Source organism: Danio aesculapii, chromosome 16, assembly GCF_903798145.1.
Source record: "Danio aesculapii chromosome 16, fDanAes4.1, whole genome shotgun sequence".
In the NCBI taxonomy this organism is placed as follows: domain Eukaryota; kingdom Metazoa; phylum Chordata; class Actinopteri; order Cypriniformes; family Danionidae; genus Danio; species Danio aesculapii.
Genome location: NC_079450.1, coordinates 14,381,155 through 14,508,269, shown reverse-complemented (window position 1 = coordinate 14,508,269; position 127,115 = coordinate 14,381,155). Strand labels below are relative to the sequence as shown.

Genomic DNA, 127,115 nt, shown 5'->3' with positions numbered 1-127,115 from the left:
GTGATCTCAACTTGTAATACTGCGCTCACGATATTTGTCATCGAAATAACGCTGTGTAACAATCTGTGTAAAAGGCTGCCGCCAAAGTTGGGAAAAAAAAAAAATAATAATAATAATTAAAAAAAAAAAAATCAGGATTCATTCAAGATTTTAATGTTTTGATTCAGCATTTGTTTCTCTCTTTCTCGTCTCAAGACATGAATGCGCACTGCACATGAACACGTGTGTATGCTCAAATGGTGGATCAGCGTGAACAGAGATACAAATCTACATTTGCTGACAGGCAGTTTGGGTTTATTATCAGAATTATGGGAATTATCGGCCTGACAATATTTAGTTGGATGAACATTTTTTAGTTGTATGCCTTATTCAGAATATAAAAATACATATAAATACATTTAGATAATTTACTTTAATCATCAATATTGGAATGTGAAGAGACTTTCAACCAGCACAACAAACAAAGTTTCTGAAGACAATCACCTACTGCACCTTTAATAAGAAACATTATAGCATAGCAGTGTAAAATAGTATGCATTTAGTGAATTTACCTGATGCAGGTAAGGTAGAAATCACATGATCAGCTTTTAAAGAGGTCCCATCATCTAGTTTGATCTATTTAAAATAAACATAAAAAACAACAAGTAAAAAAACAGCAATAGGAAAACACACAACTTCTTCACCTTAACTGACAGCCTACAAGACATGCAGTCAGCTCATTTCAGCTGAATGTGACAGCATGTTGTCACGCACCTCCCAGCCTGTGCTGTCCACATTCAGACGCTTCACTTTGGCATGATGGTGAAGCTCCACTCCATCTCGCCTCCTCAGCGAATCCTCCAAGGCTTCTGGAAGGGTTTGCATGCCCCTCTTTAGAGACCACTGAGTCCAGGACTCTTTAGATGCTCTCTTTGCCAAGCCTGAAGGGACTACTTTAGGACCAGCTCCTTATTTAACATAAATAAAAAGCACTATTTAATAACGTTACTAAACCTTAAATGAAATGTGTATGTCATGTGTAACGAAAGGTATTTTTGCAATTTATAATACACACAAACAATAATAAGATTAAGAATAATAAAAAGAAATATTTGTATTTTGTATTATTATTATTATAATATAATATTTATTATATATAAAAAATCTTTATTATCAATTACTTAGATCATTTATAGCATCATAGTGATATTCATTAAAATGTCAATAAATAAATGTCTAGCCACTGATCAGTGTGCCAAAATAGCAGTGTGCCAATCTCAAGCAACATTTGGGAAATACTTTTAAAAGATTAAAAAATTCATAGGACAGCTAATAATTTTGACTTCAACTGTATGTGTTCAAAATGTCTATTTATCTGAAATGCTCCTCATAGAAGTGGAAATAAATTGGTCATTAAAAAAATTATTCATGCCCTGAGGGTGTCACTTAAAAGAAAAACTGGCCAAACCGGGCTCTCACCTGAACCCATCAGCAATCTTTCGCCAGAAGACTTCTGTGGCTGAACAACACTTCTGTGCATATAACCCATTCATAACACAAAACAATCAAAATCATAACACAAAACAATGATAATTGCACCAAAATGTATTAAAATGTAAGTGAATTATAACAGAGTGAACTTTTCTGTAATCGTAGTAATTCTGTGCGCTATTTGTTTAACCCTTTAAGGTGACATGCTGACTGACTGACTGATTGACAGGTGCGTGATGCATGAGACATATATGTGTATATATGAAATTTAGAAATTTTTGGTTTAATGCATTATAATTTTATAAGGTGTAACCATGAACTGCTGACAAGAGGCTAAAATTTATATTTTGGCACACTGATCACTGGCTAGCCATTTATTTATTGACATTTCAATGAATATCACTATGATGCTATAAATGATCTAAGTAATTGATAATAAAGATTTTTTATTCAATTTATTTTAAAAATTATTCATGCCCTGATGGTGTCACTTAAAAGAAAAACTGGCCAAACCGGGCTCTCACCTGAACCCATCAGCATGCCCAGCACGATGGACCCGCGTGCCTGCTCCGCTTCATAAAGAGGAGGAAAGCAGGAGCGCACACTCAACTGTCTGCTGTCTCCAGCAAACACTCCTCTACACAGGCAGTCTATGGCTATATCTGCCAGCTGCACACACACACACACACACACACACACACACACACACATTAAGGTGGGTAAATATCTCTCTGTCGCTTCACATTTGAGACTGATTTATGCTGGCAGCAAAGAGCTTCATACACAGCACAAGGACGACAGGAATGGATTAACAGGTCATTGAGCATCTATGCTAGTTCTCACCTCTGAGCCCAGCCGTCTGGACACAAATGCATGCACAGATTCGTCCTCTTCTGTCCCTTTACTGATCACTAACTCCTTCAAAACACTCTGGATTATGGGACGGGAGAAAGGAGGGATGGTGCGGAGAACCCCACTAAAAGAAAAGGACAGCTAGATGAGAAATATTTAATATTTTATACAGGTAAAAGTCTATTCACACCAAGAAAGATAACTATTAAGTTAGATTTTTTATTAAATTTTGAAAATATAAAACAACAGTCCAAACTTTAAAGGACAAAAACATAGAGAAACAATGTTGCAGGGATCAATTTCAGGACAACTGTCTGACATTTTGACTATATATTTGCTAGTATTTCGACTAAACTCTCAGTCAGAATCTGTTGTATCATAAAAAAATTTATGTGCAATTTAAAGCATAACTTTGTGAAGAAGCTCTGCTTGACTTTAAGCTGTCTTTGCAAATATTATTTAAACATAATGGCTATTATTATTTTAGCTAATAATACAATTTAGAAAACAACTGGTTATACAATTGCAGATAGATATAAAAACACATGGAAGTTTTGAAGTATTGAAGTATAAAAATAAAAGTACCTCAGGAATTCTTTGTGTTTCCTCATTGAAAATGTTGGGGAAAATAGTTTGTGGTTTTTGTTCCACTAAACTGATTACGATCACTAATGTCACTTAATTAGATGAATACATTTTTAAATCAAATAAAGATTGACTGGTCAGATGCACTAATAGCACACTGAAGACATCTGCTGGTTACACGGGGGTAATGCTAAATAAACAGCATAAACTAAAAATAAAGAGATTTTTATCATTCGTCAATGTTGACACAAATATATTTGTCATTATATTTATATTAATAGTTATCTTGCTTTGGTGAGAACGGGTCTTAACAGTGATGTTTTCTCACCCAAGTCCTGAAGGCATCTTGTGCAGCTGTCCTTTAACATACAAGAAGCGGTTCTGAGACGCCACATGATCACTCGTAACTGGCAAGAGTTCTGACTCAAGACCCAACTCTGAGACCTGCACAAGAAAACATTGACTAGAACAGTGTTTCTGCTTCATGAATATAATATTCATCTGAATAAGCCTGTGGAAAGGTATATTGTAAATAGAGTTCACCATCTCTTTGATTGCAATGTGCTTTTCCTCCAAGTATGCCAAAAAAGATAAGATGCATATGTAAGAAATTAAAAAATAATCTTCATTGTAAAATGAGGTACAGTGATTAATAGCACAAATATTGTGTCTGTGTACTAGAGATGTAATGGTGTGAATAGTTTAGGTCATAATTGTAGTTACAAAATTTATTGCGGTTATTAATACTATCATGTTTTTATTAAAATGCCCTAAAAACGTTTGAAAATAAATGTCACACTCTCTTAGGGTGTTCCACCAAGTTTTGTATCCGAAAATGAACAAACAACAAATAAAATGTGCAGCTTTATACAATTTGGAGGCAAACAATTTGCTGGCAAACAAGGATCACTGCGTTCATATTATTTCATGTACATAGTATTTTTAATGTGTTCTTATGCCATTAACATTTGGTTTTCTTTTTTCTTTTTATTGCAATAACAGGCAATTACAATGAAAATACAGAAGAATAAGTATAATACAATGCAAATATTACTTTTTGTACAAAAAGAGAATGACAACGTATTTAAAGAAGTAAAGAGGCAAAGAGAAAGATAGCGAGAAAAAAAAGAAAAAAGACAAAATAAATATAAATTAAAGGAGAGAGAGGGCACATGAAAAATAACACAAATTTATGCGGAATATTAAACAAAACACATGTTTTAGACGTTTTAATTGCTTTATTGTTATGAGACTCTGAAAAGGTATTCAAGTACAAAACCATTTCTCATTTAAAAAATACAGAATTTGGTTTATATGTAGTATATTTACACTTACTGTATGTATAAAAAACGTTTCAATAAATAACATTAGGTTAATACAAAAACTTGAATTAAGGAATTGTTTTTCTTTAATGTAAAACCCCAAAATAATATGTCTATAGCTTAAAGAAAAATTAGAGTACGCACATCAGACCATTTGGCTTTCTTATTAAATGTATTGTTTGTCAAACCTGCACTTTGAAAACCTACCTCACAGGATACAGGTTTACCTTATTAATAAATCTATGATAATATAATAATAATCAGAAATTATCCTTGAGCAGCAAATCAGCATATCAGAATGATTTCTGAAAGTTCGTGTAATACTGAAGTATGTAGTAATCATTCAGTTTTTTTGAAACAGAATTTAAGGAGAAATTATAATAATTTCATAATAATACTTGCATACTTGATCAAATCAATGCAGCTTTGGTGATCATTAGACCCTTTAAAAAACTTTATCACTCTATCCTTATAAAATGGAATTGTGTGCAAGCCTTTCATTTGACCATAACTAAAGGCCCTTCTAAATATAGATATAATCATATTGATTCTCTGTATTAGGCTTATGCTTTAGCTAGTGTACTTTTCATTTACTTTCATTTACTATAAACTTCTCATTTGCGCAATAATTCACTTTGAAATAACAAGAGTGTCTGCCAATTACTGTACTTGTACCTAATAACAAATGTAATGTGTCCCTCTTGTGGCCATGCAAAGAACAACAATATCAATGGCCAATGGTAGTTGCATAAAGGTCTGATTCAAGTCTTGTATAAAGCTGGTTTAAAACGCACAATTGCAATTTGCAAAATAATACTTCATTATAACAAAAACATTAATATTTTTCTTGAATTAAGTTTACCATTAATTTAATTGTATGTAAGTTGGGTGGTACGTGGTCTTACAAACAAATAAAAAAATCAGAGATTATAGGATCTTGTAAACTGAAACTTTAAATTAAAAATGACTACGCATACACCTGTCTTAAAGGGATAGTTCACCCAAAAATGAAAATTCGATCATTGTTTACTCATCGTTCACTTATTTATAATCTGTTTAAGTTGAACACAAAAGAAGATTTTTAAAAAAAACCGGTAACCATTGACTTCCACAGTATTTGTTTTTCCTAGTATGGAAGTTAATGGTTACAGGTTTTAAACATTTTCAGTGTTCACAATATCTTGTCTAATATTTTGTGTTCAACAGAAAAAGGATCTTGGGAAGGTTTAAAAACCACTTGATAATTTTGCATTTTGAGTGAATTATCCCTTTAAATAGCTTTCACACGGATTTTTTCAAGAACAGCAAATTATATGTGCATACCATATCGAGGGTGTTTCGTCCAACAGCACCTGCAGGTCGCACCCCTCGTGGTCCTTGTTCAAATACAGCCCCGTCATCCCTCCGTATGGAGCTCAGCCAACCTCCGCATCTCCCAGATCCCTCAAGAAGCACAATCTACAGAGGTGGACAGAGGAAATTTGGTATTCATTTTATGTTGACTTGCAATGCATGCTCACCTTTAAACTCAAAAAATTACATCTACCACAATTTCAAGTGTTGAACACAAAAGAAGATATTTTGAAGAATGTTGCCAACTGGTAGTATTTGTACAACAAAACAAACAATATGAAAGTCAATGGCTACTGGTTACCAACAGCCTTCCTAAAACCTTCTTTCAAAAGAAAGAAACTCAAATAAGTTTGGAACAAGCTAAGGGCGAGCAAAATCATTCATCTTTAATATACAAATGAAAGCACACTGAAACAAATGAAAACCTAACCCAAAAATACTTTCATTGATTCCTCAATGCCCAAGTCCATGAACCATGAGAAATACAGCAAGAAATTTTTTAGGGAAATTGTGTCTGTGGTGGTAAAGTAATTTTTTCATAAATATTGATTTACAAATATTTTAATAAACAAATGAAAATAACCAAATCAATGTTCAGCTGGATATTTCATAATGATTCTCTAAGTGAGCTCCCATGAAGCTTGAATATGCTTAAATTATTAAAACACTAGACCAGGGGTGTCCATACTTGGTCCTGGAGGGCCAGTGTCCTGCATATTTTAGTTCCAACTCCAATTAAACACACCTGAACCAGGTAAACAACTCTTTATAGGTATACTATAAACTTCCAGGGGGATGTGTTGAAGGAAGTTCATACACACACATATATACATATATACATACATACATACATATACACATACATATATATATATACACACATATATATATATATATATATATATATATATATAGATACACACACACACACATATATAAATATATACATACATATATATACACATCTATCTATCTATCTATCTATCTATCTATCTATCTATCTATCTATCTATATATCTATATATATATATATATATATATATATATATATATATAAATAATCAGCAAATGAGAAAAAAAATTACAGAAAAAAAATGAAAACAGACAATATCTCTAAAAATTATCATAATTACAAGATTTAAATTTGTAGATTATTTAAATACGGCAAATGCGTTGATTACCACTAATGATACATATATTTTGCAGCCAGTTTAGACCAGTCATTTAATCTTTTTCAAGTATATAGTAACGTTTTTCTGAGTCGTTTAGATGAAAGAATCTATTATTTACTTTTTCTCTCGGTTTTGCAGCTGTGCACGCCATCAGCTGTGAAGCAAGCGGAAAAGAAGTCTGCAATTAAAGAGTAATGCAAAAACATATACGCCCTTCAGAAAACGAAAAGCAAAAGCCAAATCCTGGACATTTTAGGAGATTTAGAAACCCGGAGCGGACAAACTTTTTAAGTCCCAAAAAGACGCGTCTCTGTGGGTCTACAAAGCAAGTGAGACAGTCTGTGGGAGTGCTGACAGGTCTCGCGCACACAGAATGAAATGGGTAAACAAGAGAAGATTCTCCACTACTTAACCAATCGCGGATGTTTGATTATATTGGGCAGACACAAAAAAAAAGTGTAAAACGATGTTAATAATAGTAATCTGAAGGATCATGCGACTCTGAAGACTGGAGAAATTGTGCTAAAAATTCAGATTTGCCAACACAGAAGTTACATTTTAAAACACGTTTCATCAAATTTATTTCAAAAACATATTTTTTAAATCCTACCAACCCCAAACTTTGAAAATATAGTGTGCACAGCGTTTTGACTGACACAATGTATTCAATGGAAAATATCCACATACCTTGGAAACATTAGGACTCTTGCTGAGGTGGTGACAGGCTGACAGACCCCCAATCCCCCCACCAAGCACTGCTACAACCTTCTGCATTCAGCTCCACACACTTCCAACACCTGCGACAAGACTGACTAAAGTCTAAAACAACAATACACAAACATTTATACCTGCAATATCATAAAAACACAAGATAAAATTCTAATTAGCCATGAAGATATGCAGTAATAGCACATAGGCATGCAGCTTCCCCTTTCATGACTCAAGATTAACTTTAAAGCTGAGCCACGGTAGTTCATTTGACCACACTGGGTTTTCAACACATCTTTTACAGTTGACCAGCCTTAAAAGATAAACAACAAGACTGGTCTTCAACATTAGCACGGGGCCCTAAACCAAGATCTGATGGGAGTAACAGGCTGGAGGCCCCTGATAAGATGATTATGCTGCCTTTTATCATTTTCAGACAATAGAAGTTAGAAAAATGTGTCCAATACTAAATGACTTGCATCTGTTAAACTATTTAGAGTTTATTTTAAAATGTTTCAGTTCATTTATTTATAAAGCGTATTTAAAAACAGCCATAAGACTTATCAAAGTGCTGTACATAAGACAAAGGAAAATAAAAAGAGGGATTGTAAAAACATAAAAATAAGCCAATTACGATTGAATGCATTTAAAAATGAAGCAGAAGACTATTAAAATAATATCAAAAGGTCAAGCTGAATAGGTAAGTTTTTAGATTTAAAAACAGACAGTGATGGAGCCATTCTAATCTCAAGGAGCAAAAAATATACAGTAATAAATATACAGCTACGGGGATAAAATTGAGATGACTTTGCAATTCTTGGTTTCTCTAGATTCATCATTTACGGTTATGGATGACCCACAGTCGAAAGACATGTGGTACAGGTGAATTGAATAAGCTAAATTGGGCGTAGTGTATGGGAGTGTTTGCAAGAGTGTGTGGGTGTTTTCCAGTGTTGGGTTGCGGCTAGAAGGGCATCCGCTGCGTAAAACATGTGCTTGATAAGTTGACGGTTCATTCCACTGTGGCGAACACTGATTAATAAAGGGACTAAGCCGAAAGAAAATGAACGAATGAGTTATGGATGAGTAAAATATACAGTTTGCCCCCTTGAATCAGTAGCACCCCTGTTAATTTTTTTCCCCAATTTCTGTTTAACGAAGAGAAGATTTCTTCAACACATTTCTAAACATGAAAGTTTTAATAACTCATCTCAAGTAACTGATTTATTTTATCTTTGCCATGATGACAGTAAATAATATTTGACTAGATATTTTTCAAGACACTTCTATACAGCTTAAAGTGACATTTAAACGGTTAACTAGGCAGGTTAGAGCAATTAGGCAAGTTATTGTATGATAGTTTGCTCTGTAGACTATCGAAAAAAATATATAGCTTAAAGGGGCTGATAATTTTGACCTTAAAATGTTTTTTAAAAAATTAAAAACTGCTTTTATTCTAGCTGAAATAAAACAAATAAGACTTTCTCCAGAAGAAAAAATATTATCAGACATACTGTGAAAATTTCCTTGCTCTGTTAAACATCATTTGTGAAATATTTGAAAAGGAAAAAAAATTCAAAGGAGGTTTAATAATTCTGACTTCAACTGTATATATTTTTATTTTGTCCTCTAAACTACTGATGACATTTATACATAATTCACAATAAAAATGTTGTCGATTACAGCTTTTTTGTCATTCCGCTACATGTCATACAATGACATACAAACGAACGAAATGTCGTGTCCATAGTGTATGTGTGTGAATGTGTATGGGTGTTTCCCAGTGATGGGTTGCAGCTGGAATGCCATCCGCTGCGTATAACATATGCTGGATAAGTTGGCAGTTCATTCCGCTGTGGCGACCCCTGATTAATAAAGGGACTAAGCCAAAAAGAAAAGGAATGAGTGAATAAAAAATTTGATGTTCATGTTTAGACAACACAACACACACAATAGTTTCAACTTAAAATGAAAATACTCGTGACTCTGAGATTTTATGTTATTCTGATTTGTTATCAAATTTTTTTTAAAACAAAAAATTTAAATGACTATTTTTTTTATTATTACAAATTGGGAAGAAATGCTGTCTGACCTTATGAGAACAAATATGAGAACATTGTACTAAAATTAATAACAGAGCCAACAGTATTGTCAAGTATTTTCTCAATTTTTTCCATAGCTGTATATTCAAAAAATGGACTGACTGGAAATATGCAAAACAGTGAGTCTGACAACATAATTGTATATTTGAGAGCACACTTTCGTAACATGTACCAACATGCTAACACGCTAACTATGCCTAAAATATCCAAAATTCTTTGAAATAACTTGGTAAGAAGTGACATACTGTATTAAATATGAAAGACAAGACCTTCTAACATACGTTGCATGCAACCAAACAATTAATAAACGTAATAAAACATAGACAAACGTAATAAAACCTAGAACAACAAGCGTAATAATCATAACTTACATTCATACAAATTGTTAAAATCATTGTTACCTGCATATAATAATGTAATTTGGACAGCGCGGTTTCAGGTGCTACTTGGTGACATAAGAGTACTCTAGTATTGAAGCGAGAAGCAAGCGGCAACGGAACAGAAAAACAGCAAAACTGGTTTCAAAATAAAAGTCCCAAACCCTTCCGCTCTGGTAACCGCTAGATGACAGAAAAGACCACGTCATTTTCTTGTTTGCTTGCATTTTATTGTACAGATGTGTTGCGTCTTTGTCTTATATAAAAATGACTAACATAAACTAGCATACATTAGCATACACTGACTGTAATAACAATAATATAAACCAAATAATCTTGGCATATTGTTGTCAGGACAAAACCTGCAAAAACAATAAATAAATAAATAAATACGCAAATATATAAATAAATAAGCAAATAAATCCACAAATTCTTACATAAATAAATATATGAAAAATTAATAGTGTGGACAGGTAAATATTTAATATAATTACACTAATATTGAGACCCTTTCAGTGAGAGGGTGTCTGTCAATCATCTGAAGCCAATCAAAAAAATCGAATGCAAATAATTTCTAACGATCAACCAATGATGGCAAAAAGACCACCTTCTGAGGATTGACAACATTAGCATGTTGAGCTGAGGAAACGCAAATATGTAACTACGTTCATCAATTTAGCATTCTCTTAATCCCCCAACATTTGTGTAATTTATTTAATTATTTACCTGCCCGCACTATTAATTATTTATATACTTATTTATGCAGGAATCTGTGAATTTTTATATACATTTATTTATTAGCATATTTATTTATCTATTGTTTTAATTATGCAGGAATTTATAGATTTATTTAGTAATTTATCTTTATATTTGTGTATTTATTTAGCTATTGTTTTTTAAAAAAGGTTTCATCCTCCATATAATCCTGGCATATCAAGAACAAGAATATGCCAAGATTCTGGATGCAGACCTGGTGCAGTGCAATCTGGGCTGCATCCAATGGTTTTTAATGGGCTCACCTAACCCCACCCCTAACCCTACCCCTCACAGTGACGTCACTCGCTCCATTTGAGTGCATTGTGTCTGACATTGCATCGCCTAATGATGCAATCTCAGCTTCCACATAAAGGCTGCATCCAGATACTATTGGAGATTCTTTGGTGTATACTATTGTTAAACTAGTATAGCTTATGCTATGTAACTTATGTGTCCTATGTACCCTTAAATGCTGTGTATCCTAGTCATTTTATGTACGACAAAGATGCAACACAACTGTACAATAGAATGCAAGCAAACAAGAAACTAGCGAGGTCTTTTCTGTCATCTTGTGGTTGAGTGGTTCTATGCCACCCTCCTTCAAACCACAAGGATTTACACATTTGTCAGCAAGACGTTTTTAATTATTTAAAATATAGTATGGGTGACACAGTGGCTCAGTGGTTAGCACTATCGCCTCACAGCAAGAAGGTTGCTGGTTTGAGTACCGGCTGGGTCAGTTGGCATTTCTGTGTGAAGTTTGCATGTTCTCCCCGTGTACACATGTGTATGGATGTTTCCCAGTGCTTGGTTGCAGCTCGAAGTGCATCTGCTGTGTAAAACATGTGCTGGATAAGTTGGCGGTTCATTCCGTTGTGGAGACCCCTGATGAATAAAGGGGCCAAGCTGAAGGAAACTGAATGAATGAATGAAAAATTATCATATTTAGGCCTATTATAATAAATACAGGTCAGAATTCTGTGCAGTTTAATTTTGACATATGTACAGCATTGATTTATATGGAAGGAATGTGTGAAGTTACGACAATTCAGCTTTGATTTGAATCACAGGAACAAAATTAGATTTAAAAATATTCACTTTTTCAAATATTTCACAATAAAGTCGGTAGTGTGCTGACAAAGATTTAAATTATAATTAAAGTATAACTTTGTTGAATTGTAAAGATATACTTTTAACATCACAAGTTGACAGAGCAGTCATCGAGGTCCCATAATGCAATTCAAAAGAGTAAATAAACAAAAAACACCCACAAATCACAAAACACAAAGTGTTTTTATCATGTAATTTATGAAATATATGCAAAATGGGAAAATGTGTGAGAAATAAAGCTGAAACACTGAGCGTGTCTTAGGTTTCACTAGCAGGCTATTGTGTCTTTGTGTCACTGAGAAGCTAATGGAGCGTGCTAATTTAATCCCATGTGACACAAAGAGGCCCTGGAGCTCCCTGCGGTTCAAGAGACGGCCCTGTTGCTTTCGGTATTACGGGGCCCCTTCGACCACACGTCGTAGCTCACTCTCACACATACCTCAGCTCTGGGCTTTCGCGGGACTTATGACTACAAGAACTTTACAGACCCTGTTTCCTCAAAACACATCAGGTCAGCCTAAATGGAGATCAGGTTTGGTAGACTGATGACCATATTTTTGATTAGCATTTTAGCTAATACTGTGGTGTACCACTATGCTGTATAAATATTATGTAAAGCGTAAGTATATCTTTATAAAAATATAAATAATATCAGTTTAAATACAACATTCGTTTGATTCTGTAATCACCTGTAGGGAACACACTCTTTTCCTCTCCATATGCACCAGACACTTTCTTATAAACACTCCATGTTACTGGGATAACGCTGTGCAATCCTGAGTATGCTTCACACAAGTGAGGCTTGACAAACCATCTGTATGCACTCTTTCCTCTTCATCTTCTCATCCAATAGACACTTTCCTACAAACACTCTGTTATAAGGACTCAAAATGATAATAATACAAGAAACTGCTAAACTTTATCTTCATTTAAGTCGCTTTGGATAAACAAATTAATAATTGTCGGCTAATAAATGCTAAATTAATCAATGTAATTCTCTTTTCAGCCCTAAAGGTCAAGAAAATTGTTATAAAATGAAAGATTGCTGCAAAATGTTATTAAAAAGGCTATGCTTTATTGTAAAGTGCGTTTAATTATAATTACAAGAACATCAGTGCATGTCGACTCCAGGTAAGACGTAAAGATGAAACATCACATCAGCTGATAAAAATGTCAAATTAAAACGTATACATTCAGAGCACCATTTTATGAAGCCATGAAACTCTTATGTCAAAGTCTTCATTTCTGACTGCTGATAAATGCTGATAAATAAAGCCTGTAATGTGTGTGTCTGTGCTCAGAGGGCGAACACGGGCTGCATGGTGTGTGTTGGCGGGCTCCTCGTGTGTATGATGGCGGGCAGAGATCGAGTGCTGACGGAGCTGCTGAACGGAGGGTCACAGACGCAGTGCTTACAGTCCTCCCATCTCACCCTGTGCTTCACCCTGCTGTCCACCATTGGAGATTTGGCCACTTTATAGAGGAACACGTCATAGTGCACTGGAGGGCTGGTCTTCGGCAAGACTTTGGTGCTTTTGGGAAGGTGAAGCTCCACGTCGATTGTCATTCGTCCCTGTCAAGAGAAGATATGCACATACAGGTGCACAAGGCACACTTTTATTGGCAATTGTATACGTGAGCACCTATTTTACCCCTTTTTCAAGATTAAGGAGAAGTCTTTTGGGTCTCCAGATTGTGTCTGTAAAGTTTCAGCTCAAAACACCCATCAGATTATTTATTAGACCTTTCAGAAGTTTGTCATTTTCAGCTCTGGACACCATGTGGCTGTTTTTGTTACCTGTGCTTTTAATGCTAGTTCTCCCCGCCCACCGTTTGCACATGCCTGTCAAAGTGTCTTAATCTCCGCTTCTGCTGCGTCAGATAAACAGCACAGTGACAGACATGAAGGAAGCACATCTCACATAACATTTGTCCATAATCCAGTATGAATTCCAGTACTGGAAATACTCCAGTAAGAACTTTCCCAATGATTATTTGATGTATTTGTTGTAGAGTTGCAATGATGAGTCACACACAAGGTCGATATAAAGTTCACGGACACACACACAGCGTGTGTGTTTACTTTGCACTGTTTTTGCACAGCAAATGTTACAGGATACACATTAATATCCACTGCTGTATGGATATCCGTGATGTTAATGTCTAAATAAACCTGATTTAACGTCCACAAACTGGGATTGAATCGTCTTCATTTATAATTGTTCTGACATGTGACTGTGGTAATAAAGACGGTAAAATCACTGTAATTCATTACAAACATGCAGTTTTAAAACGTCTTAAACTTGTAAAACTCATTCTTTATCACATTTGATGATGACTGATGATCACAGAGAGTTGAACAGATCTTTTATTCCCGGTTGTTTTGCGCACGTCCTGTCTTGTTGATATGATACGCATTACTACAGAGACATGTTAATAACTGGCTGTCAATCCTTTCGGTGGGCGGGGAAACCGCACTCCTATGTCATGTTGCAGTGGGCATCAAGATGGGAGGGATTCGGATCCTATTTTAATGTCAGTAAAGAGACTTATTGTGTTTATGTCACCCCAATATGACTGTGGACACACTATACCTACACACAGCTTACAAAATATGATTTTCATCATAGGTGTCCTTTAATAGCCTACTACATGTCAAAAACTTTAGCATAGGGTGGAGTATACACTGAAAATAATGATTCATTGGATTTACTAAATGTGTTTGCAAACAGTTTATATGGACTAAATTTAAACAAGCAAATTGAATTTATTAATGTACAACTTAATTTGTTTCTTTAAATTCAGTCCATATAAAATGTTTGGAACCACTTACCTTAAAAAAGCGTAGTAAATCCAATTAGTGTATCAAGGGATAGTTTCAAAAATGAAAGTTTACTTACTACTTACACCCTCAAGCAGTTCCATACATTTGTGAGATTTATTTTCCTGATGAACACAAATGAAGATATTGGAGAATGTTAGAAACCTGTAACCATACACTTCCATGTAGGTAAAATAAATACTATGGAAGTCAATGTTTACAGGTGTTCAACATTTTTCAAAATAACTTATTTTGTGTTCAACAAAAGAAAGAAAAAAGTAAGATTTTGACAAATGAAGGGTGGGTAAATGATGACAGAATTTTAATTTTTGGGTAAACTATCCATTTAAGTTTATACACTTAAAATTGATCATACTAAAAAGCAGCTTTTTAGCATGTCAAACACTGTAAAACTCAACAGTCAACTTTATCAAATAAAATTAGTGTAGCTAGCTCAAAATTTGCTGAAAGTTAATTCCACTCATTTGGAAAGTTTTGAACACAGTGTTGAAGGTAATGAGTTAATTAAATACCTCATTATTTAAACTTAAATGATTAAGTTCACAGTACTCATATAGGTTTTTTTTCAACTCAAATGGTTTGTTGCAATCGGTTTCCTCAAACAGATTGAGTTGCCTTATTGAGTTTTACAGTACTCAGTTGGTTTGAGTTCTTGATTTATTGGGTTTTACTGTGCTCAGATAGCTTCGTTTACTCAAATGGATTAAGTTCACAGTACTCACAAGGATTAGTTTTTGAACTTAAATGGTTTGAGTTAATTTTTGGGGTTTTACAGTGTAGGATTACCAATTGTAGCGCCACATCGAAAAAAAAAGATTCAAAGACGATTCATTGGATTTATTTTTTTAAGTTAAGTGGTTGTAAATAACTTATTTGAGCTGAATTTAAACAAACAAATTAAGGTAAACTTTACTACATTTAATTTGTTTGTTTAAATTCAACCTATATAAATTGATTGCAACAATTTAGCAGAATTGTTTTCAGTGTAGTTTCTGTCTATTTATTTACTTCATAATAAATATTAGTAGTATATTTTTATTTGTGTAATATTGATATGGATTTAAGGATTACATAATCCTAAAGTTAAATGTACTATATACTGTAACAAAGAGTAAAAAATTTAAGGGGGTCTGAATACTTTCCGTACCCACTGTATATAGTTAAATGATGATGTCTAGATGGATTATATATTACATTAGTGATGAATTAGTTGTTGTTTTTTTATATCTATTTGTACTTTAAAGTTGAACTGCGACCAAGAAAAGTCCCTCTTTCATGTTGTTTCCAGTTCTCACCAGTGTCTTCAGCTGCACCTGCTCCTTCAGACCTCACGTGTGTTCAGCATCAAAAGGACGTGCCAAACTCAGCAGGACAAACACACTCGGAGGAAAAGCGGTGTGTGGGAGTATTTTTAGTGTTTGGACCATAATCTATGAGCCCATTTCCATTATAAAGGCTTCTCAGCCCACATTCCAAAGGCCTCATTAATAATCTTAAGCAGTCCTTATTAGTTCAGCATGTTCTGATGAACCCACACAATCTAAATCCCCTAAATCAGCATGTGTGTGTGTGGCTGAGCTCAGTCTGAGAGCTGTATGTCATCGTGTGACCGATGGGGAAGCAGTGAATCTGCATGTGTTTGCTCATGTTGGCGTAGGTGATTTCTCACACACCTCTCTCTCATACAACCTCATTATGTGCCAGCTGGAAATCTGCTTTCTTCTCATTTGGGTTGAGCTTTCTGGGCATAAGAGAGAAGGAAAATGTACATTTCCAAAGCATATGCTGCATATGATGAATCAGACTTTTGATTCTTGTATATGCATTTGGACACTTATCTTACTGTAAATTTATATACAGTTGAATTCAAAATTATTTGCAAAATTTTCACAGTATTTCCAATAATATTTTTTCTTCTGGAGAAAGTCTTATTTGATTTATTTCAGCTAGAATAAAATCAGTTTTTGATGTTTTAAAAAAATTTTAAGGTCAATATTATTAGCCCCCTAAAGCCATATTTTTTTTCTCGATTGTCTACAAAACAAACCACTGATATACAATGACTTGAATTACTTTAACTTGCCTAATTAACCTAGTCAAGCCTTTAAATGGCTCTTTAAGCTGAATACTAGTATCTTGAAAAATATCTAGTAAAATATTATGTACTGTCATCATGGCAAAGATAAAAGAAATGCAATTATTAGAAATTAGTTATTAAAACTATTATGTTTAGAAACGTGATGAAAAAAAATCTTCTTTCTGTTAAATAGAAATTGGCGAAAAATGTAGGGAGGCTAATAATTCTGACTTCAACTATGTTTCAGTGCCAGTGCATTGCTTTAAATATATCAAATGAAATGGCAAATGCAAGCAATTAATAATTGATACCATTTTAGAACTTTAACCATTTGTGCAATTACTTTGAAACAACTTTTTTTTAAAGTTTTTTTTTGCATGTATGAAGTCAGTTACCTTCAGAATCAGTTTGTTTTAAAGGGTTAGTTCACCCCAAAAATGAAAATCTAATTTTAAGATCTTCATTCATCTTTGGAAAACAATTGAAGATGATATAGATAAAATCTGAAAGCTCTCATTCCCTAAAGACAGCAACAGTCTAGAGATCTTCAAAGTCCAGAAAGGGAATCAAAAACATTGACTACGTTTACATGGACATCAGTAATCATGATATTTGCCTTAATCTGAATAAGACAGTAATATGATTGAGGTGTTTACATGAGTTGCTTTTTGAATGTGCCTTCCATGATCCCGTTTTACATGTTATAGCACATAATTCGATTAACGTCATTGCGTCATCACTCTATTCACCTTTCCCCCCGGAGTTTACGTCATTTCGGGCGTTTCATTTCTTAATTTGTCAACTTTATAACTGCAGTTTGGCACTTTCACTTTCATTCAGGAACATTTCATTCATGCCCCCGTGACAAACGGGATATTGAATGCGAGAACTGCTGGAAGGGTGCTGTTTTAACGGAATTTGATATCAGCCGGGTGTGTACGAAATTTCCTGTCGCCAAATGCTGCACAAATCATACACGATGGTAATAATTTGATTGCGGTGTTTTCATATCTGTACTGCACTTCAATAATGCCACTAAAATCAGGATGCTCCACATGTCTTAATCCAATTTCCTTTTAGTTCATAGACTCTTAAGCAGAGCATTATTTTAAGCGTATTAAAATCAGACTATTGGTGTCCATGTAAATGTACTCATTGTCAGAACGGTCTACGTGACTTCAGTGGTTCAACTGCAATCATATGAAGCTTCATGGACCCCTCCAAGAATCGTAAATATGACTTTGTTTGCTTGTGTCTGATTAGGATGTTTACTATGGACAGTATGATATATTTGCCTTTAGAATCAGCATCATAACACACAAACATTGTATTCCCTGTACTAGTACAGGAGCCAATCATCAATCGCTATAGACTGAGAATTCTCCGGTGGAGGTGCTTGACCTGACGTGAGTTTCTGCAGATTTTGTGTGATTCGAGACAGTTGTTGTTTAATTCTATTAATGATTCATAATATGAAAGGTAATAACAAGCTTGGAAACCAATTATGGAGAACTTGATGTTTCCCATTCAAACAGAATGCCTGAGCATACTGCCCGAGAGGCGCTTCGAAGATGGCCGCCGAGTGAAATGACTTGCCTTAAAGGGACTTTGAGTAAATGAAAAAAAAAAAAAGATTTGCCACTCAGAAGTGTTTTTGGAGCATCGTATGATTACAGATGAACCATTTGAAGTCACGTGGAATGTGTTTAGCTTTCAGATTTCATCTAAAATATCCTAAATTGTGTTCTGAAGATGAATAAAGATCTCAGGGGATTGAAACAACATGAGGGTGAGTTATTATTAATGCTTTTGTTTATTATTTTGGGGTGAACTAACCCTTTAAGTGTCCAGATTTGAGCTCAGTTGTATGTAAATGATGCTTGTGTTTATTCGTGTGTCTTGTTTCCAGTGACATCTGCATGAGGATCAACACGGCTTAAAGAGCAAGCGAAGGGATGGTGGAGCGGTGAAAAATGAGAGCGAGAGAAAAGAAAGAATGCTGGACAAAGAGAGAGACGGTGAGATCGAGCTGGTTCTGGTTCAACAAAAACTTGAGTGCCTGTGGACATTCGGACTGTCATTTGTCTCAGTGTCAGAGAAAAAAGAGTCACCTCAGGATATATTTTCAGTGTGAAGCACACGCTTTTAAAGGGATAGTTCACCCAAAAATTAACATTCTGTCATCCTTTAAACTTAAGTTTCTTTTCTTTTTCATCTCAAAAGAAGATATTTTGATGAATGTTGATGTAGCACACATTTAAAGGGATAATTTACCCAAAAATGAACATTTTATCATCATTTAAACATAAGCTTTTTTTCTATCTCAAAAGAAGATATTTTGATGAATGTTAATGTACAGTAGCACACTTTTAAAGTGATAATTTACCAAAAAAATGAACATTGTGTCATCATTTAAAAGTTTTATTTCTTTTTTTTATCTCAAAAGAAGATATTTTGATGAATGTTGATGTAGCACACACTTTTAAATGGATAATTTACCCAAAAATGAACATTTTATCATCATTTAAACATAAGATTTTATTTTTTTCTATTTCAAAAGAAGATATTTTGATGAATGTTGACGTAGCACATGCTTTCAAAGGGTTAGTTTACCCAAAACAGCTTTCCTTTAACATTTAATCTTAAGTTTCTTTTCATTTTTCATCTAAAAGAAGGTATTTTGATGAATGTTAATGTAGCACAGACTTTTAAAGGCACAGTTCACCCAAAACTGAGCTTTCCTTTAACGTTTAATCTTAAGTTTCTTTTAGTTTTTCGTCTAAAAGAAGATATTTTGATGAATGTTGATGTAGCACATGCTTATAAAGGCACAGTTCACCCAAAAATGAACATTCTGTTATTATTTACAACATTTAAACTTAAATGTATTTTTTCTGTTTATCCCAAAAGAATGTTTCCAATGGGCTCTATGCACAGCTAGTGTTTTTCAGCCAATGATAAACTTCCGGTGAAAGCTTAATGTGACTATTTTCAATTTCATAAGGCTCCTTTTTACAGCATCAATGTTTTAATGTAATTACAATGCATTCAGTTAAATAGACTTAAGCATTCATTTAGTTGTTCAATTGTAAAACGAGAAGAAAGATTGTGTAACCACTAGCGCCATCAGGATCAGCAGGCTAACACAGAAACACCATTGAAAATACTGGAGTACTGATACCTTTCTAGCACACAAAATAACATTGGGTGATGTCTGGTTCCAAATAATGTTTGCTTGCATTAAAACATATTCATTGAAACCTCCTTTGAGTTGAAGATATTTATACAACTTTTTGGGTTTTACAGTAAGGTAACTTAAACCGTTTGAGGAAACCGATTGCAACAAAGTATTTAAGTTCAAAAACTAATACTAATGAGTACTGTGAACTTAATCTATTTGAGGAAATGAAGCAATTTGAGCACAGTAAAACCCAATAAATGAAGAGAACTCAAACAAACTGAGTATTGTAAAACCCAATAATTTAAGGCAACTCAAACCGTTGGAGGAAACCGATTGCTACAAACCATTTGAGTTTAAAAACTATAATCTATAGAGTACTGTAAACTTACTCCATTTAAGTTGATGTAATGAGGTATTTAATTAGCTCATTACCTTCAACACTGAGTTCAAAACTCTTTTCAAATGAGTAGAATTAACTTTCAGCAAATTTTGAGTGAACTACACGCATTTCATTTGATAAAGTTGACTGTTGGGTTTTGCAGTGCAGAAGGAATATTAGGAATCTCATTTTTTCAATCCATAATTCAAACTGCAAACAACCTTTTTTTAAAAATAACATATATATTGTATATAATCAGGGAAATTATGCATGAACATATCCCTCAGTGAAAACCATCATAATGCAGATATGATGAACAATTGAAGATTGCTTCAATAAAAAATGTAAATGTTGCTGAAGTAGAGATTTATGGCTCAGTGCAGGAGAAAAAATTTTTTGGAGAAAATTTCCTTTAAAGGGCATCTATTTTACTTATGATAAGCTTTTAGTGTCTCCAGAATGTGTCTGCAAAGTTTCAGCTCAAAATACCCAATGAGATCATTTATTATAGTCTCCAGAATCTGCCCATTTTGGTGTCTGAATTCATTGTAGCAGTTTTTGTAGCATATGCCTTTGAATGCAAATCAGCTGCTTCTCCCCGCCCACCATTCCCACATGAGTGTCTGCTTCTCATCATGCATTATGTCAGATAAACAGCCGTCAGTGATAGAGACAGACTCGGATGAAGCTGAAATACAGCTCATTAGCCAAAAATACCAAGTTTATTTGATGCATTTACGGTGGAATTTATTCAAGCCTTTCTGAAATGATGAGTCACACACAAATGCCGTTTGCAGTACACACACACACACACGCACACACACATATTAGCATTTACTGACACCATGAGGCTGTGGTGATTATAGCGGTTATGAATTACAGAGGGATTTTACTGACTTTATTACAAAAATGCTCTGTTTTAAAAACACTTTAACTATTTATAAAAAAAATATGGATAGTTGGAATAGTTGGAACAAATATTTGCAAAAAAATTATTCTGTGGACATGTGTATACATGTTATTATTATAGAAACATGGCGCCTGTCAATCAATAGGTGGCCGGGGATAACCGCACTCCTACATCACGTTGCGATGAGCATCAAAATCACTGGGATTTGGGTCCTATTTAAACGTCAGGAATATTTTAAAAAAGAGACTTGCTGTTTTTATATTACTCCAATATGACTGTGGACAGGGCTGCACGGTGGCACAGTGGGAAGCACATTTGCCTTGCAGCAAGATGATCGCTGGTTCGAGTCTCGGCTGGGTCAGTTGGCGTTTCTGTGTGGAGTTTGCATGTTCTCCCTATGTTCACGTGGGTTTCCTCCGAGTGCTCCGGTTTACCCGACAAGTCCAAAAACATGCGGTACAGGTGAATTGGGTAGGCTAAATTGGCCATAGTGTATGTGTGTGAATGAGTGTAAGGATGTTTCCCAGTGATGGGTTGCAGCTGGAAGGGCATCCGCTGCATAAAACATATGCTGTATAAGTTGGCAGTGGTGACCCCAGAACAATAAAGGGACTAAGCCGAAAAGAAAATGAATTAATGACTGTGGACACACTATACCTACACACAGTTCTGTCCAAACAGCTTACAAAAGTAGATTTTCATCAAAGGTGCCCTTTAAAATTAGTATTCCAAGTGAAGTTTTCTTTACATTTGAACTGCAAAAACAATATTAAAATCTCAAAAAGCCCAATATCTTGGTTTGGAACAAGTGTAGTGAGAGTAAACGATGAAGGAACTTGAATTTTTTGGTGAACTTTCCCTTTAACTCTCCCTTGTTTTTGAGATTTGTGTATATGCTGTTGTCACGGCAGCAGGCAGGAATCAGATTAGGAAAAAGGCTGTAATAAGTGCAGCCGCCGCCACAAGCTCAGATTTGGCCAGAGCTCTTGAACATTGAAGGAGGAACAAGTTTCACATACTGAGCTTCACACACAATACAACCACACACTCACGTGATTGTGTTGGTGTGTGTGTGTGTCTCCCTGATCTGATTTCACAGGCATCTGTGTGTGCACTGAAAAGGTACTTATGAAGCTCTGCGTATGAGAGGATGAAGTGCTCCTATTATTCAGTATAATACAGATTTACACAAAGAAACTAACTAGAGGCCATTCGGTAGTGCAAGCAGAATATGGGCAATGATGAAATATGAATGGCGGTGCGGTTGGTAGTGCTGTCGCCTCACAGCAAGAAGGTTGCTGGTTTGAGCCTCTGGCTCAGTTGGCCTTTCTATGTGGAGTTTGCATGTTCTCCTCGTGTTCGTGTGGGTTTCCTCCGGGTGCTCCGGTTTCCGCCACAAGTCCAAAGACATGTGATACATGAATTGGGTATGCTAAATTGTCCGTAGTGTGTGAATGAAAGTATATGGAGTGTTTCCCAGTGATGGGTTGCAGCAAGAAGGGCATCCGCAGCGTAAAACGTATGCTGGATAATTTGGCGGTTTATTTTTTAAAAATCTGTGAAAGTATGTAAAATCTTATATTTTTGTGATTACAGTCTTCTAAACAGAAAGATGGAACCATTTTGAAAGATGTAAAAAAACACACAGTGACTGCTAATCAGGGGTGCGTTTTCCAAAACTATCATTAGCCAACTAAGGTTGCAAGTTCCGTCTTTCCAAACATAGTTCGTTGATTTGCCGTTTCCCAAATCCATCGTTCCAATGAACATTCGCAAACTGCGTCGCAAACTTGTACACTTGCAACTACACCTCTAGAGCTGTAGCTAGAAACATAGTTCCTGGCTGTGTCTATTCCCACTTATCCCCCTATGCCCTATTCATTTAGAACATTCTAACATTCAAAGTTGGAATGATTAAAAATAAAAAAGCATTAAAGTCATCTCTCTTAGGTGCAATTTAGTTTCAAACTATTTTTACAGTTCAGTTTTTTCTTTATCTTTACAATTGCGCTCCTTACGCAGTGCACTTTGAAAACATTAATGTCATTTTGAATGACATGTAGGTGACCTGTTATTTAAAAGCTTGTGAAAACAAAAAAATAGCATACGTTAATTCTTTCAATTTATAGTAGATTATTTATTAAGTATCTGTACTGTATATGACATGGGCCTGTTGGTTAGAACATTTCTGCAGTGGTTTACATGTGTCACATTGTAAAAGTAGACTTTTAAGAAATAAATAAACAATATCCTGGTTAATAATAATAATAATAAATAATAATAAATCATCATCATCATCATCATCATTAATATTATTATTAAAGTAAGATTTTTAAATTTCCTAATAAATAATAAATATAAAATTTTATTTCATAATAAATAGCCTCATTTTTTATTTATTTATATGATTTATATATGATATTAGAGTACGTGTTTTACGTAGTTTTGTAAGTGATTTTATGATTTGGAATAGAATGTGTAATGTTCAACTTAATAATTTTAGTAAAGCAAACACAGGCCCTATATGTGCAATTTACATATATATCAATTAATATGGAAAACAAGTGCATGTGTTTACCAAAGCTAATGTTGGATTTTATTTTAAATGCATGTTTGTGTCAAACAAAATAACTTGCACAAAGAAATGATGAGGTTGTTCTCTAAAGGTTACTCCACTCCGTTTAGAGCATCATAATGGCTGTTTTACACTATAACTAACGTGGTTCAAGCGATGGATCTGCGACAGAGACACTAGGGGTTTTGGGAAACACTCGTCACTACATCGTTCTTTTCCCAAACGATGCATCATACTATGATAGTTCAGCCACAAGTTACGTCATTGTTTGGGAAATGCACCCCAGTTTTGAGGAAAACACGACACAACGTGTTTGTTGTAACAGGGTTGTACAAATAAGCCACACACTGTTGGACATCAATTAAACTAACAAAATAATTGTTGAATTTTGAGTGTAATGTTGGGAACTTATTATTAAAAAAATGTTTTTTTAATATAAAATTTTTTTTTTAATAGAATTTTTTTTTATTGCTAATACTGCAAATAAATGCATTATATAATAATGTAAATAAATCCAAATGTGTTTATCCAATATATAAATAAATAAATAAATTAATTAATAAATTAATAAATAAATAAATAAATAAATAAATAATAAACATGCTGGGCTATGTAGAATAAAAAATAAATTGAGCTAAGCTCTGAGGAAATATAGCTTCTGTTTTAAGTAAACAGAAATTAAATTAACTGTGTGAAATCTGCCTTAATCATGTGTTACAACTAACCCTCTGTCTGTTATAACTTGCCCCACAGGTGGGGTAATTAGTAACATTTTTACTCCTTGGACTTTTGGCAATACTGCACAGAAACCATAGGTCCAGCGATTATCCAACCAGTGCTCATTTGTAGGAGAGGTTTGTGTGCTGTTGGTAAAAACACAAATGGTTTGTCTAACCCCATTACTTTGTTTATTATTTGGCCAAAACCAAAAAGTGTTACTTTGTGCCCCGCTCTCCCTAAAGGGACTAAGCCGAAAAGAAAATGAATGAATGAACGACAAGTAAATAAAATGAAATATGACACAATTAACCCCAAAACTGTGGGAAAACAGTATAATATACAATACTATACACAAGAAACAAATGATTCATTAAATTTACTAAGTTATATTTAAAAGTTAACTGGTTTCAAACTATTTATATGGGGTAAATTTAAACAAATTTAATGTAGTAATGTTCAACTTAATTTGTTTAAATTCAGGCCATATAAATAGTTTGCAACCAGTTACCTTAAATAAATGAGTAAATCCAACTAATCTTTTTTTTCAGTGATGTATTTCTTTTTGTTTCACTATAATCAAAAAATGGTTAAATAAAAGTAATGTCTGGCTAGCGCTGCTAAATGACAGGTTATCTCAGCTGTGTGTCTGCTTTATATTTGCTGGTGGTCTATAGTGTGGTTAGTGGATGGAGTCTTTGCTCTGGGGCTGAAATAAACCTCATCGTCAAAAACTCATAAGAGGAAACCACAATAAAGAACCTGCGATCATCTAATAGAGAAAGGAATCTCGGAGTGTCAGTTTGACGACTGCACAGACGGACTCTTATATGTTTAGTGTAACTATACAGAAGATAGGAACATTCATCAAAAATTCCCTCATTAACTTGTGTAAACATTTATAAGGTTTTGATGTTTACTTTTAGGGGTCTTCAACTTTTGTGTGGAAAAAAATGAATGTTAAATAAAAATAGTGTTTCATATTAATAGATTAAGTCTAAATCCTTTAATTATTATCATTGTTTTAGAGCAGTTTTACATATGATTTTTGTCTCATGTTTGAAGTTTGTGTTAATTCTCTTATTTTACTTTTTAATAATGCTAAGAAGCTGCTTTGAAATAAGAAATGAAGCATATATTCATAAAGTGCTATATACATAATATTTCCCCCTGACAACAATCCATGTTCTGGAATGATGTAACACTCAATCTGCTGTAAAAACTTTTTGCACCATGTTTTAAATCCTTCAAGTGTGGCATGAAAAGCCAAATAGCATGGAACACAACAGAAAAGGTTCTGGGGGACCCAAAAATGTGGCGGACCTGGCTGGGATTTGCTTATTGTGCTGTGACTATTGCTCAGTGAAGATATTAACACAGGCTCATTGTGGATACGTACCCGTCCACATTTCTGGAGAGCACGAATTATGTAGCCTCACATCACGACTAATCAAATGCTCTCTAGTATCTGACGTGCCCCGCCCTCATCAAGACCCTTCTCATTTGATGCACTTGAGCTCAACCACTCTCACTGGCAGAGCTGTGATAAAACAAAACCCTATTGGCTGTTTTTTTAAAGGGGAGGAGCTACACTATGTCCTATTCTCTCTTTGTGTTTCGATTGAGATTACGTCAAACATCGAATAAAAATGCACATTTCAAAGCACTACACGAGACCTTTCATTTGTTTGCATCGTGAGGAAGGACACGGTTGAAGATCACCGATGAAGATCTTATCTTAATTTGCTGGTGTTTTTTGTACTGTAGACGCATGTTGCACGTTAAGTTGTCTCAGCCACCGTACTTACCAGTAAAAACGAAACATGTGCATGATTTTTGTGCCACCCACCTCATGACGTTATCAGTGTGATGGTCTAAACCAAGGGTCACCAAACTTGTTCCTGGAGGGCCGGTGTCCTGCAGGTTTTAGCTCCAACCCTTATCAAACACACCTACCTGAATGAGCTAATCAATGTCTTACTAGGTATACTTGAAACACACGCCCAGGTGTGTTGAGGCAAGTTGGAGCTAAACCCTGCAGGGACACCGGCCCTCCAGGACCGAGATTGGTGACCCCTGGTCTAAACTGATGCAGACTTCAGGGTATTGATCAGGTATCAAAGCCATGCGCAATAATACCAAGCAAAGCGAGAGACAAGAAGTGCCTGAAAGCATCCAGCCGGGGGGAAAAAAACACAGGCTAGGACCACGCGGGGACAAGGATTTAGTGTTAAAAAGGTTTATTTCAACAACTGTCAGATTTCGTTTTCTGCTCGTAGTTTATATTCCCAAAAAAGTACAAAATAAAACAAGTACATCAAAGGATTAGAAATCACATCAGAACAAAGACACATTGTGTTTTTTTCTTTATATCAATCCAAGCATTTTTTTCCATATATTTATACATACTCACTGAATTAGTCAGACAAACATCAAAACCTCTCAGTAGCTTTTTTTCATTTATGACAACGTCTTATATTTTAAACCCCGAATACGACTTTTTTTTTTTTCTTCTTTTTTTTTTTTTACAATATACACCAACGCATGCCGTAATTCAGTTAGGCAGGGGTAGGTGTGTTTGTTTGTGTGTGTGTATATATATTTATATATATCTAAGGACTGGGTCAGGGGCGGGTCGACTACAGGGCAAAAAGACTGCAACAAGGGGGCGGGGCAGGAGGCGGAGTCTGAGTGGGTACGAGGGGCGGGGTTTGAACGTTTTTTCTCTGTCGTGTGGTGATGTGTGGTGCCACTCGATGCTTTAAGTGATGGTGGACGTGGTGCCGGTGGGTGCTTGTTTTCTGCTCTACATCATGTTGTTCTGCAGCGAGTTTACCTCCGAAGAGTTCTCCTCGCCCAGCACCTTGTGGTTCTCGTGCTTGGGGGTGAGCGAGTTCTGGATGTTCAGCGACTCGTCCTCTTTGGGTGGGGGGGCCTTCACGGGGTCCTCCAGCTTGTTCTGGGCATTAGGATCATCCTGAAGAGTTGTAAAAAATATCCAGTTAAAATCGCATAGTGTGTTATGAGCTTTAGGATTTTTATTCATTTATTGTACAAAGTCAGATTTTAATAATAATACTGTTAAGCAAAATGAAGTATAATAAAAATATAAATAGCATACATTACTAATAAGTATTATGAAATATTATAAATATTAATGTTATTAAATATTCTTTATACAACATAACACATATTTTAATAATTAGTAAAAAATAAGTATGATGATGATTATTATTATTCTTATTATATTTATTATTGTATATTACTAAATAATGTTATTATATATTATTTACACAACATAGCACATATAATTTAATAAATGGTAAAAAATAAGTATGATTATTATTATTGTCTATTACTAAATACTGCTATTAAATATTATTTACACAACATAATACATTAAATTAACTTATTAATATTGTTAATATTATCTGTTTCTAAATAGTATTATTAAATATTATAAATATTAATTTTATTAAATATTATTTATACAACATAATATATTATAAGTAAAAATAAGTATGATAATAATTCATATTAGCTGTTATTAAATAGTATTATTAAATATTACTAAATAATGTTATTAAATATTATTTATACAACATAATACATATAATTAAAAAATAAGTAAAAAATAAGTATGATGATGATGATTATTATTATTATCCTCTATTACTAAATAATATTATTAAATATTATAAATATTAATGTTATTAAATATTATTCATACCCTATAATACATATAATCTATTAATAAGTAAAAAAATAAGTATGATTATTATTATTAATAGTATCTATTACTAAATAGTGTACTTAAAAAGTAATAACAAGTAAAAAATAAATATGATTATAATTAATAATATCTATTACTAAATAGTATTATTGAATATCATAAATATTAATATTATAAAATATTATTCATACCCCACAATACATATAATCTAATAATAATTAACCAAATAAGTAAGGTTACTATTATTAACATTATATATCACTATCAATATCATCATTATATATCAATAAATAATACTATTAAATATTATAAATATTAATGTTATTATTATTATTCATAACCCATAATACATATAATTTAATAATAACTAAAAATAAGTATGATTATTATTTACATTATCTATCACTAAATAGTATTATTAAATATTATAAATATTAATGTTATTAAATATTATTTATGCAACATAATATATAATTAGATAATACCAAAAAGTATGAATAATTATTATTAACATTATCTATTACTAAATAGTATTATTAATTATAAATATTAATGTTATTAAATATTATTTTTACAACATAATATATAATTTGATAATAACAAAAAGTATGAATAATTATTATTAACATTATCTATTGCTAAACAGTATTATTAAATATGATAAATATTAATGTTATTAAATATTATTTATACAACATAATACATATAATATAATAAGTAAAAATAAGCATGATGAATATTAATACTATCTATTACTAAATAGTATTATTAAATATTACAAATATTAATGTTATTAACTATCATTCATAGCACATATTACATAGTAATTAATAATAACAATAAGTAAAAAATTATAATAATGAAAATATCTGTTGCTAAATAGTATTATTAAATATTAATGTTATTAAATATTATTTATACGACACACTACATAGAAATAGCTTATAATAGGTTAGATTGTAATTGTAAATAAATAAAATTGCTAATTATACCTTAAAATACTTAAATAAAAATGCATATTTACATATATTATATGCATATATAACTGGTAATTGTGCAATTCTAAGTAGGCAATTCTAAGTAATACACTTTATTAAACTTAAAGTTATTAAGTAAAACAAAGCAAAACAAATGCATTTATTACCACCTTATTATATAGTTTTGGGATAATGTGCAAATGCAAAATGAACAAACCAAATGGTTTACTGCACCTTCGTCTACAACGTTCAGCAAATTGCATTTAAGAATGGGATAATTAAAGTGTAATTGTTTTCTATCCAGTGGAAAATAGAACAAACAAAAATTTCCCCAAACTGAATACAAAACGCATTTAACACTCTCCATCCAGGTCTAGAAGAGTGAATAAATGTAAGTATTTATCCACAGAATTAAAATGCATGTAAACGGTGATATAAATTAGTAGGTCCACAACACTTCAGCATCGCATCCAAATAAGCTGGAGTGTGAGGATTGATTCAGCTGATGAGTGGCTGGGACTGTTTTCTCCTCTGGTCAGAACAGAGGCTGTATGATCCACCTATCCTGACACACATGCACACATGCAAACAGCTCATACAGCCCCGTCCCACACTCCTATTCCGCCAGTGAACAGGAGAAGCCAGTGCCTGAAGCAAGAGCTCTGGCGAGAGGAGCTCACCTGATATTTACTGTACATAGCAATGAAGCCTATAGCACTCTCTCTCTCTCTGTGGAATAACCATCTGTGGTCTTTCATTAGAGCAGTAAATAAAACACATAACTTGCATAGCAAAAGTCAAAAGTTAGGCAATTAAAGCTGGTTTGCATCATCTCAAAAGGTCCCCGGAAAGTGCCTCGAAATGCAGTGTTATTACACACGTCATGATTTTGCCAAGGATTACATCACGATCTTGGATTAACATCTATGTTGATCTTCGAGCATCATTTTTGTTCGAAAATGTAATCCATATCTATTCCATACCCCTCATCTCATGATTTTTACCCACACACAATCTTTCTGGTCACAAAAATATCCAGAACAGTCATTAAAAGTGGATAAGATCGAACAATTCAGAGCTCATTCAAACCAGTATTTACAGCATCGCCCACTTGTGATGGTGTATCCTAACACCAGGTGTAAACTGGGCATAAGGCACGAGTGTGTTACGTTTCCAACCAAGATTATTTACCCGTTCAGCGATGACTTAGATTGTAACTTCGGGCAGGACGTGGGGATACGCCACCTCCATGGTTACTGGATATGGGGCGTCCTTTCTTCCGTCGGCATGAAACTAGAAAATGTGCTTTTTTTTATTTGTGGTTGGATGGGGTTTGGGGATTGCACTGCTCTTTGAGGGATTAGATTTTTGGATGATGGAGATGACTGATGATTTCTTTGCATCCTTCCTGTCAACATAGCCATGATCTTGACGATAAGTGGTGGCCACGTTGTTGCTACTCTGCTATTCTGATTGTCTAATTTTGCCTTGGGCAGACTATCTAGATTACAATTATTTGGGTAACGTGTATAACATAGTAATTTATGCATCACTCAACATCATTTTAGATGTTTTACACACTATAGTTCTGTTCCAAAACCTAGTCAATTGCTTCACCGCATACTCCCTTCACAGAAATACAACCTCATAAGTGACTGATTTAAAAAACACTGCACATCAGCACCAACTTCAAAACTCATTACATGAAAGTTTGGCATCCTTCAAAACTGACCCTCAAATTAAACTACACTAAATACTAAACAAAACAAAAACATTGTTTACACAGCCAATTCGAATGTGATTGAATGGTGTTATCTGTGGTTATCATCTGATTGATATGGGTAGGCCCACATAGACTTCCACAGATTTTTAGCCCATCATTGAGTCTATGTTTTTGCTTGTGTAAATGTGTGTAAATGTATATTTATTCAGTTTTTAAATACATTTCACTAATATTATTGTGATATAATAAGTGTAATATTAAATTATTCATATGATTTATTTACAATACAGTTTGTAGAGTAATATTTTGAGTATTTTAGTAGATATATTATTTGAGAGACTTGCTTTGTTTACCAAATAAGTGGATCTAATTGGATTTGCATTGTCAACAATAAATAAAAGTTAAAAAGCTATTGTTTTTTATTTCATATATCAAGTTTTTAGTTATAATACTAACTAAAATCATTCAAAATAAATCCACTTATTTTTTTTGGCCCTGGATATGGGCCAGTGGGGGCTTTCTGCGCCTACTGGTAGGCTCAGAAGGCTGTTAGGATCCATCCACATGATTAACCAGCTGTAGATTATATATGACTGCGACCGGAAGTTAACGAGAATTATTTATATTATTTATTAAATTGACCATTAATTGTATTTTATTAATGTCTACCCCAACCACAACCCTAAACCCAACCATCACAGTAATGTAAAAACAGATCTGGAGTCTTCTCTATTAGTATAGCTGATTAACTATGTGGATGGATGATAACAGCCTTCTGAGCCTACCAGTAGGCGAAGAAGGCTCCTACTTGCCCATATCTATCAGCTGATAACCAATGATAACGCCCATTCAATCAAGTGATAACTAGGGTCAGACGGAATCTGCAGACGTTTTTAGCCATTTCCTTCGGCTTAGTCGAAGGTTGCCACAGTGGAATGAACCACCAACTATTCCAGCATATTTTTTATGCAGCGGATGCCCTTCCTCGTACACAACGGTCAATTCAGTTCATCCAATTCACCTATAGCTCATGTCTTTGGACTGTAGGGAAAACTGGGGCACCTGGAGGAAACCCACATGGGGAGAACATGCAAACTCCACTCACAGAAATGCCAACTGTCCCAGGTGAGACTCGAACCAGCGACCTTCTTGTTGTGAGACAAGGGTGCTACCCACTAAGCCACCGTGCCTCATTAATTAAAGTTAACCAGGTCAATATAAAGCCATGATCCAAATTTCCATAAGACTTTGTTTGTAAATATGAATAATACTAATAATGAAAAACAAGAAAAACTATTGAAACTGCATTAAAAAACTATGTGCAAATGGGCATCCACTGGCAATGACTTCTGTGTTCATGGTAATGTGACTTTTCAGATTTTTGCATGAATAGTTTGGTCTTCAACGGGATAACTGGCTCCATAAAGTCGGCGAACTCCACTTTAATAAGCACAAATAACAGCACACTGTTCTAGGTTTTGGAACAGAGAACATTTCTAATGAAAACAAACTGCCGCTTAAGCATATTATGCATTCAATTGTGGATCCCTTGAATTATTTAAAGTGCAAAGCGTTGAGGAAGGACACGAAGACCATGAAACGGGAACATACAGTATAAGGGGGCACTGCAGAATCTGAGGCTTTACTGGTCTAAAACACAAATCTGGAGTGGACAGAGGAACAGAAGGGAACAGAGCTGTGGGTCCACACTCATCTTGTGTTAATGAAAACAGATATTTCACTGCACACATCTTGAATCTGGAAAGTGCTGAGGATAGAGATTAAAACTGCAGTAACAGGTTGGACAGATCTAACTTCTATACTGTAGGTGCACTAGCATGGTCCATTTGCTGTCTTAAAGGGACAGTTACCTCAGAAATTAAACTTTTGTCATCTTTTCTTGTCATTCATCACCTCCATCACTTTATCACTGTACAATATAAACTATAAAAATATATTTAATTAACTAATTCATCTCTTTTTTTAGATTTATAGGCATTTTCTGTATCTTCAATCTTTCAAAAATTGCCACAGCGGAATGAACCGCCAACTTATCCAGCATATGTTTTACGCAGCGGATGCCCTTCCAGCTGCAACCCAGTACTGGGAAATTTCCATACACTCCCACATTCACACACATACTTTGTCCAATTTAGTTCATTCAATTCACCTTCACAAATACAGGGAGAACATGCAAACTCCACACACAAAATCCCACCTGGTCCCGTCGGGACTCGAACTGTCGACCTTCTTGCTGTGAGGCTGAGCCACCGTATCGCAGCTATTAGAAATTAGTTATTAAAACTATTATGTTTAAAAATGTGTTAAAAATATTCTCTCCATTACACAGCACTTCATAAATATTTGAAAAGAATTAAATCTTCACAACATGGTTTGTTAATTAATTTTGTACCATAATTTCTATGACCAACACAGACAATATACATTTCAAACATCTAAAAATGTCAATAAAAGTCACTTAATTTAACGGTTCATCATAAAAGTTGTCAAAGCTGCGATCAAGGTCCTATAATGCAATTTGAAAACAGAAAACAACAGAAAACACCAATCATTCACAAAATATAGGGAACAGATTTGGCAGCTAATAATTCAGTGTTCTCTAGCATTATACATTACATGACCAACAGACAATATCAAAATTATTAAATGTCGAAATTATTCGCCCTTATATGATTTTTTTCCCCACAAATGATGTTTCACAGTGCAAGGAATTTTTCACAGTATTTCCTATAATATTTTTTCTTCTGGAGAAAGTCTTATTTGTTTTATTTTGGCTAGAATAAAAGCAGTTTTTTAAAGCCATTTTAAGGTCAATATTATTAGCCCCCTTAAGCAACATTTTTTCCATTGTCTACAGAACAGACCATCATTATATAATGACTTGCCTAGTTAAACTAATTAACCTACACTCAAAAAAAATTATAATTTTTTTTTGCTCGTTCAAACTACTTATTTGAAATGAGATTTCATTGGAAAAACTTAATTTTTTAATGTCCAATCCACATAAATTTGTTAAAAGTGTTAAGTTAACTTAATCGATTTGTGGTGGGTCAACGTGAATGAATTATGTGGAACCCTGCATTTTTTACAGTGAGCCTTTAAATTACCTTTAAGCTAAATATTAGTATCCTGAAAATATCTAGTCAAATATTATTTACTGTCATCATGGCAAAAATAAAATAAATCTTTTATAAGAAACTAGTTATTAAAACTGTTATGTTTAGAAATGTGTTGAAAGAAAACTTATTTCCGTTAAAAAGAAATTGGGGAGAAAAAAACCTTTTCAATTACAAAACCTTTCAATTAATGACTTGAAATGAAAGACTTATAGATTAACATCTTAATTTGCGTTTTACAGAAGAATCACATAAAAAGTGAAAAATCCTCTTTTTTTGGATGAACTGTTTCTTTAAGTGGAGTTTCAATCTCAGACAGAATATTCAAGCTACCACTTCACTTATCTGACCTTTCCGCTCTAGTTTATATATGGTCTATTTCACTCCAAAACATCTGTCAAGTCACAGAGCCTCCCTGAGGGTTCAGGACAGACGGAGAGGTAGAGAGAGAGAGAGAGACTGAGGGTGATTTGGCTGTCGGCCAGAGTCGGGCTCTTTTACTCAAGCGGATATCGATCTGAGAGCTGATGGTAATAAAGAGGCCCGACTGTCCACATTTCTAACCCCCCTCCTCCTTTTCTCCTCATCTTTAGAGTTTCCTCTTTTCATGGCATACATTTCATTTACAGGAGTGTTTTCTCTTCGATGATGAGCTCCGAGCCTCTATGCAGACGGAGGAGGCAATCAATTTATGGTGTCCTATATTGTCTGAAGGTCATGGAGTGTGTTTTTGAAAGGATTTTGGAGAATTTATCCCATTCTTGATCTCATATTATGTTTCTACAGACGACGCTGGCTGAAATACAATACACTTGTGCATGTGAATTCCACTAATAGACTATTATTACCGATGTGTTCTGTGAATGTGTATTATTAAAAGGGACAATTCATCAGAAAAAGTCATTATTTTTTAAACTTGTCTAAAGACGATAAAAAAATAATCATAATGACCATTCTGAATCTATGAGCATAGGGACGCTCATGTAACATCTATAATGATAATGAGGCTAAGGACAGTCTTAGTTTTAGCCAACAAAAAGTTTCTCTCAAAACAGCTAATTTTAGTTTTGGGTCAAAACCAGTGACCCACTGGGTGCTTTTCTTACTCAAAATGACTTCTGCTGCCTGATCAAGCTACTTATCAAAAAAGTGAAACAACACAGTTATTAACTTAATTGTTTTATGTTCACTTCACTTAAATTTGTAAAATTGATTAAGTTAACTTGATCGATTTGTATTGGGTGGGATAACGAAAGAATTGTGTGGAACCCAGCATATTTTACAATGGATGCACTGCTGTGTAAAGAGCAGATTTTTGCTAAAAGTATGAATAGCATTGAACATTCGTCATATTTTATTTAATCTATAATGTTTTCATTATAACTTAACAGCCTTTCCCTGACTGTGTAGTCACTAAAACATTTTACACATCAAACTTAATGATTAAGAGACTTTCATGGATTACTATATTGTGTTGTTTTTTGTTGTTGACATTTTTGAAATCTAAAAGTGGCATCTCAAAATCCCAAATTTCTCACCTTCCGTTGGTCCAAAATGCTACTGCTAGATTCATTTGTATTAGTTGGAAACATGACCACATTACCCTCCTTCTAAGGGGCCTCCATTGCCTGTGCATTCAATTCATAAAACCCTTCATAATCTAGCCCCAACCTATCTCTCAGAGCTGTTGCATTTTTATACTTCTGTTAAAGCTCTCAGATCTAGTGATCAAAATCTTCTTTTAGTTCCTCAGTACAGACTATAACGTAGAGGGGACAGAGCTTTTTCTGTGGCGGGTCCGCGGTTATGGAACACTTTGGCCCTTGTGATTAGAATGGCTCCATCACTTTCTATTTTTAAATTACTCCTAAAAACGTACCTATTTAGTTTGGGTTTTTTAATATTATTTTAACAGTCCTTTACTGCTTAATTTTTTAATTTATTCAGTCATTTTTTTTGGCTTATTTTTTATGATTTTATAATCTGTCTTTTTATTTAACTTTGTCTTATGTACAGAACTTTGGTCAGTCTTGTGGCTGTTTTTAAATGTGCTTTATAAATAAATGAACTTGAACTTAACAGAACATTTTAGACAGTAACTTACACATGAGTGAAATTACGTCAGGGCATTTAAAAGATGACAGAACGTTAATTTTGTGTGAACTGTCCTTATAAGATGCCGTTTACACTAGTGTGTTTTTGTTTGAAAATGCATTTTAGAATGAAAAACACAGCCGTTTTTTTGCATTTCAGCAAAATGATCTCCGTCCAAACTATACAGCCTACAATCCATGATAGGAGACCATTCACACTCACTTGATGACATCCATACATACAGTCTCCCTCTAGTGCAGTGTTTCTCAATCCCGCCATAAAGATCTGCATATTTTGCATGTCTCTCTAATTTAACCCATCTGATTTAGATAACCAGGTTATTAAAGAGCTCTGTGCATGACGTGTTCTGACTGTTCCCTACTCCCTTCTCCTTCATTGAGCTCAATACCTGAGCACGATAAACCTTTATTTCACTTTAAAATATTTGTTCATGCATTTACACAACAGCACTGCCTGCGGCATCTTACTAGAGTGAAGTTTGACGTAATAAACATCTCTGTGAATAAAGACAATATAAAATGCCATTTGAATGCAACATGCAGTTGAAGTCAAAATTATTCCCCCTCGTGTGAATTTTTTGTTCTTTTTCAAAAATTTCCCAAATGATGATTAACAGAGCAAGGAATTTGTCACAGTATTTTCTATAAAATTTTTTCATCTGGAGAAAGTCTTATTTGTTTTATTTCGGCTAGAATAAAATCTGTTTTTAATCTTTTTAAAACTATTTTAAGGTCAATACTATTACCCCGCTAAAGCAATGTTTTTTTTGACTGTTAACAGAACAAACCTTCATTATACAATGATTTGCCTAATTACCCTAACTTGCCTAATTAACCTAGTAAGCCTTTAAAATGTAACTTTAAGCTGAATACTAGTATCTTGAAAAATATCTAGTAAAATTTATGTACTGTCATTAAGGCAAATAAGAAATAAAGAAATCAGTTATTAGAAATGAGTTATTAAAACTATTATGTTTAGAAATTTGTTGAATAAAATATTTCTGTTCAACAAAAATTGGGGAAAAAACTTACAGGGGGGCTAAAAATTCTGACTTCAACTGCATGTGCTCCCTTTAAACTGAAATCATATTGGAATATCTTGTTGAGTCAACGTAAAGCCCTTATTGTTGAATTAGAATAAAGGTCTGACATGAAAAGAAAAACATACAAAATGTGCAGAGCAGTGGGAAACCAGGACCGGTGTGCTGACATTTTATCCTACCCATCAGATTATGATACCAACACTGTATTTGAATGGTTCTAAAGTTGGGGTTAGTGATTAGGTAGGTTAGTGCGATATTACAGCTTCATATCACACTTCTCCACATTAAAATTTACACTGGTAGCAAAATCTGATGGGAAGCATATTGCGTCATCAAAATGTGCTACCTTCATTTTGAATGGGAGGTAGGACAATCTGACAAGATAGGACAAATCGACAGAACACCGGGATTGAGAAACAATTTGATAGTGTAATGGTCGTATGAATGTAGTATTATATGAACTTTTGTCCAGAAGGCCAGTCAGAGAGCGTTTGTGGATATCTCCGTCTACGTTTTCAAAAGTTTGATACAGCAATTGCCGTTTTTGGTTGGTCTGACTGACTTTGTGGTTCAGTCATCAAATTTAAAAAAAGCTGTCAAATATGTAATGCTGGTAGCTTAAAAAAATATTTTTTGTCTATAGAAAAAGGCATCAAAACCACTTTTTAAATTCTGGCTTTCTGAACTCTAACTTAGAGAGACATAGGCCCAATCCCAATTCTATTTTTGTACCCCTTCCCCTTGGCCCTTGAAACAGAGTACGAAGTGGGCTTCAAAATTTACCCTAAGAAATGGGACAGCACTACAACACCTGCAAACATCATCACATGTCATCACAATCTCTTGCTTCATTTGAGATCAGACAATCGTGACTGCTGTAGTTATTCCAGTTGCGTTATTTTTTGGTATTTATCTTCAGGAAATCACTGAAGGCATATATCATGTTATTATAATGATATAATGCTGCAATAATATCGTAACTGTATTGTGTATTTACACCGTGGCCATATTCATCAATGTAAACACACAAAAAACAACATTAACATTATAGCAGATGCTGTAAAAAGATAATTCCCAGGCACTAGACTTTTCTGACAGGGTATTCAAGTGTCATCGAGTATCGGAATGTTGTGGGACTGCTATATAGTAGTTATTATAGTAGATTTTTATATAGATTTTTATATTATTATTTAGCGTTTTTTATTATAGCATTTTTTTTTTTACAAAGCATGATGGTAAAACATGAACGCTGTTATGAATGTATTAAAACATGTACTTGTTTGTTGTAAAAATTCGTAATAATGACAAAAAATACTAATTTGTGGATCTTACTTCCGGGTTCAGCCATACTGCCGTTGTGGCTGGTGTATTCTGGGAAATTTTCTTACCCCTTGGTTTCGAGTGTGGTCCTGAAAAATCTCCATTCGAAGGGATATGTACCCCTTCCCCTTAGCCCTACGCCTTCAAGCTAAAGAGAATTGGGACACCCCTACCCCTTTACGTGAACGCGCAAAACGAGGCAAGGGCTGAGGGGTAAATTTGGAATTGGGTCTTAGACACAATCATTCTGATTGCATTGTTTGCTTCGAAGCCACCTGGAAAGACTTTTTTAATCATCTGTCAAATGTCAAGGATAACAATTCAAAGGTATGACCCTTTCATTGTTTGATAGATCACCATATTGCCTGTGCCCACTGCCCTAGAAGTATATGCATAACGTTGTTAACCTATGTATAAAACTGGAGGAACTGATGTAACAGTGGTTTTCATGAGAAAATATTTTGGAGTAGTGTGTAGTCCAGACGTAACTGTAACAAAATATAAAATGTAAAACAAAACTGCACTTGTATAAACAGCACCTAAGACTTCAAATGGACCATACTGTCACATAATGTAGGATCGGTTTCCCCGATGATGAGGATGGGAAGGAGGGCCAGGATTGGTCATTGGAGTTTGATTGACAGGATGACAGCACAGTGATGGACAGCTGCTGTCCTGTGGGCGGAACTGAGGGGCTGTCAGTCTTACCTCACAGTCGGGCTCCTCTTTGGTCTTACACTCCCAGGTGTATCTGCTCATGGTTTTCTGAGGGTGGGAGACCATTATATACCTCATCAAAATCATTTACATTTAGAAGGAGACAGAGAGAGAGGGACAGAGACAGAGAGAAGGAAAGACAGACAGAGGAAAGGAAAAGAGCCCTTTATCGGTGAGAAGAGTTTCTACCTAGGAGCCACTTATCTAGTGTTTCTTTAGTTGGCTTTATTTTATTCATTTATTTTTCAATAATGCTAAAATTTTTAGGTTTTAACAGCTGAGGTGGAAAATGGAACATTATTTACTCAGCCTCATGTTGTTTCAAAGCCGTATGCTGTTTTATCCGTTTAACTTAACCAAGTTCAACTTTATCACCATCACAGGACTCTTAAGAAAATGTAAATATAGCACACACATATGAAAACAAATATAAAATGTACACTACCGGTCAAAAGTTTGGGGTCAGTAGGATTTTTATTGTTTTAAAATAAGTTTATCCTGCTTACCAAGGCTGCATTTACTTCATCAAAAATACAATACAAGTTGTACAATTGTGAAATGTTATTGCACTACAAAATAACTGTTCAAAAGTAGATTATATTTAATTTGATCATTTATTCCAGTGATTTTTAAAGATGAATTTTCAGCTTCATTACTCCAGTCTTCAGTCACATAATCCTTCACAAATCACTCTAATATTAATTATTATTATTGTTGTTGTTATTGATAATAGTAATAAAAGCAATAATGACTGGAGTAGTAATTTCATTTGAAACTACATACAATAAGAAAGCAGTTATTCGATGAACATTCATTCTTTTTCTTTTCGGCTTAGTCCCTTTATTAATCAGGGGTCACCACAGCGGAATGAACCGGCAACTTATCCAGCATATGTTTTACACAGCGGATGCCCTTCCAGCTGCAACCCATCACTGGGAAAACCTTGATGAACAGAATAATAATTTTAAAAAACATGACCCCAAACTTTTGACCGGTAGTGTTTACACATTTTATATTTACAATAAAATATGCTAAGGTAATTTGCTTATTTCTAAAAGTGAATAAAAATAGTCGTGTGACATGAGATTTCTATCATGAGATAGAATGAAACTCTGAGGTTAACAATTCTATAATTATATTATTAAAAAATATTTATTTAAAACTAAAAAATGTAAATTTTTTAAGGCAAAGGGAATATTATTGATATTGTTTGTTGTTTACAATAATACTAACCAACACATTTTTTAAGTAAATGTACATTACTTTAAATAAATTATTATATAAACTTTCATAATAATTATACAAATTCAGTGAGCTACACTGGAATATTTAAAAAATTAATGTTTGAATAAAATGAAATTAAAAAGCACACAGTATTTCTATATTTTAAATATTAAAATTTGTATTTATATATATATTATATATGTATATATAGAGCAAAAAAATTCTAGCTAATTTATAGATAGTTAAATGAATATATCCAGATAACTAGATAAGAAACTAATACAAAAGTCTGTATATTTACAGTTCAAGTCAGAATTATTAGCCCTGCTTTTTAATTTTGCTTTCTTTTTTAAAATATTTCCCAAATGATGTTTAACAGAGCAATGATATTTTCACAGTATGTCTGATAATATTTTTTCTTCTGGAGAAAATCTTATTTGTTTTATTTCGGCTAGAATAAAAGCTGTATATATATATACATACACACAAAAAATAATAGCATACAATTTAAAAAAAAACATCAGGGTAAGTAAATGATTACTAATTAATAAATCTCAAAACCGTACATCCTAAAACTGAATTAGTGTCCAAAATTGTTAACAAATAAATAAAATCATTAAAAGAGTAGCTATATGGTATTCTTAATTTTCATCTATCTGAAGCTTTCAAGCTGTAATTAATCCAACTTATTGTCGAACTTATTGTGAGTTTTTGTGACTGAAACCATTCACCAGCTCACCTGTACTGACCCCAATAAGCCTGAAGGTCTCAAATATACATTCATAAATAAAGAAATAAATATAAAAAATTAATAAATATATAAATTAAATAATAAATAAATATATTCCTCTGCTGACCTGCCATCAGAATAACCAAGAGGAGAGACTGTGTTATGTTATGGTTATCCCACAGAAGAGAAGGACCCCGTGTTAGATCTACATCTACCCATGCTTCGCTCATGTTAGCCAGTGTTATGCCACCTACAGGCAGCAGCCAGACGTTGCATCTCAGATGTTTATCCTGCACTGTTGATGAGCCGCTCACCGTCTCCTCTTTCTGACCCAGGATAAACCAGTGAAACGACACACAGCTATATTAATGCGATGCAGTGGACAAGCAGACATGCAGCGATGCAGAGGAAAAACAGAGAGAAAGGGTGAAGGGGACGAGCGCCTGTGGTCCATTCTCTCAGTACAAGGTCTGCAATCGGGACTGTGTGGTCTCTTATACAGCCAACGATATTTCTTTCACCTTTCTTGAGGTTAAAAGGTTTTTTAGGTTATGTGTTGTTGTTCCTGTAACAAGTGATCGCTCTCTATTGCAATAAACAAAATCACAAAATACAAAGCATCCATTTGTGTCAACATTATCGGTGTGTTATGCAATGACAAATTGACAATTGTTTACTCTAAGATTGATCAATTTAAAATTAATCAATTAAATTTTAAACAACAATATAATATAATATAACATAATATAATATAATGAAAAAACTAACAAAGAAATAACTTTAAAATCTATTTCAAAGCATTTTAAAGCTCAAAAAAATTATATTTCTCAGAACTGTAGCATTTTACATGAAATAAAAACATTAATCAGATGTGCCATCATAATAGATACAACTACTGACAGAGAACTCCATTTATTTAAAAAAATCTAATAAAATATACTAACATTATATATTTTAGCATTGAAATTATATATTGAATTACAATTTAATAAAATGTATAATTTAATTTTAAAATAAATATTTAAATAAAATTATTAACACAATATATATATATATATATATATATATATATATATATATATATATATATATATATATATATATATATATATATATATATAAACCTTAAAAATAACACAAGAAATTTATTAAAAATGAATGCACTTTTTCAATCAATTATAAAGCATTCTTAAAGTTCAAAGTACTAAAAAGTCCTCAGAATTATAATATTTCACATTAAATAATAAAAATAAATCAGATATGCCATTGTTATAGATGTAGCTACTGACAAAGAACTCTAATTTAAAAAATCTAAAATATACCAACATTAAGTTTAAATATTGAAATTATCAAATTACAATTTACTAAATAATGTATATTTAAATGTAAATTAATAAAAAAAATTATAATATAATAAAATCCAACATTAGAAAAATATTAAAAAACTATTGAACTTTTTCAATCAATTTTAGTTTAAATTACTAAAACATTTACAATATAAACTGTAAACATACCAAAAAAATTTTTGTATAAAATATACATTTTACTTATTTTACTACTTTGACTTGGTTTTAACTGTATTTTTAAGCTATACAATAGTTAAGTATACAATAAACAGACAGATTTTACCCTACTACTGTTACTCATCTTCATTTTGGAAGAATCCCCCTTTACACTCCATTGAATTACAATTTAATAAAATGTATAATTTAATAAAATATATTGTGGTAATAATTTCATACATATATAATTATTAACAAAATATATCTAGAAATGTATTAAAGAAAATGTATTAAAATGTATTAAAAATTAATGCACTTTTTTCATTAATGCACTTTTTCTAAAAAGTCCAAAAAAAGTCCTCAGAACTATAATATTTCACATTGAATAATAAAAACCAATCAGATATGCCATTGTTATAGATGTAGCTACTAACAAATAACTCTAATTTATAAATAAAAATAATAATAAAAAAAAAAAAATAATAATAATAATAATATATATATATATATATATATATATATATATATATATATATATATATATATATATATATATATATATATATATATATATATATATATATATATATACCAAAGTGAAATTATTAAATTACAGCTTACTAAAATAAAGTATATTTAAATGTAAATTAATAAAAATATATATAATTTATAATAAAAAAACTACATCAGAAAAAATATTATTGCACATTTTTTCCAATCAATTTCAAAGTACTAAACATTCCTCAGAACTATACTAATCAGGTATGCCATTATTATAGATTCAGCTATACTTACAAAAGAACAACATTACATTTTGAATATTGAAATTATACATTAAATTACAATAAAAAAAACTAATGTTAATAAATTAATAAAAATCCTCAATCAGCCAAAAAGTAAGAAAAGTTCCTTTGATCCATAACATATTACATAAAAAATAAAACCCACCATTATAGATAGATAAAAAATCCAACTGTATATTATTTGATCAATCAAAAAGTAAATAAAAAATAATCAAATCACACAAAGCTACCAAAATTTCATCTGAAACTGTAACCAAACTCTCACCTCTAGCCAGATAACAATAGCTGCAAATGACTGATCAGCTTTTGCAAGTGTTTATGTGTAATACAAATAACCTGAATGTATATGTGTATCTTCCAGGTCTGCGTCTCTATTGATTTGTGCATGGGAATCAATAGCGCTGCTTTCCTGTGAGTCTCTGAAAGCGCTGGTAAAGAGTGTGTCTACAGGCTCATCTGGATGACACTGACACACTCACATCACCACTATTAATGCAAGACACTGCAGGTCGACTGACTCACTCATATACTCAAAAAATTATTTACATTTTTTAATTACAATACTAAAAATTGATTTGCAGCTTGTTCAAACTGCTTATTTGAATTGAGCTGAAACTACACAATTATTGAGATTTCTTTGGGACAACTTCATTGTTTTGTTTTATGTTCAATCACTTCAATTAAGCTAACTTAATCAACCCAGCATTTTTTACAGTGTAGTTTTCACCATACTTAATTCATACAGCTGATTTGATATAATTACGAATTGCAGCCAGCAAGAGGTGCTCAACCTGCGGTCTGTGTGAGTCCTAATGCCCCAGTAAAGTGAAGGTGACACTGTATTGTCAGCGAGCGTCATTTTTCGGATGAGATGTTAAATGGAGGTCCTGACTTTCTGTGGTCATTAAAAATCCCATGGCACTTCTCGTGAAAGAGTAGGGGTGTAACCCTGATGTCCCGGCTAAATTCCCTCCATTGGCCCTTACCCCCCCACCCCCTCATGATTGTGAGGCATATTAGGTGTACAATACATGCAAATGTGTCATCATTAAATTAAAAATCCCCTTTTTGGATACATTTTTATTCTAGAAACCTGAATATCGGATAAGGTCAGGTTAAATAATTTGATTTTATTTTTATATATTTGAGTAAAAGTGTTTATATTTATACTTTTTATGCCATACTTATATTGAAATACTCCTAAAGGTTTTTTGTGTAATAAAAAATGTACCATGTACAAATTATTTATGAACAAACTCCATCTCTAACTTATTTTAATAACTTAAAGTTTTAACTGTATTTTGTAAGCTATACAAATTTTAACAATGTTTAGTAAAAAAAAAATTTCTCTTACTGGTCAAATATTTTTTAAATAAATTTTCATATATATTTATTATTTTTATATATTTTTTATCTTACTCTAGAATGTTTTGTAAAGATGTTAGTGCAAATCCCTTAACTGCTGTATTTGCTATTGTATATGAAAATAATAACTTGTCAAAAAGTGAATTGGACTGCATTGCCTTTACTTCTCTTTTGGCAAGATGCTTGATTTGAATCAATTGGAAACAATTATTTCCCCCTTTAAACAGTGGGCCAATGATGCGTTGCATTTCCTTAGTTTGGAAAAAATAAGACTTAATTTCAATGGTTCTGAGTCCAAGTTCACTACCATGTGGTGTCCATACATAAATTACTTCCAAGGCCAAATATAATTGTAAATGTACAAAATGATGCTGATGCTGTCAGGTTTTGCTTGTATTGTACTGACGTTTTTTGTCTTTGCTTATATTGTCACAACATAAAAGCACTATGTTTATATAAATGTTGTGTTATTAGTTATGTTGATTAATGAAAGTATGTTTTTTGACTATTTAAATAAATAAAAAGTGAAAAAATTAACAATGTTTTAGGTCATTTAAAGTTAAAATACACTGAAATCAGCCGCAATAAACAAACAAAATAAACAACAACTGTATTTTAAAATTTAAGTCTGTTGTAAGTGGAGATTTATGGCTCATTTTGAGAAAACAGCCTTTAAACATTTGCGTTGCAATTTAAATCTACAGAAACAACTTAATAAAGTGTGACAAAAAGGTGTATTTTGTGTTTTATTTACTTATATTAGACCAAAAAAAGCCAAAAAGCTCAAAATTCTCAAATCTGACAGGTGTAAGATAAAGCTTTTGCCTGCAGTGTCTCGCCTTAATGGAGCATCAAAAGCGGCGCTCACGAAAAAAAAAAAAAAAAACGCCAGCTTTTTTTCCCCCGTTTCCTGGATACCCTGTTGCTCGGTAACCACAGTCATATCTGAGAGCAGACCTTTTCCGCGGAGAAGAAAACGCGGCGCTGCGAAAGGTTAGACTCGGGGGTCCATGCAGAGAGAGGAGGACATGGGGGGGGAGCAGAGAGAAAGACCAGAAACACGTTACCTGACAGATAATGTTATCATAGTAAGCCAAAGCACGGGCATGAGGGAGGTTAGGAGGGGTGTCGCAAAGTTTCCTTACATTTGGATGGGAGCCCTCAGCGATGGTGGACAACGAGAAATTATCATTGTGGTGCTCCGAGGAAGGACGGTACTTACTGCTGCGAGGAGGAGGAGCGATTTGTGGGGGGATGAGAAGTACAAAGATGTGGACATGACGGAAATGTGGAAGAAAATAGAAGAATTGAGAGGTTATGAGAGAGAGAGACAAGAGAGAGAGAGAAAAGAGCATTAGTGCAATTCTAAGCTGAAGTTTAGACACACTGAAAACACAACCTGTGATGCAACATACCATTTTCTTTATCAAAATACACTTACTTTTACACTTACTTCTTGCATAAACTACTTATTTAAAATGAGTTGAAACAACACAATACTAGTTGCTTTATATTGAACTTTAAGACAACCTAATTGTTTTATGTTGAATCCACTTACATTTGTAAATCAAGTTAACTTAATTGATTTGTGTTGGTACAACATGAAGGAATTGTGCGGAACCCAGCATTTTTTTACAGTGTAAACAAATATTGTTAACACTTTACAAAAACAGGGCATGAATAATGATGTACTTATATGTCAACTAAATGATCCTTTGTTATGAACTAATGATAAGTTAAGGCAGGGATCACCAAACCCGGTCCTGGAGGGCCAGTGTCCTACATATTTTAGTTCCAACCCAATTAGGCACGCCTGAACCAGCTAATCAAGCTCTTTCTAGGTATACTAGAAACGTCCAGGCAGGTTTGTTGAAGGAAGTTGGAGCTAAACTATGCAGGACACTGGCCCTCCAGGACCAAGAGTGGGCACCACTGAGTAAAGGCATGCGCTAATCACTTGTTAGCTCATGATTGTTAATTAATGCATTAATTAAAACTTTAGTTTCAGCTAAATGTAACATGACTTTACTTGGAGGGGCACATTATCATTAAGTTATTCTTACCAACTCATTAACTCCTTTGTTTAAACAAAAAAAAAAAACTGCATATTTGTTTTTTGACAGAAGCCTTTTCTATTGTTTTTCAATCTAAACACGCACTCGACGGACGTGCATAACTGCTACATTAATAATGGAGTAATGTTTAGCATACATATTAGTACATCATTATTCATGTACTGTTATTGTAAAGTGTTACCAAGATATTTAACTTGGAGAGTTAAACGGGAGATGCACTGTACACCAAACACATTTCATGACCATAAAAGAAATTCAAATTCAAATGGATCAACAACTAAATGCTCCCCAGTCCATATAATCCAATTATTAGCCATCCTCTAAAAAAGTGATGTTTAACAGAGTAAGGACATTTTTCACAGTATTTTTTATTGCTCTTTTGTTTTGTAGAAAGTATTAATTCTTTTATTTTGGATGGAATAAGAGCAGTTTTTAAATAAAATTAAATCATCTCAATATCATTAGCCCCCTAAAGGATGATTTTTTTTCAGATGGCTACAAAAAGTACTGGCATCCAATGACTTGCCTAATTACTCTAATTAATAGTTATGCCTTTAAATTGCAGATTAAGCTGAATACTAGTATCTTGCAAAATAACAAGTAAATTATCATGTGCTGTCATCATGGCAAAAACTAATGATTTTAGTTATTAGGAATTATTTATTAAAGTTATTATGGTAAAAAATGTGTTGAAATAAATCATCTTTCCTAGGGCTGGGCGATAAAATCGGTATTGATATTTATTGACCGAACACCATTCTCAACGATAAAAAAAGTTTGGTATGAAGTTTCAGTATGAAGGCTATAGTTTTGTTAAATGTGGCTGCTGAGCACGCGCCTTGGAAGGAATGCCAATAAGCTTAGGGTTTAAGTTTGTCATTTCCAATGGAGGTGCGCGACTTGCACGTGGAGGTGACGCATGTGCATTTTCCAGGTACACCTAGTTAAAAAACATCTGAACTTTTCTGAATGCCACGAGCGCACCTCGATTTATGCAAGTATAAACTAATCTGCTTCACACTTTGAATGGAATAAACATTTCAGTAATAACAGCAGACTAATTACCTCAGACAAACACAGCGCATCCAAACACTGCAGCGCTTTTTACTTTTATCCATAAACATGTATCAGAGCTGCAGCAATGGTTTGTTCATTTTTCATCCTCTGAGAAAACGATTGATGGCTGCCTAGTTACGAGAGACGGCATAAGAAATGGTGAAGGAAGCCATGCGCTCGCGCTTGCACTTCAGGTCAGAATAACAACACACGCAAAAATGAGCGCCGTATAGCAGCAGTTAGGAGATTGTAAATAAAAAAGAATGTAAGGATGTCGCCAGAGCGGCTTTTTGGTTTCTTTTCTTGTGCATCCCAGTCACTAGCTTCCCATCAAAAAGATTTTTTTAGCATAGGGGGTAAAATAGTCATTTATCTTCACAATTTGTAATGTTGCAGTATGTATTTGAATAATGATGATTGTTTCTTTACTTGAAAGCTAGATTTGATTATCATAATTTGTTTTGTTTACATAGTTTGAGGTTTACTGTATCATTATTATTCAGACCTTACAGATGCTGATCTACCTTAGTTTATTAGTTTCTTTAACACTTATGTTTATTTTAATATAAAGAGATCAGATATTTTGTTGAAATATTTTGGTTTTTGACTATTAAAACTATTTGCCTTAGTAATGTTGGTAAATAATATAAAGTGGTTAAATAAATAAAAAATCCTAATATGCCTAAATGTATCGTTACAAAATATTCAATAATTATCGATATCGAATGATATGAAATATGATATGATAACTTGTTTGGCAATATCGCCCAGCCCTAATCTTCCGTTAAACATCACTTGGAATTTTTTTTTAAAGAATAAAAATTTCACATAAGGGATAACAATTTTGCTTCAACTCTGAATTATGTCTTTACATGACTACATATCAACACATACAATCGATTCATAATAACATGATTTTAAACATTTTACTTATGATATATTATAAACACACACACACAGACACACACACACACACACACACACACACACACACACACATTTCTAAATATGCATTTCAGCGTTTGTTTTCAATGACATTTTTGTTTAATTTGGATAACAAACAATTTTCCACTGTGTTGGGTCTCCACATGATGTGAACTGACAGAGAACTTCCCTTTTTGTTGTTGCTATAATAAATCCAATCTTCTCCTACACTACTTGACGATTCGCTCTTGTTCAGCTCGGCGAATGAATTGAAGCACATCTCCACACTGCTGCAGATGGAGAGGTGGGTGTATCTGATGTATTCACTGCTGCTCTTCTAAACTCTCCTCATCACTGTTGTCTATGGAGGAGGGCGTGTGTGTGTGTCTGTGTGTGTGCTGTTTAATAGTTGGCCGTAGTTTCCACCCCCCGGGTCTCACAGCTGTATGTAGGTCATCCGCTCCTCCACCCCCTTCGCTCTGCCCTACTTTCAGCTGGAGCTTCAGTGACGTCATGCAGCCTGTCAGCATTAACACACACTCACTGCTTCACTCGCTCTCCGCAGCTGCGCATTCCTGACACTAACACTTCGCTGGGTATTAAAATCACTGCAGATATTACAAAAGCATTCACTGTTCTATTGTGTTGTTACACTTAAGTAAACCCTTATCTTTTAGAGTTTAAAGTTGCTTGCTGGCTTTTGGTTTGGTCTGTACTAGTCTCCTATAATGGCTGTATGTGTGTTTATGCTCACTTATTTGAAATACAATAAAAATGGTAAACACAAACTCATTCTGAAAACGTACCACTATATACATTTCTGGAGAGCACCAAATACGTCCCAGAAGGTACATTTTTCTGCAGTTTTTGTTTTTTGCGAATCCACCAGAGGCCGCTGTGTACACATTTTCAGATCTCAAATTTCTCTCGCAAGTGCATTCGCACCTGCTCTTCTTGGGTAAATCCACCAGAGGCCTCTGTGTACGCTTTTTCAGATCTCAAATTTCTCTTGCAAGTGCATTCGCACCTGCTCTTCTTGGGTAAATCCACCAGAGGCCGCTGTCAACTGACTGACATACTGACTGACCAATCGACTGACCCACCCTCCTCCTTCCCTAACTCCAACCAATAGTATTTTCAAATGCACTGCTTGACCCACCCGCCGACCCACTTCCCTAAACCCAACCGACAGTTTTCAAAAGCAATCTAAAAAAAGAAAAGCCCTCGCCTGATTTTTACCACGTTTTCAGATTTTACCACATTCTCACCCTGTTATTTACTTGTTTATTTTATATTTTGGCTTCTGTTTTTATTTTACCCGCTATCTGGAACCGTTCTTTGCTGGACTTGAACCCCGTTGCTGTGGTGAACTCCTCTCTGCACCTCAAGTCTGCCGATGTACATGGCAAGCTAACTGGACAAACAGCGGGTAACAGCGGGAAAGCCGTCTGTACGGAGGTAAGCGGTCAGTTGGTAAGCACGAAAAGGAACGGTGTCATACTGCCCCGTATCATTAATTTTAAAGACAAAATGCAGCCATATGTACATCTGGCTACATAATTCGCGATCTCCAGAAATGTATATAGGGCTACAGTACGTTTTCAGAATGAGCCTCTGTTGAAAATTTTAATACTGTGAAATACTGTGTTTCTACTTCAATTTTTAAAAAAATATTCGTTATCTCTGTTGGCAAACCTGATTCGGTGCTTTTAGAGTCACACGATTCTTCAAAAATAAATTGTTTAGTTTCATTTATTCTTCCTTAGTGACAAGGAAACATTTCTTATTATTATCAAGTTTGAAGTTGCTGCTTAATTATTTTTGTAAAAATTGTGATACACACTACTAACACATTAGTAATGAAATGTTTGTAATCAGTACAATCAAAGGAGAAAATTAAACATTCATTCATTTTTTTTCAGCTTAGACCCTTTATTCTTCAGGGGTCGCCACAGTGGAATGAACCGCCAACTATTCCAGCATATTGTTTTACACAGTAGATGCCCTTTCAGCTGCAACCCAGTACTGGGAAACACCCATACACACTCATACATGACGGCCAATTTAGTTTATTCGATTCACCTATACCACATGTCTTTGGACTGTGGGGGAAACCCATGCGAACACGGGGAGAACATTCAAACTCCACACAGAAATGCCAACTGGTCAAGCCGGGACTTGAACCAGTGACCTTCTAGCTGTGAGGCAACAGTGCTAAACACTAAGCCACCGTGCCACCCCAAAAATGAAGCAAATGAAGTAATATTTATACTCAGATTTTTTATCTGAGTTTTTACTATAGCTATCAGGGTTTCCACAAGGTATTAAAGAGCACAATTATATTACATAACAATACAGTAATAATAAATCTCTGTATTAGAATGATTTCTGAAGGATCATGTGACTCTAAAGACTGTAGTAATGATGCTGAAAATCCAGCTTTGCCACCACAGGAATAAATCACATTTTACTATACAGTGCTGTGCAAAAGTCTTAGGCCACTAGTATTTTCACACAAAAAACAGGCTTACAGTCAGTTATTTCTACATTTTTGTAGAATTACAGTTTAAAATATCAATTAATATTTCCAAACATTATTTTTGCCATTCAGACTGGATGACAATCAGATCAGATCTTGATCGCCACTGGCTTGCTTGGTTTGGGACTTGTGGAGCTGCTCATCGATGGATTTGCTCTTCAGTGTTGGACTTTCAGCAGTGACAATTAAACCACACTGAACTGAATTAAACTGAACTCTGGAAACTGGACTGACAGCATTTCAATTTACTAGAACTTCTGTGTTAAGCTGCTTTGACACAATCAACATTGTAAAAGCACTATAGAAACAAAGATTAATTGAATCTGTGTTCAGAACTGGCTGTTGTCCGATTCCTTGTGCAGGCAATAATCTCACGGTATAATTACAATTAATGACAAAAATAATGTTTGGAGATGTAAATTGATATTTTAAACTGACATGTTACAGAAAAATATAGAAATAACTGACATTAAACCTTTTATTTGGTAAAAATATTAGTAGCCTAAACCTTTTGCACAGTACTGTGTATTCAAACAGAAAACAGTTATTAAATTGTAGAATTAGTACAATGTTTTGCTCTGTTTTTTATCACAAAAATGAAACCTCAACGAACATAAGACTTCTTTGAAAAACATTCTCTCAATTTTGAATGGTGGCATATGCTTGAGGGAGTCCACGAGAATGCTTTGCTTGTTATTTACATAAGAAAAAATCTGGCAATATCCACTGTGCAACTTATTTGTTCCTAATTCGGTCACAAAACATGAGGTTTTAAGCTGTTTAATCCATAAACCCTTCTACTTTGCCTTTCTCTAAAGACCACATCATATTTTCATGAATTTTGTTCTTATCCCCTTTACTGCAGGCCAGAGTCTCACCTGCGCTTGCGCAACTTGTTATTCTCGGTCTTGAGCACGTGAAGTTTCTTGGCGAAGCAAACGATGATCATGAAGAGCAGGAGCACCATGAGAGCGGATGCCCCGATGGCGATGACCATTACCTGGAACTCCGTGATGACCGACTCGCAGCGAGCACCCTTGTGCCACATGTAGTCCTGGATGTTGCACCTGTCAAACAAAAAAAGGGGAAACATATTCAGTTGAAGTCAAAATTATTCGCCCTCCTGTGATTTTTTTTTTTGCTTTCTCAAATATCTTATTTGTTTTATTTTGGCTAGAATACAAGCAGTTTTTAATTTTTTTAAATCCATTTTAATGTCAAAATTTTTAGCCCCTTTAAGCTATATTTCTTTCAATACTCTACAGAACAAACCATCATTATGCTCTGACTTGCCTAATTACCCTAACTTGCCCCTATTACCCTAGTTAAGCCTTTAAATAGCACTTTAAGCTGAATATTAGTATCCTGAAAAATATCTATAGCAAATATTAGGTACTGTTATCATAGCAAAGATAAAATAAATCAGTTATTAGAAATGAGTTATTAAAACTATCATGTTTAGAAATGTGTTGAAAAAAGTCTTCTTTTCGTTAAACAGAAATTGGGGGGAAAATATACAGAGGGGCTAATAATTCTGACTTTTCTCACAATCCACAATTTTTACTGTGATGCTTTTGTTAAACGTTAATTCGCTATACAATTTCATGCAAATGTTTTAGCACCTCTTGATAATTATCATCAGTGGTGTAAAGTAATGAATTACAATGTCTACCTGTGTATTTGTACTTTTTCTGCGCTATTTTCCTTTAATCTACAGTCACTTTTTTTTGTTGTCTTATTGGTTGAGTGAGCTTCCTTTGTGGTGACTGTACTGTTGTTGTAATGTAAAAGAACCTATAGTAAAAACAAAAATGTAAATATGTTTTCCAAGCCTGTCTGTTGTTTTTAAAATACTTCAAGACAAAGCATTTGCAAATTCATCTGTCAACACCATTGCTAAGAATTCTCCCTAAAAAAAATTGTAACATGTCATAAAAGCCTACCGTCTCACGATCTTGCGACCTGTGAGGCTTTTCATATCATTAGCACTCCAAAATACTTACAGCAAAATAGTGCTGCATTATGTAAATATTTCCCTTAGTCTTGATTTTATCATCTGAAACATGCTGCAATTTATAGTCCATATAGATTTAGCCCAAGTTGTACACTTTGAACCTTGTATAACAAGCAATGAGTGTGGCCACAAAGCAAGACGGCTTAGCACAAAAAAAATACATGCAATTTGTGCATGTGTTTGAAAACGTAACATTCTGTAGTGCGTTTAATTATTGTTTAAGGACATTCTGCATTTCGGATAAAGTTCTGAAGATCACTCCACCAGCAAAGAACAATGAATGAAAGGTTCTGGAAAGTGATTTGGTGGCTTTCTGTGATGGTACCATGAGGGGCCGATTACAGCGAACACGCTCTTACGTTTCAAAAACGCAAGGTGCACCTCACTGCCTTTTTTGTTGACAAGAAAAAAGAAGCACTGTGTGCTTTTTACGTCACTAGGCAACAACTGAATCAGCTGCGTTTTGTGCGAGAGTGTTGCTGTTGATATTGTTATATTTGTAATATTTATTAATATTGTGATATTCAAGGTTTGTAAAGTCATACAGCTCTGAATAACTTGAAACAGCGACCACGAGTCTCTCCTCCATCTTTAAAAGTCTCTGTAGTTGTCTTGACAACACAAACACTGCTGTCGCCTTAATGGAAACCCTGCCTCTGCTTTCATTTGATGGGAGAATGAAAGAGACATGACTGAAATAACATGCTTTTTCCGCTTAGAGTTTAATTTTTTCAACTGCGAGCGCACAGTGCCAAAAACACAGGGCGCGCAAAACGCTTGTGGCCATTAGTAAATCATTAAAAAAGGCACCTCTCAACGCAAAAGCACATTCTTTGCTGTTGGCCCCTTAATAGTCATTTATCATACAACTGTTATATTATACTACAATACACCACTGTTTAGTGTAGTAAAAATTTAAGTATACAGAACTACAATATTTGATAGTTTGATGGAAGAGTTGTAAATACTATAATATATACAGTCTAATACACATTACTATAACGTGGTTCAAAAACATTATTTACTAGTATTTGTTTTCCATGTGGGTTGAATTTCTCATTTCCAGTGAAAACACTTGGAGCAACAAGGCCTTTACTGGGATTTGTTGAACAGACATGCTAACACATACTCACTTTAAAATGAGCAAACACACCCTATTAAGACACACAAGAGAGACACTATTTGAAAGCTCATTGGCTTCCCAAAAACGTGCCTTGACTCTCCACTCGGGTTGGTTATGAATTATTCATGGGGGCTCAGAGCATCTTCTACACCAAGGGCAAGTTAAAATTCACCACCTTCAGCATTTTTACCATTCATTTTTGCAGACACCTGGGTGGATGACAAGTTCACTGCCTTTATCTTACCTTAAGTTAATCTGTGCTGCATTAGACTGGATTTAACCACAGTTCTGAACCTGTTCATGAAGGAATCTCGATAAACTTCAAACACTATCAGAAATTGTCATATAAAAATTCACCTACATTCCCCTTGAAAATCCAAAAAGGCAATCCATTGTGTCACAATATTATGTTTGAGGATGAATGGAAATGCTACCAAAATGGTTTCATAATGCTGGGATTTGTATTGGGGTTTTGTCAGGAATAAAAGCCCATAGGCACCTGCATTTGCATCTGTCCAGTTCTAGGGAGCCACAGCTCTGAGCTATTCTAAAATGATAAGCTGTTTTCCAACAAAAGCCTCCATTGACATCTATGTATAAATAGCCTCTCCTCAACAGCATATTGTAATATTAGCTTTTTAGACATGCTTTTTTGGCTAAAGGTTGCAGGCTTTGATTCATATCATGAAGCTCTGTTCATGACAGACAATCCAAATCAGATGATAAATAAGACACTTGCTTTGAGCCACGGTCACACTTAGGCATGGGACGATAACCGTTTTCAAGGTATACCGCCGTTTGGAAAAGTCAAGGTTTTAAAACTATCAAAATTTTCTGCTATACAGTTCCTAAGGTATGTGTAAGATTTTTTATTAACTTTTTTTCTGATAACAGTATCTCCAACAGATAAGAAATCCAAAGATGTCATTTTAAATCGTAAAGAAATCTGTTTTTGAAACAAATGAAGACAGCACAAGTCAGTGATTCATTTAAATTAATTAGCTTGACATGTTTACTGCTTCGAAATATTTGAAACCTTTCACAAAATAAAATATATTGTGTTCAAAGGGGAAAAACTTTTTGTTTTTTTATCCAGACATTTAAAAAGAATATATTTTAGCACAATACTGTGATATTTTTATTCAAGGTTATCATACAGTACCATCAGAATCTTATACAGGCCCATGCCTAGTCACACTACACTTTTTACCCCAAAAACTTCCATTCATACGCATGCGAATGCGACAGACCGGAAATGCAAGCTCATGCGTCAAGTGTCGAAGTTCGATTTTCAGCTTCTTGGTCAGACCCCATGATAGTTTTTTTCAACACTTAGTGAGCTGTCTGTTAGTAATGATACAAAGTATTTTGATTTCTGTCATGTATACAAACATTAATTCAATGAAATAATAATTTTTATCTAAACTTACACCAATAGGATTCCATTGTGGATGCCATCTTGTGGTCAGACACGGAAATTAATTTGTCATGGAAACTTTCACAGTGCATGATGAGTAGTTGCTAGCTGTTGATTGTACATGGGTATCACACATTGACATATCTAATCTGATGCCATTCATGCCATTGTTGATGCTCCAGGAACATGTCCTACTTGCAAATCCCATTAAGCGTAAAATGCACCTTGTGTTTAGTGGTAAGAAGCTTCAATGTGGGCTCATCATGCACATAATCATTGGAATCAGAGCTGCAATAGCTGAATAAGGGAAGAAGTTGATTGAAGAAAAACAGCTGCATTAAAAAAGTGATGATAAGTGAAACATTTGGAAGCAATCAAACACAACTTAAAGACTGCAGGCCTGAGCTCATACCCCCCCCCCCACTCCCCCTCTCTCTCTCTCTCTCTCTCTCTCTCTCTATCAACAAGAGCTGCACAATTCTGGAGAAACTGAGAATCACGATTGTTTTGTTTAAAATAGACATCACATTTCTTCCACAGGCCTAAAAAGACAACTTAAAATAATTTACTAAAGGCTGACTGACTAAATTGTACTTGCTGCAATCTATTTTATTTGCTTATGTGTCTTAATAATAAAATATTATATAGGTGAATTGGGTAAACAAAATTGGCAGTAGTGTATGAGTATGTGTGTGAATGCGACAGTGCGTGGGTGTTTCCCAGTACTGGGTTGCGGCTGGAAGGGCATCCGCTACGTAAAACATATTCTGGAATAGTTGGCGGTTCATTCCGCTGTGGCGACCAATGATAAATAAGGGACTAACCCGAAGGAAAATGAATTAACTAATGAACGAATCAGCATTTTTATGAATCTCTTGAATAAATAATGTGACAGATTTTCAATAGTTGCTTGTCGCCACCTATTGACTTAGAAAAGTACCTGCTACAACACTACAAGCCTCAAGTTGTCTTTTAAACAGTGATTTCGATTGGTGCCAGGAATATCAGTGTTTTCACTAATATTATAAACAATTATTCTTTCTATTACTATTTATAATGATTGTAGGAGAAAACCGGAGCTTCAACCATATAATTTGACAGCTCTCTCTGAGTCAAACCAACTTCTCATCATCAAACATTTAATAAACATATACAAATTGGAATTATTTTTAATTAACATCATGTTGGCATTTAAATCAAGATTGCAACAAAGTTCCACTAAAGTGCCTTAAAATGTGCAGCTTTGTTTGATGTGTGACGTAATTTATACTGAAATATTAAGACTGGGCGGGGCATATTAAGTAGCTCCTCCTCTTTTTTTTAAATAGCCAGTAGGTTTCTATTTATATTGCAGCTTTTCCACTGAGCATTGTAAAACTAAAGCTTATCTGACTCATGACAGTAACAGCCAACACAAGGCTAAATCTGTTCACTTTAAACAGTATTCAGTGTAATTCATGTGGTTCAATACGTTTTATGATCTATGCCGACTGTTTTTTGATCCATTTTATACATTTGATCCGCTATGTGCTGACACATCTGTACACAGAATAGACTGTGTGTTTCCTGCTGCGCCAGTTTGTGTGAAACTAGATTTCATTCATCCCAATATAAAGCATATTTACACTGTCTGAATCATTTATCCCCTATAGAGTACATCCGCCATACAGTGAACTGTAACTGTGAGTAATAGACTCATTTTTGAATGCCCTAGTTGCCTGTATGCTGATTTACGTGTGTGTGTGTGTGTGTGTGTGTGTGCGTGTGTGTGTGTGTAATGCATTTTCCACCTTAGAGCTTGCTGTAAAAAGGTAAGTGTACATGGACACAACACATTTCAGCATTAGGGCTTGAAGGCAGTGAAATGCTTCACATACTAGAGAGCATTTGATTGGTCAGAAGATCTCACGAGATGCTGAAGTATGAAGTGATGTTAAATAAATTGCTGATCCTTGTAAGTGAAAAACTGCTTGTTTTTAATAATTATATCTTTTGAATGCAAATTTTGTTACTGTTTAGAATTTTAGGCCCCATTTCCACTGTCGAGCAAGTGCGAGCCAGTGCTTTTATCGGGCCGAGCCGGGCCAATAGCCAAGGAGCTTGAGCAATGAGGCTGAAATCATGTTTCAACTGCCAAAAGATTGCAGCGCACGCAAACCCCACCCCCAGAATCAAACGTCACACAACCCACCCAGTTTAGTGGGATGACGAAAGTCAAATCAGAATCAGGCAGATAAAGCACACCGTTGCATCATCATGAAATTATTAAAATGGAGACAACCGAAGCAAACAAATCACACATTACTGTACAGCATTTAATGATTTGACTATACGCATAGGCCAATGTATTTTCATTCATTATATTTGTTTACTCACCAGCCAACTGCTGGCATCGTGCATCGAGTGGTCTCGCCACTAACGGAGGGATGACCCAGCGCACCATCCATAATATAAAACCATGGAATTTCTCCGGGTATAACTCAGTATAAAACGTACGTTATAACATCCTCGTTTCAATAGACGACGTCAAACATACAACCCAAATTCTCCGGAGAGACCTAAAAAGCCCCTCTTTGGCCCAGTCAGGCTCTGGAAGTGACTGTGGAAACGCGACTTTAGACTATACCACAACATTTTTATACTGACACTCAAAACTATTTAGATATCGGAAAGACTTTAAAGGGTTAGTTTACCCAAAACTAAAAATTCTGTCATTAACTGCTCACCCTCATGTCGTGTTTTTGGGACACAAATTAAGATATTTTTAATGACATCCGAGAGCTCTCTTTGAACAGCTAAACATTGATCTGGGGTGTGTTTCCGAAAATCATCGTTGCCCAACTGAGGTCACAAGTTCCATCGTTACAAACATAGTTCATTGATTTGGCATTTCCCAAATCCATCGTTCCAATGAACATTCGCAAACTTGTGTGCTTGAAACTACACCTCTGGAGCTGTAGTTAGAAACATAGTTCCTGGCTGTGTTCTGTTCCCAGTTATCCTACTTGTTAACAATATCCTACTTATTATTATTATTATTATTATTAACAATAATCATCATCATAATTAATATTCATATTAAAATAGTATTTAATATTATTATAAAAAAGTCTTCATTTCCTAAAAAATAATAAATTTCAAATTTCATTTCTTAATAAATAGCCTTATTATTTATTTATTTCTATGATTATATATGATATTAGAATATGTGTTAGCTTTTGTAAGTGATTTTATGTTTTAGAATACAATATGTAATGTTCTCAATAATATTTGTAAAGAGAACATTTGTCCTATATGTGCCATTTACATATATTTCAATTAATATGGAAAAAGAGTGCATGTTTTTACCATCTTCTTTAAAGAAGTTGTTACCACCCCGTTTAGAGCATCATTATAGGTGTTTTACGTTATAACTAACGTGGTTCAAATGATGGATCTGCAACAGAGAAACTATGGGTTTTGGGAAACACTCGTCACCACATCGTTCTTTTCCCAAATGATGCATCGTACTATGATAGTTCAGCCGCGAGTTATGTCGTTGTTTGGGAAACACACCCCTGATTGGTTCCAGAAAAAGGACATAAAAATATTGTCAAAACATTTCATATGACTTCAGTGCTTCAACTGTAATCATATGAAGCTCCATAGGTTAAAATGACTCTGTTAATCTTTTCTGCACTTAGAAACACAACTTGCAAGCATCATATTCCATGTAATAAACATACACCCTGACCTGATGCGGAATATAGAGTCAAATAAAACAGTTTTTGACACACAAAACGGTTCTTTGTATAATTAAAGTTTAATCATTGACGTCGCATGAAATGTTCTGATAATATTTTTGGCTCCTACTCCGAACTTCGAATGTCTCAAGACTATTGCTGCCTATGGAGGATGAGAGAGCTCTCAGACTTCATCCAAAATATCTTAATTTGTATTCCAAGAGGGTTTGGAAAACAGAATTGTCATTTTTGGGTGAACTAACCCTTTAACGATTAATCATGCAGCTCTACTCTCAGCTACATCCCCATATGCACACACTCAAATGGAAAAAGTCTCTTAATGAAAGGAAGTCGTCTTCATTCACAGGAGGGGCTCTGAGGTTTCACTCCTTTTCACGACAGCATCCTGTAAGCGCCTTTGTGCCTGCGCCAGCCCACAGTGAGACCAAGGAGAACAGAATTGGCACTGCGCCACCGAGGGCATTCAGTCGCAGGAGGCAGAGGTGATGGCCGTGCTGATGTGAGCGTGCATTTAAATGATCTTTACAGTGGGCTGTCTATTGAGCCCTCAGCTGTTTCTCATCCGCACTCGTTTAATTCTGTTTGTTTCTTCGACAGAAGTTTGTATGCTGTCTGAATCACACTCTACACCCATTCTCTTCCAACCCAACCCTCTTTTCCAGGGCTTTCAGTCAAGATCTTTCTCTTTTGCATTCTTCTGTTCCACTCGTGTTTATGGCTGCAGAAATCACTCAGGGTATCACTAGTCAAATCTTTAATGCAATCAGATATATTCATGCAGAAATAAAAGATGTTTTTGAACAAACCTTACAGCATTGGACATGTTTACTAAATATCCATTTTATTACATGAAATAAAATAGTTAGGAAATAGTTTGATACACTCTAAGAATTAAATCAATACATTTGAGTTTGTGTGAGTTTGAGTGTTTAAATTCAGAAACCCAGGCTAATCTAAGGGTGTATCGAAAACCTTAAATACATAAATACACAGTTTGGCCAATTAATATCTGATTAATAGTGGTTCACTTGTGTGATTTTGTTCGATTGCATTCACATTAGAACACACCGTACCCCAGACCACCCTTTTAAGGTGGACTCGAATATGCTTCGCTGGTGTGCAGAAAACAATTTTCACACTAGCCAAACAAACTGAACTCTGATGTCAAATGGCCCTGTGTGCCCACCAAAAGTGGTCGATTTTTAATTTTTATTTTGGTGTGATTCGCTTTCACGCTGCCCTTTTTGCAAGTGAACAAGATATTGTAAAGAAAACGACATGTGTTAAAGTCAACCATCGATTGGATAGAAATGTTTGTGAACCCTTGATGTGTTGTCTGTCGTGAAGCCGCTGAAAAACTCCTGCTATAGCTCTGAGGGTCATTCACATATCAGCCTTTTGCTTGCATAAGTTCCTTATTTCAAATGTAAACACACATAACTCTTGAAATGTGTATACACTTTTCACTTATTATGGTATACTAGTCATCTCAAAAATCTCTTATCCAGAAATACTTGTATAACTTGAATCAGAGCTAGAGCTGAGGTTTGTCAGTGGTGGTTCTTTAGAGAGAACTGCTGATGGTTGTTACGCTTATGACTAGACCCACACGGAATCTGAACGTGCAGAAATCAACAGATTTCCGCAGATTTTTTGCATCTATGTATTTACTTGTGTAAATGTTCATTCATCCATTCATTTTCTTTTCAGCTTAGTCCCTTTATTTATCAGGGGGCGCCACAGAGGAATGAACCGCCAACTTATCCAGCATATGTTTTATGCAGCGGATGCCCTTCCAACTGCAACCCAACACTGGGAAACACCCATAAACTCCTGCATTCACTGTGGGGGAAACAGGAGCACCCTGAGGAAACCCATGCGAAAACGGGGAGAACATGCAAACTCCACACAGAAATGCCAATTGACCTAGCCGGGGCTCGAACCAGCGACCTTTTTGCTGTGAGGTGATCGTGCTACCCACTGCACCACCGTGACGCCCCTTGTGTAAATGTGTGCAAATGTATATTTATTCAGTTAAATTACAACAGCCCAGCATTTTTAAGTGTATTGTCCTTGACATACCACATATGACGATTTTGAATTATATTGTTTTTTATTTCTTTAGTTTCTTTTTCTTTTTTTTTTTTAAATAACTACAATAAACTTGACTTTCTACACTGAAAAAAGTGTTGCATGCAAAACTGTGGCAAACAATTTATTTGTGTTGAATTTAAACAAACAAATTAAATTGAGCAATGTTCAACTTAATTTGTTTGTTTAAATTCAGCCCAAATAAATGGTTTACAACCACTTAACGTAAAAAAATTGAGTAAATCCAAGGAATCGTCTTTGAATAATTTTTTTCAGTGTATTTTATGATAGAAATCAGATTTCTTTCCATCCATACATTTACAGTCTAAGAGATTCATGCTGTTTGAAGAGCAATAAAGACTGGATTTTTATTTTCAGGTAAACACTCTGTTGGTCATCGAACATCATTCTGAAAGACTAACGGCACGATAAGACTGGTACACCAGGAAATGCTGGTCTAAATTAGATGTGCTGGGTTAAATTAGTGCCTATTAATCTCAGTGTGTAAATATGGGCAGTTTATGAAGCTGCCGTGTGGACAGATGGTCGGGCTGAGACTGTCTCTCTCTGTATGTGTGTGTGTTGAGATGGACTGATGCCAAACAGCCGCAGCTGAGCAGTAGCAGCAGTAGTTGAAACAGATGTAGTGATGACATGTCACTCCATCACTAATATCTCTCTTAAGACCAAATCTCCCCTCTGTTCATCTCCATTCCATCATCTTTGCGCCGACTGATATAACTTACTGTTTTAAAGAACAACATAAATACACATTTGCCATTATTTCAGCATTTCAGAGGATGCATGGAGGTGCAACAAAGACGGTCTAATTTCAAAAAAAGATAAAGGTTCCTTCAAAAACAGCCTCATAATGTACCTTTCGTTTTCTGAGGTAATGAAGGATACAACCAGTGGATCCATCACAGCCTTGAATATCCCAAGATTTATTGTATTCTGATAATATCAGGACATTTTTAAAAGAAACTCCAGATTAAAGTTTAAAAAATGTGAATTAGGTTTACTTGAATATCTAAACACATGTTAAAAACTAAGAGTATGAAATGTCTTACTAAAAAGTTATTTTAAATACAGTTGTGGTCATGTATGGATCAAAAGAAGTATATTACCATTTTTCGTAAACCTTGTTTTGCCTTTAGATTGCATAATATGTTTTAAAAAAACCTTAAGAAAAAGTTATTTTATAAAATTTTATTACCATATATTAACAGCAGCAGCGGTTACTAGGTGATAAGATCTGTCTTCTGTAGGCTAAAACACCTCATTTCAAAATGCTCGGTTTGGCCTGTATGGATGTCGAAGGACTCACTGTTAGCCTCTGAAATGAGACACAGCTATTGTGATTAAAATGTCAAGAAATGTTTGCAGTTATCAAAAATGAGGAGTAGTAGCCTTTGGAACTTTACTGGCTATACGAATTATCCTCATGAATTGGAAGTCAGCAGCTTCCCCTTGACAATGGGTTTTTGATTTTTTACATGCTCTTAGAATGGAACAGTTTGCAATAAAACAAAAGCCAGAACAGTTAAAAAAAAAGTCTAGAGCCCTTTTCTACATTTTTTTAAGGAGATACCTTAAGATATATCTTAATTTTTTTTATTATTTATTTATTTATTTATTTTCCTTCAGTTTTTTTTTATTAGTATCCTTTTTTTGTTATTTTTTGCATTTATATTTTGTTGTATTTATGTGGTATTTTACCATATTATTTATATATTTATTCAGTGCATAATTACGTTTTCCTGATAATTTCTTGTGAATTGGTGAATTGAGTCAGTGCGTATATACAGTTAAAGTCAGAATTATTAGCCCCCTATGATTTTTTTTTTCTTTTTAAAATATTTCCCAAATGATGTTTAACAGATTCAGGAATTTTCATAGTATGTCTAATAATGTTTTTTCTTCTGGTGAAAGTCTTATTTGTTTGCTTATTTATTTCGGCTAGAATAAAAGCGTTTTTTAATTTTTTTAAAAACATTTTGAGGTCAAAATTATTAGCCCCGTTAAGCTAGATTTTTTTTCCGACTGTCTACAGAACAAACCATCGTTATACAATAACTTGCCTAATTACCCTAACCTGTCTAGTTAACCTAAATAACCTTTAAATGTCACTTTAAGCTGTACAGAAGTGTCTTGAAAAATATCTAGTAAAATATTATTTACTGTCATCATGGCAAAGATAAAAGAAATCAGTTATTAGAAATGACTTATTAAAACTATTATGTTTAGAGATGTGTTGAATACATATTCTCTGTTAAACAGAAATTGGGGGAAAAATAAACAGGGGGCTAATAATTCAGGGGGGCTAATAATTCTGACTTCAATTGTATATATATATTGAATATTTTATTGTCTGACCTACGGAGAACCTAATGAAAGAAGAAAAAGAACACTCTATATTTGACCTTATAAAAATCCAAACAGCTTTACCATCATGACCAATGAAAATTAATACGGTCATCATGGGTGACTCTAGGGTTGATAGGTTTAAAGGGGCTAAATTATAAAGGGTGCAAGTAGTAGTTGAAGAGCAGGGGGGGGGCTGTTAAACATGCATGATAAAACATCCATGCCATTCCAAGTGATGCCACTTACAAAATAAAAAATAAAAAGCACACACTTGCAATAACACATATGGCCCTGCCGTCCCCATTGTTGTGTTATGAAAGACATCAAATTTTGTTATTGATAAACACTATGGTAATTTTTAAAAGCTTTCAAGTTGTCATGAACAGTCAAAATGCATAAAGAGTACATTTTTAATTGAAAACAGGCTCCCTTAGGTAAACTCAGTTTAAAACCATGCGCAATGTGCACTATATAAATAAAGTTAACTTAACTTGACACAGCCTCAAAATACATCTTAAATATTAATTCGAATGCTCCATCTGAGCTTTTCTCTGAAGTAAAACTGCCTTTAATATGCAAAAACAATGCAAGGGAATTGTGTGCAATATATAGTACATGCTCAGTGGCAGGGCTAACATTATTTACACAGCTATTTTTAGCAAATGCATTCTCACAAAAGTGATTGGCAATAATAAGCTTGGATTTCAAGATTACATGTGTACTAATACAGTGACACCTATATTATAAATGAGCTGGAAACTCATGGTTACCATGTAAATGGGCCTTTAGGCAGATCTGCTAATACTTGGCTCTCCATGCTGTTTTAATGAAGCCTAAGTAGAGCTTGTCATCCTAAACACAGTCCCATCATGAACAGCAAGCCTTCATTACCTTTAAACATGTGGTTTACCACTGCTGCCATAATCGTCACTCAGCATTTCCTGAAGAAAACCCCAATTCTGTTACTCTGCTCTGCCAAATGTTTGCAATATTTAGCTGACTGGCTTTAAAGAGGCTGTGCGGCCCGCTTGATCCCCTGCCGGATCCCTGGGGTGAAATAAGGGTGATTCCCAGATGGAGAACACTCTTTTTGGAGACCACCAATGGTAATAACCCAGAGACCGAGAGGGATCAGAACTGGATTAGGACCAATCATTAATCAGCTCCTGCTGTGTCTGTCACAACAGCATTCTTGAAAAAAAAATCTAGAAACAGAAGCATTCGCTGAGTTTCTAAATGTGAATTAGTATTTTATACAGATCTAATTAAAAAAGGAAGAGCAGTATTTTTCTGGCAGCAACAAATAAATATATTTTAAAAATACAGTATATAAACTGTTATAAAATAACTGGACAAATACAACTAAACACTACAAACAATAAATAATTGTAAAATAAATAACAAAATTGTATAAATTTAAATTAATTAATTTCAGTAAAAATATTTATGTTTTTTCTAAATAAACAAAATTTTAGCTGTCGATCTATCCATCCATCCATCTATCCATCCATCCATCCATCCATCCATCCATCCATCCATCCATCTATCTATCTATCTATCTATCTATCTATCTATCTATCTATCTATCTGTCCGCCACAGCGGAATGAACCGCCAACTTATCCACCACATACATGTTCTATGCAGTGAATGCCCTTCCAGCTGCAACCTAACACTGGGAAACACCCATACACTCCTGCATTCACACCTATAGTGCATGTCTTTGGACTGTGGGGGAAACCGGAGCACCCGGAGGAAACCCACGCGAACAATGGGAGAACATGCAAACTCCACACAGAAATGCCAACTGACCTAACCGAGACTCGAACCAGTGACCTTCTTGCTGTGAGGCGACAGTTCTAACCACTGAGCAACCGTGTCGCCCCTGAGACACAAACATTCATGGAAAAAACAAATGCATACAGTAAACTGATTTTGAATATCACATTATCTCAAAACACACACGCTTGTTGTGAGGCCTCAGCTGAATTCGTTTCCATGCTGCCAGGAAAAAGTAAACGTCTGACTCACATTTGCAGTTTGTTTCCCCTACTAAACTCCACATATCTCACTTCTCTGAACTCTCTGAATTTATTTTCCATGTCCTCCTGTGGATGACTAACACCGAATAGGAAGGAAAAAAAAAAAAAAAATCACATACGAAATCTTTCACATCTCAGATGCTCCTTCTAGACAGCAGAAAATGCTGAAAAACATGAATGAGACAGCTGAAGAGACGTGGGCTGCAGTTTTTTTTTGACACTGCCTCGTCTTGCAGCTTCACTGACTCACTGTAGTCCTCCTGAAAACTGGACTAGAAAAATAACAAAAATAACAGGAGCGCTACAAATATACGTCTTTTTCATGTTTGGCTTTTATTAAACAACATTTTACTGCACAAACTGAGGTTCGGTCTTTACATACATCTGATTATATTTACAGTTTTCTTAAAGGGCACCTATTTTACCACTTTTACAAGATGTAAGATAAGCCTTTGGTGTCTCCAGAATGTGTCTGCAAAGTTTTTGCTCAAAATACCCATCAGATAATTTATTATAGCCTCCAGAATCTGCCCATTTTGGTGTCTGAATTCATTGTAGCAGTTTGTGTAGCCTGTAGCTTTAAATGCAAATAAACTGCTTCTCCCTGTCCACTGTTCCCATGTGCGTGTCTGCTTCTCATCATGCGTTACATCAGATAAACAGCCGTCAGTGACAGAGACAGACTTGGATGAAGCTGAAATACAGCTCATTAGCCAAAAATACCAAGTAAGCAATGTTAGGCAAGCTACTTTTAAAATGTAGTAAGCTAAGCTATTAGCTACACAACTTAAAATGTAGCTTAATTGAACTAAAGCTACACCCTGGGAAATGTAGCAAGCTAAGCTAAAAGCTACTTTGCAAAAGTAGCTTAGCTACATTTAAGCTATTTTTGCCATTTTCATTTTTAAATCGAAGCAACTTAAATTATCATTCATATCTTAGTGATCACTATAAAACTGTCAGTGAATCATATAGGGCAGAATTGTTCAGTTCAGTTATTTACTGTAAATAATATTGTACCAAACAGAAACAAATTATTGATTATTTAACAGCAAAAACAAAAAATCAAATAAAACCAGGTGTTACACATTCAAAATACTATAATAATGTATAGTAAAGGGAAATATTTACGAACAAGCATTAAATTACACTAACTTACATATTGTAGTCTCATTAATAACTATCATGAAATAATAATAATAATTACCGTAGTATACTTTAGCATTTACTAGAGTAAACTATATATATATATATATATATATATATATATATATATATATATATATATATATATATATATATATATATATATATATATATATATATATATATATATATATATAAAACTCCTCTTCCTGTTGCGGTGGGCCACAAAATCACTGGGATTATTTTCACTCTTTCTTTAATGTCAGGAAATAAAAAAAAGAGACTTGTTGTGTTTCTATTACTTATATATTACATTACCAATATGACAGTGGATACACTACACTTACAAAAGTAGATTTTCATCATAGATGCACTTTAAATATATATATATATATATATATATATATATATATATATATATATATATTTATATATTAAATATATACTATTTCATGAATGAATTCTTAACTGTTTTATCTAAATCTTAGTGGCTTTGGAGCATTTCTCACAACACTTTTTACATTTGCACAACAGTTAATGCATTTCTCAAAACAATTAGTAGAAACTGCAAAACCTGCAAAAGCACGTCACTTGCTCAAAATGGATATCTCATTCCTCAAAAGCAAGTATTCATGTCAATGAAAGTGTCAGTGTCTTCAAGATGAAAAGTCCTGACATCATTGTTTATAAACAATATAGTCAAATGGCTTTGTCATGTATTCATTATGGCAGTTTACGCTCTACATTTTTTCCAATGCAAAAAAGTCAGATTTTGGTGACACTTCCTGAAAATGATCAAGACAGCACTATATATTATTTGCACAGCTATTTGAAAACTACAGTAAAGTTAGACATCACTGTATTTAGTGAGGTATCTGAGTACAAGACAGTGAATATGTATGTTTCACATTTTTACTGCATTTGCTCTTTGCAATTGTAATTTATTCACAGCATTGTGCAGAATAATAAATACACCCTTATTTACAACCAACATAAACTCCCATTGGGTAGAGCTGTGCACAACTGTAAACAATATCACAGTACATACTGGAACTGAACCAACATAATGTAAATAATTTATGAAATTGTTAAACTTAGAGACATTTTCAAAGATTAAATTTTTTTTTAAATAAAATTAGCTTGACAGATTTTGACAACTAGTTCAACATTTTTTAATGTAATGACTCAAGTCTGGAATGACTATTCAGCATTCACAAGTTTAGTTAATTTTGACTGACAGGACATAAGCAAATGATAATGTTATAAACAGCAGAGAGTTGTATGAAAGCAATTGATGCATGTCCAAAAGCATTTGATATTTGTTGGAAAAAATGAGAAACTGCTACTATGATGTGCACAAATGACTAATTGTTTTGAGAAATGCATTAACTGTTGTGCAAACGTAAATAGTGTTGTGAGAAATGCACCAAAGCGACTGAGAAAAACTGTAATGGACCTTTTAGGTACAAATTTATACCTTTCGAAAGGTACCACCCCCGGTGACAGCTCTAGTTCCTTTATTTCTGAGAGTGTAGTATTTTTACAGTTTTTTCTATTAAAATGACGTTTATTTGCGTGCAAGCACTGCAACTAAAAATGTATACCTAAAAATGGAAATCTCAAAACCACCCAGGGAGAAAACACCAATTAGAGTAAATTGCCCAAAAATCAGACAAAAGCCCACAGACTGATTATATTTGGGGCCTTTTCCTTGGCACATTACCTATAGACTTCAATGATTGATTATTTTGTATAAAAATTGATAGTTTTGCTAGTCTTTTTGTTGTTTTGTTGTTGGTCTATTTAATGCATGACCTCAAACTTTTGAAATGCAGTGTTACTTTAAACATCTACCTCTGAGCATTAAAAACTCCTCTGGGATGGTATCATAAATAACAATGACTATTAGGGCTCCACAAAAATCGGATATTCCTTTTGCGCTATAAATACAGTTTCAACAGGATAGTTTAAATAGCACTATTCGAAGGTTTTCTAGGGATTATTCAGTATTCAGGTAAAGAAATTGAATGATCACAATGCAAAAAAAAAAAAACGCTTTTCTAACTTCGTTTCGTTTCTAGTCCAAATATCAAAAAGATCAAGTAAAAAATAATGTTTTGTTTTAAAACAAGTCAAATTATCTACCAGTGGTGTAAGTAAAAAAACATATTGTTTTCACTTTGAAATGTTGATATTTGGACTAGAAACAAGACAAAAAAGTTTTGTTTTTTTTGCCTTCAGAACTGCCTTGATCCTTTGTGGCATAGATTCAACAAGTTACTGGAAATATTCCTCAGAGATTTTGTTCCATATTGACATGATAGCATCACGCAGTTGCTGCAGATTTGTCAGCTGCACATCCGGGATGCGAATCTCCCGTTCCACCACATCCCAAAGGTGCTTTATTGGATTGAGATATGGTGACTGTGGAGTCCATTTGAGTACAGTAAACTGAATGTCATGTTCAAGAAACCAGTCTGAGGTAATTTGAGCTTTATTATATAGCGTGTTATCCTGCTGGAAGTAGAAGATGGGTACACTGTGGTCATAAGGTGATAGACATGGTCAGCAACAATACTCAGGTAGGCTGAGGCGTTGACACGATGCTAAATTGGTACTAATGGACCCAAAGTGAGCCAAGAAAATATCCCCCACACTATTACATCGCCACCAGCATAAACCATTGTGGCTTAAATCACCTTTCTTCCCCATTCTGGTGCTCGGTTTGAACTACAGCAGATCGTCTTGACCATGTCTACATGCCTAAATGCATTGAGTTGCTGCCATGTGATTGGCTGATTTGAAATTTGCTTTAACAAGCAGTTGTACCTAGTAAAGTGGCAATCAATACAATATATTTGGCAGCCCTAGTGACTATAATCAGAATGAAAGCACCGCTGTCAAACATCCAAACAGACTTACAGAAAGCCCTTAAACATGTCTAAAAATGGTGTACTGTATTTGCAGCAAAGATCCTTTAAACTTCATCCTCTAATAAGATTGCAGAATTTAATAAATCAGTGTTCAGATGAGCCTCACATAAACAAAGCCATCATGGGACACAACTACTCACAGCTCCACTGACCCACTTTGACTCGGCCTGTTTTGCGAAGCCATGGGTCCCAAATGGGGGTTACTGGTAGGGCAAAAGTCTATGTGTAATGCAAGTACAAGATGCATGATGAGGAACTCAGGAGAGAAGCTCAAAAACACCAGGAAAAAAATAAATAAAAAAAATCACACTTGATGGCATTTAGCAGATGCTCTTATGCAATACATTACACTGGTAATTATGATGAGTGGGCAAAGGGAGTATCTGGGAGTAAGTTCAGCTAAATCATTTACTATGAGCATGGATTGCTCATTTGTATGGTATTATTTTAGAGGAGACAAAAGGATATTTAATCTAGAAGAGCTGGCAAAAACACAACTTGTGTTGTGAGAAATGAGATCTCTGGTTTGAGATGTGAAATAAAAGATTACCCAGTGAATATTAAACCACACTGAACTGAACTTCAACACTGAAAATTGAACTGACACTGTTTCAATTTACTAGAACTTCTGTGAAGCTGCTTTGACACAATCTACATTGTAAAAGTGCTATAGAAATAAAGATGAATTTAAAGAGAAAGGAGATCTGATAAAAAAAAAACCTGTAATCTAATAATCCTTTCACAAAGCACACATTAACTCATTAAATCAAGACATTTACACCAAAGTCATCAAAAAATAGAGATGTCAATGTTTCCAAACAATTATTAAATTATTAATTCTATTCATTTTTACGTGTGCTAGATACTTATATACGGTGCTCAACATAAATGAGTTTTGAAAATGAATATTTTAATCCGTTTCTCAGTGAATATTCGTTTATATTTTGGTGCATTTGAACAAAATAAATTTATTAAACAGATATATTTATTAAAGTAATATTTTAGTCACCAAACGTCTTTAGAAATAGAAAGATAATACATTTAAATACCTGTGAAATATTGAAAATATTGAAAACTACGTAAATTTCACTTTTTACTTTTTTGTTTCTCTTGAATTTTGCTCTTTTTACATTTTTTATTTTATATTTTTCCATAACATAAATTTGGGTGTACTCATTTTGAATTGTTATCATAAGTTATTTTGTTAGATTATTACAGATTTAGCTTCAGTACTGACTAATGTATGTGCATGTAAAGGTTTCTTTAGAAAATATTCATTTAAATGAGAGATTTGTGAGGGGTGTACTCATATATGCTGAGCACTGTATACATATTTATGTATTTATTCCACAGTGCATGTAAACTTACTGCAATGTACAGTAAATCTATCATTCAAGGCTCTATTTTAACATTCTAGGTGCAAAGTCTAAAGCGTATGGCGCAAAAACATCAAGGGCGTGTCCAAACCCACTTTTACTATTTTACGGATGGAAAAATATGCTTTGCGCCTCGGCGCATGGTCTAACAGGGTTGTGCTTATTTTGTTAATGAGTTATGGGTGTGTTTTGAGCATAACGTGCATTAAACCAATCAGAGTCTCATCTCTCATTCCCTCTAAGAGTCAGTTGTGTTGCACCATGATGCATTTGCCATTTACATGGTGGACTTTGTAAGTGGAAAAATTGAATGCTTCAGTAGCAAGATAAGAGTTAAACAGACCATCTGCACGAGGATAAAGAACGAGCCTCCTCCATTCAGCCTCTTTACTTTCTCTTTACTTTACTTTTACTCTTTACTTTTCTCCTTTTGTGGATAACGCACTCCATGGAACACATCCATTAGCCTACATATTTAATTTCATTTGTTTCAAAAGATTTGTTTCAAAACTACTCCTAAATTCAGTTTTAATTTCCAGCAAACGAATAAATAAAATATAAAAACAAAGTGTGATCAAAAAACTGAGTTATATCTATGCCCCATATGGTCCAAAACACGACAGGTGGACAAATCTAAACTTAATATGTATAATAAATAATAATAATAAATAAAACAAATATAAATATGCACATAATAAACAATACTGCTAATAATAATAACAACATTATACAAATGCAAGTTGTCTTGAATAAATCTTTTTGTAATATTTTAATCTTATAATAATTTTTTTATTTGTAAAGATATTTCTGTATTGCTGTACATCCTGCATGTATTAAGCAATGTGTACATGTTTAAGGCGCACAACAGGTGCTCTGCTGGTCAATTGCGCAGTCTATTTTAGTTCCTCAAAATAGCAACGCGCCAACAACGCACCTTAACTCACCTCTATTCTAGACCTGCACACCCATGAGTCCACAAAGTGACGCAAATGGACTTGCTATTTAAACAACGTGGCACAAAGTGGGAAAATTAGGGTTACGCTGGTCTGGCAACACATCGGGTCAAACACGTCTTGTGCTTTATTGCGCTGGGGGTATCATAGGGCCCTCACTGTCTGAGAAAAAACATCTGATACTGTAAGATAAAACTACAAATTTACTGTATAATGCTGTAAAAAAATAAACATTAAGCCTATTTTTTAGGTATGTAATATCTAATTGGATTAAACCAGACCCACGTTGTTGGTATGCGAGTTATACTGCTATTTCTTTATTATATTTAGTAATTTCATAATTGTTTTAATGTGTGAACTGACATTATCAAGCATGTCATTTAATTAGAAAAAATTAAGATTGAGAGTCTGCACACACAGCAAAATATTTCTAAGATTATATAACAATATGAGCGCTCCACATTATATATTTATTCTTATATTATCTTAGATTTTTTTTCTTAACATAGCACCTTCCCCAATGCTGTATGTGCACTCAGGAAAAGTGAGCATGCAAACTCAAATGTTACACTGAAAATGCTGCCTTTCCAAACATATTACAGAGATAAAATCTTTATATAAAGCATACCTGAGAAATCTCAAGAGCTAATGCGCAAGCTCTGAGAGCCAGCAATAAAACGTTATTGCAGATATCAGAACGAATGTGAGTAAATCTGAGATTAAACTGCTGACCATGACCTCTATACTGACATAAAGGCTGAGGTTACAGTCAGGGTCATTGCACAAATCTAAAAAGAGGGCTAGAGATTTATGACCATGTAGAAGACACAGGCTGGAAGGGGATGGTTGCAGATCTTAATCATGACATGAATTACGATCTTAATGTGTCAGGAAGAATTACACATTTCAAATTTGCGCAGTACTGAGAGCACCTGAAACTATGAGAGGTTAATCTAGGTTTACTCTACCAAAAATACCATCAATGTGTGATTTTTATTACAATAAAAATCTGATAGATGCTTTTTAGGAAGCAAAGGTCAGCTCTCAGCCCTCCCCCACTCCTTTTTTTTACCTAATCTACATTTGAACAAGCTGAATTTTCAGCTTAAATATAATCCTTACGATGACCTCTTTATAACAGCAGTTACAGCAGGCCCTGCATTAACTTTCATGGTCATTTCATTTGCAGTGATAGTGAATCTGGTGTTATTGTCATTCTTCCAAATTGAACTTCTTAATAATATTTTGCTAGTAAAAAAGAGAGGATTGCATTAGACGTAATGCAAGACACGTGAAAACAAACCAGCTTTCATAACATAAACTTGTGTGCATGTGGGTCACATGTTTGGGCAAAAACAGTTACGCACAAAATAATCTGGCAGTGAGAGGGAAGTTTCCTAATAAACTTTGCTCATAAAGAATCTGAGAAAACATGTGGTACTTTCTCCTACGCAGTTCTCTGCCTGTCCTTGTGCAAGTCCAGATGTGCCATGAGGGATAGCTGATCTTCTCCAGAGGTTCCCTCTGTTTCATCCCAATTCTGGGCAAGTTTTTTTTATTTCCAAAAAGAGTCTGTCTGTCTGTCTGTCTGTCTGTCTGTTATATTCACCCATCCATTTATATTCACCCATCCATTTACTTATCAATCCAACTATTCATCCATCTATCTCCAAAAAACTCTCAATCCATCCATCCATCCATCCATCATCTATATTCATTTATTCTTTTACTTATTAATCAAACTACCCATCCATCCATCCATCCATCCATATTCATTCATTCATTTACTTATTAATCAAACTACCCATCCATCATCCATAAAACTCTATCTATCTATCTATCTATCTATCTATCTATCTATCTATCTATCTATCTATCTATCTATCTATCTATCTATCTATCTATCTATCTATCTATCTATCTATCTATCTATCTATCTATCTATCTATCTATCTATCTATTCATCCATCCATCTGTGTCAATCCAACTATCCATCCATCTGTTATCCATAAAACTCTTCATCCTTCGGTCTATATTCATCCATCCATGTATGAATCAATCCAACTATCCATCTATCATCCAGAAAACTCTTCATCCATCTAGTAATCAATTCCACTATCCATCTATCTATCATACATAAAACTATTCATCCTTCCATCTATATTCATCCATCTATGTATGAATCAACTCAACTATCCGTCGATCCAAAAAACTCTCAATCCATCCATTTATCAACTACCCATCCATCGTCTCCATCTATCTAATATCATCCATCCATTTGTGTCAATCCAACTATCATCCAAATATCATCCATAAAACTCTCCAACTATCTAATATCATCCATCCATTTGTGTCAATCCAACTATCATCCAAATATCATCCATAAAACTCTCCATCCATCCATCCATGCATACATATTCAATTATCCATGTACGCATCAATCCAACTATCACCCAGAAAACTCTCCATCCATTCATCTATACATTTCATCCATCCAACAATCTATCCATCAATAATTCTCTCTGCAAATACTTGAGGCCTTTTTAATGTTCTTAAAAAAACAATTGTCAAGCCAAAATTCTAATTTTGTAATAAATAAACTTGTGTTTAATTAATGACAATTTCTTAAATTAATTTTAATTTCAGTCCTAATCTGGATCCTCAATTAATTTCTGAATGGCACACAATCATGTAAATGCTGTGCAGCTGATAAGCTGTTTTGAAAGTTTCAGATGTCAGAATAGCCCAGATTCAAGAACTGTGACCACGAGCTGGTAACATATTTCTATAAACCAAAAGTGTTCAGCTGCGTGTCCTACTCTGCATTTTGGTACCCTTTTGTTGTGCTAAGTACTCTTTCGATAGGGTACCCAAAAATTTGTACGGTTCTGTTCGCTTTTATGTACCTTTAGACATGTGGAAATGGCCATATAAGCATACTGAACCGTACCACTCAGTGGAAAAGGGCCATAAATCTCTTTTTTTTTCGTGTGTTCAACAGAAGAAAGACACTCATAAAGGGTTGGAACAAGTGAAGGATTAGTAAATGATGGCCGAATATTGAGTTTTGAGTAAAATGTCTCTTTAGTAGTGATCACTGCTTTACTGAATAATCTGTATTCTCTAAACGCTTACCTGCAGAACATTTGAGTTCCTTCCATAACGTAGCACTGGCCCCCATTGAAGCAGTAGTTGGGCTGCTGGTCACACCGGGACTTGCAGGTCCCGTTGATGCGAACAAAACCCAGTCGACAGTCAGAACCATTAACCGTGTCCACCGCGCCGGGGGGAGCGCGGCGGTCTTCTTCCCCAGTGGCTCCTTTGGGGAACGTGAAGCTAGGCTTGGAAGGCAATCGAGGAGGGTCACGTTTTGGAGGAGGGGTAGTGGAGATCTCGTCATCATAAGTTTCAAATTCACTAGTAGTGCTGCTGGGGTAATCTTCAGTAGTGGGAGACACACTATCGTCGTAGGGAGTCATGTAGTCGTAGTTATCAGGCATGGCCCAGGAGGTGGAGTCTCGGCCCTGAAGCTCGTGCGGTGACTGGGACGGTGGGTCTAGGTTCTTGCGGTGAGAATCACTGTCAAAGAAATCTACAGTGACGTCGGGTGTGGAAGGTGGATGGGTTGGAGATGGGGTCGCTGGAGACGTCTCATGGTCGAGGTCAAACACAGTGGTCTCCATGTCGCCTTTAGCATCCTGCCAGGGCGGTTGCGTCGGCACTACTTCCTTAACATTCTCCTCCACATTCTGTTCCTCTTCTTCCATAAAGGGAATCAAGTGGTCATTTTCGGCAGAGTTGAGGCTGATCTCTGGACTTGCCAAAGTGGTTGTGGCAGACTCACTGGGAGTTGGCGTTCCTGGAGTTGAAGTGATGACCTCTTCAAGCATGCCGCTGCCGACGTCTTCATCTCTGAGCTTTCGTCCGGTGTGGGTCAGGTCCGAGGAGCTGGACAAACTGGTGAACTGTGACACATCCTCTATTTTCTCCTCTTCGCCTTCGGTAGACAAGGAGGTCACGTTAACAGCACTATCAGCCTCAGTTTCATTTGCCACCACAGAGTTACCTGTTGAAGGGAACAGACTACAGTTAGGCAAACTCAACAAACAGATCAATAGCTAGGTTTCCATCCACCTATTTTTATGCGCATTTTGGATGTGCGCATAAAAAAAAAAATCGGTTGATGGAAACGCCAAAATGCGTATACATTTTGAAAAGCATTTCATGGCTTCAAACGCCACCACACATTCATTGTGTGTCCGCATTGTCTTCTGAGGTGCAAGTTGTTATTACAGTTTTTCTCAGTGGCTTTGGTGCATTTCTCACAACACTATTTACATTTGCACAACAGTTAATGCATTTCTCAAAACAATTAGTCATACTGCAAAACCAAGTTGATAACCTGCAAAAGCGTGTCACTTCCTCAAAAGCATGTATTCATGTCAATGAAAGTGTCAGTGTCTTCAAGATGAAAAATACTGACACCATTGTTTATGAACAAGATAGTCAAATGGCTTTGTCATGTTTTCATTATGAAAGTTTACACTGTAAATGTTTTCCAATGCAAAAAAGTCAGATTCCTGAAAATGCTCAAGACAGCAGTATATATTATTTGCACAGCCATTGGAAAACTACAGTAAAGTTAGACATCACTGTATTTAGTGAGGTATCTGAGTACAAGACACTGAATATGTATGTTTCACATTTTTACTGCATTTGCTCTTTACAATTCTAATTTATTCACAGCATTGCGCAAAAGAATAAATACACCCTTATTTACAACCAACGTAAACTCCCATTGGGTAGAGCTGTGCACACCTGTAAACAATATTGCAGTACGTACTGGAACTGAATCTAACATACACAGGTCTGTAAATCATTTATGAAATTGTTCAATTTAGAAGACATTTTCAGGAAAAAAAGGTTTAAATTTGTATAAAATTAGCTCAACAGATTTTGACAACTAGTTCAACATTTTTGAATGTAATGACAAGCAATGAAATGAGGACTATTAGTTTTATATGGAATGACTGTTCAGCATTTATGAAACAGCAGAGAGTTGTTTGAAAGCATTTGATGCATGTCCAAAAGCATTTGCAATTTGTTGGAAGGAATGAGAAACTGCTACTATGATGTGCACAAATGACTAATTGTTTTGAGAAATGCATTAACTGTTGTTCAAATGTAAATAGTGTTGCGAGAAGTTCACCTAAGTGACTGAGACGAACTGTAAACAAAAAAAGATTTGCGCAGCTTCTCCTAGCGCAGCAAATTCCGGTTTTACTGTTGATATTTGGCACCAGTTAACCAGGAAGTGACGATTTTGTTCTCTTCGACTGGTTGGATGGAAACGCTGCTTTATTCGCACATCTTTTATGCAATATTACAGTTTTGCGCATAAATTTAATTAACATTTTTGGATGGAAACATAGTTAATGAAAACATTTCTATTCATCCAAACAGCCAAGGGACCTATTTCCGAGTTTCCCAGCCAGTGGAAGTCATCATAGTTAGGTAAACTTAGAGAGCAGTTCATATGAAAGTACCACTAAACCGCATTCTAATTTGCTCAAATAACAAAAGCATAACTCCACAACAGTGTTTTCCTCCGGTGCCTAGACTGCAGTTCTGCACAAGAAGTTTGGCCAGAGGAGAAATAGTCGTGCCGAACTGAGTCTGGTTTCTCTCAAGGTTTTTCCTTCATTTTCGACAATTGGTAAAGTATTGTTCCTCACCCCTGGCTTGCTTGGTTTGGGACTTGCGGAGTTGCGCATCAATGGATTTGCTCTTCAGTGTTTGGACTTTCCGCAGTGAAAATTAACCACACTGAACTGAACTAAACTGAGCTTCAACTCTGAAAACTGAACTGACACAGTTTCAATTTACTAGAACTTTTATAGTAAGCTGACCTGACACTGTAAAAGCGCTATAGAAATTAAGATAAATTAAATAGAATTTTCGACTTTTAAAAAAGAAAAATATTTGTGCAAAATGGGTAACGGCAGCCATGAGAGAGAAAAACATCACAGAGAACAATATAAGAAAACAATATAAGTTTACTGTCCCGCGCACCGACACTGCATTAGAAACTAGGGCTGTCACAATACTGGATGGATGGATGGATGGATGAATAGATAGATAGATAGATAGATAGATAGATAGATAGATAGATAGATAGATAGATAGATAGATAGATAGATGGATAGATGGATAGATGGATAGATGGATAGATAGATAGATAGATAGATAGATAGATAGATAGATAGATAGATAGATAGATAGATAGATAGATAGATAGAGTTTTATGGATGATGGATGGGTAGTTTGATTAATAGATGGATGGATGGATGGATGGATGGGTAGTTTGATTAATAACTTGATACCAATTGGTACTGAGATTTTCAAAACGTCCCCTGAACATTTAAGCGCTGTTGATGTAACAGTGTTAAAAGAATGCTTAATTGTCTTTCACCAAAAATTTTTTTTTTTTGTTTATTTTATGGTTGCTGGGAGACCTTTGTGGCAACAGTGTGTAATTTGTTTTTTCACCTTTAACCTATAAAGCCCCTCCTCCAGCAGAGATGGTTGCTGACTGTTGAGAGGTGGTAGGTAAAGTGTGCTCCAACGAAATGTGCTAAATTCTATATTGTAACATGTTAATATCACATACAACCCTAATATGAACATTAAGTAACGTCTGGCATAAAATGTATCGAATGATTGCCGTGCGTGACCAACTTTGTGTGGTTTAATTTGCTCATCATATGTGTAGCTGGAATGATGACATTAAAAAGAGCAGGGGTGAATTCTTATTTTTTATTTTGTTTTTTTAAGATGCATGTTTAAACACATACTGTAGCCAGAAGATATATTTCTGTTTGTTGAACTATTATATATAAATAATGTTTTATTAAGATGACTTTATAACACTTCTGTTACAGAATAAACAACGCATACCGCAGTTCTCTGTGTACCCCTGAGTGATGTGTGTCATCGGGAAGAGAAGCATTACATTGAGCATGTTCTTAAACGGCGCTGATTTGCCATTGTGTTCACATGCTCAACAGAAATGACTGTGATTGGCCGTGAAGGTCATCAGTTTATCAAACTCACCGCTGATGACTGAGTGTAACCACAGATAAAGCATTTCATGATCGGAGCATGCATGATCAGAGCATTTCAAAGTCAAGTCGATCAGCTGGTTTGTCTATTAGTTGACAAACGAGCGATCCGCTGATGAATCGTGGCTTTAAAACGCTCCAGAGTCCCTGTATCTGTGATTACACGCAGTAAACAGCGGTGAGTTCGGTGAACCGATGACCTTCACGGCCAATCTTTTCAGTTGAGTGTTTAAGAATGTGCCCAACAGTGCTCAAATGTTAGCAGGAAATGGACTTTTTAAAATTTTAGTACCGATTGGTATCGAATTCCAGTGTCGTGACAACACTATTAGAAACACATCTATTTCATGTAAAGATGATAAAATAAAAGTATAGATTTATAAATGTACATATGTTTTTTAAAATATTTGAGATCCTGATGACCATAAAACGCATCATCACTCTCTTGTGAAAAGAATTCATTGTGTTTAACCCCTTACTTATTTTCTTCTCAGTGGTCGGTCTTCTAATATCCTTAAAGAGCTTTTTTAGCAAACCTTCAGATTAGGTGCCATTATTTGACCAATGTACATGGTTCTCTAAGGCAGGATTACGGATTAGGGATCGAGACTTAGAACATAGGGGCTCCCAATGGAGCAACGATTAGCTGAAAAGACAAACGGCATCTCTGACCATCAGAAAAGCCTGTAAATTCTTTTGTTATCTTCTGTCTTATCAGGTCTAATCCAGCAACACCGTAATTTCATTAAAACTAAGACTGGGTTTTGCACCTGTTCTGTGAACAGAATAATCAATGGGGGATTAGATTTGTTTCCATTGACAGGACTGGATTGTGAAAAATGTCAACTATGTGACATATGTGGTGGAATAAATATCAGCAATTCGTGACAGTAAAATAATAATTTTAATAGAAATTACAATATAAGAAATATTTGTAAACGTATAGCCCTGTTTACATCTGATATTAAGATACATTGTGGATGATCAAGTCAAAAATAGACAAGGAAAACACATTTATGTTTACAACTGGTGTTTTAATCCAGCTCTTGTCCACTTTCCACCACTTTCCTAAAGGGAAAGGTCTTTGGGAAAGTGTATATTTATGGACTTTCTTTTATCTAATATTGTGAAATGACTTCACATGATTTACATTTGAATGCAAAAGACAAACAATACAGAGAGCAACAGCTTTTGTTTTTCAGGCATTTTTAAGCGTTAGGTCAGTAATGCTTGGATGCATTCAACCACATAAACATTTACACAATGATGCTTTTTGACAGCTTCTGGAAGAAGAAACTTTGCTGTCATGCCATGGCTGCAACAGGTGCAATGATACAGGTGTATAGTTCCTAGCCATATTGCAACTTTTCATTTTTCATCTTAGTAGACAATGTAACCACAGAAGAATCGAGCTTTAAATTGGAAAATGATCAAAACTTTTTTTTTTTTGTTAAGCAAGATGCTAATTATCTAATCTGATTCAATGATCTATGCTAAGCTAAGCTAAAATTGCTCTCGCAGACCCGGAGATCGGCTGAATGGATTAAAAAATGGTAAAACTCGACTGTTTCACTCTAGGGGAGATGAAAAACGAGTCTATTTGCAAAATGAGTGGAGGGTTTCTTTAATGCCGGTTGTAAAATCGGCCTATTATTTTATTTATTAGTATTATTGTCGAATTTTTCTGTCAATATATCTTAATATATTAAATTTCACCCAATCCAAGATATAATTTAGGCTATAGTTAAAAACAAGTGAAAAATAAAGTAAACTTCAAATATACAGTATGTATTAGGTATTGTTTCAGTGATGAATGTTTGAATGTTTACCAAAACATTTAACAAATTAATCCTTCAATAAGACCAGAAACACACAAATGAAGACTCAATATACTTAAGCAATGATCGGCTAAAAAACATGGCTTTCCTTGTTAGTGTTTGAGAAAAAAAGTTTGGCCAAAGCCCCATAGACCTAAAGATGATTTAATTTCACTCATAATCAATGTGTTCCTTTTCATGAATCCAAAACATGAGATTTAACTACAGGAAGAATATGGGATTTGAACATTGCTCTGAGCTCAAAAATTTGTGATGTGGCTTCCATTACACAGGAAGCCAGGTGTATAGTTCCTAGCCATTTCGCAACTTTTAAACTTTCATCTATGATCAAAACGTTTTTTAAGCAAGATGCTAATGGTCTAATCCGATTCAATGATCTATGCTAAGCTAAGCTAAAATTGTTCTTGGCAGACCCGGAGATCAGCTGAATGGATTCAAAAACGGTAAAACTCAACTGTTTCACTCTAGTGGAAATAAACAATTAGCCTATTTCCAAAATAAGTGGAGTTTTCCTTTAATGCCAGGTGTAAACTGGGCTTATTATTTTATTTATTAGTATTATTGTCCAATTTTTCTGTCAATATATCTTAATATCCTTCGTTAAATTCTACCCAATATAAGATATAATATCAGTTTTACTTTTACATTTAAGCTATAGTTAAAAACAAGTAGAAAAACAAAGCAAACTTCAAATACACAGTATGTATTAGGTATTGTTTTAGTGATGAATGTTTGAACTTTTACAAAAAAGTCTGGCCAAAGTCCCATAGACCTCAAGACGATTTTACATTCATTCATTATCAATGTGTTCCTTTTCATGAATCCAAACATGAGATTTAACCACACGAAGAATAAGGCATCTGAACATTGCTCAGAACTCAAAAATATGTGATGTGGCTTCCATTACACAGGAAGCCATGTGTATTTCTGGAATAACAAAGCCCATTTACTGAACAAGGATTTGGGCTTAGCCAACAGTGTGCTTTAAAAAAGTGGACTGTGATCCTGCTTTCCTGTTGCACAGAAGCAAATTCATTCTCTGTTTCTCAAGCCATGTTTTCTCCAAATAATACACTATTTTGTATTGTATCTTTTGAGCCATTAAAGCTTTTTTGTCCCTTTTTTTAATTTTCAACTATGATTAATGAAGAAATGTAAGACTCTGTGTATAGTCTGAGATCTAACATGTGACAGTGAAGACAAAAATCTTTGGCACAAAGATGCTCCTCCTGAAAGAGGTTCCCAAAAATGGCCAGACGAGCTTGGTCTGGATTTTATTAGTGAGTGTGAATCACTAATGTAGTATTTATGTGACATATCTGACAGAGATGAATCTGATACAGCTTCTTTGTGGTAACATTAGACGCTGCATTTTGTGCATGCCTTTCAAACACAGATGTCAGATCAGTACTGAGGAATAAACACCACAAAATAAAATAAAGAAGAAGATATATTCAAGCTTTGCCTATATACAGTGCTCAGCATATATGAGTACAGCCCCACAAATCTCTCATTTAAAGTGATACTTTCTATAGGATGCTTTACAATATTATATCCGTGCATATACATTAGATTAGTCAGTACTGAAGCCAGATCTGGAGCTGATCTAACAAAATAACTTACAATAATGGTTCAAATATTAGTTGGCAAAATTGATATGTTAGGGGAAAATATTAAATAAAATTTCCAAAAATAGCAACAATCAAGAGAAACACAAAATATATACAATTTTGTTGAAAAATGTTTGTCATTTTTTTTATATTTTGCATGAATTTAATTGTATTTTCTTTGTATTTTCTAATGTTCTGTAACTAAAATATTATTTTAATAAATATATCTGTTTAATAAATCTGTTTTGTTCAAATGCACCAATATATATTACCCATATTCACAGAGAAATGGCAAAAAATATTCATTTTCAGGTTGGTCTCGAGAACTCCCCCTTTGTTAAACTTACTTCTGTCAAATGCAACTGATTTGTGTGTACAAAATTACCTACAGACACTCTGTACCACTTTACAAAGGACCCTTTTCACAAGCCTGTTATGATGCGTTTAATGGTCATCAGCATCCTAAATCCTATTTTTTTAAAAACATTTATAAACATTTTAATGTATTTATGTATGCATTATATCTTTGTTTCAAATTATAAAAAACGAATGACCACTTGTGCAAGGCATTTCTAATGCGGCATCTATGGAACGGGACAGTAAATTTGATGTTTGAACTACACTGTTCCAATTTACTATGACCTTTTATGTGAAGCTGCTTTGACACAATCTACATTGTATAAGCGCTATACAAATAAAGGTGAATTGAATTGAATTGAATTGAATTGAATTGAATGTTATTCTCTTGTTATTCTCTCAGTCGTCAGTCTTACACATTTTTTTTTCCTTTTTCTGAACATCTTTAAAATATCATCATGGAGTTATTATATAGCAAATAAGATTGTAAAAAATTATTTGTTGTAAGTTTTCCCAACTATGACAACTTCTGCTATTGAGAAACCCGAAAATGTGAAAAGAGTATATAAATTCTTGTCTGTCATTAGTTTACACATTAAATAACTATTAAAAAAAACTAACAATGAGTTTATTAACCTTTGTTTAAATTAATACACATTAATGTAAAATGATTCAATTTCTATAAATGCTTTCTGAGTGCTTGAGAATGTTAACAAATTAATGCTTTTTGTTAAGTATTGTGATGCAATTTAAGAAAACGTGCATGTGATGACCAATACAAGATGGCATCATCAATCTGCCTTGATACAAACCAGATGCGTAATTAAAATGCATGATCTTTCCATACACAGAAAGTGTTCTGCACAATTAGCAAACCCAATGCTAAGTAATAAACCTCTCATTTGAGTAGCATAATCATATTTGCAGTTTAGTCTATCTGTTGAATTGTAAAACAGTGACTCATGCATAGAGCATCCCGTTATTTAACCATGATAGAAAACCAAACTGTGCTGTGTGTGTGTGGTGCTCTGTATCTGATAAGCGCAAACAGTTAATGCACAGTGTCTTCAACCATTAGCAAACGTGTGTCATGGATACTTGCCGGTAACCTAATTAAGTCCAGGATTTTCATGTATCTCCTTTCGTTAAGCAGAATATATGCCAAGTCGGTCAGTCAGTCGAGAGTATTCACTCTGTAAAAGCATTCGACACCAGCTGGAACGCTGGTTTTGCAGATTGTGTGGGTTAAATAGCCAGATTTAGGTCAGATCTTACAGCCACGGCATCATCAAAGATCTCCTGCCATACTATTTAATGCGTCTCCCAGACGGGACGCACTACAGAAGCGAGGAATTGGGGGCCCCAGGCAAAAAAAGGACACAAAAGGGTCCTTGTGTTTCCCCCCTTTTTCTCTCAGATGGTCAAATCTTGTTACATAATACCCAGTTACCCATTTTCTCTCATGCACCCCAATGCAGTGCAGAGGGGAGGAGGTAATTTGGGGTTTGGCGCTGGTTATGTGGTGGCCAGGGGTCTCAGTTGCATGACTTTGGTGAGACGCCAGGCTCTTTGTTTGTGCAGTTTTGCAGACAGTGAAGGGAGGACAGCGAAGAGTCTGAAGCTCAGATGGCTTTCTGATGGCAGACTGCCGGAGTAAGAACTGTGGGAGGTATACAACGCAGAAGCCATGAACCCAACAGCTTCATTTAAGAGCTTTCTGTCATCTTCCATCACCGTAAGAGGGCTAGCATAACATCGAGATTTCTTTAAAGTCAGCTGGAGATGTTGACTTTTATTTGCAATTTACAAGCAGAATGAACTGTCAAAAACTGACTGGTGGTGAAGGGCGATGGATGTACTGTAGATGAAAATATTAAACATTACATTCATTATGAAATGTTTAAAAACAATACCACAGCAGAAATATACAACTGTTAAAGGTGTGTAAAATGTTGACTTTCAGTTCCAATTTATAAGCAAGTTTAATAGTGTCAATTCTTTGCAATAAAACAAAATGATTATGAGCTAATTTGCACTACCATTCAAGGTTCATTTGTTTTTCTGTCATCTTTGTACATGATACTAGGTCTAGTGTCCACTGCGATTTCTTTTTCTTTCTTTTTTTACAATTTAATTAACCAGATTAATTTGTCCAAAAATGATTGGATGATTGAAAGTTGTGCTTGTAGGAAATCTAGACATATTTGTCATCTAGACAGACAGACAGATAGATATTTAAATAGATATATAAATATACACAGAGACTTTTTTTTTTGATTATTATTTATTTTTGTAACTTTTTTATTAAATATATTATTTTATTTATTGATTTTAGTAAAAAAAAAAAAAATTTTAGGTAGTAATATATACAATTTTATACAACAGTTCTGTCTGGTTTTGAGTCTGTTTGGCTGATAGCCATGCAATATTCTGCCAGTAACAGCACTCATCCAACCTCAGAGGTCACTCTACATATTGACAAATATTGCTGCAGTTTAACAACATAATGTACGTTTGAGGCTTTTTAGTTGAGAATGTAGTTGTTTAGATTGCAACTATGCAGTTTATTTATAAGGATAGTGCATATTTTAAATATTTATAATTTCTGAGACACCACGTTGGCTACCATTAGCCTGTCATTAAGCAGACCAAAGACGATTGACGTTGTCCATCCACAAGATGGCAACAGGGACCACATAATAAGCCCTTACAGGAGAGGGAAAAACCCAGCGTAAATTTTAACTACAGCTGATCAAATCAATAAAAAACTGGTTAGTGACTTTCTAAGTAGATCCCTATCTTTTGTATGCTGTAGTGCTGTATTTATATCATAGTAATTGTAGTGTGTTGAGTGTGAGATGGAACTCATCTTAAAGTTTTATAACTGGAAATGGCCATCTGTTTTTAATGAGTTTTTTAATGAGTCTCCTGTTTTCGCTACAGACTAGTTCAGTAAGCAGAAAGAAAGAAGAAATGCCCGCATGTGTTTAGCGTTTTTCCTTCTCACAAACACAACAGTAATCTGGTAGTGTTTGCTTTGTTTTGGTTTTTTCGGGGTTAATTATTGTGATCTCCTGATTGCAACAAAAAAATACTGGGAAATCTCTGTAGACTGATGGCATTTCATGCCATTCAGCCTTATAATCTTAAACTGTGACCAAAATCACCTGTTTGGTCATCACTTTAGACATTGCACTAGAAAATCAAATACTAGCTCTAAAGTGACATTGGTGAAGTAGTAACGGTTTCTGCTGTTCTGACATCAGCTGCAGATATGAATGAATGGTGGACGAAAGTAGTTCCTTTTACAAAAGGATTTTGAGACTCTCTGTGTTTGATTTTCTTTTTTATATACACGATTATGCCATCAAACTGTTGTATAAACGCAATATCACACGAGTAGCAGTTTGAATGTGGCTGTATATCATCACTGGCAGGACACTAAGGACTTTCAAAAAAAGGCTGACGGTTCTCACACATTCATACTGTCAAGACAATGAGACACAGACGATAAAAACACTGAAACCATCAAGTGTGCTTGACTTAAAATCTATACCCTTCACTGACACATACTCAAGACATGCAGGCATCCTATAACTGGATGTTGTCGCATTTATTTCTAATGATTAATTAAGGGCATGATTATCATAAACTGAAAAAGTTTGTTTGCCATCCCGATATGACATGGTTTTTAAACCAGCTTTAATTAAGAGTATTCCTGAAAGATTGAAACAGCAAACTATGCTAATGAATTTGTAAATAAGACATCAGCGCTGATCTGTGAATGTGGACTTTAGCATTTTAATGAGGAAAACTATTAACCTCTTACTAATACAAATCCATTATTTAAAGCATATCCAGTACCTGATGCCAAAAAATACTGATTATCTAATGATCAACCACCAATGAAGTCTTTCAATCACTGTATCCATTCATTCATTTTTCTTCAGCTTAGTCCATTATTTCATCTGGGGTTGCCACAGCCCTTCCAGCTGCAACCCAGTACTGGAAAACATCCATAAAAACTTGTTCACACACATACACTAAGGCCAATTTGGTTTATTAAATTCACCTATACTACATGTCTTTGGACTGTGGGGGAAACCGGAGCACCTGGAGGAAACCCACGCCAGCACAGGGAGAACTTGCACACTCCACACACAAATGCCAACTGGCCCAGCCGGGACTCGAACCAGGGACCTTCTTGCTGTGAGGCGACAGTGCTAATCACTGAGCCACCATGTGAACTAAAGAACTAAATAAAATATAAATTAGGTGAGACAAAAATAAATTTTTCTTCATGTACCTGTCAGTTTTGATATTTTGGGATTTTTCATAAGTATTTGTTTTGGTCTAATAGAGAAAAAAATACTGAATATGCACATTTAAGTGCTTTTTCTCGTATATTTTTCCCCTGTAAAGAGTCTTAAATCTCCACTTACTCAACTTTTAGGCAGACCAAACTAATCTATATTCTGAAGGTACAGAGGATTATGTCAGTGCTTCCCATACATAGACTTTACTTGGGCGGGCCGCCCAGGTATATTAACGGCCACCCAAGTATATGTAGTGACACATATTATTTACTGTTATTATCATCCTTTTACACTTTTTTTGTATCTGCCCAATATTACCTAACATCCGTGATTGATTAAGTAGTGGAGAATTTTCTCTCGTTTACCCGTTTTGTCCTGTGTGCGCATGAACTGTCACCACTCCCACAGGTAATCTCACATGCTTTGCAGACCCACGCACCTTTTTGGGACTGTAGTTCCCAGGGAAGTAGTTCGTCCAGGGTTTCTAAGGGTGCTTTCACATCTGGGAAACAAATGATACATCGTATTTTTCTGCTGTTTTAGTGTCCTTTTCACACCTCACTGATTGCTTTGGTCCAAACCAGTTAAAAAAAAAAAAAAAATTTAGTCATGTGACAAATTTCATATCACTCATTGGCCAGATGTTACTGAACGTATTTCCTAAACTGCTTTTCCATTGGTCAGAATTAACGTGCGGGAAAATGCCAATGGAACTCCTGCAAGTAAAACAAACCGGCAGAATCAAAATGTCGCTTTTTACTATAGATGGATGACTGCACTGGCTGATTGTATCCCTGGCCATAGTATACTATAGAGTGTGTATACATCACTTTAGACAAAATGTACATTTTGAGAATGAAGCGCACCTGCGTATGGAAAACAATATTTTAATGTTAAATGTTTCTCCTAAAATGGCCCGGGATTTGGCTTTCACTTTCTAAAGCTGTCGTTATGCGTTTTTGCATTAGCTTTTTATTTAAGCCTACTTTCGAATGGCTTTGCAGCTGACTGTGCACGTACAGTCGTAAGAGCGAGAGAAACATCTAAACGACTCTAATCTAAATGACTCAGAAAAACTTTACTTTCAAGAGTTAGATAATGCTTGACTATGAAAGCAGGTTTGGCATGCTGTCCCGGGAGAGAAGCCTGAGCTCGGAGATAGATGAACCCAAGGTTCCCGCCTGGTCAATGAGCATTAGGAGGGATAGGAGATCAGGTATTTCTTAAGAGCCCCCCATTTATACTTTGGCTAATATGGTGGTTCTGATTCAGTATGTATGCATTAAGTGCTTGTGACTGTTATTACAATTTGTTTATGTACATGTTTTTAGACTGCGGGAGGAAACCGGAGTACCCAGGGAAAACTCACGCGAACACGGAGAGAACATGCAAAGACCACAAAGGGAGTGCCGACTGGCTCAATTAGAACTTGAACCTTTGGCCCTCCTGCTGAGCGATAAGGATGAGCTGTAGTCGATCATATCACGTGCTTCTCTCTAAATTAGTTGGTGAAACCTCACATATACTCGGACAGAATGAAAGAACTGGTCTAAACAGGCTGCAAAATATTTATACAGCTTTAGTAATGGTTAATCAATGTATTTGCCTTATTTAAATAATCTACACATTTTAATCTTGTAATAGAGATACTGTTTGTTTTTATTACTTTTTCTGTCATTTATTTCTCATTTGCTGATTATTTTATTAATTGTATGATCTCAATATATTACATATTTTATACATGTCTAAAATCCTTTGGCATTCAAGTTTGCTTTAAACTTAAAGAGAGAGCGTGAGAGAGAGAGAGAGAGAGAGAGAGAGAGAGGGAGAGAGAGAGAGAGAGAGAGAAGCAGATTTTACCTGTTTTAGTGGGTGCACGCGGCTCCTGAATGGCATAAAAGTAAGAGAAATAGTGGATTTCTTTTTTATTTTAACAGTGTTTTTTTTTTTTACCTTAAACCATTAAAAAGAAAGTGTTTAACAGTGTCATAATAAATAAAATTATTGTTAAACATTCAATTATGTTTTGTTGGTTGCATATAGTTAACTATTTATGTGAAGTGGGTAAATAGTGCGTTTCAATCTGGCTACCACCGCAAGTATATTTCAAATCTGTGGGAAGCACTGAATGCCCATAAAAAAGTTGCCTGATTACACACTACAAATATAACAAAATATTCCACTTTTATTATTCAACAATAAAATATGAAAGATGATCTATTATATTAGCACATTTAATTTAGTTTTTTGTCACTTCAAAAATACCTCCACTCATTGGGCTTTCATAAAAACGTCTTTGTCACACTGTAGAAACAGTGGGCGAGTTTTGATCCCATCCCTCCCTGTAACATTTTACCTTGACTAATTATACAGGTATTAACAGTCAGATCTTTTGACCTTGAGCAATAATCAGACAGCTGCCACTGGACGTCTCTCCTGCCGCCCGTTGCATAAATCTTTTCATTTCTCTACTCAACAGGTGGTTGGATGGAGGAGGGATGTGTTGCCATGGGAACCAGCTTGCCCTCACTGTGCAGAGCGAATGCAATGGTGGAGCTCGAATGTGCTGTGCAAAAAAACTATTACAAATCTATACATCCACATCACACAAATTCAAATTCCACTATTCTTTTGCCAAAAATATATCTATTTTAGGCACTGCTGCTTGATTTTTTAGCATCAGCACAACTGCTTGGTTTTTAATCGTATATCTTCTAGCATTTTCCTGTTTTAATAAGCCAATTAAGATTTTTTTTTGTCATTCCATGTGTGAATTCACATGGTAAATATATTAGGGGTGGGCTAACTTCAGGGCAGTTTCTGTTAAAACACAAAATGGCAGCAGCCCACATTAAAAAACACATTTACAATTCACTCCCTCCCTCCTCTTCTTGTTGCTTAATTTAATTCATTAATTAATTGAAAGGAATAAAGGTGTTGGATTTCATGATGGGGAGACTTCTCTTACTAATTAATCCAGTCACCGATATTGCGATTTTCCCCCTGATTCTTAATCTAAAACCACACTGGAATGACTTTCTTTGGCAGCAAACAATTGTGAATGAATGCAAATCTGATTAACCTCGACTAAAATGGTTTTGAGTGCACTGCAGCAGTGCTAGCAGAAAACCACACAAATCCATCCATTTCATAAATCATGAATGCATTCTCAAAACAACCATAATTTCACCACACTCGCACGCACACAATCAACAGTACAGCATAGGACTTAATACTAAACTATATCTTTTAAAAATAATGGTTGGTTATCGACATCAATGCATTTAACATTCAATGAAGAATCTCATTGAACATTTCCACTGCAATGGAAGGTTCTTTGGGGAACCAAAGCTGGTTCTTCAGTGGAATTGCTGCTCTTTTGGAGCGTTTTTTAGGAGTGTACAGACATCATATGTCAAAAACGGCAGTGTTTCATTGCTAATTCTCCGAATTTCACTGAAATTTTGATTAAAGCTACATGCCTTGCTCATTTGAGACTGTAGTAGCCTAGATTCTAAATGGTGGATTCCATTTGTAGAGAATGATAGATATATTAGAGAGCATACAGCAAAGATCATTCATTTTCTTTTCGGCTTAGTCCCTTTATTAATCTGGGGTCGCCACAGCGGAATGAAACGCCAACTTATCCAGCATATGTTTTACACAGTGGATGCCCTTCCAGCTGCAACCCATCACTGGGAAACACCCACACACTCTCATTCACACACATACACTATGGACAATTTAGCTTAGCCAATTCCCCTATAGCACATGTCTTTGGACTTGTGGGGGAAACCGGAGCACCCAGAGGAAACCCAACACACAAGAACATGCAAACTCCACACAGAAATGCCAACTTACCCAGCCGAGGCTTGAACCAGCGACCTTCTTTCTGTGAGGCGACAGTGCTACCTACTGTGCCACCAGATCATTACCTAAGTTTGATAATGTTTTAAGATCAGAATCTTACTTTAAGTGTCCATTGCTTTGGATCGTTCCACAGTAACAGGTGGCATATTCATAGAGATAAAACTGGCAGTAATCATGGATGGGTCAAAATGTAAAAAATCTAAGTAAAATCATGTAAAAAAAAAAAAAAAAAAATCCAAAGGATTTTTTAATGCAATGACATTTGAGCAGTCATATTGCAAAAAAAATAAATAAATAAATAAATAAAGCAAGATTGATTCTGAAAGCTGAAACATGAGGAACTAATCAGTAAGATGTGGTGGGCAACACCTTTTTTTTCACCGACCGGCAGCACAGAGAAGATGGCAAATGTGGCCATTGGGCTCTTCTGACAATAAATATGCAATTCAGCAAAAGCTGATCAGAGCATTGTGACAGTGAATACATTATTAAATCAGAAACTGGGACAAATCAAATTTTCCTGCATGTTACATTGCACCCGTAATGACCTAATGGATTGGAAAGGGCTATAATGGGAAGTAGCACACTTTCTCTAGTCAAATGACCAATTTAGTTAACAAAGAACACAAACATTGCTTTATGATGTCTTAAAATGCCTGTACATGAGATGAAAGAAGTGAATCGAACAACTAAAATCAAAAGCAGACACATGCATGAAGCGAACAAAGGGCATGGCCACCGGTGACATCATTTTTACCTGACTGAGACCAAAACCACACCAGCCGCCATCACATCAGCTTTAACAAAGGTGCTCAGCTGATCTAGTGCAGTTTGAGGCATCATCAATTCATAACCACCATCAATATTCATATTATCAAGAACACAAAGACACCATGTTGTCCTTATCCTGTTGCTGGGCGACCAATGCAGAAAATGAGCATCCAACTAAATGGACAATGAACCTCCTAAAGCACTAAATGCAGAATTAGAGAATAGATTTGATATGATTTGAGGAAAGAGTACAGATACAAAGCGCGTCAATGAGATCGATACTAATGCTCGGTGATCTATCGGAATTTTAACACACCGCTGGTCAATGGGTTGGTCTCCATCATTCTCAAACGCTGAGTGGGGAATGACACAATATTTCAAATCAACCTTTATGCAGTTTAACCATTATATGCGTTCTTGTTCAGACCGTAAAATCAAACTACAAGCGTGAATGTCCGAGAATAAATTATTTAGCGCTCTAATCCTGCCTTTGTGAGCCTCCATCATTGCCATAGTGACAGCAGCTGCTCTGTGGAGTAATCACAGTGCAGTAACTCTACACTACTACCACTACTACGACTACTACTGTATAATATGGCCAAGGGAAAAGAGAAATTTGCGCATTATGGGCAATTCTTTATGTTCGCACACACATAAAAAATGTTCGCAAATTGCTTCCAGATCGTTCTGCGGTGTCTTTCCCTTTTGATGTGGGTTAATTAATGATGCACATATTGGATGGATCCCCAAATTTCCCAGTTCGACATTTAACCTACATTTGCACGGCGCTGGTCCAGGCACATCAGCAGCTGCCGGCGCGCAGTCATGATTTACGCGCAGCAAAAGCCAGCAGCGGCTGCACTACTGACCGACATTCTCATTTCATGATGCTGTTCTTGTCATGTCACCTCGTGTTTGAAGCCTATCGAGTCTTAACTATCGGCACTTTTAATATGCATGTTTAAAAAAACAATCTTACCATGTGCAAACAGCGGTGTCAAGCAGACGAGCAGAAGGACGGAGAGCATCGGCACGCTCCAGCATCTCGAACACAACCTCATCTCCTTTCGGTTCATGCTTGCGATTGACTAAGAAATCTAACAGGATAAAAATACTCAAACTCCCTGAAAAGCACAGAAATGTTCAACTCGAGAAGTAAATCCTTGATGTGTTTTCTCTGTTATATCGCATCTCCTCTACGCTTCTCCATGTCCACTTCTTTTGTGAGGTGTCTTCTCTGGTTGTATTTATTTACTTGTATTTTGTTGTTGTAGTTGTTCTTATGCGATGGAATTTCTTCTTTTATGGTCCCATTGCCACAATGCAACTCGGTGATCTTGCGGTCGCTGCCGAATCAATCGGGTTGTGGAACCACACCGACGCGCGTTCACTTGGAGAGATGCGATTGTACGCGTTCTCACAGTAAGAGAGGGAAAATGATTTCGGCTCCCACTGTCTCCCCACCCCCTCTTCTCCCCAACCCCTCCCCAAGTTCTTACTCCTTTCAATAATGTTCAACTACTAACAGACACAAAAACAACCCTCCATTGTACAAGCTGGCTCATCTAACGGGTTTAATCTTGGTTATTTGGAAGGGATGTAGAGTTTTGCTGCTTCTCTTTCATATTGTGCAAACATAGGCTTCCACGTTCAAATATTAACACATGCGTTGAATAAGCAAGATCTAAATATAAATGTGTATTTTTTTTGGTAATATCTAAATAAAAAAAAAACAGAACATTAAAAATGTATAATAACATTTATTAATAACAAGTAGGCTAAAATCATACATACATATGCATTAAAGAATATTTAAAATATATTATGCTTCTCTTATTAAAGCAGAATATTAATGAGATATTTTTCAATAATATTTATTTTAATTGGATAATAAAATCACAACACAACTCTATATTTTGTATGGTTTTATTATTTATATTTATATTATCAACAATGATAGTGACACTCACAAACACAATTGTGAATATAGTATAATTCCCCCCAAAATATTAATAATATGAAATATAATATCATTCAAAATAATGATAAAATATTTCTTATGTTTTAGTCAAATAAATAATAATAATAATAGCAATAATAATAATGAATGAATGAAAGAATTATATAACAGTATATTTTGTTTTGAACATGAAAGATTAACTTAGCTGAAGACCATCGTTAGCCACTTAAGATCGCAAGTTCCATCGTTACAAGCATGGCGTTTCCCAAATCTATTGTTCCAACAAACATTCGCAAACTGCATCGCAAACTTGTACGCTTGCAACTACACCTCTAGAGCTGAGGTAAGCATAGTCCCTGGCTGTGTTCTATTCCCAGTTATCCCTCCTATGCCCCTATCCCCCTATTCATGTTGAACATTTTAACATTTATACTTGGAATGATTTAAAAAAAGCATTAACGTCATCTCTCTTAGGTGTAATTTGCTTTCAAAGTATTTGCACAGTTCAGTTTTACAATCTTCATGCTTACAATTGCGTTGCCTTCGTAGTGCACTTTGAAAACCATGATGTCATTTTGAACGTGGCCGTGGCTCATGACGAAAGCTATAGGTGACCTATTGTTTAAAAGTGGAATTTACGTTGCGTCTCCAAAGCTTGTGAAAACAAAAAACATAGCATACGTTAATATCTTTTAATTTATAGTAGGTTATTTATTAAGTATCTGTACTGTATATGACATGGGCCTGTTGGTTAGAACATTTCTGCAGTGGTTTGAATGTGTCAAATTGTAAAAGTAGACTTTTCAACAAAAAATAAATAAAAATGAATTCACAATATAATAATAATAATTATTATTTTTATTATTATCATTAAGCAGGATTTTTTTTTTCATTTCTACTGTAAATTAGGCCTACAACCATTAACGATTTATATGATTTATATATGAGATTTGTGTTAGCTTAGTGATTTTATATGCAATATTCTCAATAATATTTGTAAAGGAAACATATGTCCTATATGTGTCGTTTACATATATTTCAAATAATATGGAAAACGAGTGCATGTTTTTACTAAAACATTGGATTTTTTAAAATGCGAGTGCGTGCAAAACAATATAATTTGTACAAAAAAGTATGGGGGTTCTCTTTAAAGAAGTTGTTACTCCACCCCGTTTAGAGCATCATTATGGGCATTTTACGTTATAACTAACGTGGTTCAAACAATGGATCTGCGACAGAGAAACTACGGTTTTGAAAAACACTCCTCAATACATCGTTCTTTACCCAAACAACGCATCGTACTATGATAGTTTAGCCACTGGTTATGTCGTTGTTTGGGAAACACACCCCTGGATAGCTTTTTATGGAACTGACATGGATTTTGCTGCTTGTTGCTTAGGCTTTCATATTCAAATATTTGTCTATATGTTAAATATGAAAGAAAATCGTGTGTAGTTTAGCAAACTGTACTCTAAAAATATTCTTTTAACCCAATTTTGGGTCAAATATGGACAAACCCAGAAGTTGAGTTAAAAATTGTATTTTTCACAATTTTAAAAATTTTCTTTGTAAATAAAATTGTGTACCTAATAGCAATAATAAATGTAAATACATTCAAATAAAACAGATTTTCATGCTTTCAAGTGGGTATCTTCCCTATCTCTTATCTAAAATAAGCACATCTAAACAGTTCCAAAATATCCGCCCAATGAAGCAATGTTTCAGAATAAAGGTGCCTTTTTACACACAGGAACCTGCAGGTTTCAATAATGAATCAATATCTATTAAAAGTGGATGCGAGGGCAGAGGACATGCACATGTGATCTAGGGCTGTGATATGGTCCAGATTGTTTACGGGTTGATGGTTTAAGGCGAGGAGAATGGGACAATAAAGCAGAGGAGGGGCGGGAGGCATGAGATACACTCCTCCGGCGGTGGTGATGAATGCATGAGGGCTGGAGGTGGCCCACGGTGGGGGTCGACGGCATTCTTCCACACAGCTCCATTGACAAACACAACGGACCAGCAACAGGCAATTCACCAGTGCCTAGGGTTTTGGACGATGTGTGTGTGTTAATAGTGCTCATTATGTACAAGTTGGAATTGGTGGGCTAAATAAATAATAATGCTATTATAAAAAAGGAAGAGCAACACAGTAAATTAATTGCATGACCAGGAAGTGATAAATCGATTGACTGTCCTTTGGGAGCATATAATTGGACAAATGAACCATAACGCTCCTTGCTTTACAATGAAGATTTTCATTTAAAGATAAAGAAAACTCAGAAAACTGATTCCTGCATTCCTGCAAACTTAATTCCATGTCTAGGGAAAAGTTGTTCTGTTCAATGCTTTAAAATGAAATAAATTTTGACATGGAGGAATGTGCTTTAAGCAAAAAAGTTTCATAGGGTGGCTTTCCTTTCTTGTTTTTGCATTTCCAAAACTGACAGTGGTCATACGGCATTACTACATAAATATTTCAAACAGTATCATTTCCCTATGGTCATTAAACAGCAGTAGTGGAAAGAGTACTGAAAAATCATACTCGAGTAAAGGTACCATTACTTCCCTAAAAATGTAGCAAAAGTAAATAGTACTCACAGTATGAGTAAAACGACCTTTCAAAAGTAAACAAGAGTGGTGACAAGTATTGCGCTTTAAAAAGCTGATGCATTTACATGTATTTTATGGATGTGTGTAAACGTAACATTCTGTAGTGCATTTAGTTATTGCCCAGCAGCCTCACAACGTCATAAGATGTTAACATTAGGTTAGAATTAGGTCGTGATGTCAGGTGACCAAAATTCAATGTCTGGCCAGCGTCTAAAGACAACGCTATTTTGATGTCCAATAAGGATGTCAAATGACGTTGAAATTTGGTTGATTTTAGGTTGTGTTAGAAAGTGACTAAAATTCAATGTTGAGCCAACATCTTAAACCAACGTCATATTGAGATCAAATACTGACATTTATTCATCCGGTATGGCAACCAAAATCCAACATGACGTTATAGTGGTAACGTCCACACGTCAAGCTGTAACATCATTAGATGTTGATATTTGGTTGATTTCAGGTTGGACGTTAGACACTGACGTTGGGTTGACGTTGGGTTCTGATATAAACTCGATTTTCATTTCCAAACAAAATGCGACGTCCCCATGACATTGGGGTACAACATCAATCTGACGTCATGTGGACGTCTTGTGCCTGTTGGGTGTTTAAGGCCATTTCGGTCATCATAGAGTAAACATCCGTCATCTTCTCATCAGTTGCATGCATCTAAACATTCTCTGTGTCAATGCGTGTAAAGATTTCGGACATCTTCTTGGACACTTTTAATGCTTCTAAACAGTTTGCTGAAATCATAAATTGCCCATGTCTTGAGGTAGTTTATTATGATGCGATTTACCTTTTATGTGTGATTTGATTGGACAGGAATCACAGGACAGATTTTTCTAATCCCCATAGACATGGAGTAATAAAGTAGTCACTGCAGGTTGAAGGAAAGTAGTGGAGTAAAAGTACCGATACTGCACTAAAAATGTACTCAAGGTAAAGTAAATGTACACATTTTAAAATCTACTCAGTAAATTACAAATTCTGAGAAAAACTACTCAATTACAGTAGTTTGAGTATTTGTAATTAGTTACTCTACACCACTGCTAAACATTTCATTTCATGTGGCATAAACAAAATGAGCTTTTGTAATACGAATAAACTTAATGTATAGGAAATTAGGGTTGTTCAATCCAATCCGTTTAATATTGAGAAATTGTCAATATCGAGTCCCACTCTGTTATTTTTAGTGTTAGACACATTATGGCTTTTAAAATAAATCCTTTAACTGTACTATATTAATGAAAAGCTTAACCCTTTCTTTACAATTGTATTATGATTTGACAAAACTATAGCCTACATATTTTTCTGTACAGTTTGTAGTAGTACAATAAAGCAGGTCTAGGCCACTAAACACACACATCTGAGATTTAGACAAAATTTCTATTAAAATGCTTTGAACAAATCATTAAACTTCAATAACCATAACCACATCAACCTAATAACCATAAAACCATAACCGTAGACAAGTAAAATATGTAATAATCTCAATAACATTTTTTTACACTCTGACCAGTGCGCATGCGCTAGGTCTTCGTACATCATACAACTTCATGACAGCTTTAGTTTTCCTTATACTACGGATAGATAAACTCTGTCAACACAACCCCACAGTCTCTGCTCCAAATCATCATCAAGAGATGAAGCGATACAACGGAGGTAAACAATTACCTTGCCGCCTTTGCCCGGAGTTTTAACCTACCTCAGAGAATGCGCTGTATTCCGTTGAGTGTTGAGGTAAATTGGCTGAACGTTGGTATTACCTCGAGACATGCTGTAAATACACACAAAACGCGTTGTTGTCGAACAGCTTTCATATTTCCCACACAGCACCGAGTTTAGCCGAGAATTCCAGTCACAAAATGCACGCCACTCTTCACTTAAAGACACCTGCGTGACAACTGACGTACAACAAAGGATCGGCCCGGGTACGTCAGCAAAACTTATTTTACTGACGTTTTTATTCTAGAAATCATTATGGATGAACATTATGAATCAAACATATTAACCCTTAACTGTCAGCCAACTTTTCAAGTTCAATCTTAAAATTAAATGCATACAATATAAGTTTTATTCAATAAGGTTTAGAAAACAATGTATTTTATTAATAAAAATATTTCACTGGGACAGTATATTATAAACATCTAACATCTGACTGGAGAAATTGCATATTACAGATAAGCTCAAGCTCTAAATGCCGGTATTCAAGCTGACACCAAACAACTAGCTTTGATGAAATCCAACTGTGTTGTCGTCTTGCCTTGGCTTACGTCTGGTTCCGTCTGGACTAAAGAACTGCATGTGAACACACCAAACAGACGAAAGCCAACTGAAATTAGTAAGTGCAATGCAAATGTAATTCAATTCATCTTTATTTCCATAGCGCTTTTACAATAGCCCCTTTCACACAGCGAAACCAGTAAATATACGGAAACTTACCGGAACAACTTTACCGGTAAATTTAAGAAAGCGCTGTTCACACAGGCGAGGACGTTCTGAAATTTTTCCGGAAAAGACCGTTCACACATCCATTCCAAAATTCTGACATCATTAACCTGAAATTACCTCTAATCGTCTGCACTTGTATTTGTAAACACAGTTGTTGATGGTTTCACTTTTATTTATAGCTTTAGCATTTATGCAGCTGCTTTATCCCAGAGACATCCAAACCGCAGTGAAATGTTTACACATTTGACTACATTACTGTGGATGGATAAGTATTGTGAACAACTTCGTTGAAAACATATGGAGGAACACTTTCGCATGTCGATATTTCCTACTAAATATTAAATATTATATTTCACTTCTTAATAAATAGCCTCATTATTAATTTATTTATATGATTTATACAGTTGAAGTCAGAATTATTAGCCCCCCTGATTTATTAGCCCCCTGTTATTTTTTTCCCCCAATTTTTGTTTAACGGAGAGAAGATTTTTTTCAACACATTTCTAAACATAATAGTTTTAATATCTCATTTCGAATAACTGATCTGTATTATCTTTGCCATGATGACAGTAAATAATATTTGACTAGATATTTTTCAAGACATTCTATGAAGCTTAAAGTGACATTTAAAGGCTTAACTAGGTTAATAAGGTCAACTAGGCAGGTTAGGTTAATTAGGCAAGTTGTTGTATAATGATGGTTTGTTCTGTAGACTATTGAGAAAAAAAAATGCTTAAAGGGGCTAATAATTAAAAGTTTAAAAAAGTTTAAAAACTGCTTTTATTCTAGCCGAAATAAAACAAATAAGACTTTCTCCAGAAGAAAAAATATTATCAGACATAGTGTGAAAATTTCCTTGCTCTGTTAAACATCATTTGGGAAATATATATTTTTTTAAATTCAAAGAGGGGCTAATTCTGACTTCAACTGTATTCGATATTAGAATACATGTTTTTTTAAGTGATTTTATGTCTTAGAATAGAATATGTAATGTTCTCAATATTTGCAAAGGAAACATCTGTTCTATATGTGCCATTAACATATATTTTAGTAAATATGAAAAACGAGTGCATGTTTTTACCAAAACTAATATTGGATTTATTTTAAATGCGTGTGCGTGTAAAACAATATAATTTGCACAAAGAAATTATGGGGTTCTTCTCTAAAGAAGCTGTTACCACGCCGTTTACAGCATCTTTATGGGCATTTTACATTTTAACTAACGTAGTTCAAACAATGGATCTGCGACAGAGAAACTACAGGTTTTGGGAAACACTCGTCACCACATCGTTCTTTTCCCAAACGATGCATCGCTCTATAATAGGCCAGCCTCAAGTTGCGTTGTTGTTTAGTAAACGCACCCTAGGCTGACGCTGACTGGTGAACAGTATGTCCCGATTCTTCTAGATGTAAACACAAACATCAAATACTGATCAGTGGGCTTAATTCAGACAATACAGATCAGTAAAACATACCATAATCTGCCTCCGTACCTTTTGTTTGAGACCACTTTGGGACATTCCTATGTAAAATAAAATAATATAAAATCACATTTAAATAAAAATAATGCAAAATTATTCATAATGAAACCTTAACTGACAACAGCCCGTGAAAAAGTCCTAAAGACTTGATATTGTCCCACCACTGACTCATTAACCCAGTCTCTACGCCTCCTTCTCCCCCTCTACTGGTTCCCACACTGCTCTCTGAGTGCAAGATTTGGGTAAAGTGCCAACAGGCTCATCTTCAAAGGGACTGTGGAAGTGAAGAGGTAATGTACTATGGCCTCCAACCTCTAATATTAATACAAATATACATTTGCATATATTTCCCTTATAGATGCTAGTAGAAAAACAGTTTGTCAAAGATTTGGATGCACTGCTTAATTTTTTAAAAATCTCGTTGATCTGTAAACTAAAGGCTTATGCTTAAAGGTCATTTCGTGACGGTTGCAACATAGGCTCATTCTGAAAACGTAGCCCTTTATACATTTCTAGAGATTACTGATTATGTAGCCAGAGGTATGTGTGGCTGCATTTTGGGTTTAGGGAAGGAGGGTGGGTCAGTCGATCAGTCAGTCAGTTGACAGCGGCCTCTGGTGGATTTATGCGAGTGGAGCAGGCGCAAAGAGCACTCGCGAGAGAAATTTGAGATCTCAAAATGTCTACAAAGCGGCCTCTTGTGGATTCACAACCACTGGTGAAAATGTATTTGGGACTCTTCAGAACTGTATAGCGGTACGTTTTTAGAATGAGCCCGGGTTATTGTGTGGAGCAGAAGAAAAAAAAATCTTTATATATAAAGAGAGATAGAGAGAGAGAGAGAGAGAGAGAGAGAGAGAGAGAGAGAGAGAGAAAGAAAGAAAGAAATAAGACATTTAAAATAATTAAAATTATTTTACATAAAAATAAATAAAAATAAAAAGATAAAATACTTGCCAAAAAATGAATTCTGTATAAAATATACTGTATTTTGTCAGTCAACAACAATAGGTCTGTTAAATATATTTCAACTTTACTAATTTAAAACATTATTTTAAACGAATAATTTGCTGAAATTCAAAAAAATATACTTTATACATGTATATATAATTTTTTTTATTTACAGCAAAACCATTGCCCCTGTCTTGAATGTCATATTGTACTAGGGCTGTGCGATTAATCGAAATCGAATCGCAATCGCAATTTGAAACATTGCAATTAGCCAATTGCAAGAGGCTGCGATATGAAATATATATTATTTAACTTCCCCCACCCAGAAAAAAATGCGTGACTGCCATCTGTGTGTGACAGTCTTACTAGCCAATTGAGCGAACGAGTGGGATGACGGCATCTGCATTAATAGACTAATTAAATAAATATAAAAGCAGCACGTCGGTAATATGGGAATATCTTGGTTTCAAAGTCACAGACACCAAACAAAACCAGGTCATTTGTAAGAGCTGTCGCAGAATTGTTGCCACAGACTGAGGAAATACAACAACCAGCACCTAAAAAAGCACCATAGGTGGCTATATGAGGTGCGTCCTGCTAAAAAGTCTACTAAAAGTATTGCCATTGACACTCAATCTAGTAGCTAGACAATCTACAAAATTACCTTGCTAATGAAATCGAAACTGCAATGTCAAAAAAAAAAAATCACAATTAGATATTTTCCCCAAATCACACAGCCCCATATTGTACTTCATAAATGTACCAATTAATGCATTTTTAAAATGTCTATTTTTATTTTTTAAAACAGCAGTATTGAATATACTAGCCGAGTAAGCTCATGAAACTGTGCCTGTTTTCCCACAGTTTATCAGGCTATGAATGAATCCTGTATGTAGGTAGGCTTCTTTTACAGCGCTCATGAGAAATTACTGTTATTAATAAGGTTGGGTTTAAAAATAGAGTCACAATGGGAATGCCTATTAAAAATGAATAATACTGATAATCCGTCTGTGTGAAAGGTTAAGGGCAGTGCACTCATGTGAGATGGTCCTGTTAAGCCTCACTCTCTGCTAAATGAAACATTTGAGGGATGGTGTTAATTTTTAATATATTGGTGCACATGTTTATTTATAACTACATTCTGAATGCTGCAAACAGCCTATTTGTAATTGATGATCCATTATTGATTGGCCGTGGTGTGAATGCAGTAAAGAACAAGGCCCCTTGATGAGCACCTCTGGCTCTATGCCTTCAATCCCTTTTTTTCTTTCAAAGCTAAAACACCCCGCTGGGAAAACACACAACCTCACAACAAGGCACACATATATCAGGTGGTTCACTTTGTCCTTGGACTTGTTGAAATCTGTAACCACTACGCACATAAACAGATGTGCTCAAAAATAGCAAGCAAGATTTTTTAATCTACGCTTAACACTTTACATCTTTTAAACCACATTTTAAGGCAAATTGTAACTATGTTTTGAAGCCCTGATTTTGAGCTACTTCGAAGGCTTGAATTATACAATAACAACACGGGTAGTAAACAAAACAATATTTGGATTAAATATCTGTCATAATCCTCTCATCTCTGCAGCATGATAGTGTTGTTTTGATAGCTGTAGATCCAATCTGTTTAATTCCAAAAGAACAAGATCTGGAGATATGGAAAAAAACAACAAAAACAGTCGTCCCAAGTACATTGATGCCACCAGGAATGAGGGATCCAAAATACTGAAAAAAAACTTAAAATAACTGTTTTTTTAAAAAAAAGAGCACAACATGAGAAACTCACATTTACTGGATCTCATCTTGTTTCATTTCACCACTTTAATCCAAGAAAAAAACAGCCTTGTTTTGGCAAAACCAAAATGTTAATGGGTGTTTTGCCACTCTTATCACCTTAGCAGCCACAACTTTTGGGAACACTCTAGATCAGGGTTTTCAATCATTTACAACGCACCCCCCCCCCCCCCCCCCCAAATTTCATTCAATTTGTCCAATTTGAGTCAAACATTGAGTACATTTACATGGACACTAATACTGCGATTTTAATACGATTAAGACAATACTCTGATTAAGGGTCTACCATGCACCATAACAGCGATTTATTTTTATTTTTATTACCTTAATACAACTAAAGTCATAATTGAACTAAACAGAAATGAAATTAAGACATGTGGAGTATGCATATATTGGTGGCATTATTGAAGTAAAGCATCATGTAGGACTTTTCGTGCATTTTACGACAAAATCCACACACACGGCTGTTAGTAAAGGACCGCAGATACTCACACTGCGAAAAGCAGAAGCTTTTTCTTTCCATTCGGTGTGTGGTGTTAAATTAAATTAAAACAACACTCTTCCACCAGTCCTTACCAAACTCACATCCAATACCCCAGTTTGTCATGCGAGGCATAAATGAAATGTTCATGAGTGAAAGTGAAACTGCTGAACTGCAGTTAAAGTCGAAAAATTAAAGATGAAACACCCAAAATTACATGAAACTCTGCAGCAAACGTGGTTAGCCTGGTGATGCAACATTCAAAAAGCACTTCAGATAAACACCTTATTTATATCATTGTCTTATTCAGATTACGACAAATAACTATTACTGATGTCCATGTAATGTAAACGTAGTCAGTAGTGCCTTCAAAGTAAGTGAAAGATCCAGAAGAGCAGATTCAGAAGGGCACTTTTTTGTCAGACGGCTCGCCGGGTTTACTTTCATTCACTGTCATTTATTTTAAAAAGCACCCGGTCCATTTTATTTGTATATGTTTTACTCGAACGCATGAACTCTACAGGTGCCTGATAGTTAGCGGTGAAACTAACGTTTATCATATTTACTCTAGTGGACGCATAAATATCATCATCATAATTTACTCGAGTACTATTTGTAAGAAGTAACTAGTAACTAATTACTTTTTTCTAAAAGGAATGTGCCCAACACTGCTGAGATCAAAACATTATTAACTTTAAACTTAACTTATTCACTTTTAAATTAGATTTTAAAGGCCTTTTAAAATGTTTTCAAAATCTCCACAATTGTGTTGTCATGTAAACGAAGGGAAAGTAACAAAAACAGCGATTAAAGACACGTAAATATTATCAGATGTACGTTCAACAATCTGTTGTCAGGGAAAAACTCTTTCCTGATATCTTTATTCTGATTTGCGCACTCACATGTACTCACACCCTACTAAGTTGCAATATATATGCAAAACATATGATAATCCAGTTCCTCTGCTCATGTGGCCAGAGTTAAGCCCCTCCTCCTTTTCCTCCTACACACCTACTTCAGCACTTTCATTTCCCTTTATTCAAGTGCCATTAGCGCACTGCTGCTATTCCTGGCTCTGGACAGGCTGGAGCTTGGATCATACAGGCTTATGTGCTGCCAACCAGAGCAGAACTAAACTGTTTGTGCAGCCCCCCTCCCCACCATTAGCAGTGGCCCATCCCCCCGTCTGTGCTCCCTGAAAGTCTCTCTCTCAGCTGTGCACCATTGCCATACAGCGGACATGCCTAGTTTTTATCTCTTACACTCTCATGTTGACTCGGACGAGTGGTGACACAATAATGCCATATTAACAGATTACAAGAACATGATCGCTGCTGGTTCCATGTATTTATTGATGTGTATGAATCACAGCAGTGTGGATTAGCATGATGATCAATGATAACGCTTTGCTCCATTTATCTACCAATACGCTGAGTGGAAAAATGGCACAATATCAACAATAGGGTGCTGCTGTTGTTTTCAATGGACACATCAGACATATACATACATGTGCATAAAGATCAACAAAAGGACAGGGTTCATTTTCAAGTTCTTTTATAATGTCTTTCTATCAATTTAGGTCCCATTATATATATTAAGTGGCCTTAATTACTATGTATTTACATTAAAAATACTAATTTGGTACATTGAACTTATTATGTACATATGTGTTTTTACTTTTTACTTATTTTTAAAATTATCTGCATGTAAATACATCTGTAATTACTTTCTGTAATCACATTTAGAATTACACTGTTAAACCATCCTACTGTATACCTTATATCTTAACCCATCCTTAAAACATATCACCAAACCTGTTTTAACCATACCCGTATCCCAGCTAAATAGTGCACAATATGAACACAATAAGTACATTGTACTTATTTTTGATGTGTCTAGTTAAACTTAGGCAACTTAAAATGAAGTAGGGCCTACATTTCTTTACCATTTTATGGCAGTTTAACTAATTTAAAGTGTTCTTTTAAGAATAATAGTATTTATTTCTTCATTCATTAAATATTCCTTAGAGATTTTGGGTCATATTACACAAATATTCCACCACCAGTACCTGCCTAAACCGCTAATGCTATGCAGGATGGAGCAAAAACAGAGACTCATCAGACCAGACAATTAAAAAAAAATAAATAAATAAATAAAATAAAAATACTTATATTGGCCAGTTTGCTAAGGCCATCCAAATTGTCAACCCAGGCTCATTCTGAAATCATACCACTATATACATTTCTGGAGAGCAATAAACATGACCCAGCAGATACGTTTTTTTGCAGTTTTTGTTTTTGCGAATCCACCAGAGGCTGCTCTGTATGTTTTTTGAGTTCTCAAAGTGATCTGAAGTGCCATTAGCGATTGCTGATCTCTCGTAAATCCACCAGAGGCCGCTGTCAACTGACTGACTGACTGACTGACTGACCCATCTTCCTCCTTCCCTAAACCCAACCAATAGTATTTTCAAAAGCAATCCAGAAAAAGAAAAGCGCTTGCCTGATTTTTACCACGTTTTCAGATTTTACCACATTCTCACACTGTTATTTACTTGTTTATATATATTTTTGGCTTCTGCTTTTGTCTTTGCTTTTTGCAACTGTTCTTCACCGGACTTGAACGGCATCATCGTGGTCAACTCCTCTCTGCATCTCAGGTCCACTGATGTACAATGCAAGCTACTGGACAAACTAATAACAGTGAGAAAGCAGTCCATACGAAGATAAGCAGTCAGCTGGTAAGCATGTTAAGAAACGGCGTCATACCACCCCGTAGCAATTGTTATAAAGACAAAATGCAGCCATATGTACTTTTGGCTACATAATTCACAATCTCCAGAAATGTATATAGGGGTACATTTTCAGAATGAGCCTATGTTGCAAATTGCACTTTGGTTCAATCTTCTATTGGCAGTTTTGCTAAGGCCATGCTAATTGGATTTGTGTGCAATTTACACTTTTTGTTTTAAAACAGCACTTTGAATAAAAATGTACCTCATCCCGACTTGTTTTTTCAGAAAAATGTGTTTCAGAAAAATAATCTCCGTCCACAATATACAGACTAAAAATGATGATACGTGACCACTGGGCATACTCATTTTTTGGCCAGCATTCTTAATTACAGTGTCCCGCTAATGTAATGGTCATATAATTGGGACTCGATGAATCAGGGAACAATTTGCAATTGTCCAGAACACCAATCATATGCCATTTGTGGGTAGCCACACCTCTGTTTTAAAAGACTGTGATTGTTTCCGTAAGAAATAATAGAAGGAGTAGGAAAGACCAAGTTACTATAAGCAGAATAGAAAAGGACACAGTAACTTGAACGGAACTCTTTTTATTATAGGAAAACACCCATCAGGACTGAGATGAGATGGTGGAACTTGTAGTAATATCTTGTTGACATCTGATTAATTTAGGAAGAGCAGAAAGAAGTGTCAAAAGTATAATAGAAAGTACATAAAAAGTGTTGGAAATGCTTGTTAGAATTTTTAAAGGAAACTAGACTAGAGAATAAAATAAAGAAAAGATAGTACAGAAGGGGGCAGTAATGCAACAAAATGGATGCCATCTGTTCTAAACCCCCCCAAAAATGCACTTTTTTACATTTCAGTCCGTCTATACTGAAACAAACACCAGCATTTCCAAACTAAAATGAGATCTCGAGCGTTTTAAAAATGCTTCATTTTTGCAGGCCGAAGATGGTGGATTAGTGTAGGCACCAGGCATAACCACAGCATAACTTACTGGTTTTAAAACATTTGGTCTAAACAGCACCTTAGTTTCCTGTTCTTAGCTTCCCATTGTGGCCTTCTGCTGCTGTAGCTTACCTGCCTCAAGGTTAAATACGTTGTGTGTTCAGATTCTGGCCATTCTCTTCTGATTTCTGGCATCAGCAAGGCATTTTCTCCAACAAATCTGCTGCTCACTACCTATTTTCTGGCTTTTAATCATTCTCTGAAAATCCTAGAGATAGTTATTTGTGTGTAGATGATGGCACTAATTCAGAAACACTAATCAGACACCAACAACCAAACCACATTCAAAGTAACTTAAATCACCTTTCTTTCCCACTCTCAGTTTGAATTTCAACAGAACATCTAGACCACGTCTACATGCCTAAAAACATTAAGTTGCTATCATGTGAATGGCTGATTAGATATTGGTGTTAACAAGCAGTTGAACATGTACCTTACAACGTAGTATAGACATGGTATCAGACACATCGATCACAGTGCAATCCCTAACATGCTAATTATAATAATTAATAGCCAAGGCCATTCCTGCTGTTTTATTCTGAATAATCAAATAAGTACCTATAGAGCTGTTTTCAAATGCACCGTTTTTGGTTTATTAAACTATGCAAACTTTACTACAGCATGTTTTCAACAGTGAACTTTGTACATTCAAGAATATGCATCAGTGTGTAAAACTGCTATAATATTAATGAGAATTCTTTTATCGATGTTAGCATCACAATGTAATGACAGACTTGTAAAGAGCTTCACATTTTCATCCTCTCGTTCCATACCAACGTCGGAAAAAAGCTTCTTGGAGTCATACTGACATTTTACTCATTACCATGGCAACCAATGTAGATTTATCTGATATTGACTACACTGAACAAATGTATTCACTCTTATTGCCTGCAAAATTACAGGCAAATACAGTCAAACCCGAAAATCTAATTTGACTTGGGCTCAATCTGTTTGAATAAAGTGTCAACTATAGGTATAGACTCACCAGCCACTTTATCAGGTACACCTTACTAGTACCACCTTGGACCCCCTTTTGCCTTAAGAACTGCTTTAATCTATCGTGGCATAGATTCAACAAGGAACTGGAAATATTCCTCAGAGATTGTGGTCCATATTGACATGATAGCATCATGCAGTTGCTGCAAATTTGCCGGCTGCACATCCATGATGCAAATCTCCCATTCCAACACATCCCAAAGGGGCTCTTTTGGATTGAGTCTGGTGACTGTGGAGGCCATTTCAGTACAGTGAACTCATGTTCAAGAAACCAGTCAGATGATTTGCACTTTGTAACATGGCACGTTATGCGAGATATATCCAGCTGCAGACCTGCAGAACCACACACTTTTCAGCCACACAATCGAGCACACACGATCTAGGCAAACCATATATGGTAACTAACTAACTAACTCCTTAGGAGCATTATCGCCACCTATTGAATTTCACAAATATGGTTTCCCATTTCAGTCATTATTATATTGTAACGATCATTTTAACATCTCTGCAGTTTCTGAACTTAAATTATGTAAATAAAAATAATTGGTTAAAGACACTTATGACTTTATTCACGTGTCCACATACACAAAGAAAACATAAAAGACTGTCTAATTTTAGGATTACGTGTAATAAACTAATTCAGGATCTTAATATTATCATACCTGGTTAAAATAGCTTAGTTGTAAACTTTAAAAGGCAAACAACATTGTGTCACATTAAAATGAATTACTATAGTTAATAATTATATATAATATAGTTATAAACAGATTATCTTAACTGATTATAAACTACTATATTTTACTAAACTGTAGCAACTTAATAATTAGTATTTAAAGTGGGAATTGGGAAATCATTATTAAAAAGTTATTAGAAAATTAACTATTAAGTCGCTTGAGTAAAATATTAATATAGTGTTATTTATTTATTACATGTAAAAAGATTTTTATTAAATATAAGATGTATTATTGCTTATTAACTTGGTGTTATTTCCTCATTATAAATAAATCCATTATCTAAATTAAACCTGTCCAATTTAGATCATTCAGCCAGGCCAGCAAACGAGTATCTGCTAGCCTATATTGTCTCTGTCAGATAATAATGACTGATCATCTATGATGACTGATAGAAAACTGTTCAGTCTATTATATTGAATGGTGATCGGAAACAATGTTCCCCATTCGATAGCAATATTTGTGAAATAGTAAACACTATTGTTTATTGTATACAATATTTCATCTATATAAAATATATATTGATGATGATGTCCGAGAAGACATATTAATAACATTAACATCCGTCGTAACCATATATGGTTTGCCTAGATCATGTGTGCTGGATTGTGTGCGCCTGAAACGTGTGTGGTTCTGCAGGCATGTAGCTGGAAATAATTGCGTTATCCTGCTGGAAGTAGCCATCAGAAGATGGGACCACTGTGGTCATAAAGGGATGGACATGGTCAGCAGCAATACTCAGGTAGGCTGTGGCGTTGACATGATGCTCAATTGGTACTAATAGGGCCAAAGTGTGCCAAGAAAATATCCCCCACACCATTACACCACCACCCTGATCCGTTGATACAAGGCAATATGGATCCAAGTATGGATGCTTTCATGTTGCTGATGCCAAATTCTGACCCTACCATCCAAATGTCGCAGCAGAAATCGAGACTCATCAGACCAGGCAACACTTTCAATCTTCTGTTGTCCAATTATGGTTAGCCTGTGCAAATTGTAGCCTCAGTTTTCTGTTCTTAGCTGACAGGAGTGGTCCTAGAAGACCACCCGGTGTGGTCTTCTGCTGCTGTAGCACATCTGCCTCAAGGTTTTACATGTTGTGCATTCAGAGATGCTTTTCTGCATACCTCGTTTGTAATGAGTGGAGTTATTGTTGCCAGTCTATCAGCTGGAACCAGTCTGACCATTCTCCTCGGACCTCTGGCATCATCAAGACATTTGCGCCCACAGAATTGCTGCTCACTGGATATTTTCTCTTTTTTGGACCATTCTCTTTAAACACTCTAGATGGTTGTGCGTGATGCATGATGGTTGTGCCCAGTAGATCAGCAGTTTCTGAAATACTCAGACCAGCCCATCTGGCACCAACAACTACATTCAAAGTCACTTAAATCAACTTTCTTCCTCATTCTGATGCTCGGTTTGAACTGCAGATTGTCTTGACTATGACTACATGCCTAAATGCATTTAGTTGCTGCTATGTGATTGGCTAATTAGAAATTTGCGTTAGCAAGCAGTGGAGTACCTAATAAAGTGGCCGGTGAGTGTATGAGTATCATGCATGACAAAAATTTACTACTTTTTGAAGATATAATACTTCAGTCAAGAAACAAATTCCTTCTGGGAAATGGCTTCAAGAGAACTAAAGACGACAGACCAGCAAGGACAACATATGGTTTGTATGAATCATAACAGCCAATCAGAAACTTGTCAGATCCAGATGTCAGACTCAATGGCAATGAGACTGTGCTGATACATGCAGGCCAAGGGTCTTTAGCTGTGGCATCAAACCAAAGATGCTGGCAGGAGAGGTGACAACCTGAATGCATTTCAAATATGAGAGGAGACAGAAACAGAAAGACACATTTATGACCCTCCACCCGCAGACTTTAGAACAAATAAAGACACTAGAGTAGAAATAGGAAAAGGTACACAGTGCTTGCTAATCGTAGCACATGGTACACAGACCATTTACTGAATAGACACTTGGCAGAACATTGGAGAGTGGAATCTCAATATTGAACCGAAGGATATTGCAGTCCATTTTCAACAACGCTGCATTCGAGTTGGCAGAAAGCTGAGGAGAAATACGGGAAGAGCAAAATGAGGTTTAATTGCTCCAAAATCCAAACGGCGCAGACTGTATGTACATTAAACCAAAAAATACACAGGGGTTTCTCCATATACAAATACCACGATACAAATTAAACTGATCTTTCCATCCTGCGTGGTGCAGTCCAGTTGCCAGCAGTGGCCCACGCAGCTAAATAGACGTCTATATTAACTCTCACCAAGTCACAAAACGACCAAGAGAACAATAAAGTCTATTGTTATGTAACGCACTAAAGTGGCTAATGACGAGTTCTGATAATTGGAAACAAAGGCAATGAGACAATCAAAGCACAAAAGCATTTTGTCACTTTTTATTCAGCTGAAGGACATTCAGGCCTGCAGTATGAAGGCTATAATGGTCAGAAAAACGAGTATGGTTGAATAGGTTCACTTCACATGTGTTCAAAAAAATTTTGTCTGCTCTGGAAATAGCGTCCAGTTTTATCTGCCAATTACCATAACCTGTAGATCCTCACTACTCCATTAGGAAGCAAATGTAAATCACAATGGCAGCTTTAAACATGTTTCCCATTCACACTGTTGTAATTATGAACTATTGAGATTTATTATAAAATGGTATAGACTGATTTCACGTGGCCGCCATTTTAGACAGTGAAATCGAGGTTGCGGTGGGAAGAAACCCGGAAGTATCGCCTGAGTCACACAGGAATGTTGTGTACCTGGCTGTATATCTGACCAGCGAAGAGAAAGTGACACAAATTTATACTTTCACCACCTTTCGAGTGACTCAAAGGTCCGTTCTGAATGAATAGTGAAAACAAAAAGGGATTCAGCTAGGTTAAGGGAAATGGCACTAGTTTGCTAACGTTTTCTTTCCCAAACACACATTTTAGATGTCATTGATCAAACTTAAGTTAATGGACTCATTCTTTCACTATATTTCACTTGTCACGATACAAAATTTCGGTACTGAAATAAAAAAAAAAAAGTTCATTCCCCGTTAACATTTAGGCACTGTTGATTGCATTCTTAAACGCTGCAGATTTGCAATAGTATTCACCTGTGCTCAACAGAAATGACTGTGATTGACCGTGAGGGTCATCAGTTCTTGCAGCTGAACTACCATAATCTGCTGATCCATTGTTTGAGCCACGTTAGTTGTAACATCCGTAATGACGCTCTAATCAGGGTGGAGCAGCAACTACTTTAGAGAAAATTCCCATAACTTTTTTGTGTGCAAATTATATTGTTCTAAATGCACACCCATTGTTAAAAAAAAAATTTGTTTTGCTAAAAACATGGGCGCGTTTTCCATATTATTTGAAATATATGTAAATGACACAAATAACCTATAGGCCTATGTTTCCCTTACAATTATTCAACCGAGGCTTATTTTGAAAACATACCGCTATATACATTTCTGGAGAGCAGCAAATACTTCCCAGTAGCTACGCTTTTTTTTTTTGGCAGTTTTTGATTTCGCGAATCCACCAGAGGTCGCTGTGTACACTTTTTCAGATCTCAAATTTCTCTCACGAGTGCAATTCATGCGTGCTGTTCTCGCGTAAATGCACCAGAGGCTGCTAACTGACCGATCGACTGACCCACCCCTCCTTCTTCCCTAAACCCAACCAATAGTGTTTTCAAAGCACTGATTGACCCGCCCACTCACTTACCTAAACCCAACTGCAGTGTTTTCAAAAGCAATCTAAAAAAAGAAAAGCCTTTGCCTGATTTTTATGTTTTCAGGTTTTATCAGTTTATTTAAATTTTTCGTTTCTCTTTAAGTCTTACCGGGTTTCTGGAACCGTTTTATGCCAGACTCGAACCCCATCCTCGTGGTCAACTCCTCTCTGCATCTCATGTCCACAGATATACATGGCGAGCTACCGGACAAATGGTAACAGTGGGAAAGCCGTCCATATGGAGGCAAGCGGTCAGCTGGTAAGCGCAAAAAGATCAACATCATAACCGCCCCGTAGTGTTCGGTTTAAAGACGAAATGCAGCAATACATACTTCTGGCTACATAATTCGCGATCTCCAGAAATGTGTAGAGAGGGACATTTTTAGAATGAGCGCATGTTGCAATTATTATTGAGAATATTCCAGATTTTATTCTAAAACATAAAACCACTTACCAAAATCTGACATATATTCTAATTTCACATATAAATATATCATATATAAATATATAGCCTATTTGGAAAACACCAAATCAGTGAACTATGTTTGTAATGACGGAACTAACAATGTTTTTTTGTAAAACGCACCACAGAACAGTATGATGATGACAAGTCCACAGAAAAGCACACACGTCAGACTCTGGTTTATTCATATTTCTTTTTACTGGGACAAATCCATGAGACCCTCCATCAGGGACAAGGCATTAAGTGTACTTTCGTTTTAATCCAAGCTTTCCTGCCATGTCTTAATCACACAGAATCTGCTGGAATGTTTCTTGCATAAAACTCAATGCATAGATGTTCTCTCTGGTCTGAAGGCTATTTTAGTGCAGCCATACAGCAGTTGTTATGGGACATTCACAAAGAATGAGTTTTTTTACATGCTCAAATCATACTCAGATCTTTTATTTTCAATTCACTGGGTATGACAGAGTATTTCATACTGACATTTTTAGTTTGCATATTTTTCACAGTGCCTTGTTTCTGGCCCAGTATTGCAAACTTAAGGCTAAATTGTTTCTACTTAAAATAAAAAAATGCACCGTAAGACCAGTTTTTTTTTTCAATTCCACTACTTTGTTCCTCAGATAATGCATATAAATGTTCCTCATTTAAACTGCTAACATGCATTATGTGTAAACTGCACCTTAGAGTGTGTGCGCGTCTGCGTATGTATGTATGTATGTATGTATGTATGTATGTGTGTGTATATATGTGTGTGTGTGTGTGTGTGTATATATATATATATATGTATATATATATATATATATATATATATATACATATATATATATATATATATATATATATATATATATATATATATATATATATATATATATACAGTTGAAGTCAGAATTATTAAAGCCCCTGAATTATTAGCCCCCCTGTTTATTTTTTTTCCCAATTTCTGTTTAACGGAGGGAAGATTGTTTCAACACATTTCTAAACATAATAGTTTTAAAAACTCATACATTAATAACTAATTCATTTTCTAATAACTGATATATTTTATCTTTGCCATGATGACAGTAAATAATATTTGACTAGATATTTTTCAAGACTCTTCTTTACAGCTTAAAGTGACATTTAAAGGCTTAACTAGGTTAATTAGGTTAACTAGGCAGGTTAGGGTAATTAGGCAAGTTATTGTATAATGATGGTTTGTTCTGTAGACTATAGGAAAAAATATAGCTTAAAGGGGCTATTAATTTTGACCTTAAAATGGTTCATAAAAAATTGAAAACTGCTTTTATTCTAGCCGAATTAAAACAAATAAGACTTTCACCAGAAGAAAAAGTTTCTTTGCTCTGTTAAACATCATCTGGGAAAATATTTAAAAAAATTAAAAAAGGTATGTACTTAAATATAATTAGCATAACTCAAAACCAAACTTAAGATTTCAAGTTCAAAAACAAAAAACTGGCTTCAATATTTGGATAATTCGAAGCAGTGATAATTTAGTAGCATAATTACTCATGTTGTCTTAAAACTCTCGGTCAAGTATCTCTCTATATTTCTCTCACAAAATCTTTGTGTTGGAGACATGGACTTGCATAAGATGTCATCTTACTAGATGAGTTGTAATTGGGAAAAATGGAGACACCAATCTCTTCATGCAGACAATGTACTGAGAGAAAGCAGCGACATGGAATTGGCGATGGTGATGAACTGGGAACTGCTTTCCTTACTGTTTTCCCATTCCCTTCACATCAGTGAATCGCTGGCCTACTTTCAACACTTTCATTTTTAATGAGTTCCAGCAACACTCACACCGGAGCTCACCAGTCAACAACCTGTCACATCCACAAGAAACCTACGTGAAAGGAACGCAGAGTAATTTTAATAAATATTCAAAGGCTACTGGTTTTTGTGGTCTCCAGACATGCTAACAGCTGGTTCTCGACTCTCTGTCCCAACAATATTTATAGTGGTTGACTTTAGAAATGCTGTCAAAGAACAGTCTGTTATCTGGATGGGAATACAATGCATTTTGGTAAAGAAAACGTTTGACCTTTAGTGTTCCAGATGTCTAGAGTAATTAAAGTCAGTCCATCACTTTGTTTTCCAACATGCATGAGTCTTTAGAAATAACCGAAAACACACACCAACATGAAACCAATAGCAACAGGGTATTTCAAGAAAAATTAGGTCATAAGTATCATGGGGAATTAACAGGCTAAGCTAAAAAGAAAGAGATCACACTCACCTTTACACATAAACACTCTGGCGCGGGCTCAATCTCCCACAGGAAAGCATGGCATTGGATCTAATTTTCTTTCTGGAGGCAGGCTGGAGGTCACACCTGTGCTTCTCATGCATCTAGTAAAGAACTTCAGGGTGTAGGAACCTCTCCAGGAACACATTACAAAGACCAAGAATCTTCTTTCGCTATGAAGGTGTTATGTTCCTACTCTTCATCCATGAGAAATAAAAGAAATGCTTTTTTCTAGGAGGAGCTTGACTTGTTCACAGAGCATGATTCAGGCGGTGTGTTGGGGAACTAAACTGAGTCATAAACAAAAAACAGGCAATCAGAAGCTTATCAGCGTCTGGTGAATTGAACCATCAGAATTATTTAAAACTATGTGAAGTTTATTTCTAAACTGATTTTGAGAGGATCACATGGTTATGATTGACCACAGCTGGTCCTGCATTAGCAACGCAGGATTCACCAATCAGATGATTCTTAACTCACTATAAATAACTAGAGCAGGGGTCACCAATCTCAGTCCTGGAGGGCCGGTATCCCTGCAGAGTTTAGCTCCAACTTGCCTTAACACACCTGCCTGGATGTTTCAAGTATACCTAGAAGACCTTGATTAGCTTGTTCAGGTGTGTTTGATTAGAGTTGGAGCTAAAATCTGTAGGGCACCGGCCCTCCAGGAACAAGTTTGGTGACCCCTGAACTAGAGTTTCTTAACTCAGTTGTCTTTGTCTTGAAGAATCCCTCCTTCCACGTCTATTTCTCCTCCCTTTTCCTTGATAGGGCCACCCGGCGACCCAGTGGTTAGCACTGTTGCCTCAAAGCAAGAATGTCACTGGTTCAAGTCTCTGACAGACCAGTCAAAGTTTCTATGTGGAGTTTACATGTTCTCCCTGTGTTGGCGTGGGTTTCCCCCTAGGTTCTCCGGTTTCCTCCCACAGTCCAAAAACACACGACATAGGTGAATTGACCAAACAAAATTGGCACCAAAGCTGAGCTCTTATTCAGCAGTATATCTCTCCATAGCAATCCCTAACTTGTCATTAGCCATAAATAAGCAGGGCAGTTCTTGAGACCTACCCGAGCTCAAACTGCCCTCTTACCCTGCAAAAAAAAAAAGGGAGCTCAGGGCTCTCTCCCGCGACAGCATGCCAAATATGCTTTATAATCAATCATCGACTAAGTGTGAACTCTTGAAAAGTGTTCAATATCCAACCAATAGTTTTAACACAACCGAAAGATGCAAATTGTTCAGAAATCAGTTGGTGTGTAAGGGAGAAAAAAGTAACAAGATAGCATTTTTTTACTTTTAGTTCCATGAGCCCAATGTCAATGAATGCAATGTTTACCAACTGAATACCAACATTGATGATATCAGATGGCAGATGATATCACATTTTACATGTAAATGTGTACTTAATAGTCATATTTGATAATCTGGTTGCTATACTTGTGCTTTTGCAAACTGATCTAACTCCAACTTTAAATTAATGAATGAATAGTATTCAAAAGCTTAGTTCATCCAAATATTTGCTCACTTTTTTCCTACCACAAGTTGTTCCAGGGTGGCGCAGTGGCTCAGTGGTTAGCACTGTCGCCTCACAGCAAGAAGGTTGCTGGTTTGAGTCCTGGCAGGGCCAGTTGGCATTTCTGTGTGGAGTTTGCATGTTCTCCTCATGTTGGTGTTGGTTTCCTCCGTGTGCTCCGGTTTACCACAGTCCACAGACATGTGGTATAGGCGAGTTGAATAAAGTAAATCAAGTGTATAAGTGTGTATAGATGTTTCCCAGTACTGGGTTGCAGCTGGAAGGGCATCCGCTGCGTAAAACATATGCTGGAATAGTTGGCGGTTCATTCCACTGTGGTGACCCCTAATAAATAAGGGACTAAGCCATTAGAGTTCTCATCGAGAGAGATTGCTGTGACTGAATGTTTAGTTATGTAAACATTTTAAGTGCAGATTTTTAACGGGGACACCGCTTTCATGAGACGATGACAATCAGATTCTGTCACCAATATTTCGTTGAAGTCACCTTTGTGTGTTTAACCGCTAGGCCTGCACAATATATGGTTTCAGCATCGATATCACAATGTGAGCATTCGCAATAGTCCGATCGCAGAATCTGCAATGCTGAGTTGGGATTGTGGTTGAGCAGAAGTTGTAACCATAATAGTGTAAAAATTTATAATTTGCATGTTTTTAAGGACTGTGACTGTGTGAGAATCTCTCACACACCTATTTTACCCCTTTTTCAAGATTTAAGATAAGTCTTTTGTGTCTCCAGAATGTGTCTGTAAAGTTTCAGCTCAAAATACCCATCAGACTATTTATTATACCTTTCTGAATATTAGAATTTTCTGCCCTGAACACCAAACTGTTTTTGTTGCCTGTGCCTTTATGGGCACACGTGCCTGTCAGAGTGGGCCTCAATCTCCGCCTCGGCTGCTTCTGATAAACAGCACAGTGACAGACATGAAGGAAGCACATCTCACGTAACGTTTGTAAGAAATTCTACAGTAAGAACTTTCCCAATGATTTATTTGATGTATTTTTATAAACGTTTTAAACTTGTAAAACTCATTCTTGATCACATGAACAGATCTTTAATCCTGGTTGCTTTGCGCACTTCCTGTCTTGTTACTACAGAGACATGTTAATATGCATCTGTTTTATTTCAGCTAGAATTAAAGCAGTTTTTAATAAAAAAAAAACAAAAAACAATTTAGGTCAAAATTATTTACCCCTTTAAGCTATTTTTTTTTCTCCCATACTCTACAAAACAAACCATCGTTATACAATAACCTGCTTAATTATCCTAACCTGTCTAGTTAACCTAACTAACCTAGTTATGCCTTTAAATGCCACTTTAAGCTGTATAGAATGTCTTAAAATATCTAGTCAAATATTACTGCCGTCATGACAAAGATAAAATAAATCAGTTATTAAAAATTAGTTATTCAAACTATTATGTTTAAAAATGTGGTGAAAAAAATCTTCTTTCCGTTAAACAGGAATTGGGGGAAAAAAAATAATCAGGGGGGCCAATAATTCTGATTGCAACTGTACATATGATTGCTTGTTTAGGCCTATTGTATAATCTTTTATCCATAATAGAAGTAATCCTGAGCTACATTTTGACATTTAAATCTGCTCGTTTTCCATGGTTTTCTCCAAAATCAGATTAAAAATGCAAGATGCATATATGCAAGTCTGCAGATTCCCATCATGATAAATTCCACTGAAACATTCATACAAGCTGTCATGACAGCTCTAAGTGAAAACCATATCTAAATCCTAACACTCCATGTTCTCTGTCGGTGGTAGACTTTTTGCTCAAGCGAGATGCCAAATGCCCATGGTGTGAACACAGAGGGCCCTAATTGAGAGCTTGTTGATAGGCTGGTGGCGCTGTCCCAGTTTTACATTCAATCTGAAAAAAGGATAAAGGTCTTGCTTCTCTGATTCAGCAAATAATCTTGCTGGAGTCTCGCCGACATTGCATATGAACTCGATGACCCCCAAGTTTTGCATTTTAGGTCACGCTCATGGAACTCATGCAACACAATGAATGCTGATTAGGGGGGTAATTCATTTTGAGCTACAAACCGGAGAAGGGGGCCACAGTCTCAGACAGTAATTCTCCCGGTAATGGAGTCTCGGTCGTCAGATTCGCAGGAGCCCTTCCTTTAACATTCAATCTTTAAAGCACAAAACAGCCCCTCCTCTCCAGCTACTCTCCATGCAGAACCATGAGACCTGTTACCATGGAAACGTCCTCAGAGATAGTGCGGCGGCACAAACATGAAATGCTCAAATGCCTCCGTCAAGCACGTATCGAACTGAAACGATGGTGCTTGGTATACAAGGCAAGTATCCTTTATATTCCATCAAGAACGCGAAAAAGCGCCAACTGTTTCTGGCAGCCCAGGAGCACCAGCCATCTGCACATCACACACAGCCTGTCAGTGTTTGCTATTTTAATTCAAAGTCTTTACATTTGGGGGCGCTTTGCAGTTCCACGGGGAGTCGATCACTTTGAAACACAGAAGACATTCAAGAACAAACTGCACATTTAGCCAACTAGTTGTAGGGTTGATCAGAAACTGGAGATGCTCTGTTAGTCAAATGCGTTCAGTCTATGTAAATATCCAGGGAATCAACCCTATAACCTTCAAGGAATGAATCATCACCACATAAGCACCACAATATGTGTGGGTTTTGCCAGTCGGTCCTCTTATTCCTCTTGTGCAGTGGCTCAGTCTACGGCTTTGAGCGGAGACCCTCATTTTTTTTTTTATTCACACATCTCTGCTTCCGCCACCATGGTTACGGAGGTGAAGGATGAAGACTGATGGAAGAACACACAAGCAAAACGACGGACATCGATGGATAGAGAAGAAAAGAACCAGGGTGGGAAAATGAAGTCTCGAAGGAAGAGGAAACCTGCTAAAAAAATGGGAGGGGAAAATGGGTTGAAAAGAGGGAGACGATGAGTGAGAAATGAAGTGACAGATTTGCCCGGGCGGCTGCAGAGTGACCTCATTGTCTCATGGGCGATTGAAGATCTGCTGCAGATCAAGGAATTTAATGTTCATTATCAAACATCTGAGCGATTGGTCGACCAATATGGGTTTGATATGATCTCATAATACACCTAAAACAATAAAAGCTCCAAAAAATGTATCTTTGTAGGGATGCCATAACCATTTTCATTCATTCATTCATTTTCTTCGGCTTGGTCCCTTTATTTATCTGGGGTCGCCACAGCGGAATGAACCACCAACTTATCCAACATATGTTGATGTTTTACTCAGCGGATGCCCTTTCAGCCGCAAACCAATACTGGGAAACATCCATACACACACTATGGCTTATTTAGTTTATTCAATTCACCTATAGAGCTTGTCTTTGGATTCACCCGGAGGAAACCCACACAAACATGGGGAGAACATGAAAGCTCCACACAGAAATGCCAACTGACACAGCCAGGACTCGAATCAGTGACCTTCTTGTAAGGCGACAGTGCTAACACTGAGCCACCGTGTTGCCCCGGCCATAGCCATTTTTGTTCCCAAAAAGTACCTTTCAGTGAAGTGTTCTTAAAAGAACCATTTGTTTTTTAGGGTGAAGAGCCTTTTTATAATCTAAAGCAGTGGTCCTCAACCACCAAGCCGCAAACCGGGCCGCACAAGAAATCATTAATCATTTCCATTTTATTTATTATCTGAGTCTGAACGATCTTATATTTTGAAAAATGACCGTATTCGCTCTCTTACATCTCGGTCACTTGAGCGCCAAAATTTAACCCACAAGCAGCAAAATAAGTAAGAAACAGACGTCTTTGGAAAGTTTCTTAGCAAAGTGGAAAATGCTCAGTGAAGAACCTGTGAACTGCCAGGGAATGGATCCGCAACTCATTTGTCAACAAATCAGGTGAATCCATCATGTCTGTGCAAGAAGATCTATTGCTGGAGATCACAAAAGATGGCGGCCTTTTAGGGGCTGTTTGCATCTCGTGTCTTTTGTAGAGTTCGTACAAGTTCGTTATTTCCAATGGAAGTGTGTGGCTTGTGCACGCAAACGGCATGACATGCTCACGCCTTCCAGACACTCCTAGTTGAATGAATGCAGGGAGCGCACCCCAAGTCAGCTGACAAGAACTGACCAATTAGCTTCAGCTTGTATGGAATATACACATTTTGTTAGACTAATTACAAACACAGAACACCCAAACACTGCAGTGCTTTGTAATTTTCTCCATAAATAAAACTTGTATCAAAGTGACAGCAATGTTTTGTCAGCTTGTCATCGAAAATGGTTGATAGTCGCACCTACGAAACAACACCCAGATCCAGAGTGGTGCTTCTGGTGTACGACCTGCAGGCAAGTTCGTTATTTTATTTCCAATGGAGAGACGCGCACGTGAGGCAACGAAGATCACAGGGAGCTTCTGTGACCGCGAGAAATGCAAACGGCTGAAGTTTAAGGTAGACGCAATGAAAACAAGTACACATGTTTGCAAACCTACCTACAAACAAACTAAAGTTACAAACAATAATTCCGATTAGAGCGTTCATGTGGTGACTGTTGATCTTGTGTTGAGCCCAATGAGCCTTACATCTAAAAACAGAGTAAGGGTGTTCCTTTAGTGACATCACTTTGACTCACACGCTGAAAATGGCGGACGTGAAACAGCAAACTGAGCATATGGTGATGTGCGCCTGTCAATCAATATTGGTGGGCGGGGGGACCGCACTCCTACGTCAAATTGCGGTCGCTCTGAAAACCGCTCCAATTGGTCCACCGTTTTTCTGTTGTTATATTGAAAAAAAAGGACTGGCTGTGTTTATATCAGCCCAATATGTCGGTCTATACACTATACCTACACACGTCTGTCCAAACAGCTTGAAAAGTAGATTTTTCACCATAGGTGCTCTTTAAGAAATTAAACTGATTGCCGAAAGCTGAAGCTATTTAACAATGTAAAATATTGTACAATATTACTGTTTTACTGCAATTTGATCTAATAAACGCAGCCCTAATAAGCATAAAAGACTTAAAAAAAAAAACACTTAAATAATTATATCTTACCAACCACAACATTTTGAATGGGTATATTAATAAGAAAACCAAAAATATGCATTAAAGTTTATTGATATTTAAGTAACAGCAAGCAGAAAATCCTCTTTTGTCAGCAAGACACTGGGCTTGGCTGATAAAAATCTCACTGTGGCCATATATTGACTAATTAATTGTGCCGTCACTAATAGAAAAAGCTTTAATTAGCTCGAGCATTCTTTTAATACACCGTTTATTGTAATTCATACACCCAAACACAAAGTGAAGCAGGCAGACCATGTCAAAACAAATAGGAAAATCCATCCCTTGAGCTGATCCTAATAAAATAATAAAAAGAGGCTGCAAAACCAACCTATATTTGAGTGGAGAAGGTGTTTAATGTCTCCCAAAGTCACTGGGCGTTTAGCTACACCACAAGCATGATTTTATGACCTGGGCCTCATCTGGTATCATTACAGCATGCATAAATAACAGCTGTAAATACTCCACGTGGAGGCAGAGGAACACACATTCAAACACAAAGTGACTATCCAATCAATATATGAGAAGATGTGGGGGGGGGAGCTCAGTAGTTAGCGCTGATGGGCTGGAAGCCTTAGCGCGAAGCTAAATTGTGGTGATTGGGCCGATGACCCAGTCTGTTGTGATTGGTCGACTGCGTTCAGCATGAGACAGAGAGAAAAGCCCACCACAGCTATGAAATAGCAGCCAGAGAGTATGTGAGAGCCCAATGCAGGATTGCAATGAATAAATCCAGTTAAAGACCAGCGTATTGCTCTACTCTTAACCCTAACCCAAGTAATAACAGCGACACACGTTCAGTATTAATCCGCACACTGGCAAAAGTTGAACTATTGTGAAAATTGACTGCGCCTCCTCTGTATGAACAGCTGATGGTGGCCATAGCAAAGGCAAACAGCAGAGGATCGTCAGCTCAGAAACGCTTTTAAAATCGGTAAAGGAAGAAGCAGGCGTCACGTTTTTAACATGGTTTTGGACGCCATATGTGAACAGCCCCATACAGATTTAACCTAAGAGATACAGTACAGTACAAGCACTGATCTATAATCGATATGTGATTACAAGCTGCGCGGTGTGTATACAACCAGGGCCGGCGCATGCATAGAGGCGACCGTCTAGGGCAGAAGAATAGTGAGGGTGGCGTCCGCAAACCCCCCGGTCCTCACTTTCATCCGCAAATCCGGTCACTTTCAGTTTTGGCTTGAGGGTGACGTGATCGCCGTTCGCCAGTTCTGCTTGCTCCAGTCCTGATTACAACTTTATAACACACAATTAAACATATTTTGCAAACTACACAAAACGAGGAAACAATTTTAATGAACAATTTTTATGATCCGGAGGAAGAAGAAACTGGTCCATTTAAATTGTAACAGTTACTGACAAAGTCCCATAGTCTCTGCTGCTCCTTCAATAGCAAATGGCTGGCAAATCCCGCATTGCAGCATAGGTTATTGTATTAAACATCAGAAAAATGACAGGAACAAACACAGCACTACGTTGGCTATACTGTGGTATTGTTGTGAAAATGAACTTTAACCCTTTATTCCACGCAGCCGAATCTCCATCTGTCAGTAATAGTCATCTTCGCGTCATGATCAATCCCGTGATCCCCCGCTAGTGTGGGAAAGCACGTTCACATTTTACCGGATCTGGAACCACATATTTGGTGATGTACCGTATCGACATGGATGCGATCAAACAAAAGATCCGAACCCAACTCGATTCTTTATTCGACTCTGAGTCAAACAATTCGCTAAAGAATCAATAGTTTTAAACATGCTGCACTTTTAGATTTAAACCTCAGCTGGATGTTTTCATTCACTTGAAACTGAGTTACACACTGCACGGAAGGTCCTATTTAAAAACCCATAATAGGGGCTCTTTAAGGCATGATTTCTCCAGTATTCAAATAATCAATATAGCCTGCAGTGAATCGACACTACAAACAATTTTAAGTGAAGGAAATTTTGTTGAATGTTTCCAAACAAAGCCACAAATTAAAGGTATAGTTCACCCAAAAATGAAAATGGCCTCATGTTTTAAACCTTAATAAGTTTCTTTATTCTGTTGAACACAACAGGAGATATTTTGAAATATGTTTGTTGCTAGCACCCATCAATCTCCATAGTCTGAAAAAAAAATGACTATGGAAGTCAATTGGTGCCAGCAACCATACATTCCTCATTTTTCTTCGGCTTAGCCTCTGATTTATCAGAGATTGCAACAGTTGAATGACCCAACAACTATTCTGGCATACGTTTTATGCAGTGGATGCCCTTCCAGCCACAACCCAGTACTGGGATACACATAACTACAGCCAATTTAGTTTATTCAATTCACCTATAGCAATGTCTTTGGACTGTGGAGGAAACTAGAGCACCCGGAAGAAACCCACACCAACACAGTGAGAACATGCAAACTCTACACAAAAATGCCTACTGACCCAGCTGGGACTCGAACTAGCGATCTTCTTGCTGTGAGGTGACAGCGCTAACCACTGAGGCACCCGCCAGCAACAAGTTTTTTTTTATATCTTTTTTGTGCTGCTGTTGCTGCATACATTTGGTTGGTCCATGCATGCCTAACAAACCCTGTTCACTGTCAGCACTGGAAGAACTGAATGGAAGTTTCCTGATACAATGAGTCTACATGGACGTCTCTGTGTGCGTGTGCTGTTTATGGGTGGAACTGATGTCACTGTGGGACAAGTCTGTCAAGAGTGTGATAAGCTGGGCAATGTTGTGTTAAGAAACTCTTGGTTCAGTAACTCACGTGGACATCAATTGGACATGCACTAACTACCTAACATTGTCGCAGGCCAGGGCTGCCTCCAAAATAGCCCCTATACCAGGGGTGCTCAACCCTGTTCCTGGAGATCAACCTTCCTACAGAGTTAAAGCTCCAACCCCATTCAAACACTCCTGAACCAATCAATTAGAACCCATACACCACTTGATCATTACAGGCAGTGTGATTGGTGAGGGTTGAAACTGACACCTGAAGGAAGGTAGATCTCCAGGAACAGGGTGGAGCATCCCTGCCCTATACCATACCTATACATATAGCAATATTAAAGTGCCCAGCTATTTGTAGTAGTGTCAGAAGCCATAGTGGACCTTTTGAAGTGCACTCAATCAATCCCACGAAGCACTGCAATAAGGGTACAACCATACATACACTCAACGGCTCAAGGTTATAATAGTTTAGGATTTTTCAATTTCATTTTGACTTTTTGTTTTCAAATGTAGTTAGTGTTAATTAGTTTTAGAGATAGATTTACTAGTTTTTACGACTGAGTTTATATTTTAGTTTTTATTAGTTTCAGTATTAGTCCAATATCCAATAATGACGCCAAATGAAGTTGATATTTGGTCGATTTTAGGTTCTTAGAAAGTAACCAAAATCCAACGTCGACCCAACAACAAAAACCAACATCATATTGACATCGAATACTGACATTTATTCATCAGGTTTGACAACCAAAATCCAATGTCTGATAAATGTCAATATTGGTAACGTCCACACAACATCAAGCTGTTACATAATTAGAAGTTGATATTTGGTTGGTTTTAGGTTGGACATTGACATTTGCCTGAGGTTGGGTTCTGACATCAACTCGATTTTCATTTCCAAACAAAATGCAACATCCTCATGACGTTGGGGTACAGCGGCAATCTGACATCATGTTGACGTCTTGTGCCTGCTGGGTGTTTAAGGCCATTTCGGTCATCATACAGTCAACATCCGTCCTCTTCTCATCAGTGACATGCATCCAAGCAGTCTTTGGGTCAATGTGTGTAAAGACTTTGGAAGTATTCAAAGTGTCCAAGATGTCCAAACAGTTTGCTGCAATTATAAATCGCCAATATCTTGAGGTAGTTTATTATGATGGATTTACTTTCTATGTGTGATTTGACTCGCAGGACTGATTTTTCGAATCCCCATAGACAAGAAAAAATTAAGTAGTGACTGATTGAAGGAAAGCAGTGGAGTAAAAGTACTGATACTGCACTAAAAATGTACTCAAGGGTAAGTACACATTTTAAAATCTACTCAGTAAATTACAATTCCTGAGAAAAACTACTCAATTACAGTCATTTGAGTATTTGTAATTAGTTACTTTACACCACTGCCACTGAATTCCACTGGATGGGGTTTAGTCCTATGGAAGTTTTATTTAATTGTTAAATGAATGTTTGTATACATGACAGAAATCGAATCGTTTCATTAGTAATCGATTACTATTTTAAATTAAATAACCA

The 127,115-nt window shown here is 35.5% G+C and overlaps 2 protein-coding genes across 9 annotated transcripts in view; both read right to left on the bottom strand.

The window, feature by feature from the left end:
- ppox (protoporphyrinogen oxidase) overlaps positions 1-10,053 on the bottom strand; it is a 25,571-nt gene extending 15,518 nt beyond the window's left edge. The window contains exons 1-8 of one of the 2 annotated variants that reach the window (XM_056476025.1): positions 9,966-10,053; positions 7,442-7,551; positions 5,553-5,687; positions 3,236-3,351; positions 2,314-2,446; positions 1,995-2,139; positions 754-947; positions 552-615 (exon numbers count right to left, since the gene is read on the bottom strand). In XM_056476025.1, coding sequence (XP_056332000.1) covers positions 552-615; positions 754-947; positions 1,995-2,139; positions 2,314-2,446; positions 3,236-3,351; positions 5,553-5,687; positions 7,442-7,528 — 874 coding nt within the window. In that variant the 5' untranslated portion in view covers positions 7,529-7,551; positions 9,966-10,053. Of the gene's footprint in view, positions 1-551; positions 616-753; positions 948-1,994; positions 2,140-2,313; positions 2,447-3,235; positions 3,352-5,552; positions 5,688-7,441; positions 7,574-9,965 lie in introns of both variants that reach the window. The other variant, XM_056476024.1, reaches the window with a different exon arrangement.
- Positions 10,054-26,711: 16,658 nt separating this feature from the next.
- Positions 26,712-93,979, bottom strand: cspg5a (chondroitin sulfate proteoglycan 5a). 7 transcript variants are annotated; one of them, XM_056475021.1, is made up of 6 exons: positions 93,536-93,979; positions 75,809-76,739; positions 52,349-52,537; positions 46,022-46,100; positions 39,244-39,300; positions 26,712-27,465 (listed from the first exon to the last, which is right to left on the bottom strand). In XM_056475021.1, the coding sequence occupies exons 1-6, from the start codon at positions 93,630-93,632 to the stop codon at positions 27,295-27,297; spliced, it is 1,524 nt and encodes a 507-aa protein (XP_056330996.1). In that variant the 5' UTR covers positions 93,633-93,979; the 3' UTR covers positions 26,712-27,294. The 7 variants fall into 7 exon arrangements, with proteins under 7 accessions (XP_056330996.1, XP_056330997.1, XP_056330993.1 ...); XM_056475022.1 differs by having other exon boundaries at positions 46,022-46,097; XM_056475018.1 differs by lacking the exon at positions 39,244-39,300 and having other exon boundaries at positions 45,944-46,100.
- Positions 93,980-127,115: the final 33,136 nt, after the last annotated feature.

Excerpts from the sequence above, each read along its gene's own strand:
- cspg5a (XM_056475018.1), bottom strand. The coding sequence starts at position 93,632 with ATGAACCGAAAGGAGATGAGGTTGTGTTCGAGATGCTGGAGCGTGCCG. Across the intron at positions 52,538-75,808 it reads GGAACTCAAATGTTCTGCAG|GTGCAACATCCAGGACTACA; the intron begins GTAAGCGTTTAG and ends TTTGTTTGACAG. Across the intron at positions 27,466-45,943 it reads ATGATAACATTATCTGTCAG|GATGATCCTAATGCCCAGAA; the intron begins GTAACGTGTTTC and ends ACAACTCTTCAG.